Below are 144,179 nucleotides of genomic sequence, written 5' to 3'. Positions count from 1 at the left end.
CCGGCCAGAGAGAGTCTGATAAAAACAACGCTTGGAGTCTGAGGACATCAGGGACTAGAGAGAGTCTGATAAAATACAACACCTAGAGACTGAGGACATCAGGGACCAGAGCGAGTCTGATAGAATACAACATCTAGAGACTGAGGAAACCAGGGGCCAGAGAGAGTCTGATAAAAACAACGTTTAGAGAATGAGGAAACCAGGGGCTAGGGAGAGTCTGATAAAAACAACGTTTAGAGAATGAGGACATCAGGGACCAGAGAGAGTCTGATAAAAACAACGCTTGGATACTGAGGAAACCAGGGGCCAGGGAGAGTCTGATAATAACAACGCTTGGAGACTGAGGACACCAGGGACCAGGGAGAGTCTGATAAAAATTAGCATCAAGAGACTGAGGATACCTGGAGCCGGGGAGAGTCTGATAAAATCCACACTTTTGGGACCTAGGATTCCAGGGAACAGGGACCCAGGGAATATATGATAAAAGCAACACCTAGGGATTGAAGACACCAGGAACCAGAAAGATTCTGATAAGAATAACATCTAGAGACTAAGGAAACCAAGGCCAAAGTAGATTCCGATAAAAACAACACCTAGAGACTGAAGAAACCAGGGGCTAGGGAGAGTTTGATAAAGACAGCACAAAGAGACTGAGGATACTAGGAACCGAGGAGAATATAATAAAAAAAACACATCCAGAGAATGAGGTCACCAGGGGCAATGGAGAAACTGATAAAGTTAACGCCTAAAGACTGAGGACACTAGGGGTCAAGGAGAATTGATAAAATCAACAGGGTAAAAGGACAATGAAAGAAACAGGAAAGACAGGAACGTAGGCGACCATCGATTGAGCAACAGTAACTGTATCATTAGATATTATGAACATTACATTGTCAGAAGCTCTAACATGACACTAAGTTGTTCCTCACTCTTTCATACGGCGATGGATATGTCGATGGCAGCAGATAATATCCAACTCTCCCATCCAGAAATGCTGAACTGATGAGGATTTATCAAAGATCTTCGAAAGGAAAAAGAAAGCTTTGGTTCGGTGACCATTGACGCGAAAGTATATGCTGGAATCAAAATTCGAAGACAACCAGTCAGCAAGGTATATTCAAACAGCTTAATCACCAAGGAAAGCCGGAAGCCGTTTTGTTTTGTTATTTTTATCATATATCCGATTGGAGCAACCTCAGATCAGCGTTTGTCAGAGTTAAGCATGGGCGTTAAAGTAAGAGTATATGGTTTGAGAGCAAATACATTAGATAGTGCAGAGGGTTAGAGAGAGTAAATAAAATATAGAGGAGAGGGCTAGAGAGTATAGATACTATAAAATGTATGTTTAGAGGATTAGAGGAAAAGGGTTAGAGGAAATATATATAACATATAGGATGGGGTTAGAGAGTACATATAGTTTACAGGAGAGAGGTTTAGAGAGTATACATTGTAGGTACAATATAGAATGAGGGTTAGAGGGTATAAATACAATAAAAAGGAGAAGGTTAGTGAGTATATATACGTTTCAGGAGATAGGTTAAGACAGTATAGGTACCAGACGTATTTGAAAACAATAAATTAACATTACAGTCAATTTACATAACAATCAATTAGCAAATCCCAGTTATTTTCATCACACAGATATGATTGTATCTTACGATTGCTGATTGAAGACAATATGCCATCAGGCCAATGATTCCAGTTAATAGAATAGTTTCCATATCCTTTCATACCCCTTCCCCGCAAGTGTTTTTATATTTGAGGCAAACGGAAAACATATCATCTGTATTCCATTGCTCATCTTCTAAATCATATTGATGTGATCTAATATACGTCAGCTATTTAGTTAGATAGTTCCAGTACAGCAAGATTTCTATCATGTCTAGACATAACATTGAATCTGAAGAAGAAATCGGGGCGATCCCTGGCCATCCCGGCATCGCTACATAACATCTAACATGATATCGACCTTTGATGAATGAGCTGTAGGATTTGATCTATTACTCATAACCTGGGGAGGAAAATGACCACTGTACCACGTGGAAGTTCTGTAGAAAGATAAGTGAAGTTCGTGGTGATATGTAGTACTTGAGGATGCTTGTAGGCTGTGAATCACTTTGTTATTGGTATATCGAAAGAAATGAATGTTATAACAGCAGTGACGATGATATATACTTGATAAGATATATGCCATGTCCGGAAGGAGATGTTGTTGGAGATAAGGTTAAGACATGGTCAAGTGCCTGTTGCCCCCTCGGCTGCAAATCTCGCAGCATCCCGCGAGGGAGGTACTTATCTCGTACATGCGCAGAGCGATGTGAAAGGGGACTATTATTGGAGCGAGAGGGGATGTTTTATTACTTCACAAATATCGACAGCACATATACTTAGTTAGTTGGAATCAAATAAAGATACAGTAAACATATAATGAATATAACTCCATCATACAGCTTTTCGCATTATTAGCGGTGATACGGACACAGCATTTGGACATCTAGAAGGGAAGGTTTAGGTTAAAACGTTCTACCCACGGAGTGACAAATATCGTTATTAAGCATAGTTTAGTCACTAAAAATGACAACAGCGTAACAGTATTTTTTTTCTGGTAAAGACAATATGCCTTACCTTAGATTTTTAATTTTATCCAGCTCCATTCTGTTTAAGACAGTTGGCGTAGTATTTCTCAAACACCAATGCATACTAACAATGCATAGACACGAGACAAATCTATAAAATTGGGCAAAATAAGAACAAAATATAACTATGCAGGAAGCCTCTTAAAAATTACAAGGATGATACGATAAATGTATGTGTTTCAGAGGAGGAACCGTCTTCTGCTTCCACGACGACACCAGCCATACTCTAGGTCAAATGCAACATGACCTACGTTCTCAAAGTGAGAACTAGGGTGGTGACACCGACACCGTTAGACATATCAACAAGAACGGACACGTCTGACTTCACCTCGCACACGCAGGGGATCGAATTAATTCCATGGTCAACATTATCTTCCAATTTCCGGAAGTGTTCCTACGTTCTTTCTCAACCCGGTTTTAAAGTGGAGCAAAGCATTCGCAAAGAATTATGACACTGCATACTACCCAGTCCATCGTTTAGTTAAGACAATCAATCCAATATCTTATACCTATTGACAAATTAAGACTGTATTATGAGACTAAGATTAAATTGATATGTATAATTATGTATACGCGTTTAATGTCACTATAAGGATTTCTCAAGACATTATATTATCACAAAATATTGCATTCTATTGCTGATTTATTTTAATTTGTTCTATCTATCCAATGCTTGTGTTGAAGTATATTCTTGTATCTTGGATTTTGGGGTATAATTCATTTCAGTCATACATATTGATATGTTAGCATTTGTTTAGATAACTCACATAAAGACACTATCTTGTCCTTGTTTTTTCTTTGAACCAGAATCACATTATTCTGTATTTGACGTATGTTACATTCCCTTTAATCAAGCTAAACGAAATCATACAGACATACAATATACAATATCTATCACATCACGGTCTGTGGTACAATCTATATCAATTTACTGACGAATTTGCGGTTATATGAAGATGCTGACGACCATCCCAAAACCATGGAAACGTCCCTGAATCCGAACTATGCGATAAGGTCATCTAAGACATTGATACGTATGATATGTGTGATCAACATACCAAATGACGTATGTTGTGTGTTAATATAAGATTTTTTATTGTTTCAATATAGTGAGGCATATATTTTCCTCGTTACTGACGAAACAATTTACTACCATAGGTATAACAAGAAATCGACGGCCTCCTGGGCTGCTGAACTTTAGTTTTCATCAAATTTATCATTATAGAATGGTGGAGCTCTTCGGTCATGTTGTTTTTCTAAACGATCAAAAATAAAGTAAAACATATAGCTATAAGTGACTTGATAAAGAATGAAATATCTATGTCCAAATATACTATAGGTATGACATGTAACATGCTGCTGATGACGCGTTATCTACAGACATCGTCATTTTTCAATAATATTGTTATTAATATATATATGATAGATACAGACACAGTATCCGAATGGGTAGAGGCCCTGCAACATGTTGCTTCTATATCTAATTATTCTAAACGCCCTCCACCCAAGTAAGTTGTGGAACGACTGGCTCGCCTGTTGTCAGTATAATGTGACCGGGTGGGGTGTGCTGCTGGGTGTCTTCGGCAGTATGATTCAGTGAGGTGGATCACGAGCTTTAACATAACTCAACGAAACACACGCGCACACTTCTTGATAAGCTAAGTGCTAGGTAATAAATTTCAAAGCATACAAGTATTGAAACCATCGGCACAGAGCGACGATATCTATACATCTAAAAAACTGTCTATTTTTAGATTCTCTAAATACAACATTCTTTTTCCAAACACCAGCAAAATAACGGAACATTTTAACTTTTAACTTAACGATCTTAACAACATAATTGACATAGTTCCATTGATCAAATTACCGCCGCATCTTCATGATTCTATTATAGAGATGTTTACGGAAGCCTGTTAAAACCTCTTCCAAATCATTGTTTTTGGGGTAGCCATAGAGTGAAAATTCCTAATATACTTTCTTATCTCATAATGGTCCCTAATCATCGATACTTTTATTATAAGCCATATGCCAGGATAAAAAACTAAGGATGTGTTGGTGTCTTAAATTCATGTATAACAATTATGGAAATTGATTCACAAAATAGAAAAATGCTTCTGATCTGTAATCGCAGGTCTTTTTTTTCAATATTTGATCGCGTAGACACGCATCTTATCAGTAATGTCTAAATAGTCGTCTAGGGGAAGGAGAGAGTATATGATTCTGTGTAAGGATATACGTAACAAATCCGTGGTCTACTGGCTTGATTTTTTTTTTAATTTAATTGTCTTGAATCCTCATAAACGTTCTCACTTCTCATAGGAGGTTATATCGTAGAGTTAAAAAAACGGGTCAGCGACACTTTGTCCTTTATTTTGTCATGAAAATCAATGACATTCTACCTCTACCGACTTCATTACCTTTTCCAATTGCTTTTGAACGTTACACACCTACTCACCATCATGTTTTTCAATTTCACCTGAGACTTGTAAAACGAAACCAGAAACTTTTCAAAAATGAAAAAGTCAGCACGTCGTATATAATACTTTTAAAAGATACACTTTGAAATTGCTAATCTACTTTGCTAAGAGATGGTCAAGTTATCCGTTGCTTAGCAAATTAGAAAAAAGTCAATTCATTACACTGATTAAATTAGCCAGTACCTTATCATTAATTTGTTTACATGGGAAATGTGTTATCAAGTCGCGAACAAACTGCTGCAGGTTTTATACTGAATGTAATACTGCCTCGCTAAATTTAAATATCAAATCATTGAAACATATAACCAAAGAAACCGCTGTGGGTCTCATCATCAGCCGAAAGCGATATTTATTGATGGTATCTTATCTGCTGGTAGCCATCAATCCCGCCTATAGAGCTGCATTGTCATTATATCATATCGATAATGTCTACCAAAGAATTGAGTTATATAAATCACCAAAAGTGGAAAATCTCTAAATCTTAACATCGATTGTTATGTCTTTTATCTGGTAAGGGAATCATCACTGCCACTTTGATTACATTTACCCACAATAGAAGAACTTTAAATCTCGACATCAATTGTCATTGACGTCATTATTATTATCTGCTAAGGATTTCAGTCACGAGCTCAAAATCGCGGCCTTCCGATATCAGAAACATAACCTAGTACACAAAAAGAGCATTTCCAAAACTATCATTTATGATAATAACTACTTATTGTAAACATGCTCAAGTGAAAAATTACGAAAAATCAAGTAATATAATCAATTATTATGATACAAGACCAATTTACTCAACAATGCTTCTATAATTATGACAAATATTATATATGTAACCAATATTGATAATATCTAAAGGCAATCGGAAGAGTGGTGCGCACTAGCCAATCAACATGTCTTGGCATTAGCTTCATCATTATTCCTTGATTAGGATCTCCTTAAAGATGTTAAGTTAAGTAAGCATTTGATATAAAGAAAGTTCTTGAACCCGGACCCTGTATCACGCAAATCAGCAGCGATTCAAATAATAAACACAATTAAGTATCAAATAGATTATAACAACTTGATTGAAACTTACCATTAATTATGTCAGTTCATCTGAATTCATATCATTCAAAGGATTGTACAAAAGGCACAGGAGAATATTATATTTGAATATGGCTATATCAAGGTATATACTAATTTGATAGGTTTTGTTGATACCTGTAGAACAATAAGGTTGCAAGAGAAATGTCTAATGGAAATGTTCGGAGAAGAGTGCGCTGAAATTATACGGGATAAACAATAAACGAAATCGAAAGTTTAGTAATTTTAAATTAAAAGCTTTTCTTCAATTAGGGATATTTAAAGCACATTTTGAAGTACAAGTAAAGAAAAAAGAATTCAGTAGATATTTGGAAAAGAAAAGGCCTGTCTGAAATTCTATAAAATATTGAAGTCAGATAATCTAATTGGTTATTTCGTCGTATAAACATTTCGTCATGCAGATATTTCATCAATATGTGCAACTGTATAAAAAGTATGTAAAAATGATAAATAAACAATGTTCTATTATGTCTAATTTCATCATACTGTTTGGTGGTATATCATTATGTGAACTGAACAGTGAAATAGATACAAAAAATAACAATGAACCATCTTAAACAAATCTTGACTAGTCATAAAATCATAAATGAAATGAATATCAGATATAAATAGAATTTCAGTTATTGAAGATTTATAATCTATTGTTCAATACCGATCTGAAGACAATGCTTGTGGCAACAGATATATTGCATAACATCAACATAAAGGAGGATATTTTAGAAAAGAATCTCGAGATTTAATAGTTATCAAAATTACTTCATAACTCGCACGAACAAAAGTATAAATAATTATCTCGGGAAAATATTAAAAGGCGATGCAAACATTATCTATGAAAATCAGTATTAAGGAATAAATGAAATGAAAATAGGAAGAAAGCAGATCATAATATATAAGAAAGACAAATTGGATAGTATATAAACTGATAAGGCTTACCGATATAGTACTCCGCCGAGCAAGATAGTGAGAGGAGAAGAAGAACCGAGCATGAACACAAGACGTATATTTTAACCATAGTTCGTCAAAGGTCTGGAAGGAACCAAGGTGTCCTCTCGCGTGCACACAGCTGCTTATTTTCTCAAACAATTTCAAATTTATTAAGTTTGACTAAAATCCAGCAGAGTACGAAGAAGACGTTTTCACTGTTAGAAATTCTATATCTGGAGGCAGTTAGATTTTCTCTGTGTTGTGTTAATTTTGTCGAGTTTGATACTGCAGTATGATAGTTGTGTAGATAAGTACAGAGAATGGTATATCCTGTGAAGCAGTTAGCTGTTGGTGAGATCGTCGTGTACTGTAGCCTATGCTCACATCCATGTCATGTCGATAAGGCAGCTCTACCCCACATTCGCCCCGCATCGACTACATAGGTCTCCAAAACAGCTGCAAGATCCGAAACACTAGTATTAAAGAGATCACAATTCTTACCTCTGTACTGTCCACGAGTAAGTGACAACTACTTCCAACAATGAATCTAATTTATAGGCATCAGTAAATTGATTTTCTATATCTGTTCCTATGAGAGTGTCATGTTACACACTCCTTTTACCGTACTAATATGTACTCAAAGTTACCATAACGCACGATATCAACATGAAGCTGTGGGGTCGCCCTCTGTCATTGTCAATCTGATAAATCAGAATTGTTCTATTGGCTGATTATTCTGAAATAGGATAGGACTCTCAGAATCGATTGATTCGAGAAGGAATGGGTTAAAGGACAGAGATGAAAGTAATGGTTCGTTAGAGTGTAGGAGTAGCATACACTCCTCAATCATCGCGGACGATTGGTCATCTATTACTGGACGAACTTGGAACCACGGCCTATGGGGGTTCACATACACATCATAGACTCGGTGACTCTGATTTTGATTCTCGAAATAATTGCTACAGTTTCAAAGACACGGACACAAACATCAATTACTAAGTAGATATATGTAACCCTGGTAAATACTAGCCGCAATATACCGCTCGGCTAGAGAGATATTCTCTTTAGCTCGATCGGTTCAGCGCAAGACTAGTACGCCATAGGTCCCGGGTTCGATCCCTAGCGGAGGCAGTGATTTAAATTTATGTAATTCCTGCGCTCTGTTACATAGGCGCCCACGGAAAACAACTTGAACTGAGGACAGAAACAAACAAAGAAAACACTATATTGAACTGTTCAGAGATTTCACAATGAAAAGATTGTGAAGATATTCAGACAAAAGGAATGACAATAACCTTTCATTTAGGATACTATTAATAGCTAAAAAGCCATAAAAAAGAAATATCGAGTTAAAAGTCAGTAAAACATCTTTACTTAAGAGGAGACACATAAAAAGGGGAAAACAATAAAGAACAGGGGACACATTGAGACAAAAGTAAGTCAGGACAACACGAATTGCAGAGACACACAGTGTCAGTTGGGATCCAGATATGTTTCTTTTTTGGTACGCTTTGGGCTTCCCGGACCTCTAGTTAAATTTGCAATTAAGATTATTTTTATGAATAAATTATTCGCGATGATGTAAGTTTCGGATGCCGTTAAATACAACTGATCAATTAGTTAACACCAGGTGCTATCCTTTATAACCTTTCCTGGTTATAATACAATCTATAGACATAGCTGTTAAATAATCTGAAATAGAAATTGTCACCATGTCAAGTTATATCACACATTTGACTCAATGTAATCACAGACATATATGATATTGAATGGTTTCCCGTTGAATGTAACATATGTATTGTATTTCTCGAGTATGACAGAATAAATCGATATTTTCACTCGTACTTCCCACTCGTGAAATATCGATGTTCTGTCATACTCGTTAAATATATGTTATTTTTAACGGGAAACCATTCAATTTTTTTTATTGCATTTTTATGCTAAAAACTAAATTCAAAACATCGAAAAATTAACCGTGTCAAGAAGTGCGGGAATTAGTAACTTAATGCATTACGTCGTCTCTTTGTGACGTTACTCCACGTCAATTTGACGGCGCCATGTTGAAAGGACTGCATGATCAGCGCAATTTAAGCGTTTCTGCTGTTGTCGGAGAATCTGTGTATGAAAAGGTTAGATCAAGTGAGGTGAATACAAATGTTCGCTCTGATTGGTCAAAAACGAAAATCTTATATTTTAACTGCAAAATCTTATATTTTCACCTCTCATCTGAAGTTAAAATGTAAGTTTTATCAGTTTGATAAATTTCTATATTTCACTGGCAAAAATTCAATAAAGGTTACATATGTACGATAACACGCGAGAAAGGTACATATTAGTACTAATAGAGGACATTTGTATCCTTACCCTTTCAAACCATCATTCATCTCTCTGTACTCACACTCATATTCCCTTCTAATTGGATCTGTGGTGAACTAGTACTCTACAGATTCAATCATCTGATAACTTGATAAAGGAATTAATGTGCCCATCATTCCATAAAGAACGGGACATGTAAGTTGTAGACTGGAGGCTGATTGGAAATTATACTGAAACAAAAAATATATATACCTACCGGCATCATCTCATAACAAGAATTTCTAATAAGTAAAATAAGCACAACATCTATAGAAAATAAAAAAGGAAAAGTTCGTGCAATAACAACGTGCACTTTGCTTTGTACCCTTTTGGAGTAGCTCCTTAATGGAATCACTAAGATATTTGATGTTAGCCAGACCCTGTCAGAGCCCGCATATTGTTTTTTTCGTGTCATTAGATACATATGATTGCAACAAAAACAACAAACAAGTTAAAACTGATGCTAATACGGTCAATTATTAATAACAGCAGACTTCAAACTCAGATACTTAAACATATTAACTTGAGTTGACGTAACACGTATCAAAGTATTTTAAATGATATTCGTCTTAAATACGGGAAAGCAGCACAGGTGGGGTTAAATTGAATTAATGCTTAGGGACACATACGGACGTATTACAAACTTCGTCTCCTGTTACAACATTTGTTACTTACACGTTCACTTGAATTATATCCTTTGTTACATTTGACTTACTGGACTCCCTTTTGGTTGTAGTAATATTGACCTCCCTTTTGGCGGTAGAAATATTGAACTCCCTTTTGGTTGTAATATTGAACTCCCTTTTGGTTATAGTAATATTGAACTCCCTTTTGGTTGTAGTAATATTGAACTCCCGTTTGGTTGTAGTAAAATTGAACTCCCTTTTGGAGGTAGAAATATTGAACTCCCGTTTGGTTGTAGTAATATTGAACTCCCGTTTGGTTGTAGTAATATTGAACTCCCTTTTGGTTGTAGTAATATTGAACGTTCTCCCAAATAAGATTTGAGGCACACCAAGAGCAATACATTATTTGTTACTGTAAATGTTACGGATTATCTCCCCTGAACGACACACATCAAAGTCTACAGAATGTTATTTACTGTAACTGACATGTCCCCAGACAAAATACATTGCTGTAGATTATGATTACGTGGTATGATTTATCGAAACGATAACACTTAATTGCTATTAAGTACCTTCATATATATCTTATACATTAGTGTTTCCATTTTTATTGATATCTACACATGTCAACACGTGAGACGACAAAGTACTTGGATTCGTAATAGAAGTTTTAAACTAAACTGATTTCTATCATGCAAATAACAGTAAATTGATTTTGAAATGATCGTTAATCAATGTAAATTAACATTATATAAAATTTACGTATAATGGAAATTGGAATAATTCAGTAAATGACATGTTCTATTTAAGCTTCCTAGAACGTGTTTTAAGATGAAAAATATCAATCTTCCCTTGATTGGGTCAATAAAACTACTTAGTTTTAAATCATTTAAAATCACCTAAACGATTTACATCCAATGAAGAGAACATGTTATTGTGATTACGTTGAATGTAATTCTCGTTTGGATATTCATTACAATACCATTTAGATCGACAAACTACCACTCTGTAAATTCATACATGAACCTGACAACTTACTTTCATGTTAACATTTGCTACAAGGAGTAGTTGTTGAAGCCTTATAGATATTTCCAGCTTAAAGAATCTCAAGACACACAAGGGAAGAGCATACTAGCATATACGTACATTATATGCCGAATGGTAACATACTACAGCTTTTAGAATACTTCAGTGATGTTAAGAGCTATGAATCGTGATTATCTAGAAATAAAATGTACAAGATGGCGTTTAATACACTGAGGCATGCATTTGGTACAACGGTTTCGCCCTTTCAGAATTCATCAGTGATGCTAAGAGCTAAAATTGGGGATATCAATAGAAGGAAATGTATACGATGACATTTGTATATCAACACATACTATAGATATATTTTGAAACTTGACTACAGGGAATGGTCTAATCAGAATGAACTTCCTCTATTCACTAATATGCACTTATACATTAAATAATGATGTTATACTAGGTGGTATTGGTAGTAGGCGCCGTCCATATATATATTCATAACACTCTGTTTGTGATGGAATACCGAAATAGGATCTGACGCTATCTAGGATTAGTTCATTACCGGTGGCCAGTGGAGACTAGCTTGGATATCTGGCCGTTTATCACGTGCGAATGTGATATCTGATAGGCTTTGAAAGCGCTGATAGCGTTTCATCAACAAAATTAAATACTTCAAATACCAACAAATCAAGACCTTTAATTTCAAATAAAAACATGACGGGAATTCATATGCATATAATCAAATCATAGAGTTGGAAAGATAGGGAGTACAAGCAACTGATCGCTAATATGAAACAAACTAGCGGCAAATAGAAATGCTAATTTATTTCCGATAATTATTATTTTACATGATTATTTGATTATGTATATACATGGTGTGAGTTTCTCGATTATTTCATCATTACTGAATACATGTTGATGCTTTTTGTTTTCCTATCACAGACGGTGTTTTCGTGAATACCGTTACCCTACGCCGTTTCCTGATCCAAATCAGTAGCTATTGTGCCACCCCTGGCATCAGCCGCTGCTCTTACTCTCCTTCAACTTGACCCAATCAAGGTTGTATTGCCCTTTTAGGAATATTATTCCATTCCTGGGTCTGTGTGGGTTGAGCGACGTTATACCGGACGTTGACGCGCTTCCTAGCCCTCCTGTCTAGCTCCTCCACAAATACTCGATTGGGAACACATCTAGACTGTATGGTGGCCAATCAAGAACTAGAGTGTTATTTTGAGTCAGAGAGTCACGACAAACCTTTGCAACATGGGGCCTCGCGTTGTCCTGCTGCAACGGAGGTTACGTTGATGGATAAGAGGAAGAACGTTTGTTTTCAAAACCTGATCCTGATATCTAACTGCTGTAAGTTTACCATAGATAAACTTAAGAGATACCCTTACCATAACAGACCGAATCTGTCGTTTTCCGTTACGCAAGCTTCAGAATATCACTCACTACGACGTCAATAGACACGTTGTCGTCCATCTGACTTGTAAAGCGAGACTCGTCAATGGGCCAAACGAAACCGATTAGGTATATGTGCAAGTAGACATTGCATTCGAAGTTGGCGTCGCCGCTGCGTAAGCGGTGGACCGAAAAAGGAGCGTCGTGGCCTTAAATGAAACCCCGGTAACAGCTTCCTTACCGTCATTTGACACATTGGCCGGCCATAAGTGCCGACAACTTAACGTGCCGTTTCCGTCGCCGACTAAAATCGGTTACGTAGTTGCGAGAGACGTATGCCTCTATCTCAATATCGCGACGAAATGCATGGATGTCTGCTCCTGGACGGTCACACAATCTCCCAGTGGCTCTGAGACGCCCAACTAAACGGGATATTGTTATCTCATGTACACCATATTACTGGGCTACGTGAAGTTGTGAATGCCCTTGCATTATCTGAGCAATGACCCTACCCCTATCGACTTCACTCATTCGTGGCATTTGTCTGCACAATCGCTTCGAAGAGAAATGTTATGTAATTGATCTGTACTGTTCCAATGTTCGATTTGTAATGATTTAACAGCACATATGGTGCAAGAGTACTCAAGCTTTCTTGAAAAAATCCGCTGGAAGCATGGCGTCGAGCGGCATCACTGTGCACTGAATTTTAGCAAAGGGAACATTTTTATAGACGTTGCTCAGAGTGAAATTTAATTGAATTAAGACCACGTGTCTTAAAGCTACGAGTATATAAGAAAAACCTAACCTGCGTTTCATTTTTTACACTGATTATTAAACATGAAATAGATACATTACTAACATGTCACTGATTACCAATATGAAATATATACATTACTAACATATCATGGATCACTAATATAAAACAAAATGTTTATATTACTAACATATCATTGATTACTAATTCAAAAAATATATATTACTAGTATATCACCGATTACCAATATAAAAGAGATTTATTACATTTTTACAAGTGAAATATTATTCTATAAGTGTGATATTTTTCACTAGTGAATGTCCAGGGGACGTGATAAGGGGATTAACGATTCACTTCCACACCATCCGGACTAGTGTCAGGCTCAGACCGAATGTGTTAATTTTTATCCCGCTACATAGATATGTACTCTTAACCATTATATATCAACTGGCATGTCATACTTATTATCAGGTAAAACCCACGCCATTTTAGCATTGCTGTTACGAGAACGTTTGCTTCAATAACAAACTTGAGACAGAAACAATTCTTCATTTGTATAGATAATAAAGCATGTACAGAAAAGTTCAACTGTTTTTGTATCATACACAGGCGGTCATTCCTCTCGGATCTGTTCTTTAATCTGTTTAGAGTATAAGATCACAATTGAAATCACCACCGATAAGCAAATATTGAAGCATTGAACTGCCTTCTTTTGAAAGGTTTGGCATGGTTCAATACTTATATCTAACCTGTAACAATGCTATAACATCCAAAGTAAAATGTTTGCGCGTGAGAGGTCTTTGTACATGTGTTTTTTTTATCAATAGAGTCCATCATATGAAGGTATGAGGGATAGGGAAATTCTACTCTCTGGTAGAATTTCCCTATCCCACATACCTAACATATAATGGACTATTTTTCTCACACTTTTTCGTGAAATGCATGGGGAAATCGATTCAACATTACATATTTGGAAAGATGAGAAAAAAGTATGGTAAAATAAGCTGACTGTCAAAGAGTCAAGAAAACAACAAATATAAATAAATGTTTGTCAGAGGTCATTGGCTCTCGGGAAACTGCCGACTGATATTTGACACCACGTCATATTTCTCCGCCTATGCTTGCTTAAACAACGAAACATATCTAGTCTTCCGCTGTAAAAATGCATTCTCGATAAACAGTTACAATATGAATAAATTTATAGGTCAATGATCACAATTAATAATCGGTTCAAATGATACATAGAAGAAATAATACAGTGCCTTTGTTTTTATACATATAAACTGACAGAAGGTTTTTCCAAGTGACGTCACACAGTTACAAAGTAGTCCCGGACCTGAGGTCACTTGGTACACCAATGTGGGATAGAGATATCCCACAAGGGCGTTCCACATGGGAAAAATGTATCTTGCATAAGCAAAGGTGTGAGAAATATCAATAGCATTGTATGGACGGTTAATAAAACCATAAACAATAGCTTACACAGCATGCGATGACCATCCTGTCTGCTTCTTATTGTGTACACTCAAAATATCAAGAGAAAGCAATTATCGTGTGCTTTCCCTAGAGTGCCATTTCATTTCAAGTATGTATTTTTGTCTCTAAGTTTCTAAATGAGTTGGCAAATTAGGTTTTGTTATTTTGGTATCCGGGGTTTCGTTTTTAACAATTTGTAGTTAAAGTATGCCAGCTAGTTGTTAGAAGGTTAATTGCATATGGTACGAGACGCAGTGGAGACTCACTTTGGGAACGAAGTTATGCCCGTTTGGTGGAAAATCATGCTGCTGCAGGTGCTTGGTCAATATAATTCAAAGATTTATTGTGTAGTAATGGGTCCAACGGACACTATACCATATATATCGCCAATGACACTGCTCCACACGGAAATACAGAATATCATGCCGTTTTCAATTATTTCACTTCTTTGACTGTTGGAATTACTGGTAAAATGTGTCTGCGTTTTATGGAAATGACAACGACTAGTCTGATCGATGTGACATACCTTTGCGGGGGGTCTTCCATTATTATAAGGCTGCCACCGGATGCCGGAAGTAGTTACCGACACTCTACAATGGCTGTCACGATTTGTATGCTGACATTCCGTACACGCCATGCCATGAATTTGAATTTAGACAACATGATTTCACAGCAATGTTGCACTCCATCAACATTTCTTGATGATAACCATTTTGTAAAATTACAACCCACATGATTAGCAAAACAATATCGCGACGAGAATATTTACAACCACTTCAGATTGTAGTGTAACATTCTATAAAGTGAACTTTCTGGTGGACTCTTTGAGATGGTGTTGAGGTCACGTGGTTCAGTTGTTAAGTGACCTTGGCTGATAGTACGTATTTCTTTCAACTCAAGAAATGAATATCATTTTTAGATTAAAGTCTAGTGTATACCGTTGGTAGTTGTTGACGCAAATATACCTACAACAGAAAGTGAATTATCACCAGCACCTCGGATATTTACAAAGGTAGAGAAGCCATTATTTTCTCATATTAGAATTATGAAACATTAAATTTTGGCATACATAAATGATATAGCTCATATCCGATTAACATTTATCAATATTGTGTTTCTAAATCTTGAAAAAAAAGAGGAAATATGGCGGACAAGATGGTCTAAAAAAACTCCATAAAACTCAGTTACTTAGGACACCCAATGCTATGCATTTCTTCGATTTCTTGACGGTCCACTTCTACAACACTGACAACATGAACAAATCATTGCTTTCAAAGTCTACAAAAGGTTATTTGATAAGGTGGCTGAAGACTTCGCTGGAGGCTAGACAGCAGGTGTCACCGTATATTGATAGGATCAGTATCAATGCAAACCATGTGAATCACAGTGCTCCAGACAATGCACTGGAAACGGTGTTATATGACTGGCTTAGATGGACTTGTATAAGGTGATAGATTATTCCGCGCTACGGGACATTGGTCATGCACTTAACATATTTATTCAGATGGAGCAACATAACTGAACGTAGTGTTATGGTGGATCAAACCAAAATACCCCTGTATGATTTGTGTATGAAATATATAAGTACATGTATGCCTATAGCGTAAACCTCGAAAAAAAATGTGTTTTGTGTCTTGTTTACTTAGACAGTTGACAGTGGATATGTTTTATTATCATGCGATCTCAAATTCCAAGTGCAAACTTGTATACTATTCGAAACAATACATACATTAACTAATAAGTATCTTTTTCGACCCTATTTATCGCTGTTGGTGTTTTATGGCAGATAAATAAAATATTGTTTTATGACTTTCCATTTTCATTTTAGCGGGGAAACGTCTTGCAGAAGGGGAAGGAAGGCAAATCTTTGTTTCGTAAGCTTCTCCGTCTATCAAACAACCAAACACTACATCATTCTCTTCACAAGACGAGTCTAATTTCCTGTGGTTTATCAAGGGAAGCTACATAGATCAAACTCTCATCTTGGCTATGGTTCCATCAATGGGTGTCATTTTCGCTGCCAAGGGAGTATGATCCATCTAACCGTATGTGAATGACATTTCTGATTTCTTATCGACGACATAAAGCTTTAGTACGATTTGAGGCTGAGCGTAGGCCTCTAAAAGTGAACGTAATCGGGGAGTTTCTACTGTATTCTCTTCCGAGACTTTTTTTCAAAAGACCAAAATAAATAGGCTGTCCCAATGTAAGACTTGCGATACTTATATAATTTTTCTTTCTTTCTTTCTTTGCTTTGATGTAGTATTTGTGATATCTTTGTATATTCGCATCCCCCTGGCTGTTGTCAAGGCTTGCGTTCAGACCTACCATTGCATTCATCTTCTTCAGACGACGTCAATCTTAATCTAAGATGGCACATTAAATAGACATGGATATATTGAAATCATATTTGAAAGTGGCCACTTCAATTTAAAAAGTCAAAACAGACAGCCAAAAAAGTGTAAAAAAAATAATAAAAGAAAAAAAATACAACACATCCAGTCTATGCACTAAGGTACCCAATGGAGCATCTCAAACAAACTCGTATCCTTGTTTTGAGTAATATGTTTACATTCTGTGCTTCATTTGCCTATATGTCTTTTGTAAACCAAATTATAGTTATGAGACTGTATACTAAAATTGACAGTGATTCAGTAAGTGTAGGAATACAGCTCAAGGTGTTGTAGGTTGTAAAAGTGGCTGCCAGTTGCTTTCGGTCTAGAGAAATTTTAAGTGTAAGCATTAAGTCACATAGGCCAACATAAAAGATAAAGCGACTTCACAAGTTATGACACTAAATCTTTATTATTAAAAAACCAAATCAATGTAGTTATCACCAAATTATTATGAGCGCTATTCTTGATGCACAATTATCAAATTTTTCAATGTCGTCACATGGAGCTCGTTTCCGAATTTTGAGAAATTCAAGACACGACAACATTAAAAATCTAGCATTTATACTAAAAAAAAAAACCCCACAAAAAACAAAAAACAAAACAAAAAAACCCCCCAAAAACCCAACCTTAAAGCTTTCGTGAAATCGGGAGTATCGACATCGTTTCCGGGTGTGTATGTATACAAGGTAAAAGTATTGTGACTATTCACTGATGTCAAAGGTCTAATTAAGTACCTTCCTCCGATACCGAACCTCTGTGAAGTTGAACATGATATCGTTTACTAAGTTAGCGACACTGATCTGGCCAGTTACATATGTAATCTGTTTCGAACGAAATTACTTGGAATCGTTTTCACGACGCTTTCATTTAGAATTTAAGAGCTGACATTCTTCTTCAAAAAATATGCAAGTATGAACAATTTTACGATATCTACACACGTATTTGAAATATATAATAAAGCCAAATTTGTGCAAAAAAAGTATTTGTTAGTTATTAATGACGACATATTATTCCTTCTAGAAATTTCGTCTGTTCCGGTATTTTGAACTTGATGACGTCAGCGATATGAGAAGCGGCAGTAAATAATCAACTTTATGAATGCAGATATAAGACCCGATAATGGAAACCACTGCAATATATTTACATTCCCAGTGCTGGTTTTTTTAAAACATACCAGGTGAAAACAACAAATATTTCACCGTAAAAACTCTATGAATACAATATGAAAACATCGTTTTACGTGCTGTTTTTCCCACACCATACATCAGTTATAAATATTAATACGCCAGAAAAATAGGTCCCGTTTCATTTCTGTAATTGTGTTTTCTTTGCCATCTGTTCACATAGAATAAATCTGAATTAACACAGATTATTGTATTTCATGTTATTTGATGTCTTTTTGCTTTGAATAAAAGCCAATAAACAAAAATAAAAAACGACAAGAAACTGCGGAAGGACACGGTAAACGACGGCATAGTGCATTGGCGGGATCACTGGCTGTTCCATTAACTTTGCATCTTTTCGTATATAGCTATCAAAAATAATAACAAAATAAAATGACTATTCTTAATATTTTATTGCAAATGAACCCTTATGTAAATATATGAATTAAATGGATTTAAAAAAAAATCATTGCGGCTTTCTTCCGAGGTGCCATTATGTACACACGGGATACGTAGACGGCTACTGCTATTCATAGCAGCAATGGAAATGAAAAAGGAGATCCATTCAAACCTTTTGTACAACTTATAAATGTATATAAAGATTTTATTTTGATAGATATACTGATTTTAACGCTCTGAATTCATTAGCTTTCAAATATCACATGGTTCCCCAGTAAGATGATTTTATGGATTACACAATTAAATGACTCTTCTACTGAAAAGGTCACCGGAATGGTAAGCTCTTTTGTTTATCTACGATACCCGGCATATAAATCTAAGCCAAATTCGTGTTAAGTAACATCTTTTCAAAATGAACACATGGTTAGAGACAAGGGAACCATAGACATACCAAGAGGCATCGAACACGTTTGACTTCATATTGCACAGGCAAAATGTATAATTCCCAATTGGACAGGATGTCGACTGTAACCCACGATCATTATCAGTCTGCTATGTAAACACCGTAGTTGGGAGAAACAGGGGTGTTATAAAGATGGGAATTTACACATCTTGGATGTTTATTGTCACTGCTTGTTACTTTGTAAACTAAGATCGAGTCAAGAGCTGCAGTTGAAGAGCATCTAATGACCCAGATTTCAATTTTACAGGTATAGCTCCGATCGACATAGTCAGTATTTTTTGTTATCTTAAGACAACAAGGTGAATTTAAAGGACATTGCGAATATTCTGTTACATGTTCTGATAAGCCCTTCAATATAACTAGTCTCGTATGAAAACATTGGGAAGACAATGTGTGTTCCCATGGGTAATAGTCTGTGTCGACCGAATCAATCATTCTCACTATGTAATCTTTGGTGTATCGTTGTATAGTTTATAACCAGATATAAATGTACTCCACAAAGCTCTCCTTTGAAGAAAGGGCGTTCCTTAGTATGGAATAGGGAATGGTACAACGTGTTAAAGGAGTGTTATACCATTCCAACATAAACAATTAGCAGGATAATCGGGTGATAATAAGGGTGGGGGCGATGGTTGTCTCACATGTCGGACACAAGCGTTCTTTGATAACCATGCAGGAATCGAGGATGGATTACACTAAAACTGATTGTGTTAACAAATCACAAATACTTAGAAATTCATCATGAGGCATTGTACACTTAAGGAGATATATATGTACACGCCATGAGGTATTGTACACGTCATGAGATATATGTGTATACGTCAGAAGGTATTGTACACGTCACAGTAGATATGTGTGTACACGTCAGGGGGTATTGTACACGTCAGTAGATATGCGTGTACACGTCAGGGGGTATTGTACACGTCAGGAGATACGGGTACACGTCAGGAGATACATGTGTACATGTCAGGAGGTGTTGTACACGTCAGGAAATATGTGTAACGTCAGATGTGTGTAACGTCAGAAAGTATTGTACACGTCAGGAGATATGTGTACACGTCAGGAGGTGTTGTCACGTCATGATTAGAGTGATCGGTTGGCACAGTGGTAATATACAAGGCCGGGGTTCGACTCCCCGATCGAATGTGAAAAATGATGAGGTCACTTGCCCGACCATGTGGGTTTTCCCCAGGTACTCATGTTTCCTTCACAGTAAGACCCCTCGCGCGCTTCCATCCGGGCCAACAAGAGTGATTTATATAAGTTAATATAATTTATCTCGCAATTTGTTGTAAAATAAATAAAACTTATATTTACGTCAGAAGATGTGCGTGTGTGCATGTCAGGAGGTCTCTGGACAAATTAGAGGTATGTATCAACCCATCAGGTTCATATTCCCAACTTAGAAGAATTAGTCTAGATACATGTTTGGTGGTCGGCTTGTTCGAACAGAAAATTGGTGATATTAGTAATAAGGTACGTTGGAGATATGGTAGGCATAAGCTGGCGAAGAGATCAGTGTGTAAAAGTTGTTTTCAGGTCATGACGTCGGTGTATACCTTAAAGCCACATACTCCCAAATAACCTAAAATTCAAGTTGCACACATGCATTAATGACAATCCAAGATGTTAATTCACGCTCCCCTAACATTAAAATTACCACTAGCCTGGACGCTTGACCGGGGGAGTCCTTGATACATCAGTGCACAGGGGCTTGGCACGATTTTCCAAATGATAGTCTATATATATATATGTATATAGTATCAAGGGTAGTAACTACAAAGAGGGGGAAGACCAACGTATTTAAAAAAAAAAAAATTGTCGTATTCTGCGGGTCAAAAATCTTAGTGACACATACATTACCTTAAAGAGAAATGTTTTATCTTTCCAATGAGTGTTCGATGAACAAAATTGGCCAAGTATTATCCAAGTTATGACCTAACGAATTCGAAAATAGATGCTGAAATGGCTAGGTCGGAATCTCCCTGTCCGGTTGAATAGTCGCCTCGCCTCTAATGGGTACCTCAATAACCATTCAGAAATCGAAAAATCGACGCTTGCAGCGGTATACAGTAACCATAACTATGTCAATATAGGATGTCGGTTGGTTATGTTATCCGTCATGTGCCGTAGCCAATTCCATATTACATCACCGAGCTTACCGTCTTCAAAAAGAACGGCCATCTTTCCCTAACCTTTCGTGACTTTGTTTATGTCGTTACAGTGGTGGTACAGCCAAGAAGCGTTCCGAATGAAGGGAAAGATGGCCGTTCTTTTTGAAGACAGTAAGCTCGGTGATGTAATATGGAATTGGCTACGGCACATGACGGATAACATAACCAACCGACATCCTATATTGACATAGTTATGGTTACTGTATACCGCTGCAAGCGTCGATTTTTCGATTTCTGAATGGTTATTGAGGTACCCATTAGAGGCGAGGCGACTATTCAACCGGACAGGGAGATTCCGACCTAGCCATTTCAGCATCTATTTCCGAATTCGTCAGGTCATAACTTGGATAATACTTGGCCAATTTTGTTCATCGAACACTCATTGGAAAGATAAAACATTTCTCTTTAAGGTAATGTATGTGTCACTAAGATTTTTGAACCGCAGAATACGACAAATTATTTTTTTTTAAAATACGTTGGTCTTCCCCCTCTTTGTAGTTACTACCCTTGATACTATATACATATATATATAGACTATCATTTGGAAAATCGTGCCAAGCCCCTGTGCATCAGTGCATAAAAATAACTCGCCGCATTTGTATTTATCGCGAGATTTGTCCCGGAGCCGAGAACGAGGCTATAACAACGTGTACTGCACATAAACTACACACATGGTCGTTGTTTACATATCGAGCATACTCGAACTTTACCTAATAATGCTTTCATTTAGATATATTAACAGAATATTCGTGTAATAACTGAACAAAATAAACAAACATAGTTTGCATGTAAGTACTTAATTTTAAAATGTAGCAATATGCATACAACGAAACATCGATAATTTTTTCTTTGATCGGTGAAGTTGACAATGCTAACCAGAAATCCAATTGACGTTCGGCAAAATCGGAATTCGAGTCTATTCCCTTTTCTTCTCTCGCTAAGTTCCAACGAATCATTTCCTTTCCTAAGGAAATACTCGGGTTTTGCCGATTCCACTCACTTTTGCGTCTTTTTTTTTTTTTTGCATAATCTGTCTGCATTTTCGCAGGTCCACGCTGGAGTGTAAAACCCGCCGTTGCATTGTGGGACTAATTTTCAGAGAAACTTGGTCCGGCAGCCTCAGTTATTATTTTTGGGAATTCCCCGTATACTTTCATAAATACACATTTTCTTTCAGTTTCTGATTCACGATACTCTGTTAGGTATGTATCAAGTCCGAAAACTGTAAAAAAAAACACCTCAAAATGTAAACATTGATATATGTTTCTTCGGGAGTATGTGGCTTTAATATAACAGAATTGTCACCGTTGACTTACATTGTATGTGTCGGTTTATATAAGTTAGAAATTTGGTATCATTAAAGTTAAAAAGACCTATTAGTTCTAATGTTTTTGTTTGTTTTTTTTTTAATTCTTACTACTTTCACTAGTAGAGCAAAAAACATTTCTTCATTCCCTTGTCATTATGCCAGATATTACACAAATACGAAATATCTCCGATTAATCAATGCAGCATTCGTAGGCCCATAACAGCCGTCGGCATTTTACCGATCCTCGGAAATGTAAACACTATAAATGCGCCAATCTGCACCGCACCAAATATTTGTTGCTATCGTAAATTGAACGGTTTGATTGGTTTAATTAAAAATAATAAATGTAATATACCCGTTCAGTTTCATCGTAATTGTGAAATAAAAGTAGAGAGGGTATAAGTTAATGGGATTTTCAAAGAAGGTGCCGAGCCACATCACATTCGCAATACGGGCTTATTGACATCGCAGTATATACGGTTTATTGCTTTCTCCGGTTAGTAAAAACATGTTGTGGGCTGTCTTTATATATGTCCAGGATATTGGGTTTGAGGATTTGGGATATCTCAGTTGAATTGGTCTGGTCCTCATACAGAACTCGTTTTAGTTTCAAAGCCTAACGATGACATTAATTTCAACACGATCATGACAATGTCTAATATTTGCGCATGCGGGGATTTTTGTACACAATATAGGACCTATACACTATATTTTGTATCGGGCCAAGCTTATAAGGTTCAAATCATGTTTACTCAAATAGATATGACAGAAAGAGTAACTGTTTTCTCTTAGCTTTCAATCGTTCTAAACAAACTTTATACCTCTTTATGTTTCATTAGCCTTTACTAGTGAAAAGTGTGACGTTGTTGACATTTTGCTAAAAACAAGTTGGGAGATATACCTGTGGACAGATACAAAATCAACAAAGAATACCGACCTGATAGCAAATGATATTCTGACTCAATATCAATAAAACCAGGTTTCAAAGTATGAACATAAAAATATTGATTTGAATGGGAATCCTAAAAATAATTCCAGGTGTTTCGGAAGAGTAAATTGGAAGTCATGCTTACACATGTTCGTAATGTGTTGGTTTGGAAAGGGTTTACTTACCTTTCTCGAGAAAAAATATATAAATGAATCCTTATTTACACGAATAGCTTCTGTTGAAAATTGAAACCGTTGCATGAGTAGCTACAATGAGTGGATTACAGTAAATGGTACTACAGAACATGTCTTCAAAGTACACGTGTGTTTATGTATCGAAGTCGGCGTGTAAAGGATTATAATATATCTTTCTGGTTAAATAACCATTTTCAATAGGACTAGTACATCTTGTACCGTGATCTAAGACGCAAAAAGTTATAAATAAAACGGATGTCAAGTATATCTGTAGACCACTACTTCCCGCAATATCCCGTTGGCAGTTTATTGAAGAAACCCTTTTCACGCTAACAATGAGACACTGGTCGTGGATAATACGTCAGTATTTCCGGCCCAGCCTCCTACACTTCCGTCCAAAGTGGGAAAATGGCATCCTAATAAGCTCCAATTACATTAAAAGCGCGTATGTCCGTGAGCTAGTGATTATGGTGTTGGTGTGTAATACAGATGTCATCGCGAACATTTACAATAGTTACGACACCAGGTCGTCTTTCACACTAAACCAAGCCTTTGATTCCAGCTCGTGTAGCTCCCACATCATTATTAAGGCTAGTCACGTCCCTCCGGGATTGAATGCTCAACACTTGGTCCGATCCTTCCAAGACTTATCTTGGATATCTATACCTGATGAACTACCAAACAGAGATGTTATGTCTGGTATTATGCATTCTTCGATTTCTTTTCGTTCCTTTTTATCTTTTCAGATAAATTCCAGGCGTTTTATAAAATTACAACTTTTTCTGTTAGTTGTTGTATACATATGACTCAGAAAACGTTAATCTTAAATGGTCTATATGACTTCCATATGGTTCAATTTTCGTCTACACTATTGATGAATACTGCTCTGCCAATTGCGATATTCTTCGTCATGAAAATCATCGACCATTTTAAGAATACCGCTAACAATAGAAATAAGGGATCTACACTATACTTATTTCATCCGAAATGCTTAGTTTGATTGACAGAATTCCATAATACCACATGCAGGGACTTTGCACGAATTATTATGTATATGAAATGTATTATATGAAATGTAGTAGATACAATAATACTTAGTACATACATGTATATATTGTATGTATATGGACCGTGAGTTGGGAATTCGTACCAAGTGCCTATGCTTAATACCACCGTGAAGAATAGTTTTTGCATAATTTGAAACATCTGATACATGTAAGTATTATAATTGAAAACATGGATTTGATTCAGTCGTGTCAGTTATTTGTAGTTGTTTCTATTTTGACTCAATATACTCTAGTGTAAGCTATCAGAAAACATTTTTGTAAAACTAATATAATATATATATATATGTGGGGAGAGAAATCAGCCTGGAGATTACGTAATTTATTTTGACCAAGATCAAGTGAGTAGGAAAATTAATTTGTAATACACAATATCGATATTACAATATAATATGACAATGTATAATCATATTACTATATGGGTCTACATCACTGTAAGTTTTCCTTCCGAGACTGTCCCCAAATCAGTAAGGGATCGAGACTGTCCCCAAATCAGTAAGGGATTCATTAAAAATGAAAATCTGTAGTGTAAAAAACAGACCTCAAACACTCAATAAAGCGCCACTTAACTGACACAGAATACCATCAGTTTTTTTAATTTGATATATCAATTAATGCTCCTACTTTTTTCGCGTGGTCATTCCATTTGGATAATTATATAACCTATTCCAATAACTAACGAACTTCCAGAACGTGTACACAAGGTTGAATGAAGTAGTGAGACGTTTTCATTCATTCATTCATTCATTCATTCATTCATTCATTTCTTTATTTCCTCCAAAATATGAGAGTAAATATAAGAATAAATGACAATAAAGCGCAATCAAAGAAGAAGAAGTCAAAAACATGGCCACAAATAGGTGCAAGGAATCAATATAAGGTGATAATGACATTTACGTCATGGATTAAACATTACAGTATGTAACAAAACTGTTACCTGAATATTACATTATTGAAATGTCATTTTGTAAGCATTTGCTGCAAAAGTAAGGCAGTCTTTAATAAAGAATTCAAATAATGACGGGTCATTTTCAAATAAGTCACAAATTGATTTGCTCGGAGCACCCAACAAAGTGCATATCTGGACATCTCTGTCAGCCTGATCGAAAGACACATATACATGAACAGGATATTTATTAACCATATCAATCAGAAGATTTTCTCGTAAGTTTGATAAGACATACTCCCTACAGTCTAGTAGGCAATGGGCGACTGCATCTTCATACGTGCCATTGCACCGAGCACACAATAGCTCACATAAAGGGGGGATTATCCACATTTTACTCACGGTTTTGCAAATACTATTGAATTTTTGGTGAAGTACACAAGGTTGAATGAAGTAGTGAGACGTTTTGAAAAGTTGATATTTGATACTTCTGGAACCTGAGGTTAACACCTAGCTAACCAGTATAAGCAGAAATATTGAAAACAACGCTTATGTAGTCTTGTAAAAATCATTCATGCATGTAACTGATCAGGTACAGCTGTGCATGGCTATCCTTTTCACTTTACCTTTATGATGTAAAAATTCTCCTCGACCTCATGAGTTAGGCAATCATATTTACTGTCAGACAAAAGTTTGTTCCTTGCTGATCAAAAGTTCAAAAATTCTGAATAATTGTTTGGATCGTCCAGCAACCTTTAGCGCTACAGATCATCATTCACGCTGACGCGATTCTAAACTTAACTTTAGACCAATCTATTTCAAAATCTGTTTTGTGTTTTTTGTTTCCGAAAATCCAAAATTAAGGAGGAGTAAAACCTAGTGCAGGTGGAGTGGAGAGGGCCTTTGCTATATTGAAATAGCCTGAGCATAATTCGTTTGTTTCATTTAGTCAATACAATATCTAAATCAAATCAGCGACTCGTATTTCGCAATTGCGGTGGAGATTGATTCCTTGACTGGACGTGGAATGATGTGGGGTCTTCTACCAGTATATGCTAGTCTTTCTTTGATATGTCATGGATTATCGCCTTACCTTTGTGAACAAACTGAGCCCCTTGTTTTCATACAAAATCAAATTTTCGTTTCCAGATAGCAACATCCCAGCATCCCCTATCTACGGTTATTACATGACCGAGTTGATTCGATATTCAAGGACTTCCCATTATTCTATGTTTTATCATTTATAAATCATGTTATGAGCAATGATACATTTGACTGCAGATTGTGTTGAGATATCAAAATCACCCAAAACTAACAAACGTTTGTAGTCAGGAACATCCGGAGTCTGTTCTAAGGGAGTTAACTCTTATGAGTATTAGTCAATTTTGCCCAGTGTCGAGATACAGGTTAAACAATTTACGCTATATTGTTCATTATTGAAAGTCTGAGAAATAAAAATCATTAAAGATTTATCTTTTGGAAATAAGAGGTTCACTTAAACTGGATCATATATCAGCTAGATGTAGTACAGAGAAAGTTTTTGTATTTTAAATCTTAGACTATGATAGTCTATCTTACTTTCAAATGTGTATACCATTTAACTTACCTAGTCTGGAATGTAGACGTAAATACAAATGTGTACAAAGCCTGATTGATTGTAATTATTTAGCAGGAGAAATTAACTTTTTAGTTCCACATCGTTTTTTAATGTCAAGTAGCTCAACTCTGTTTTATCCCTGTAATTGCCGCATTACTATAAGAAAATATGGTGTTCTTAACAGAGTCCAAATTAATTTAACTATTTTGGTCATGTTCCTGACAGTTTTTTAACGTCTCGATTGAAAGATTTGAGTCGGACTTAGAGAAGATTTGTTTTTAGATTAGGATTGTTACTGTTCATAACATGATTTACCTGATTGTCTAGACGATATATATTCAGGACATCATTTTCTGTACATGTGTATGCACTTTATATACCTTACTTGATCCTATTCTGTCTTAATTTATTTTTATGTTATATCTGATTATTTTGTTATCAATTCTGTAATTAGAACCTCGGGTCTGTTGAAATTGAAATATATAAATGAACAGGGTTGATTATGGATACCCAAAAAGTTCATAATCACCGATACAACTGCAGCTTGAACAATAACATCTACATTGCAATATATATATATATAACAGAGCACGTGGGATAGGATTTATTTTGTATAGAAATGTATGAGGCACTGTCTGTAAAAACAGTAAAAATCAGATGTTTTATAATAACTGTCTAAAACCTGTCAAAAACTCGATCAGTCAGCATGTGTCTCAGTCACACGCAAAAGGGACTAATACATGTATGTATGTGATACATATACGGCCTGTACGAAGTCGGAAGAAAACGGTGTTATCGAGATGATGTTGATGCTAGTAATCAGGATATTGTATATATTTTATATAGAAGACGGTGTTCTCGAGATGGAGTTGGTGTCAGTAATCAGGATATTGTATGTATTTTATACAGAAGACGGTGTTCTCAAGATGGAGTTGATGTCAGTAATCAGGATATTGTATATATTTTATATAGAAGACGGTGTTCTCGAGATGGAGTTGGTGTCAGTAATCAGGATATTGTATGTATTTTATACAGAAGACGGTGTTCTCGAGATGGAGTTGGTGTCAGTAATCAGGATATTGTATGTATTTTATACAGAAGACGGTGTTCTCAAGATGGAGTTGGTGTCAGTAAACTGGACCTTGTATGTATTTTATACAGAAGCCGTTTTTTTTTCAATATAGAGTTGGTGTCAGTAATTAGGATCCTGTATGTTTTTTTTTAGACAGAAGCCGTTTTTTTCGATATTGAGTTGATGTCAGTAATCAGGATCGTGTATCAACCTATATCATTGAGATTTCCAAATTATTCAAATAAGAACATATGTGATGTCAATACACCATCAGGAAACCAAACATGGCATTCTGTCAGTAGTAACAATGTCAACCTTGAGATAATCAGTATGTAGTAGGGTATACGAAGAATGCTGTGATATATCTATCTGAATTGAACTAAGCTAGTGGAAAGTTTTCTTTTGTAAAGGCAAGGAGTGATATTTGAAGAAGGAATTGTCTGCAGATGAACATTGAGTATTCTGTGGGTTTTCAGCTAGAGAAAGGTCGAAAAAGTACAAAATGTAATATTTTATAGGCCGATTACAAAAATCTAGAGAGGTGTTTCGTTAAAAAGCAATACACGAGGAATTTATGAAGAATATTGTTTTATGTCCGTTGTTTTAAAGTCATCCAATGAGTATCAATAGTATGTAGTTATTATCGAGCAGGTACAGATCGCACTATCCTGTATAAGATGTTTTTGCTACATGGTTTTGAGTTCAAAACACTTTAGGAAAATGCCTTTCTATGTCAAATTATCGCCTTTTATGCCCTTAACAAGTACACTGCGGCTAGTTTACTTCTATAAGTATATGTTGTATAGCGAAATCACGTATGTATGAGCTAAAACTGCTCAAACAGCCATCGCTTTGAATAAATTAAATGCAAATGTCTGCAGAATTTATATTATGGTGGAAAATCAATATTTACACCACATCATATATTACTTCTGTACTGTGTAAATCAAACTGATACCATGTTCCGTTTTGGTTTTGTATTTTTTAATGGTCAGATGCCATGGAGAGGTTAATGGAATGCCTAACAGTTAATATGCATTTCAGATCATCGTCGTGGCTTATAACCTTAGCTTAAGACGAGTTTGATCTGGACAGGATGTACAGTATATGGGGGACCATAGAAGTGTTGTGGTATATTCCGATCGTAATAGCGAAGCAGACAAGAGATAATCGCATTGGATATACAGAATAGCTCTTGAGTGCCATTTAACAGTGAAACGATTGACATTTTTCTGTTTAATTAATGTTGTAGTTTGCTTTTGTTTTCAGATTTATTGCGAAATAAAAAGGCTGTGTCTAACCGCAAGTATTGACGCCAGAGCTAGAAAAGCCGTGACGAGGACCTCGGATAGAGGTATAGTAATTGAGAATGTGAAAATAACAAAAGATTTGACGGGTCACAGAAAAAAAAATCGTTAACGTATCCCATTATATCTCATTAGAGGTGTGTTTTGCTATAGCTCTTCCACATTAATATACGAAATATCTTTAAGTATTAGCAATTACAAAATGTAGATTTTTCTGTAAAAACGACACACCGATAGTTTATTGCTGAAGATATCGTATTCTAATACATACTAACATGCTTTGATACAATCCTGTCATTTACGCACGGTTTAACCGAGCTAAATAACTTGTCGTGTGACAGGATGAAGCTATACCTTTTTTATGCGAGGATAAAAAGCACATCTCTACAATGTATATCATGTATAAGTTTAATATGTTGAAAGGTTTTGAAAATCGCTGTCATGTTACAAAGATAAGAAGTACTTAACCATATTGCTGGATTTTATCTAATACATAGATGTTTTCGATCTTCTTGGGGTATCCAACAGCATTTCATGAGGTTGTCTTTTTCTGTTAAACTCTTCACAGTTTTTCACAAAACATTTAATTCTTTGATCCAATTCATTACCACCTTTAGCCCAATTAAATAGTTTTTTCTTTCTCTCTTCCTCTCTGTCTATTTTTAAACTAAGTTCTTTTTGCTCCATTTTGCTCATTTCCTGTAGTTCCCTTCGAGATCTGGTTTGCTTTCGTTTATGTAGACTAATCTCATTAACCATGATAGGCATAACATCAGCAGCCTCGAGCACCTCTCCATCTTTTATCCTGCGTTGCCGAAACGTGATAGGTCTCTGCGACTTTGGTCGTCTCTCAAGGCGCGGATATGCTCGTTGGCCTGGTGGACGTGCAAAAGCCGAGTGTGCTTGCCGTTTTTGTGGATGTGGCGGTCGAGTGGTTGATGGGTTCTCCTGTTTCGTTTTTGAATCATTAGCAGTCTGCGCTGGAATGCGATGTCGTATAGGCGATGCGAACTTTTGCATCGACAAAGCGAACATTGTAAGAGTATTCACGGTTCGGCGTGGTTTATCCGAATCGGTATCACTACCTTTAGTTTCACTCGTTGTGTCTGAATCCCCCTGATTCATGTTAGTATTAATCCGATTCACATCGTTACATAAACTGTCCATACTCGTCTTGGCACTTCTGTCACTCACTTTCTCATCTCCATTTTTACCGTCCTTTCCACCTGAGAAGATACTCACACTATCTGCAATCGCACCTTTTTTAATTGCGTCACTTAACTGTTGCATATCTTCTGCAACCTTACGCGCTTCTTTAAGAGTTTCGTCCCGCTCCACGCTGACGCGGTAACGCTCTCTGCCGATCTGGGCAAGTTTACTCTCCAGTTCACTATCAAGAATCTCATTTTCAAAATAGGTCTCACTGTAGTCTAGCTTGATTCCTATTCCAGACTCGTGCTCCTGAACAGGCCTCTTTGTTTTCAACATCATGTAAAGTTAATGCACAGGCTATTTAGTGCAATGATAAGGTTCACGCACACAGCATGTGTGTCAATATCGATACCTTGCTATCACGTGATGCTTCCAGGACAATACCTACATCTATATCCCAATGCACCAATTATATAGCGTGTTACATATATCGGTAATGCAATCTGTCACCAACAGCAGGTCGATTGATATACACCATGGAATATTATACCACAATGATATCAATCATAAATGAAGCTAACACTACACACATAAAGTTGATCTATGTAGTTGGATAACAGGCTTTTCAGTTAAATAGCGGAGAGTAGCACATTCAAAAAAGATCGTCATGAATATTGTGTTTGAGACATAGAGTAATTTTAGTCCCACTGTGGTCCGTTCTTCTTTCTTTTCCCTGGTGAAATACTCTAGTTTTGCTGTGAAAGTGAGCTCCAGTAGAATGCTTACATTGTTAGTGAGTTCCAGTGAATGCTAACGATGTAGGTGAGCTCTTGCTGGTTTTGGCAGATATCCTCAATAAACTCCACAATGGCTGTAAAACAACACTCGATAGTTCAATATAAAGACGTTCCCCCAAGGGTCTTCCGAACCTGTAAGTATATAATTTAAGACAAAAATGAATTAGTTTCCCATAATATGGAATTGTTCCTTACCATTATAATAAATGTTTACATGTAGGTATATGGCATAAATATACATATATATATATATATCTTAACCCCAAAAATAACATATGTACTATGCAAAAGGCGAATATACTGTATAGCTGGTAATATTAGCGATGGACCTAATTTCGCTATATAGCTCGAAAATAAATGCCAAACGAATGCTTAAAACATATACAATGTATTATGAATATGTACTTAAACGCACAAATGTAAGTCCCAAAGGATAAATGTAAGAAAAAAAAGAAAGAAAAAAAAAGATTTACCGCAAGCCAAATTTCATCCTTGTTAATCATTTCATCACTATTCTTGCTCCGATATCTTCACAAAAGAGGAGTATTAGGCTACTACTTAAATTAACCTACCGATTAAAGTAATGTAAATGTACAAAATGCACTGATAATATATTTCTGTTTAAATCTATACACCCAAGTGACAGGCATTATGCTAGCAATGCCATGCTTACCACTGTAAATTTGTCATTCTTTCAAATAGGTAATTTCAAATATCAAATTTGTATTATCGTCGTTTTATCTACTTCAATATGAGAAATTCAAACAGATAAAATTATGAATTTAGTAAATCCTTTTAGCACTTTGGACACTTATTCCTCTAGAATGTGCCATACTTATATCTTTGGTTTAGTTTGTTTAACGTCCTATCAACACCTAAGGTCATTTAAGGATGGATTCCCTTTTGTGCTAAATTCATATGTGTGGCGAATGTGTGTTTGTTGTGGGAGGCTACAGTATGTTGGTGTGTGTCTGTCTCCTTGTGACAGCGCGGAACTGATGCCGACTTTATAGTGCTAACTCATTGAAACATACCGCCGAATATACCCAGCAGGACCCCCAACTCGGTCACAATACTGACAACAGATGAAGCAGTCATCCGACTCCCAAAAATGCTGAGCTCTAAGCAGGAGTAGCAACTACCATTTTTATAGACTCTTGTTTGTCTCGAACGGGGGAAAGATCCCAAAGCCTCAACTAAAGGCCAAAAGTGAGGCAGTGTCAAGGGAGGCATTAGAAAGAAGAAAGCTGTTTAGAAACGGAGAAAAGATCGGACCCCAAAATTCACGATCATGCAGTAGTGGCATCAGGTACAATTCCTACGCCCTACCCGCAGGGCAGATACTAACCAAAAAGTTTAATGTCCAGTATGCAACATTAAGACCAACGCCATCTATATACTGATATACAATCCGAGCGGCCGCCTGTTACCACAAACCCACGTCATCATGCCTGTGACATATATAGCAACCAATGATATAAGGTAATTCTATCAGATACTAACATTAATGATCGTTGAAGAACAGGTTGATTCAAGTTTTATAATTTATTTGAAACCACCTTAGAGAAAGCATGAGAAGTGACGACAAACAGGTAACTCGATACATTTACCTGAATGTTTATTTTCAGAAATTGGCCTTCGGAAGGTATCAAATAGTCTAAGTAGATATTGTTATGACTATTAACGGTATTTGTATATGTGTTTTTCTTGACATAATTGCCTTAATGATGATTTAATCGTGCTATTACGTAAGAAATGTGCATTGCACTTGAAATGTGCGCAATCTTAATGTATATCTGTCGTGTCGGGACGACATCGCGTGTAGCAATTCGACTCATGCGTAAACATATTTTGACACTATATCAAAATAATGTAAGACCATTAAGAGTCTTTAATGAGCCAAAAAAAATTAATCAATGATTTAATATTTTGCATCAATTCTTAACTAATTTACATAATAACAATGAATATCAATTGCAAATATCGGATTAGATTTTAGTTAATACAGTATAGGTCGAATCTAGAGCATATTCATTATCACCGCTGTTTCGTCGTTTTTAGAGACGAAAGTAGCAAAGGACCAAAAATGCATGGGACGGGAAAAATTAGTAAAATCAAAATATATGTTAATAATTATAGAAAAAAAAGTACAGCAATAACTCCATAATTTTATCAATTTTCTGCATGGATAAAAATTAAACATTTACCATATAATCTAGTGAAATACAACTTTTAGAATGAGCGTTTTCTCTGTCTACTTAAGACGATGACATGGCCACATATGTTATATTATAGTATTGCAATACATTATCTCCATCTTGAGGGGGTATTGGGAGTGTCCCTTGATATTATAGTAAGAGGTCTTTCAAACTGAAAAATACCACACAGATACAATAATTTATCAGCAGTAGTAAAACTAAACCAAAAATGTTCGCAAATCATTTTACATACACATATTTACATATGTATCCTTTTTTGTTTCATTTTTGAAAATATTTCTATTCATTCTTTGTATATAAAGTATATGGTGGTATCTTTGTAGAATACATATATACCAATTGTACAACAACATATGCTAGTCTTTCTTTATAGAACACAAAACAGTGTCAAATGGTACAGTGTATCCATAAATTGCCCCTCAATTTCATTTTTTTAATTTACTTAATAAACATATTATCATAGCCCTAGAATCAGGGAAGCTAACCTTTGCCTGGCAGTATAACGTGCACTTTATGTTATATTGCCGTTATGTTTTTATCACAAAAAATGCCACCTATTACAAAGTATCTCCTTTTTCATTTTGTATAACTGATCAAAACGTATATATTTTAACTCTTTATAAATGATTAAGAGTTATCTCAAACATTTATTTTATCAGTCTGATCTGATCTAAAAGGCGTGGTATCAAATTTGCCTAAACGCAGACATCGATCAAATATTCCTATATATCACCAGGATACCGTGTGTGGTGTTATAAATCATAAAGTATATCAAAATTAATTCAAATTACGATCACCATATATTGAATATATTTATGATTTGTTGATTTTTGTAATGTAATAATGAAGCATACGTTACTGATGTAAACCACTTTATTACCTTTTGCAGTAATGTATATATTGACATTAAATTTTGTTCTCTTTGATCTTTTATTTTTATTGCAAGTCTTTTATGTAAATATATTTGAGTGGTGTCAAATACCTCAGTTTAAAAATCACCATGACCCAAGGGTCTCAATGCTAAAGAGTTTACAATTTCTGAAGTTATTGAGTGAGTGAAAGTGATGTATTTTCCCGTACGCCCGCTGAACACATTTTGTAATTAAACCTATTTCTTGAATAGAAAGTCCACATACGATAACATATAACGTATTGACAGGCTCACAAAGGCATCGGCAAAAACTTTATATTTATTACGCTATGCCTAGCGTTGGTAGGCATTTAATATGATTTGGTAATAGAAGACTCTGCTCGACTCTCTCATGACAAGTAGTTATTAGAGACTAAAAGCACATATCGTACGTCATTGTGTACCCAATACAAACATCTGCGGGATATTGACAACGAACCTGGTGAGGTAGTGATATCTCGGAATGCTAAAACTACTTAATGAAAATCCCAATAATAAATTATATATCAGGAATATCTACAAATGATCTGTGATATAGAGATAATTAAAACCTGTTAGAATGCAGCAAATTTCTTTCAACAAGTAATTATAATGTCCAAATCGCTTTGTCACACCTCTCCTGATATAATATCTATAATTCCATCAATATTTGTGGATGCTTTGACAAAAGTGATGTCTGTAACCAAACCAATATTGAAGTAAATTCATTGCTAAATTTAGAGGAAAAGATAGAAATAGAACTCTGTACTCATAGTCCCTATAAAACCCGACATAGGATGACAAGGACACGAATCAACAACATGTCTAATATTAGTAATATATCAAGAACCAGCATGTGTAAATAAAAGTATAGCTCTTTTCATGGACTGGATCACTGATGGGGACGTCAGGTAATATATATACAGGTATGTACTATACTTCTTATTTTAGCTCCCAATGTTCAAGAGGCTCAAATTAAGTTCGATATCGTTTGAATCTCCACATGAAGGTGTCAGTTGCCTGGTAAGTAGATATATCTATATATCTTTCAAAAGGGGAACGAAACATCCGATCAAATAAAGATGGACGTACAAGAATAAAAAAGGATAAAAATATGGTCTAAGGAATTTGAAATATTTTAAAAAGGGAAATGAAATCAATATTGCACACGTTAATACCAACATTCGTACGTCGTGAACTTATCGTAAATTTACCATATAAGCCTCTTTGTGCTCTAGTCGATTGATAAGTAAGAAGCACTCCCGATAAAATTGTTGATATTAGGAGGGATTTTCTTCAGTGGAGGTAATACTTCGTGCTAATAAAATTGTCAAATAAAAAATACTGGCATTTTACCATTCCTTTCAGTGACAATATCCTTACATTCAAATCATCTCCATAAATAAATCCAACATCAGAGTTTTCCAATCCGCTTGTCAAGATTAAGAAGTTTATTTTTCTGAAAACGCCAGACAGTGACATTTCACACAATATGTATATCCTCCAGGTAATAATGATTAAGATCTGTGGTAAGAGCATTGACACTCCAACAGCTGTTTCTATCAAAACAATGTTGTGATTGGTTCGCTTTGTTACTGAAACAATTACTTATTGGAAACATGTGAAGCATTATTTGAAAACAGATATCAAAGAGGTCCAAAACATTAATTGATATTCTTTACAACAAATTATATTGATAAAGATGTTGAAAGTCAACAGGATCAAATAACAGGAAAAGCCTATATAAATTCTCTCCTATGGTGGCTAAAGTAATAGATTGGTATTTTGTATATTACAGATATTGAAATGAACCTTATAAAATACAACAGTCAAGGGGAGATTACTCATTCGTATACCTTAATTACATTTACATTCACACATCATACACAAATCATACACGCATTATATAATTACAGCAACTATTTGATTATTATGAACATTTTAAACATATTAAATAAACTATATGCCACTCAGAAATTGGCAGACATTGACCAAAAGTCCATATGCATATATTGCACTGCTCATAGCTGTCGATAGTGTTAAGTTATTTAGAATAAAAATTGAACATAGATAGTCAGTTTATATATATTTATTTATACTTCGATTGATAAAATATATGATGTAAATAAAAAATGATCGGATAAAGTACCAAACAAACATGCTCAACGGAAGACTCAAAATATCGTTATAAAAATAATATTTACAGAAAATATTATCAGAGAAGAAAAGGATCTTTTCCTGATATATTGTGAATTGTACATTTTATGATGCAAAATAAAATCAAAAGCATAAGGTCATGGCTGATTAGATCATATAGAGATTAAAACGTCTAGTTTTTTGCCAATAAATAGTTGCACATCACGAAGTAGCTGTATGTTTGCTGTTCCGTCACAGCCTCGAAGAAACATGCTGTTGTCAATATGGTTATGATCTCCATAACTACTAACAGAATTAAATAGAAAAAAGTCTAATGACGTCATACATTGGGAAACCCAAGAAAATGATGTGAGACGGTTTCATGTTCAAAAGATAAAAAAGCAGGCACAAGATGGATTGATTGTTAGATGATCATTAAATAAATCAAAATTTTAAATACTACAAGAGTTTCTAACTTGACAAAGAATAACATTAGCTCTTCTATCCCCTTCTGTTTTAATTTTTTTATTGATTCAATTTCAATAATGACATCTTTATTTAGTTGGTGTTTAAAAGCAGAAATAGTATGGGAGTTAAGAGGTCATTATTTGAAGTGTTAAAAGTGCGACACATTAGAGGGAAGAAACTATCAAAATAATTATTGCTTCTGCATATTGGTGGATTGAATATTCTTGTAATATCACTTGATTGAAAAGCCCAAGATAATCCATTAAAACTATGTCCGAAAATATGTTTTCCAAAATCTATAGGATCGTCATATATACAGACAATTATTTGGCGTGGAGATAGTTCAGATGAAGGAAAACTGATCATTAGGTATGACCAACACTTTGTTATTTGTTTGTCAATGAACATCATAACGGGTGACAGATTGTACACACGGCTTTTACCAGCAGGGACTCATGTAGCGGTCGGGTTTCTTTTGATGTCTTCACAGAAGAGTTCTAGGGTAGATGTTGTTTGTTGACGCTGTGGTATATTTACTCATAAGTTAACGCACTACATGATTTACGTTATAAAATTCAAAAGTTCTAATGAGGTCCTTTTAGATTACCTCAAGTGTGAAATGTGGCTTTTGATCACGATTCTTTTTTTTCTTTTTTTAAAGACATCAGTTCTGATTGATTCCATATCCGTTTTAAAAATCTTCGTGGGAATCTAAGGCAACTTATATTTAAATTCGAATGTTGTAGCGGGTTAGATCAGGCAGACTATCGGCACATGGTGTTAATGTACCCGCAGACAAACTATATACATTGTGTCAATACCAGGGGGTGGGTACGCAAGCAGATAATGTTTACAATTTCAAATGTTATGAATAAGGATATATGTTTAAATCCAAAGTATATAGGTGTATTAGGGAGGTAAATAAAAGTACAAGTAATTTGGGTCATTAAATATGATTTTTGGCTCTTCATCTGAGTTAAGCGAGTGAGAAAACTCCGTAAATCTAGTGCTTCTTACGATTATCCCCAGTGTACAGAGAATAAATAGTCAGGTTGAGTGATTGTTGGGTATTTTCCAGCGTAGCTAACTGAAGTTTGGACAACAGACAAAGAATAACATGAGAAAAAAAAAATGAAATATCATCCTTTACTAGGTCAGTAATGTAGTAATATCAGTCCCAATATGGGCATTTCACATTACACATTGAATTTATCATAACAGTCCATGAGAAATTAACAAGAGTATCGATAAGATACACAATCTGTTATTGTAAAGTTTGAAGCGAAATGGGCAGCTTTTCTAATTAACTTTGAATCGGACGGTTAAGTATATCATACCATTATTAAATAGAGGAAGTATAACTCCCCAAATCTTCAGGTATATACAGAACATAGAGATGTCTTCCAAGTCACCTATACTGTATAACTGCCATAACAGAACCAATTACCTTAAACGATCGACTTTTTATTCCTAATTTCAATTCCGATGAGGTCATTCGAAGCAACCGGTGAAACATCATTCTTTTTCACGACCTATGTTTTATCTAGGTAAACAATAGAAATCTCTTCATTTTATCTTTAAATATTCTTGATATGTAAATCGAATCCTAAAACAGATATTGATATTTGTATGGATTAAAATAATTGATATACATTCCCGACGACCATATGTCTATACAAATCACCTGTTTCGGTTCTAATCTAACACAATTCATTTGGTATGAACTTGTGTATAAATATCTACTTTCATTTCAAATCTTGCGACCTTTTAAGAGAGGTTTGATTGTGTATAACAACAGTACCAACACTTCCGAAATTCGAATTCTAATGTTATCTCTGGCTGTAGTCTGTATATACATATATAATTCGCCCCCTGATTCTTCAATGTATTGTGCAACAGTTTTTCTAACATTTCGAAATTCTGTTTTTCTTTTGAAAGGATACAGCTTTTAAACGACAGAAAGGGTAGCATATTTACCGATTCTGTTAATTTTCAGTTACCTGGATTCAAGCAACCCGTCTCCAAGTTTGTTATTTAGGAAAGAATTAACGTTAAATGAATAAACATATAATTAGTCATTAGACATTAGCAGTATAGAATAAAGTTTGATCGTTTTATCGGATTTAAATACCTGTTAGCATTGTCCACGATATCTCGGTAAACAGTGACTTCCTTGTACAAATACCTGTAAATCACGTGTCTTGATAGATACGTAAACATAACAGCATTTAAAATGTTAATTACATTGTAAGTGTATTTCTTTAAAATGTCATGTGTCATTGGTTGTCAGGACACAGAGAGATTTAATTGTCATTTTTAGAAAAACCAAGGTCGGTCAAATATATCAATATCCGCGTTACGGAGTTCACTTCTTGAGCCGATGGTATGAACATGATGTTTTCTGGGAGCCATTGGTTTATTTCTATATTATCGACAGATAATATGTATCTATCAATAAACCAACCTGATTTCTGTTACACAGTCTTTGCCGTTGAATGGTTTAGCACTCAAAGTTGTCCTTATTCCTACATGATATGTTTTAATTCTTTGGAGTGATGGCACTGGCTCAACATTCCATATTATATCACACTTTATCCAATACTGAGATAAACTGATTCGGAATGGATTTGCTTAAATGTTGTGTACTCCCATTCTATTTGTCAACATTTGTTTAGGTATTCCACCTCTTCATCTTCAAACTTTTGCCTCCCTCTGAAATATCTAGAATGTTATTGATATGTAATGTATCTTCCACTCATTTAATGCTAAACGGTGCCAATCATATGTTTTGTTTCTCCATCCATTAATTATATATACAAGTATCAGACAAGGCGGCAAGAACACGCCGAAAAATTGCCGTTAGTATATGCTCTAGACTAATTAGAATATGAAAATGCTTTTAGTAATCAAAATGACATTTGTTCACTTTAATAAATGTTGACAACTTTCGATATCAAATTGATATTTGATGAGAATGAAATATCAGTATATAAAATCTGTGTCGAAAGTTGTGTAATGAGATTTTATCATGGTATACTCAAGCTGTGTTATACGATTTGGTCATGGTATACAGACGCTATGAGATGATATTTTATCATAGTATGCTGTCTCTATGAGATGAGATTTTATCAGGGTATGCTGAGGCTATTTGATGAGATGTTGGCATGATATACTGAAGATATATGATAAGATATTATCATGACATGCTGAAGCTATATGAGGAGATTTTGTCATAGTATACTGAAGCTATGTGATGAGAATTTATCATGGAATGCTGAAGCTATATGATGATATTCTATCATAATATATTGAAGTTGTTTGATGATATGTCATGTTTGTTCAATCTGAAGAAGTGTGGTGTAAATTTAACTCATAAAAAAGAAAATGTCGGGAACCTCTATAAGTCAGTAAACCTAGTAGCGACATACTGCAAAGGAAACAGTACATATCTAAAGTTCCCATAAAAGTTTTCTGGTGGCATGCCACTGCATTACTTAATCTTAAGTATTTAAACGGACGAGGTCTCCTTTGTTTGTCATAACGACCAAAATGACACTAGCCTTGGTCTGTTTCTAAAGGTAATTTACATATATGGTCACTGAGACTAATTTCATTATAACACATTTAAAAGTATTCTACTGTTGAAATGTTATGGTTGTTAATTTGTAAATATATAAATAGTGTATCAACTTACCTCGCTCAATGTTCAGTTACAGCAGGTGAGATATTATCCAAAAACATTATTACACATTTTCTATATATGCTCTTCTGATATGATACTCTTCGTATGTGCTATAGATACAGGTGTAAATAGTTCAGGCGAGTTAATAGCATGTAAGACTCACCTGTATAAAACATCATCGAATGAAAAGCGTTTTCCTCAGAATCCAATTCCAGTTAGGCCTACTATAGCTGTAGAGTACATTTAAATACTTTCATACCAAGAGTCAATATCAGTCAGCGACCATCACATACTATGGCTCGGTAAGCAAATCAGGAACATGAAAGTAAGGTGGAAATAGGTTTTCTTTTTCTGTAATCACTTGGTTGATCGCCCGGTCTAATACACTCACAGGTAACGTTATATATTGGTGATAGGTTTGAACGGCGTGCACAATGGATCGCGAAGTCGTATCCACAGCACTTTTAAAACAGTCGTGATTTTCTATACGTTGAGGATCGTGTCATATTCATAATCCATCTCACTCAGGTTTCAAACGAGTCTAGTGTGTATAGCGTGAAGCAGTATCTACACTCGTACCTATATCCATGTTATTTAAATATCGATATGTTGATTTTCTCATCTGAATTTGATTATGTGTTTTGTATTCATATACATATTTGTGTGTACAATCAGTCTTTTATATGTTTTCGTCTACAAAGAGATTATATATTGTATTTTAATAGCTCTTGATAGAAAAAGTATGTACCTGTGATTTACCTGTGGTTTAAATAAGGGAAGTATTATGTTACTAGATTCGCGACTGATTGTGTGCACGGGACGAGTCTATTGACTTGTATTTTTGTCACGTCGAACCATGACACACCAATTAACGAAATAAAAATGTCTTTAATACACTCCAGCCCATTCAATACATTATAATTACATTATAATTACAACTATGAAATGTCTATTGGAATTCTGTCGTTTCGCTTTCTATGCAATAATGATCTTTTCTTCCAAAACGGGATCTGATTAGAAAATATAGGAAATTTGGACAACAAAGAACTAAGATAAATATGTGGTAACATCCCTCAATATCGTGTATTTACTTGGAACAACTGCTGATACTCCGTGATAAGAGCCATTGTATGGATTTAGCGACAGTGGCAATCAAGCGGAAGGTACTGACATGTAAGCAAAAACTGCAATTGGAACTGAAATAACAACAGTGCAACATATGAATAGCATATTGATTTACATGGAGACCGATGTAAAAGTTAGATGGATAATTTTAAATCATTATTTAGATATTAAATTATTGTACTGTAATACTAGTAACAGAATGTGTTCGAGATGAAACCTGTGTAACGTTATTCCACAACAGATAGGTTTCATCATAACCTGTCTCCCTAATTATATATACTAGTATATAACATTTTGTTTTCATCAATTTGTTCTTCCTAGTCTTTCGATGCAGATTTAACAACTTATTACCAATATGCCTGTTTGTCTAGCCAAGATGTCGTCATATAATGGAAATATACATGTATGAAAATGTTTATTTCAAAAAGATTATCAGAACAACTGTCAAACAAATGTCAATAACTTAATGTTTTATCAATGTCATGACATATTCAGTGTGTAAACATATCTAAACTTTTTAAGCGTTAGTTTAAATACAAAGGAAATCAATGACAGCTTTGATTTTAAAACCTTCCTTGTTATTTAAAATTTCACGCTTATATACACAAAACGATTTATATATATATACTATTCAAAAGGTTCAAGGTTTCGTTGGTTTTAATTCTGTCTTGTCCTTCAGATGATTTCTTTAATGTTAACTAATAGCCGAAATAATAACAAAAGATTAAAACCAAGACTCTTTTGAATCTAGTTCTGCAATACAAAAGAGCATAAGAAAAGAATATTCAAATATCACAGCTCAGGATATTATTTGAAAACTTAAATGTCTTTTGACTTGTCAGTTTATAATTCGTTACAATCATTACAGTTTAACATTTCAAGGGACATCTATATTATACAAATATATCAAGGGTGTAAGGTGCAATAGTCCAGAATATTTGATACGAGTTTGGGGCGTTTTTCAAAAATTGTATATTTCACCCCAAACTCAACAGTTGAATTTTTTTTTCTAAAAGCAGTAATCTTGTCATGTCTAGAAGTCTTTATAGTGTCAAATAAGAGCATTTTTGATATTTGAAATACCTCCTTATATACCATATTTGTGTGCAATCCTTACCGCCATTTGCATTTCTAGGTCAAAATACAAACGCTGTGTATACATATCATGATGTCTGATTAAACCAATGCTCCTATTTTGTGCTTTAGACACTTCTGCACAAAAAGACATGGTTATTTTTTTCAGTATATGCGATACTAATGAGTTAATTATACCCCCCTAAAACATGCCTTTTATGCATGTTTTGCTGAAATAAGACATTACATCATAAGAATTGTCGACGGTTTGGCATGAGTTTGGCATGATACATACTAAGAGTCCATCAAGTTATTTCTGTTAAATTGCACATAAGCAGGAATTTAAAGGCTTGTAAAATATCCCTTTTGGACTGGATTTGTTGTTTAGATGCCCCTTAAGAGACATCATGAAGTTATATTAGTATATCAGAATAAACTTATAAATGATAACATGCTTACCATTTAGAAAAATTGTGATCGTTCGCCAAATTCTAATATTTATTTTGTAATGCATCATATCCATTTGTATCTTGATACGTACATAATCATACTTGTGGATCTGACAACAATTATCCGTCCGTCATGAATTGGCAATATACAACATCAGCTAGACATTACTGATATTAACCGGACTTGTAAAGGCGTTAAATCACTATTGCGACAGATCATTTTACAATGTCATACAATGCACACGCAGACAGGATAATGATTAGTCGAATTTAGTTTCAATAGACGGTTTTGATATCAAATATACAGTCCAAAGCTGGCGATATATAAATACATGTACATTAAAACCACACTATCTCACATTCTATGTCGAATAAAATATAAATCTAAGGAAAAAAACAACAATTGTTTGTTCAATTTTTAAGAAAAATCGAAAGTTAATAGAATATTTATGAAGGATGCATAAATGTACTCGTAGCTTAACCAACAAAGATATAAAATGTTATGTGGTCCAACTTTTGACAAGGTGGACACTTCAACCCTTTGATAAGTTATATTAAGATAACAGGTAAGTATATATAATTACGGAGACAGGTTACCCTTCAATACATAAGGTTGTATGTTCTTCATTCTCGAGATGACGGACATTATTTCGTCTGTCAACTTCATATACTTTTACCTACGGGGTGATACTGATAGCCATCTGGCTACCAACTCGTAGAAAACGTGGCTAATTCTATATAGTTTACGTTGACTAACAGTGTACATTAGCGTATTTGTGACAGACCTGCCAGCGGTACATTGGAGACATCAATACGGCTCCACTAAAGGTACAATAGCCATTTACTCTTCGGGACACTTCAACATTATTAAAGTATGTGTGATGTATATTAAATCGGTGTCTACGCGGTTGCTATTGACATCATTTCGTGTCGACTACTATTAATTATTGTGTATTGACGCTGCTGTACTTATTCCAAGTCTTTTATTTCGGAATCCAAGGAATTAAAAAAAACCCAAAAAAAACAAACAACCAAAATGAGTAAAAATGACTAAGGGCTTGCCCCCATACCTGTTTGTTTATATATATATATATGGTGGCTGTCGTTGATGAACCGGACGATGTTTATCCTGAACGATATCCTTGTTTTATTCTCCTGACATAGTGATACATGTATAAGCATATCCTTGTAAACCCATATTTTGTTGTTTTTATGTAGTCCTTATTTTATCGATCTTAATCAAGATTGTTGGTTTTCGTATTACTTACTAAGTATTATTTACTATTTTAGCGTTAACCATGTATAAAACATTTCCCACACAACAAACGACCCCAGCCGCATGTCTAATCAAAGAAAAGTTTAACCCTACTTCTTAGTTACCAAGTCAAGTGTCATACATCTTGCTCGTAAGATGATAGAATCACTCGCTCATTGTCTTCGAAATTAGTTATGCAAATCAAGGATCTTCTAATTACAATAGGTATTGTGTTTTGACGTAAGAAAGCCAATATACATCCAACTTAGAAGAGCGTTTCTGGATTAATGGTGGCTTGTTAATATCCTTTCATAGAAATCTGAATCCATATTTCCTAATTGAACATATAAATGAAAAGCCCAGGACAGAATAAAATAATCACCAAGGAAAATCCAGAACAGATCGATGACAAGTATTCTCTAGGCTCGTTATATGGATTGTATTCTGAGACTGAGGTAAAAACTGGCTGTAGGTGTCTATTGTGTACATCTACCTTAACCGAACATTTACTGAAAAACACGTTTGAAATTACATTTGATGAATAATTCATTATATCATAATTTCCATATTGATTCTATTTAATTAAGGTATCTGCGGTTCATGGTGTTCTGTTTTAATACATGAAACGTAAATGGAAAACACCTAGAAAGGAGAAAAGGGATGAAATGACCAGTAAACACAAATACATCAAAACGGGTCAAACCTTTTAGAAAAAACGCATTATACTTTTTACAACTTATTTGTGTTTCATACACGCTGTCGACGCTAAACCAAGTAAAATGTTTCCTTCATCCTTTATCTATATACCGTTTGGATGGAGGCTAAACAATGCATTTTACTTACACAAAAGCATTGAATTAATCACGAGTAATGACAAAATATATAAATTTCAAACGTGTTTACACTATACGTCCAGTGGTATAAATACATGTTATCCACTTTCGTGTACTTGTCTGTTGTACAGTATGTGTTAACACCGACAGACGCTTAAGACAGACTAACGCTGCATACACGCTCTCTCAATATCAACGTGAAACAAATTATTAACTTTAACAAACATATATCAAGTAGCTAGTAATTGTATTGAGCGTTCCCCAACACTTCCCCACAATTATTTGCGTTAGATGTTCTGGAATAGGCGTTTCTATTCAGCCAAATATAGTTATAACGTGCGCGTGTGATATATACCTGTAACATATATACAAAGTAGCCAGTACATGTATCTACCTCGCATCTCAGCACATATATTGTATTTTTTATGCTTTGGATTTAAAATGCAGAACAGATATCTAGGGTTATGACAGGGTTTTATCGATATATCTAAACTTATCAAGACATGTAACAAAAAAAAACAACCTTTAGATATACTGTCATGTTTTGTTTCTAAATAAAAGAATGACTATCAGAATACCTCAATATTTACTTATATCATTTGATGAATGATAAGTGTGACCATTTAATTTTCCACCACATTAACCCCCTCCACGCCACGCACGCACGCACGCACGCTGCATGCCACTGTCTTGACTTTGAAGTAAATATGTACTATAATGGAAATACGCGTCTTGTATATAGTCACCAGTGTTAGTCCTGATGTAAAAAATCAGAGATTTGGTCCTCAAACAGACTGTAACAGGAGATGAAAAATGCAACGGGCAGACAGGGACACTTGATTTGGTTTGGTTTATTTTATTTAACGTCCTATTAACAGCTAAGGTCATTTAAGGACGGCCTCCCGTGTGTGCGACATGTATGCGTGTGTTGAGTGCGTATGTGTGTTTTGGGAGGCTGTGGTATGTTCGTGTTAAGTCTCCTTGAACTTTTGCCGATTTATAGTGCTAACTCACAGAAGCATACTGCCGAAGACACCCAGCAGCACACCCCACCCGGTCACATTATACTGACAACGGGCGAACCAGTCGTCCCACTCCAATTATGCTGAGCGCTATGCAGGAGTAGCAACTACCATTTTTAAAGACCGCTCAACTAAAGGCCAAAAGTGAGAAATTGTAAGGGGGACATTAGGAAGAAGAAAATTGTTAAGAAAGAAGAGAAAAGATACTGTAAGATCCCAAATTTTGTCGCCTCTTACGATCATGCATTGGGGACAGCAGGTACAATTCTTACGCCCTACCTGCAGGGCAGAGACAGGGACACGAGCCACCGCTTAGTAAACTAAAGAAACATTCTTCGATATATACGATCACTGTATTGTGTAGGTGATTATAAAACAACTAACATGAACAATGAAATATTGTACACGTATATGTTAATTATGATCACTGGGTATTATATTTGTTTCTTATATAAATTGCGATATCATATGCACAACGTGCGTATAAAGCATGGACAACGAGTTGTGTTGTTGTGTGTCTAAATCACTGGCTTTTATGAATACTTCTAGATCAGTAAGCTATTGCAGTATTTACTGAACACAATGAACCAAATCTAATTTGAAGATTCGATTACTGAATTTCACGTGATGAGTGCATGTGAACCATACATGTAATTCACCAGTAGCCGGTAAAGATGAGTTGTTAATGCCCTATCGGCTATCAATGTATAATATCACACATGTACACAATGAATATAATGTGTTGACAGTACAGGCGACCTATATGCGTGTAAACAGTGATAATACCATTAATAAATTTGGCGATGACGTCCTAGTACAGGTCAAGTTGCATACAGATAAGTCGAGATATGAAATTAAAAAAAAAAACATATAAAAGAATCTGACACATTGAATAGGTGTTTATTTCATTTGAAATGAATTTTGTTGACAGGATATGAAGTCTTTCATTGGGGTTAAACTGTGCTATCAAAGTTATTCAACTATAGAATTTCTATTACACCACCATCAATACCTTAACGCCATCACTTCAATAGGCGTGCCCATGGAGGCACACTGGGCGTGTGCTTCATTCACGCAACGCATGATAAACATGTTGACGAGGGAAGGCTGAACCCGTTGCCAACTGCGTGCAGCTAACACATAATTCAAACTATTTTATTTCATAATTTCTTATATTGATATTTAGAAAATGCCATTATCATTTAATGAATACAAAACGGCGAATAAAAAACATAACACTAATCATTTCACAAACCAAATGACTATTATTAAACAAACATATGCGTACCTCTAATGAACGATAGAATTAAGCTTTAATCAACATCGAGTGATATACCTATACTGTCAACTGCTGACGGTTTTGGATGTATAAGTATACAATAATAAGTAATACGATTTACTAGCTTTACCGTTGACAGTTCAGTTTATATAGCCCAAAGATGAACTTACCCACGACAGTAATGTTTAAAAAAAATGTCACACAAGATTTCGGGAAAATCCAGAGTTAATTCCTTGTTCAGTTTGTCTAATCATGGAACTACTGCTACAGACAAAACGACATTGTTCCCACAAAACAAAATGTTCTATCATCGGGTAAAACAACTTGCTAATTTCAAACATTACCGGTAGGAACCGAACTGATAAAATGGAATACCGGGATTTTCTGTGGCTGTGATGTTATATCTTAATGTACATTTAAGGATCTATTTGATAAGGTGAGTATACAGCAGACACGCATACAGCATGTATACACTGTAGTAGTTAGGTCTCATCTTAAATGAAGAGGATGTATTTTGATATGTTTTCGGTGAATTTGTTGTAGATTTGGTTTGGTTTGGTTTATTTTGTTGAACGTGCTATTAACAGCTAAGGTCATTTAAGGACGGCCTTCCGCGCGTGCGACATACATGCAAGTGTTGAGTGCGTATGTGTGTTTTGGGAGGCTGCGGTATGTTCGTGTTAAGTCTCCTTGTGATAGGCCGGAACTTTTGTCGATTTATAGTGCTACCACACTGAAGCATACTGCCGAAGACATCCAGCAGGACACTCTACCCGGTCCCATTATACTGACAACGGGCGAACCAGTCGTCTCACTCCGTGTATGCTGAGCGCTAAGCAGGAGCAGCAACTACCATTTTTAAAGATACTGGTATGTCTCGGCCAGGGGACAGAACCCAAAGCCTTCCTCACAGGGGCGAACGCTCAACTAAAGGCCAAAATTTAAGTGAGGCAGTGACTGTCAAGGGAGACGTTAGGAAGAAGAAAGTTGTTAAGAAAGAAGAGAAACGATAAGATCCCAAATTTAGTCGCCTCTTACGATCATGCAATGGGGGCAGCAGGTACAATTCTTACGCCCTACCTGTAGACATAACCCTCGAAGAAAATTATACAGTATTGTAAATAGGTAAAGCTATAATGTAACTTATCATATTCTACTACTTAAGACATGGTACGGTTCTGTAGGTTATTGAAATGCTGTACAAATACTGTAAGGAAAATTGGTTTTCTGTTGGAGTTATCTCCCTTTTACATACAATTGTTAAGCGCTGTTTTATCTCATTGATTATCGGATGATTACTAATTAATGGTTGGATTGTATAGATTGAAAATGATTCCTAAATATACCTTGATTGATAAGAAGGATAATATACCATGTAAATGTGTTTGTATATAAAGATGATACAAGGTTTTAGAGCGAAATGTGCAATATGCAAATGTATGGTACCACTGGCTCGCCGAATAGCCTGGCACATAAATAGCCAGCTACAAACTGGGGAGAATATGCCGCTGAAAAGTGGGCGTGATTCTAATTGAAACTGACAGGTTTCAAACCCCGGTAGCTACGAAGGCTGAGTAAGTCTTTGTGGAGAGACTGAGAAGTCTCTCATCTAGCGATTGGTGGTCGCTGAATAAGTGCCCATTAGTCGTGAGGTAGTGTGTTGTTGCGCTGTACGAGGCAGATGTACAAGGTTACAGTGCCGAGAGCACTTGTATTGCTGTAGGAGGCTGGTGCGCAAGTTTAACCACTACCAGGTTCCAGTGTCGGGAGCAATTGTATGGTTGGTGCGCTGAAGGAAGCTGGTGCGTAAGGAAGCCACTGCGAGGTTCCAGTGCCGGGAGCAATTGCATTGCTGTTGCGCAGGGCTGGATAAGCCAGTGCGCAAGGTAGACACTGGGAGCACTTGCATTACTACTGCGCTTCATAAGCTGGTGCGCAGGTAGCCGGTGCGCTGTGCAAGTGCCGGGAGCACTTGTAATAGGCGTGCTTGATCTGGCATTGCCGGTTCCCGAGGTAGCCGGCGTGCTTGATTGGTCATTGCCGGCGCGCACGAAAGCCACGGCTGGTACCAGTGCATGGCGAGAGCACATGCGTTAGGCATTTGTGGGCGTCAGTGCCTACTATAGTTATATTTGTATGGTAGTTTTAGAGGTCCGTGGCAAGCAGCACGACCGTTTCATTTGTATGTCATTTATAGATTAATCATTTGTAAATATTACTGATTCCATACCGATTGAGATTGGACTAGTCAAGTTCGCTTAAGGTACAGCATATCCCAGAAGACACTTGGGACGGACCAGGTGCACGTTACAATACTTATTTCAGCGCACTCAAATTTATCGCAAAACTAAATTAAAACAGATTTGCGCCTGATGAATTGGCGATACTGCAACGCTTGTCATAGAAAACACAGTAAGCGTAGTCATAATATAGTGAAAAGCTTCCAGCATCAAAATCGCTAAAATATTATCACTGCTGAAATATTAACGTTTACAGTACTACCATAGTATTGGACAGGTTCATAAGGGTATACACATCGTGTATGATTCAGTTCAATTACACTAACGGGTATATATATGGGTTGACATGGTTGATTTTCTAATTCAATAAAATATGTACATGTACACTTCCAACCACTTCTTCGTACAGGTCTCCTTAGATAAACCAACAAAAGGGCTGTTAAAATGCTATCTGTTAATCAAAGTTAGTGAAAGAGGATGTACGGACGTGGCGGCACGTACCTATCCCGAAAGCCTACTCAGCCTTAACCTCAGAACCCGTGATGGCAACTATTTAATTAAACCCAATCAAAAACGGGATTTATTTGGTCGATTATTTCTTAATATATCTAGCGATGTATAGAATCATGATAAATATCTTCCTAGGAGATCGACAAATCATTACTTAGGCCACCAGTGAATAGAGTCGATCAGAACTACTAAATGGTTATCGTCCGATTACATCTAATCTATATTGTTTATCTTTGGCGAGGAGTCATTCAATACCCCGCAATTACTTCCAATAGCTCCTGATAATTCTTTAAGGAAAGTAGCTTTTGTAAGTAACAAAAATATAACATTAATTAATTTCCACGGGAATGGAATAAAATTTCAATCTGAAATGATTGACTATTTATAAAAGGATTGCTTCTATTGAATAGCATGAAAGCGCTTGACGTATATAATATATATATTTACTGACTGTTTGCGTTACCTATTTATTAATTTAAATCAAATAACCTAAGAATTATAAAATGAATACGATGTCGTGGCGAATAGCAGTAAGTTAAGGTGTTACACAATGGTGTTTAGTGGATACTAAACATGCATATTTCACGAGTGTAAAACAGCACCGAAATATGAGTATAGATGGCAATATACTTTTCTCCAAAAGAGTAAAGCTCTTTATTTAGTTTTTTTCCATTTAAAAGAAATGTGCACGAATGCTGAATTCCCGAGACGTCATTCGGAACACATTACATATGACATACGTACTCAACCTTTTTGTATACCAACAAGGACCATTTACTTGGGCAACGTTTATTTAACAAATGACTTGGTTACGTTAAAAAAATGTATCAGTTTATTCTTCTGTCGCATCTGCATTTGAACAGAAGATCTGTCATTTTGAATGCTTTGGCGGGTCTTCTTGGGAAGCATCGACATGTGGAATAATTCAGTACAGATCTTAATTAAAGATGATGTTATTAGAAACTCACCTAAAGAAGATGATAAAGTGGCTGGACTTTTGTCCGAACCAGCTGGAATATGACTGTGGAGTAGTTCCCACCATTTTGTGGATTCCTCCGGCTACATACATTATATATGTTTTTTTTTTTATAATTCTTTTATTTTTTGAAGATTTTCACATATTAAAACAATAGACATGGATAACAAAAATAAAAACCAGACAAAGAAAAAACATACATACACACACTCTTACACATACATGTTGCGATGATGATCATGATCATCATATCATTATCATCATCTTGCATCATGCATTTTCATCATATATTATCACCATCATTATCATGCATCATTATCAGCATATATCATCATCGTCATCATCATGCATCATATACATCATCATCATCACGAATCATCACACATAATCACACATCATCGTATATCATCATCATCATCATCATCATCACGCATCATCATATATATCATCATCATCATCGCGCATCACCATATATCATCATCATCATCACCATGCATCATATACATCATCATCATATATCATCATCATCATCACGCATCTTCATATATCACCATCATCACGCCTCATCATTATCAGTATATATCATCATCATCATATATCATCATCATCACGCCTCATCATTATCAGTATATATCATCATCATCACGCCTCATCATTATCAGTATATATCATCATCATGCGTCATATATCATCATCATCATGCATCATATATCATCATCATGCCACATTATATATGTTATCTTTCAAATGGAAAGCGTCTTTTTATCATCGTAGCCATACATGTACAGTGTATATACTTCCTGTCATCAAATGACCCAGGTAAATGATTCGTATTATAGACTTGTGTATAAATTAACTAAAACACGCCCTGTTATTATATCTGTAGGACTACCCTCATGACCTCCAAATACTTCTTAATTAAAAACAGTGTCATGAACCAACACGTCATTGGGAGAAGGGAGACAACACCGATCATGCAAGTTATCAAGTATTGTGTTGCTAACATCAGTACGAAAGTACAAAAAGAGCCTCCATCACAAAGCCCAATGCTATAAAGCTGTAAGCGTCATGATTTTCCATTATTGAACCATATCTACCTTCAATTTATGAACCTCTAAATAACTCTGGTCCAACCGCTCAGGTCAAAAGAGAATCAATGTGTATGCTTTTATGAAGTCAAATCTGGTCAAATAAATATCCCTACTACCGTCTAAAGACATAAGTATTACAACATGGTTTTATTTTGTGCAATTTACGTGATACACATGAGTTTATTATGTTCTGCTGAAACGTGCATATTTACGCATGTTTGCCAAAATTAACAAGCACCTTTACAAATGCCAATGACATGACTCGTGGCTAGCCATTACTGCTGTACCATTGCACAACAGTAGTGATTTATAGACTTGTAAAACATCATCGGATTTGATATTTAGATAACCCTTAATTCAGTTCATATTTCTGCTTTCTTTCTGAACATTTTGTTCCTTATCGTCACCAATCGACCATCCGCATATCGTGCATGTTACTTCCGGCAGAAGTTAATAAAAATCGCTACTTAAAAACTCCGTTTCTAAAAATGTTACATCCCGTGCCTTGGTAAGCATCTTCTAGGTCATTCCATTTGTCCTTGAATATCCGTTTCTCTTTTGCCGTCGGCATAAGAACTGTTTTTGATAGAATGGGGAGGGTGCGAAGCTTAAATATGATAGAATCATAAATATATTGATGAGTACGCAAGGAAAGGAATTTAGCTTTCCTTTTCAGAAATATCAGAATCTCCAAAAAGCACGTATGTTCATGGAGAAGGGAATATGAATGAAGTTCGCGGATGTGCTTAATTTCCTTGTTCAGCATAAGTGTTACAGCTAAAGACGTAGGAAGTACCATTGCAGAAAATGGCGTTGAAGCAAATATTCTCCACAAGTTTTTCTCAAGTGTCTTCCTGAGTTAAGGCCGTGCACGAAACGTGAACTATGTTGTGTTTGGGGTTTGCTTGGCTGTGTGTACAATATAGAAAATCTCTAACACGTGGTGCCTCCAACTTATATCTTATTCTTCTTCAACTAAACATCAAAACAACTTCCGGTGATGGACGGACACAAATTACGGAACAATAAAAATACTAACATAAAAAGATGATATTAATTAATTCCGGATACACACTTGATGGTTGATAATATATATATATATATATATACCATATATATAACATTCCCCCACAAAACAAAAATTGGTCCCCAATTTTGAAATAGTTACCATCAAGTGAGTATTCTAACTTTACAAGAGTATTCAATTTAAAAAAAAATATGAACATGTGCATGATTTGTTTCATAAAAAGAGAACAGGACATATCACAGTAGACAGAGGACCTTCCAAAACATAATCATTACATAGTTGTGTCAGAGTTAATGAATGTGAATACTCAAAATATAATTTGGTAAAAATGAGAAATTACTGCAGACCAAATTTACACACTAACCTCTTAGAATCACTTGAGCTGGCCAAACTACAAGTACACAATCACACTCTGATACATTGTCTGAACAATTTGTCAATTCTATCACTTTATATCTTATTATCACATGTTCTGGTAAAAATGAAAATAAAAGTTTGATATAGTCAAAGAACTTTTAACCATGCTTATACAAGTCTCAGCTATTAGTACCAATGTAGTTTCAAGGATGGAGTAATTGAATTGGATATAAATATAAAGTTTTATAAGTAGCATTTATTTAGTTAACATTTTATCAAGCTCAAGATTCAACAATACAAATTAAAATACATACATAAATGTCAGTCATCAATTTATAGTTCGTTCTGGCAATACTCAACTAACTGTTTACTATTACAGTATCATCATGTTGCGTCATAAGACCATGTGATTTAAAGTTATAGAGAAATTGACCATAATAAAACTTGCAATAATTACACAAAATATACATTAACCTGCTAGCTTTATATCTATCCCTATCAGCCTTACTGTAGCTATACATGTATATGCGCTGAAAAATATCTCGGCATGGCCTTGTGGTTCATAAATAATCACAATATCAGAACATATATCAAGTACCACCAAATACTACCAGCATGAAATCACCAAAGTTCCAAAAACATTACAATGTACAATATAATACTACCCGAAATCCATGTAACAACATAATACAGTTGACATACTTATTGATTATATGCTCATCCTTTAAAAATGTTAACCAAATATGACATGTGATCCACAGTAATATCAGCAGAGATTTCGCTCTTGAAAATTATAGTATATTTCCGATATAATTTATCTGAGAAAAACATTCATTAACATTTGGAAAACAATGATGTTGTGCAATATAATACTGTAGGGACATGAATATTGGGCAATAATAATGTTTAAACACTGACAAATCAAGAGCTAGATAAAAAGGTAAAATATACCATTGTGGAATACTAATGTATTAAAAAGAAAATTTACAAGATGTATAATATCAAGTGTTTCAATTGCAATGTTAATGATAATAAACCATTTATCTTAAAAATAATCAGTATGTTTCAGTTAACTAAGATATCACAATTTTAAATGATTAATGCACTAATTTTTTTTCAAATAAATCTTGACTGTGTGTCCATAGACATTGTTCAATACACTGAAACCTGATGTGAAGTGATCATATCTAAAAACTTTTTTCAAAGTCAACATGTTGAACTGGATTTTGATGTTATTATTAATTCAGATATCAGGAAAGTCACTATAAAACTCTAAAACTTCCTTGACAATAGGCCTAGGACTCGACATCATCTTCAAAGGAAGGGATCACAGAGGGTACGAGAATAGCGGTCACGTGCACACTCCTAGTATGTCACTGGAAAGTTACTTGACGAAACACATAAACAATGTTGGTTCACCACATCAGAGATGTTGATCTTCATATATAGATACATATTAATGGATGTTGATAAATACATGAAACTAAATGATACGTTTCATGTGTTCATCGTCACTGTTAGTGTAAGGTCAGGGTACCCAAATTGTGACAATTTTCACATGTTTTCGTTGAATGCATTCTGAAAGTTTAACTTTCAGTTTTTCTTTTAACCTTTCTAACAAGGAGGCATCGTAAGTTCAATATTATAATCGATTTTACAATTGATCGCTCACGTGCTCTTATTCGAACACGCTGTGACGTCATCACCTCATGGTTCCGGATTGCAGCAGGTGCGAGGACCCAAATTGTGACACTTTCGGTCGTGGTAAAATAAGGCGTCTTGTCCACACAAAATGCGGAAATTGGAAGCGGGTATGTAAAATGTAGAAAGCACTTTTCATTTCCTGCTAAAATCAACGATATTTAAACAAAATAACAAACATTTAAAGCGATTATAAATGATGTAGAGCGACTTCTCGAAAATCAATATGGCGGATATCAATGCAAATCGTTATATTGAAATTGTGACGATATAATTATATATAACTCTTGATTATTCTGATTTCATTTTAAACAAAAAGTGCTTATCTACACATTATAAATGTTTATACAAATAACAAACTGCATATGAATCATGTACTGTTTTTTTTCAATTTTTGTGGAATCGGAGAAATACTCAAATACATGAAATAAATACTGACACTTCATAACATTTTGATAAAGTATACATAGCTTCAGAACAAACAAAAATGCATCGCGGAGATGGTTTTTTACATGAATGGATTGGTGATGGTTATGAAATATGGAAAATTATGATTATTGTAAATTAATAAATGAATTACAATTATAAGGAATTATTTTTTAGATCTGTCAATTCATTGAATAAGTCATGAATTTAAAGACATTTAATGAAGTGAAATTCATTTGTTAATTAATAAGTAATAAGAAATTGATTCAGGTAAATTATACAAAAAATAGAATGTCAATGACATGGTTCTTTTGATACTCATTGATAATTTTTTTTTAAACTAGATTATGATCAGGACAATGTCCACAGCGCCAGGCTTCCTTTGCCAGATCCCACTCTCTGTAAACATAGGAAGGCAGACAGGACTTGTGATATGACTTCCCACACTTGCAGTTAATCCAGAACAAATCAATGCCATCACGAATTTCGATCGCAGTGCATGACAGCATGCAGACTTGGCAAAGTACTTCATGGGTGGTACATGACATATCTTCTGAATGTAGAATGCCATCATTTTGGCACAGATGACAATGCCATGTACCACCAGTGAGTAGACTCAAGTCAACATCTGCATGCTGGTCATGAGTCAGACACTCTCGGTGATACCACCTGCTACACCTTGCATTATCACAGCCAACCCAGAAAATCCCACTCTCTTCATCACTGGTATGACCTTGGATATTGCATATAGGACAGGTGAATTCTGGGTCAGCAAGTTCTTCACTTATGTTGTTGCTTGTCAGTTCTACTGTTTTTGGCTAAAACACATTAAAGCATTTCTATGATATTTCAAGTGTTAGTAGAGCCAAGTGATACTAATAATTTCCTAAGAAATATATAAGATTAATGTTCATCATAACAGTACATTAAATATGTATGACTTTAAAAAAAAAGAACAATTGATCTTTTGCATGATATTGTTACTATCATATCTTTGATTTCGTTGCATTAATACTAATAATATTTTGTTTATACATGTACCTTTCTGACTCTTTTTTTAGGGACATGCAACTTTGGTAATTCTGTTTCAACATGATGCTTGCCCTGAAAGTCAAGGAAAGGTTAGAAGTTAGTAAGTATAACGGTTATAGCATAAACTTAAATTTTTACAATTTGCAAAATGCTATTTCTATGCATACATGAATATTTCAATCTTTATACATTCAATTAATACCTTTTTAACTCTTTTCTTGGGTGCCTGATCCACATCTTTCCCAGTATTTGTCATTGTAGATTCATTACTTTCTCTCTGGATAAATAACAGAATTTGGTTAGCGAAAAAAGATCCCACAGGTATTTTTTAAACCGTGGGTAAAGGAAATCTTCATTTGCGTATACTAGAGTCAGTACAAACCAGCAACTACTTAGGGGTCAGACACATGAGGATTTTTAGTTTCATTAGTTTGATAAATGAGTAACAAATATTGCATGGGACAGAGGACAATATGCATTTTTAGTTTCATTAGTTTGATAAATAAGTAACAAATATTGCATGGGACAGTGGACAATATGGGAGTTTATTGACCGATCTCACCCAAAATAAATATGGATATGGATCAATATTTTGTTATGTTTATTGTTTAGAATTTACCCGTGGTTTTTGTTTATTCGGTTTAGGTTTCCTCTTCTCCTCTTTCTCCTTCAGCTGCTCATAGATTTGTTCTCCTGGGATTAAAGACAGATCAATTAAGAAAGAACACAGAAATGGAAAGAACAAGGAAATATAAGAAGATAAAGAACAAGGAAATATAAGAAGATAAAGAACAAGGAAATATAAGAAGATAAAGAACAAGGAAATATAAGAAGATAAAGAACAAGGAAATATAAGAGGACATACAATAAGTTTCTTGACTGAGACTAGTGTTATTGGAGGTACCAATCGGCCCATGAATTTCAATAAAACAAATCTGGTTAATGGTTTATTAATTCAAAAGCTGATAAAAAATAATTATGGAATTTATTAAAATATTCAGTGGTTGAATTTGAGAATTATTTGATAATATGAATATTTCCCTCCTGAAACAATGTTTTATGGATACTATTTTGGTCTACTTAATTATCATTAAGAGTTTCTAGTAAGTAATATATTGTTTTTCACTAAGAAAGTTTTGTAACTTGTTTATGGTATGTTATTAGCTCACCTGCCCTTTGGGCAGGCGAGCTTATGATGTGCGTGCAGCGTCCTTCGGCTGTCCGTCCTTCTGTCTGTCTGGTGTCAACTTTACCATTTAAACATCTTCTCAACAACCAAGAGGCCCAGAGACTTGATATTTGGCATGTGGCAGGCTGTGATGAAGTTTGTTTAGATGAATGACCTTGACCTACATTCAAGGTCAAATGGATCAAATAGGCTGAAAACTTTTAACGACTTCTGAATAACCAAAAATTATGTTCAAATGAACTTTACCATGATATAACTAGGAAAATATATTTTCAAGGACTCCTCAAATTACTGATAGGTCTGTTGATAAAAAGTATAATTGGATTGAAGTTGAGCTATTCAGGTCTATTGGGCCCTTGTTATTTATGTTGTATTTCACCTGTTATAACTCTTGCTTCAGTGATAATTCTTGTTGCTCTATTTTGTTTAGGTGGACCAATGATCGGGACCAGCACAGCTGCCAATTCCTGTGGTATGATGCCTTGGGTCACCAGAGGATGGCCCATGACAAACTGACCACAAGAATGGCAGAGAGGGTCTTGCCGTAATGAAATGTTGTCTCCCCCTGGTCCCATGTTGTTGATGGGATCGAACTCTGGATCTTTGGGCGCTAGCTGTGACTTATCGATGGCATCTTTATCGAACGGGAAAATGCCACATTTCCTGAATCCAGCCTTGATATTGTGAGGACTGAAGACCTTGTCCACAGCAGCTTGAAGTACCTGAGCTAGTCTTGATGAATTAAAAAAGAAGGTGATTGATTGATTATGATATTCAAAATTATGACAAGTATTATAAGCTAAGTTAAATATGTTGCTCTCCCTCTTTGCTTTTGAGAAAAATTTGCATGAAAACCTAGGAGCTACCTTTATGTGGCCTTAACTAATTACATGATATATACATAATATCTGTCTAAATTTCGTTCAAAATTCAATTGGATTAGAATAAAAACAAGGATTATATTTTTAATGTGCAATTATAGTATAGTTCCAGATTCATCTTATCATTATTGATCCATACCTATGTTTGCCAATTATAAGTTCTTTGTTTACATAGCTTAGACTGACTGCTAAATCAGACACAGCTTTTTTTAGTGGCCTGAAAAGCGCAACATCTAGCGGTTGAAGGAGATGGGTCGTATGGGGTGGCAAGCAGAAGAACTCTATCTGGTTGGCTCTAGCCATATCAATAAGTGGAATCGAAAGGTGACTCTCGTGGTTGTCAAGCACCAGTAAAATAGGTCTGGACCTAGGCACATGCTTCAGAAAAATTTCCTGGAACCATTTTCGGAACAAGTCCGAGTCCATGTAGCCATTTTCTGACGTGCCGAAAAGCCAACTTTGTGGAATTCCTTCAGGAAAGAAAACAAAAGGTTTGTTTCAGCAACGCTCACCCTATAAGGGACCTTTAGACATGTCTATAATCTTTATATTTAGGGGAGCATTCCTGCATTCAGGCAACTTTTAGGTCATCAAAATGTACAAAGTGTTGATGGTTATATTTAAAGCTTTAGATTAATACATCAGTTTTATTCTCAAGGTAATTTAAACCAAAGTTTTTCAAGAACTTAGTGCCGAAATGTCTTATTTAATTGATGTCTTTATTTAAATTATCATTTTATTTTATTCATATTTTAACAGCAACGATGATATCTGAGACACATACCATCTCTATACATTCCACTTGGGAAGGACTTTTCATAAATTACCATGGTGGGTAAGACACGTCCATCTGCAGAGACACATACATTTGCTGTTGTGTGGTTTGAGGTGACAACTACTCGAGATTGTGCCTGTCTCCTGTCAGCTACACAGACCTTGTCTAGGGACATACCCTTCCCAAAGCCTGTCTCGTCCACATTGAATATGCACTCTGGCTTATTTCCGAGACCTTGAAATGGATTGATTGACAAAAATTAATGTAATATGTGTTGTATTTTCAAATGAAACAGGTTTCATTGCATTACAAATGCTCAAATTTGTTCCTTACTTAATTTATTTTTTGACTCCTTATTTTAATGAATGAATGACATTGTTGAAGATATTTTAAATTGAATTTATAATTGTTATGAACACAAAAAAATATCAATTTTCATAAGTGTCAACTTTGTATTTTATTAACAGTCACCATTCTGGTTTGTTTTCTATCTAGTAAATTATTGGGAGTTTTGTAAAATATAAACATACCCAATTTCTCTATTGTTTCAGATAACAGCTTAAAGTGCTGTGCCATGACTGTCTCATTTGACATTCTTGTCCTTCCACCATCGACTAGTTGGGGACTCTTCATCGATAGTCTTGGATGCCGTGATAGAAAAGACCTAAACCATTTATTGGACGGACCGTTTCCTGATCCTGACAGTTGTCTGCCGCTTTTGGATACAATACCTCTGACAAATGATTTTATTACTTTCCGTGTTAAAGGCATAGCTCTGGCCTGACAGTATACTATATATGCCTCTAATTGCTCCTCCTCTACTTTGCTTAACACCCGGACTGGATGGCCTTTCAATAATCCTTTTTGATGACGGGATATGGTCATGCGATTTATTTTATGTAGCTTCTCGAGACTTCTAATTGACTTCCCAGGCTTTGCATCTTTAATAGCTTGTTTCAGTTGATCCGGTGTGTATTTCTTATATTTTCCTGTTGAACAACATGTGTTTGCTAATAATTATTCAAATAAAATTTTAACTGTATTATTGTTGTAATTTTGTTTCTATTTCAGTAGGGGGGTTTGACGGCTTAAAGAATGTTGTCATTTTGTTTATACTTGATGATCGAAAACAGTTTATAAGCTATTGCCTCTTGTTTGTTTCCATTAAAGATATGATATTTCCTTGAATACATCTTTATTTATGTCACTAAAATCAATATCAATTTCCCAAATTTCTTTGTAACTTTATCGTAACAGAATACCAGTTTAACTTGAAACAAAATAACTGGACATTCTTTAATTAAATATGACGAAATAACTGGACATTCTTTAATTAAATATGATATTGGATAAAAAAAATCAATCCTAAGTGTGTTATGGTTTTGCTTCCTGTGACATTCCTATAACAAGGAGTTGATTTTTTTTTTTAAGAATGTAGGGTGGGTTTTTATCATAGGATTTCAAAACATCTTGTTCTTGTAGGCAAGTCCTTTTTAACAGTATTCAAAGATCCATTGCTGTGAAATTATTGCTGATATAATTGATACCAAGACAATGTTAAAAGAATGGTTAAGAAGGCGACTTATTTACCAACTATAGAGCAGTTTCAATAATGGGTAAAATAATGTTTGAATTTATACATATAGTTTCCATGACTAATGCATCGATCGTTTACATTTTGTCGCATTGGAGTCGTCTCCCTTGGATGGCCCTTGACCATGGCCAGATCAAAGTCCGCTACAGATTGGTTGATATATATTGGAAGCTTACACGTATGCACCAAATTGGGATAAAGTTGATATATATATATATGACGCTTACACTGATATTATTATTTAATGTCATTAAAATTTGATATTCATTATACATACCAGAAAAACGTATTAAAAATTGAATCAGAATTGTGGGTTTCTCCAGGGACGTACAATAAGATATGTCTATATATGTCCCTGGTTTCTCTAAAAGAATACACAATTTAATATTAAAATATGTATAATTATAAATCAGAAGATTCGGAGTATTGTTTTGGTAATGGTCTGCAGCGACGTTTTTATTTAAAATTTTATTTCTTTTGATACAGAACGGACTTGTTTCCGGAATTAGTTAGGAGGGCACCTGCTTTTGTAAACGAATGCACCCATTTCTGTCATGCGCATTAGATCACTATGCAGTCAACTTATGAAAGATGGCGGAAGAATGTTTGGTTGGTCTAGCTGCGGTAATAAGACTCGTAACAGCTGTTGTTAGTCTTCTCTCAATTTAAACCTGAGTGAAATTTGATTTTATGGATTCGATTTTCTTTCCTTATCAATTTTCAATGGTATCGGTAATGATTTTTATGTTGAAAACGTACTGTCGCAGGGACGGTTATGTATAGGAAGCCAAAACGTCACCTTACTTACCCATTTTGAAAGCAGCTAACCAGGATACCAGGTGAGTCAGCAGCTGGATGCCATTGGAAAAATAACGTCAACAACACCGTAAATGACGTCACAGACGTTTATTTTTGCGGAATTCTTTCTCGCGACAATTAGAACCATTTTATTGAAAAGTGTCACATTCTGGGTACTGTCACAATTTGGGTACCCTGACCTTAGATTGCCCGTCCAGATCATGGCGGAACTTCAGGTAGCCTGTGCAGTTGTACTAGTACCAGCACTTCTCCATTCGACGGATTTGTCCAATCATGTTGACGTTCTTACAGACACATGACGATGATTTCTTACAAAACTAGATATGGGTCTGTCCCTAGGTCCTGGGATTTTGTGGATTTCACGAAGACAAAAAAAATCAAAAATTCAAACAATTACATGACGATTGACGACACTTTCAAGTTTCAACAGACGAACCACGTGCTCCATCACCGACACATATTATTTACATTATCTACAATACGAACTCGTCAGCAACAGCTGACGGTTTCTGATGTCACTCACATCGTCATCCGGGATTTGGATTATCCACCATGTTGTGTTTGGGGTTTGCTTGGCTGTGTGTACAATATAGAAAATCTCGAACACGTGGTGCCTCCAACTTATATTTTATTCTTCTTCAACTAAACATCAAAACAACTTCCGGTGATGGACGGACACAAATTACGGAACAATAAACATACTAACATAAAAAGATGATATTGATTAATTCCGGATACACACTTGATGGTTGATAATATACATATATATATATACCATATATATAACAACTAGTCCAGATTAACGTCGAGAAAGACAGGGTGTACACGATTATGGAAAAAATGAAACCACAAAAATACCTAACCAGTCGTATTGAAGCCTTTTTCAGAGTTTATCGCGGAACCACTCACAAAAAAAAATCTTTGAATGAAGGAATTATCCTAGAAAAGTGGAAAATAGCAGATGTGACAGTTTAAATGTTTGATGATGACGGCAAAATTTCAGTGGCAGCAAACTTTAACAGCGAGCAAACACTCTCCAAAAAGATATTGCCTGACTTCACAAACAAATGATTAACAACTGCAATCAAGAGAGACTTCAAATTAATGTCAAACAACTTGTAAATATATCGTCTAGTCTCATCTCGAATATGCAACACCGCATTACTATTAACAACAACTAAAAAGGACAGTGTAACTATTGAGAATTGGAAATACGAAGGAGAGCAACCAAGTTAATCAAATCCGTCAAGAAGAATGTGGTTTCCTTCACTAGAGTATCAACTTCGCTTGCGATCAGACTTGTTGGAAGTTTATCGCAATGGGAATGACATACTGTAGATAAATATGACAAGGGCAAATTGGTTCTGCCAAATAACAGCACCACAGGAGGAAATAGTAGAAAACTTAAATCAGAAACAGCAATGATAAACAGGAAATGACAGCTTTTCATAGAGTTACAATAATTGGAATGCTTTACTGGATGAAATCGTGTGTGTATTAAACTCCTTCATATAAAAAACAGAAGTTCTTGTCAAATTGTTTCTCAGCTGAATAAGATAGAGAAATCAACTAAATGGCTCAGAGAGGCGGCTCCCCGCAGACTAACCAAGAGCTTGATGACAAGTAACAAAGTAATTATATAAGAAGCCCCGCTTACCATTCAAATAAACATACATATTCAATATTTAAATCAATAAAATCTATTTCGAGCAGTTGATCAAGTTCAGAATTAGAGAAATGCCATTGATTGAACTTAACCAATCTGCCCGAGATATCTGAAAGGTCAATTTCAATGTTCTGTTCAATCAGTTCCGGAAAATTATCGGCGAAAACAGCGATGCATCATCCGCCAAAAGTTTTATAAGCTAGCTTCATATTCCGTCATGTTATATCATAAATGTGTGATGAACAAGGGAGGGTCAATGACACCCTCCCCATGACATCCCAAATACAAAATATATCACATTAGATTACCTGTTGTTATCTACATGTATCAGATACGTAATACACAGCACCAACCACACAACTGGCCTGATATATATCAAAACTTGTTTGTTTCATTTCAAATCCCATGTGCCACCAACTCTCTGTCGAATGCCTTGGAAATTTCAACAAAAATGAAAAAAAAAAGAAAAAAAAAAATCGAAAAAAATGACCAAGCTGGTTGGAAACCTGGCTAATGTTAAAAGAGAAAATTGTGCAAATGTGTAGCTACTATAGATTTTAACAGTCATTATAAAGTTATGTAAAATGATATTGTTTCTATTGGGTTGGGAAAGTTAAGTACTCTGTTTATCGGTCATGTCATTTATTTAACTGTAACGTTATCATATTTTAGGCATAAATCTTGGTGAACCTGCAGGTATTAATACAGACCTGGAAATCCTTTGTCAATTTTAATGCTCGCCAAAAAGCGACAAAAACCCACTCGGTCCAACATCATTTCGTAATCGATATCGATATCGTCATTGCTAGCAGAAAGATAATAGTCATTCATTTCTTTGTATATGAACACCTGGCAATTTGTTTATTATTTGAAATAAAACAGACAAGTTTTTAATATTGTTCCTGTTTGGCGTACGCAGAACAATAATCCGGATATAACAGACGAGTTAGCTGAGTTGAAAAGTAGTGTACTACTTCCTGTCACAAGGGGCGTTTCCGGTAAATTTATCAGTAGCTCAGCTGTTATTTACTTTGATAACTGACAGACGTATGAACTTTGTCATCGAATGGAAAGGCTAGAAACTGACCCACCATTAACCCCGAGTAGTTTGCTTTACGTAAGAATGGATGAAGGAGACGACGGAAGTGAAAAAGAAGAGGAATATAGAAATGTCAACCACGACTCATCCACTGAATCAACACATCTTGAAAAAGGTGAACAAAAAAGGATGACAAGTGAATCCTCAGGCGACTGGCTTCCACAAGACGAAGCTAATGTAAAACTTGGAAAATGTTTAAACGGTTCACATAATGTAAATGACGTTACTGTAATCGCATGTCAAAACACGAAGGACGGCACATTCAAAAATGGAAATACATTTAATTTGTCTAACAATTTAACTAATCCTATGACTTCAGAGCATATTGAACCACTTACTAATCCAAGTGTCAGTTTGGCTGTAAATAGGTCTGAATCCCAGCTATCAGACGAGGATATATTTGAAGGTATACACACTTTGAAACCTGGCATCGCACTAAGTACAATGCAATGTATTACACATGTATCACTATATATGTAAACAATAAGCAAGCACACTCTTTGTACACGCACATCGAGTTTCCTATGGCATCACCTGTTGAAGTTTTTGTATAATGCTTCGGTGAATAATAGCAGTTTTTCACTTTCATCAGACAATTGATAAGAGAAGAGAGTTGTAATTTACATGTAGCTTTTTTGATGTAAATTTAAATTAATTTAATGGGTTGTTTCAACTACAGTATAATTAAAGCTAGTTCATGTACACTGTAGTTAACACTATGTACAAACCACACTGACCTGTTCCTTTTACATTTGTAATGACTGATCTTTCAAGTTGTGAAGATGACAAATAGTAAAGTTATTTAAATGTCACTTATTAGTTTGTATCTGGTTTTGCTATAAAATTTACTCTACATGTGAGCACAAACCGTGTAGCTGTAGAATATCAAATTGAAATAGTATCTTTAATCGACAACATTGTCTTTTAATGGAAAATTCATTTCATAATGTTGTTCCTTAAATGCTTCTTAAAATGTTGTAAAATTGTCGGTGTTCACTATCACATGTCTGCTTGCTTTAAGTTCAGCTATTTGGAAATTATGTCACAGACAAAAAAACACTATTGTTGATGCTTGCCAGTACTGCCTGATTCACAAGAAATATGTAGGTCTGATGAGAAATGTAGATCAAATGATCACTTAAATCCAATGAGAAATGATTGTTAAAAAGAGGCTCTAGATCTTTAAACAACTTCATCTATAAATCCCAATAGTTTAAATCATATTTAATTTAAAGAAATCTACACAGTAGTGTAATGTAACTGTTAAATTCGTTTTTATCAAAAATGTCTACAAACAAGTAATATTGATGATATCTGAAGTGTGATTTGGTAACTGTCTGAACTTTTTGTTACTTTATTTTCAGAAGATTTAAGTATACTGCAAGCTGTGGTTTTTATTGAAGATGCTGCTAAGGTAAATTATAGATATAATGAACTTGAATTATATATCTATATATAAGAATGAAAAGGATATTCTTTCATACATTGAAAGAATCAAAACACCTTAGTCTAAAAGGAAAATTGAAAGTGATTTGATGAATTTGCTGGCTGGGATCAGTTTAAAAATAGTAAGAAGAGCTCTACTGAGTTAAGTTACATTATTTTTTTCTTGAAAACACAACTCTTTATAAAGATACTTGTATCTTGCAGTTCAAAGTAATTATATAATATAATTATCAGCATTCTGATGTCCAAATCTAACAGACAGTATATTTTCTATTGGTATAGAATCTTATATATGTCAATATATGTGTGCTATGTACATGTATAAGATATATTGTGTGTTATGTCAGTTACATTTTAAAGTTTGTCTTAATTTGTTTTTATAGTACAGAGATATACGTCACAAGATTGACAGGAAGGCCTTACAGATATACAGGATATATCACTGTAAACCTATCGAAGTGTATGTATTGATTTTATAGACGTACTAATTAAAATTTCCTGTTTCACTTACAACGTAACATAAGTGAATCTCGTATACCTATTTAGTACATTTATTACATTTTAGCTGTGAAATGTAGATAATTATTCATTCTATAGAAGTGATATTTTTCACTGATTTGACCAATCAAAACACTTCTTACAAATGACAATGGGGAAAATTAAAAGCTTACTCGGTATAGTTTACTATAAAAATGTAATAAACAGAATATCTAACAGTATCTTCAGTAATACATCATATATTTTACTCTTGCTGTGCTCTTGTGAACAATATCAAACTATTAGCCACATGAGTGAAATATATTTGATACTACTGAAGAAAATGTTAAATATCCTTTATGTATTTCTTGTTGTCGCCCTGATACTGTTATCTGGTATATAAAAACGACACTGTGAAATCATTAGATAAGATAGATAAGATGAATAAAGCATTCAGGCCTGTGATCTTTATGTCCATATCAAAATTAAAACAGTTCTTCACCATAATTCAGCTCAGCTGTTTCTCTTTCATTTATTAAACTATGTACAGTATACATGTATGTAATGTATACCCTTTTACCAACACAAATCCTCCATCAATTTCATTAGTATTGCAGACTTATTGCATTAGTTTCTACATACCAGTTTTTCCAAGATATAATAGGATTTCTATTAACAACTTGTTTTTGTCAAGTTCTGCCATCCTTTTAAACCAGTGAAAGATTAGCTTACAGACGTGAAGTTTGACACCTCTACATGAAAGATCTAATAAATGCAAAGCTTTTAGTAATATCTTGTTTGTTTGGGCTGCAAGTTTTCAATTTTGAACTAACGCCTACAGAAGGTATGTAGTGTACAGGATTTTAAAAATCACTTTGACCTTCACCTGACCTCTATATCAATGGTAAAGTAAGTGCAAAATTGTCGGTAAAACTTTCAGCAATTTTTTATTTGTTAGATGTGACTTAAAGTTGAAACTTTACGAATATCAACACATCACCCACCACCCATTGAAGTGTATTACACAGTTTCATTGTCATGCATTTATATATGTATCAAGTGATTATGGCAGGTCCAAATCAGCAGTTTGACACTGACCTGTATATAAAGATCCTTTTTGGTGTCTCTTGAGTGGTCTTTATAGCCATGTTTGACTGTAAATGGAAGACAAATTAGACAATAAGACACATTTGTCCAATTCAAACAGGACTCTTTGCTGATATTAAGCTTGGAAAAACAACTACATATTATGTATAAACATGTATTGCAGTGTGTAAAACGGAAAAAAAATGTTTGACTAATAGTGGATGGTTTAAAGATCAACAATAAGTCACTTCAATGAAAAACTGTAAAAGACAAGTCTAGAGATATTATTATTGATTCCAGATTCCGGACAGTGGTCATTTGTGTACTACACCTGCTAGCCTTTATTGAATTTCCATCTTCTCTCACCTGGACCTCAGACATCCGCTTCCGTGGAGACAGAATCACACTTCCGTGTGGTATAACAGAGGGAATTGAACTTGTCTGTTTATTGCTTCTGTTAGCAGATGTTTGTACAAAGGTAACTTCTTTGATTATTAATCACTTCTGGTTAATACTATAAAAAAAAAAATTCTGTTTGTTGAATCAAGAAATTGCTTTCAAATGTCCCCTTTTGTGCCCACAGATCTATCTGATTGGTAAGGTGGAGATGATGAGGAAGAAGTGGCTGGTCGCAGCTCTGGTGATCCTCGCATTTTCTTTGGTTGATTGGATGGTCACCATTGGCTTGAGTTGTACTGAGGTAAAAGAGTATGGTTATTCAGAACACAGCTGGTGTAAGGATAAAGTTCAGTGTATTCCCAATTTACTGAAAAATTTCAGTCTTAGACTAGAAATTTAAATTTGGATGTAACCTGTGGCAATTCAATATAATGATTAATGCATTGGTTGAACATGATAGTGCACATTATAATGGACACTCACTGTAAACAAGTGTATCTTTAAAATTGAAAATTACAAAAAAGATAGTCATAGCCTTTTAACAGACAGAACCTAATACTGCCATTACCTTTAAATTGAAATCAGTATCAAACTTATCAATTGTGTAGAAATTAAAATTTTCTTTTATTTCAATAATGTAGAATGTAAAATAATTTCGAAATATATCTATACAGTAGATTCATCACCATTCGTAATGTTTAAAAAGTAACTGTGACAAATTTTATTTTTTTCATATAAACACAAAGACAAAAAGATTCAGGAGAATTGTCCGTCCTTTTTTCCTAATTTCCAATTCAAACCTGATGAAGAAGACAGTTAAATGTGTACAGAGGACTCTGCCTGAAGTGGCCAGGTAGGTTTAACAATCTGTAAACATTACTTATCCAGTATGAATGTAAAGAATACATAACACTACATGTCTGAACACATTAAGTAAGGTTCTGGATTTATAGATTTTCACTCTTTAAAGAAGAACATTTAGTCTAACATTTAGTATATTATATAATGATAGTTCAGTAACTGTTAAATGTATTTATTGATTTTTTAAGAATATAATTTATGCAAACAATATTCCTTCTAAACCACACAATTATAGTGTATTGTAAGTTTGTTGTATTGACAGCATATTGTAAGTTTGTTGTATTGACAGTGTATTGTAATCTTGTTGTATTGACAGTGTTGAAGTCCTGTTGTATTGAGTGTGTTGTAATTTTGTTGTATTGACAGTGTTGTAATCTTGTTGTATTGACAGTGTATTGTAAGTTTGTTGTATTGACCATGTATTGTAAGTTTGTTGTATTGATAGTGTGTTGTAATCTTGTTGTATTGACAGTGTGTTGTAATCTTGTTGTATTGAAAGTGTTGTAAGTTTGTTGTATTGACAGCATATTGTAAGTTTGTTGTATTTACAGTATTGTAATTTTGTTGTATTAACAGTATTGTAATTTTGTTGTATTGACAGTGTTGTAAGTTTGTTGTATTGACAGTGTTGTAAGTTTGTTGTATTGACAGTGTTGTAAGTTTGTTGTATTGACAGCGTATTGTAAGTTTGTTGTATTGACAGTGTATTGTAAGTTTGTTGTATTGACAGTATTGTAATCTTGTTGTATTGACAGTGTTGTAAGTTTGTTGTATTGACAGCATATTGTAAGTTTGTTGTATTGACAGCATATTGTAAGTTTGTTGTATTGACAGCATATTGTAATTTTGTTGTATTAACAGTGTTGTAATCTTGTTATACTCCCCGCAACGAAGTTAGGGGGGGTATACTGGAATCAGGTTGTCCGTCTGTCCATCCGGCCGTCTGTAGACACAACGATGTACCGGCTACTCCTCCTAAACTACTGATCCGATTTCAACGAAACTTCATGACAATAATCCTTATACATTGTAGATGTGCGTAATCTATATCACGTCGTAATTTTTTGGTTACCATGGTAACCAGGGCACAAAACTTAGTTTTTTGGGCGAGTTTGACGCAACGATGTACCGGCTACTCCTCCTTAACTACTTATCCGATTTCAACGAAACTTCATGACAATAACCCTTATACATTTTAGATGTGCGTTATCTATATAACATTGTAATTTTTTGGTTACCATGGTAACCAGGGCACAAAACTTAGTTTTTTGGTCTACTCCTCTTATGGTTACCATGGTAACCAGGGCACAGAACTTAGTGTTTTCATGACAATAATCCTTATACATTGTAGATGTGCGTAATCTATATCACGTCGTAATTTTTTGGTTACCATGGTAACCAGGGCACAAAACTTAGTTTTTTAGGCGAGTTTGATGCAACGATGTACCGGCTACTTCTCCTAAACTACTTATCTGATTTCAACTAAACTTCATGACAATAATCCTTATACATTGTAGATTTGCGTAATCTATATCACGTCGTAATTTTTTTGATAAATCCCATTCACACTTTACCTTTCTCATAACCTTTTTAATTTTTTCTATGTTATAAATTGATCAATCGAAAAGATTTTCTCATGTGAAATCATTTCATAATGTTATGTACAACAATTTATTCATAATATAGATAAAAAAAGAATTGGAGTAACCAAGAAAACTGAATACGACTAAGTGAGATTTAACTGTATATCTCGTTTATTGTATAAATGAACACATAGTAACAATGGGGCTTGCAGGAGCGGGGGGTATGAGTTGGCCCTCTGGACGACAGTTCTAGTTGTATTGACAGTGTGTTGTAATATTGTTGTATTGACCGTGTGTTGTAAGTTTGTTGTATTGATCGTTTGTTGTATTGACAGTATGTTGTATTGACAGTTTGTTGTATTGACAGTATGTTGTAATTTTGTTGTTTTGACAGACCGTGTTGTAATTTTGTTGTTTTGACAGTGTTGTAATCTTGTTGTATTGACAGTGTGCCGTAAGTTTGTTATTTTGACAGTGTGTTGTGAGTTTGTTATTTTGACAGTGTGTTGTGAGTTTGTTATTTTGACAGTGTGTTGTGAGTTTGTTGTATTGACAATGTTGTAATCTTGTTGTATTGACAGTGTTGTAAGTTGGTTGTTTTGACAGTGTGCTGTTACTGCTGGCTCTACACTTGTATGTGTTCACACTCCTTGGAATGCTGTTGTTTCCTACTCCCAGAGTAAGTGACATATTTAAAAGAATTTAGTTTGATGTCAGATGATAAGAATAACTTTCTATAAATTTAATTTAATTATTATTTAGGTAAATTTTGTTAAAAGCTTCACTGATTGGGTGGAATTAAATGTGATATGCATAAAGATTTGGTAAGTGGTACAATCATTTCATGATTGAGTTGCAAGAATTTTTCATTCTTGAGAATTATTCTGTTCTTTTACAAGTAGAACAAGTAAATAAATCACGACCTATCTTAGCAAGTACATAAAACCCTTAACAACTGGTACCTATAAAATTCTTTCTGTTTCAGGACACAAGCAGACCAAGCAATAATTCCATGGAATATTTCCTGATACAGAACAACTCTAATAGTACCACTATGTCTCCGATATCAAACATAACACAACAACCAGTGGTACGTGTATACAGAGCTAGATACTTCATTTTATCAATGGAAAATTGGCATTCTGATTTTATAAGAGTTACTTCCCTTTGCACTATGTCGGTGTTTTAGCCTAAAAGCCGAGAATATTAATCTGTGACAGTATTCTTCAGTCCATGTTGCTGATCAAGGTTCTACTTATTATGCAAATACTGTCTGTTCCTCTACACTAACCCCAGGCTAGTTTCCCTTAATTAACTCATCTCAGCTTTGATGCTATCGTTCAGGGTGTTGGACTGATACTATAACCTGATGCTATCGTTCAGGGTGTTGGACTGATACTATTACCTGATGCTATCGTTCAGGGTGTTGGACTGATACTATAACCTGATGCTATCGTTCAGGGTGTTGGACTGATACTATAACCTGATGCTATCGTTCAGGGTGTTGGACTGATACTATAACCTGATGCTATCGTTCAGGGTGTTGGACTGATACTATAACCTGATGCTATCGTTCAGGGTGTTGGACTGATACTATAACCTGATGCTATCGTTCAGGGTGTTGGACTGATACTATAACCTGATGCTATCGTTCAGGGTGTTGGACTGATACTATTGCCTGATGCTATCGTTCAGGGTGTTGGACTGATACTATAACCTGATGCTATCGTTCAGGGTGTTGGACTGATACTATTACCTGATGCTATCGTTCAGGGTGTTGGACTGATACTATTACCTGATGCTATCGTTCAGGGTGTTGGACTGATACTATAACCTGATGCTATCGTTCAGGGTGTTGGACTGATACTATAAGCTGATGCTATCGTTCAGGGTGTTGGACTGATACTATTGCCTGATGGTATCGTTCAGGGTGTTGGACTGATACTATAACCTGATGCTATCGTTCAGGGTGTTGGACTGGTGCTATTGCCTGATGCTATCGTTCAGGGTGTTGGACTGGTGCTATTGCCTGATGCTATCGTTCAGGGTGTTGGACTGATACTATTACCTGATGCTATCGTTCAGGGTGTTGGACTGATACTATTGCCTGATGCTATCGTTCAGGGTGTTGGACTGATACTGTTGCCTGATGGTATCGTTCAGGGTGTTGGACTGATACTATTGCCTGATGCTATCGTTCAGGGTGTTGGACTGATACTATTGCCTGATGCTATCGTTCAGGGTGTTGGACTGATACTATTGCTTGATGCTATCGTTCAGGGTGTTGGACTGATACTATTGCCTGATGCTATCGTTCAGGGTGTTGGACTGATACTATTGCTTGATGCTATCGTTCAGGGTGTTGGACTGATACTATTGCCTGATGGTATCGTTCAGGGTGTTGGACTGATACTATTGCCTGATGCTATCGTTCAGGGTGTTGGACTGATACTATTGCCTGATGGTATCGTTCAGGGTGTTGGACTGATACTATTGCCTGATGCTATCGTTCAGGGTGTTGGACTGGTGCTATTGCCTGATGCTATCGTTCAGGGTGTTGGACTGGTGCTATTGCCTGATGCTATCGTTCAGGGTGTTGGACTGATACTATTGCCTGATGCTATCGTTCAGGGTGTTGGACTGATACTAATAATTGCCTGATCCTATCGTTCAGGGTGTTGGACTGATACTATTACCTGATGCTATCGTTCAGGGTGTTGGACTGATACTATTACCTGATGCTATCGTTCAGGGTGTTGGACTGATACTATTGCCTAATGCTATCGTTCAGGGTGTTGGACTGATACTATTTCCTGATGCTATCGTTCAGGGTGTTGGACTGATACTATTGCCTGATGCTATCGTTCAGGGTGTTGGACTGATACTATTGCCTGATGCTATCGTTCAGGGTGTTGGACTGATACTATTACCTGCAGATGCTATCGTTCAGGGTGTTGGACTGATACTATTGCCTGATGCTATCGTTCAGGGTGTTGGACTGATACTATAACCTGATGCTATCGTTCAGGGTGTTGGACTGATACTATTACCTGATGCTATCGTTCAGGGTGTTGGACTGATACTATTACCTGATGCTATCGTTCAGGGTGTTGGACTGATACTATTACCTGATGCTATCGTTCAGGGTGTTGGACTGATACTATAACCTGATGCTATCGTTCAGGGTGTTGGACTGATACTATAACCTGATGCTATCGTTCAGGGTGTTGGACTGATACTATTGCCTGATGCTATCGTTCAGGGTGTTGGACTGATACTATTGCCTGATGCTATCGTTCAGGGTGTTGGACTGATACTATAACCTGATGCTATCGTTCAGGGTGTTGGACTGATACTATAACCTGATGCTATCGTTCAGGGTTTTGGACTGATACTATTACCTGATGCTATCGTTCAGGGTGTTGGACTGATACTATTACCTGATGCTATCGTTCAGGGTTTTGGACTGATACTATTCCCAGAAATTGAACAGAATACGTAATCTGTAGTTGGATCAGGATAAATTTCCTGTATCTTTATTTGATTTTAATAATTTCCCTTTCTGTGATATTTGAAATGCACCACCCTAAGGCTTGTATCTTACAATTATGATAATGATAACCTACAGGTACAAGAGGGGAACACCTATTTTAGAGTCAATAATCATAATCTACCTTGTACAGGTACAAGAGAGGAACACCTATTTTAGAGTCAGTGATTATAATCTACCTTGTACAGGTACAAGAGGGAAACACCTATTTTATAGTTAATGATTATAATCTACCTTGTACAGGTACAAGAGAGGAACACCTGTTTCAGAGTTGATAATTATAATCTATCTTGTACAGGTACAAGAGGGAAACACCTATTTTATAGTCAACAATTATAATCTACCTTGTACAGGTACAAGAGGGGATCACCTGTTTCAGAGTCAATAATCATAATCTACCTTGTACAGGTATAAGAGGGGGCCGCGGTGGCCGAGTTGTTAAAGTGTCCCGACACTTTATCACTAGCCCTCCACCTCTGGGTTGCGAGTTCGAATCCTACGTGGGGCAGTTGCCAGGTACTGACTGTAGGCCGGTGGTTTTTCTCCGGGTACTCCGGCTTTCCACCACCTCCAAAACCTGGCACGTCCTTAAATGACCCTGGCTGTTAATAGGATGTTAAGCAAAAACAAACCAAACAAACCAAACAGGTACAAAAGGGAAACACCTATTTTATAGTTAATGATTATAATCTACCTTGTACAGGTACAAGAGGGGATCACCTATTTTATAGTTAATGATTATAATCTACCTTGTACAGGTACAAGAGGGAAACACCTATTTTATAGTTAATGATTATAATCTACCTTGTACAGGTACAAAGGGGGAACACCTATTTTATAGTTAATGATTATAATCTACCTTGTACAGGTACAAAGGGGGAACACCTTTTTTATAGTTAATGATTATAATCTACCTTGTACAGGTACAAGAGGGAAACACCTGTTTTAGAGTCAATGATTATAATCTACCATGTACAGGTACAAGACGGGAACACCTATTTTATAGTCAACAATTATAATCTACCTTGTACAGGTACAAGAGGGAAACACCTATTTTAGAGTCAATGATTATAATCTACCTTGTACAGGTACAAGAGGGGATCACCTGTTTCAGAGTCAATAATCATAATCTACCTTGTACAGGTACAAGAGGGGGCCGCGGTGGCCGAGTTGTTAAAGTGTCCCGACACTTTATCACTAGCCCTCCACCTCTGGGTTGCGAGTTCGAATCCTACGTGGGGCAGTTGCCAGGTACTGACTGTAGGCCGGTGGTTTTTCTCCGGGTACTCCGGCTTTCCACCACCTCCTAAACCTGGCACGTCCTTAAATGACCCTGGCTGTTAATAGGATGTTAAACAAAAACAAACCAAACCAAACCAAACCAAACAGGTACAAGAGGGAAACACCTATTTTATAGTTAATGATTATAATCTACCTTGTACAGGTACAAGAGGGGAACACCTATTTTAGGACTATATCCAATGCCTTCATGAATTTACTGGTTCTACTGACAACAGCTAATAACCCTGATGGTAAGTAACAGTGATCAATATTGGTTTAAAGCTGACATGGCATATGCAAGTACCAAATGGGAAGAATTTTTACAAAATGTGTTTTAATTATTCTATTTTATAGTCAATGTATAATTATAGTTTAGATATATTCCTCTGGGTATGAGGAGCTATACATTCTATAATAATTATATGTGCTCTGTAGTATTATAAGATTACATTCATTCATTCAGATGTATTTTAGAATCACAACAAAATTTCGTACAACATTCCTTGTTTTAATGTTCTATAAGAAAACATTCTCCATTTTAATTGTGTATATTTCCAGTGATGATGCCTGCCTACCAACACAACAGATTCTATGCCCTCTACTTCATTATATTTTTGTTGATTGGTAAGTACATGTCAATCATTCCGGTAATGAAATTGCCATAATTTCATAGCAATTTATGTTCACCAGGACAATTTCTCTGACAAACTGATTTTGAGGTATTGGGAGATTCAGCATCTTTGATAAAATTCAGCTTGATTGTTTTGTAAATATAAAATTAAAGTATCATATCACAAAAAGGATATACAGTCAAGTTCTTGCAACTGTTTAACAAATGATTATATACAAGACATAATGGCGTGCTTTAAAGTTCACAAATCTAAAAGGAGGCAAGAAAAGTGAAATACAATCTCTCCAGAATTTATATAAAGACAAGGAAATAGTATAAAAGATGATTGGTTACAGTGGGCTTAAAGTTGAGTTAAAAATTAAAATTCAAATGATATCAATTCTAAGGTGTATGAATTATTTGGTTTTTAATGAAAAAAATCTGAACTGCCAATTGCTGTCTTTTCATTTGAATTTTGTTTGATTCCCAGGTAATTACTGTTTTATGAACATGTTTTTGGCTGTGATCTATAACCAGTTCAGAGGTTACTTTCAGGTAAGTAGAAATTTAAACATACAGGACTGGTGTACTTCAATAATGATAATGTTGTTATGGACGTCACATTAAAAGACGTTGTTATGATATGTATTACTCGTAGACAGGTATATTGATAATGTTGTAATGGATGTAACATTAAAAGAAGTTACTAAATTTAAAAAAATGATATGTATAACTCGTAGACAGGTATAATGATAATGTTGTTATTGACGTCACATTATAAAAGAAGTTACTAATGATATGTATAACCCTGAACCTGTTGCGGCACCTACTTAGTAATACATTACTTACTATGTATAAAGTAATTGAACAATAATACATGTATCTTCAAACATGTTAGGCTTGTATATTAAATTTACACAATAAGTTTGTAAATTAAAATTTTCATCCATTTCTGTAGACCTCCATGCAAGCCAGTTTGTTGAGGCGAAGGGTCGGAGTACGGGCTGCTTACGAGGTGCTGAAGGACAGAGACCTCTATACTCATGTGGCCAGTTCTCCAGCGTGAGTATACAGATCTAACTTGTGGAAGGATACATTTTTGATTGAAACATAATTGTAAAAAGTTTTTTTTTTTTATTAATGGATAAATGTTATCTGATGATTTTGATTTTAGAGTTATGGTATGAAGTTAAATTATATCATACAATTGTTATGTGCTTGATTTGTTGTATTCATTAAATAGTTCAGGATCTAGTGTTAGGATAATGCTATGACTGTATCCATTTGCAATTGATATTAGTATAGGATTGTCCAGTTGTACTCTCCAGTAACATTTATTTAATGAAATAACTATCTAAAAATTAAGAGAATGAATAATTTTACCTTATCACAAACATTTGTTTAGAAAATAAACTTATTTTGTTTACAATTGATATATGGCTTGTTGACGAGATGATGGGTCAGTCAGTGGCTTGTTATCTATATAGTGTGATTGTGTGGTCAGACATATCAGAGGACTGACAAGTTTAACACAAAAACAACACAACACCGACCCTGTACAGGCACTAGGGGGACAGACATTTACTGATAACTTATACTGTCGTTAAACACAACACCGACGCTGATAACTTATACTGTCGTTAAACACAACACTGACCCAGTACAGGTACTAGGGGACAGACATTTACTGATAACTTATACTGTCGTTAAACACAACACCGACCCTGATAACTTATACTGTCGTTAAACACAACACCGACCCTGATAACTTATACTGTCGTTAAACACAACACCGACCCTGATAACTTATACTGTCGTTAAACACAACACCGACCCTGATAACATATACTGTCATTAAACACAACACCGACCCTGTACAGGCACTAGGGGGCTAGACATTTACTGATAACTTATACTGTCGTTAAACACAACACCGACCCTGTACAGGCACTAGTGGGTCAGACATTTACTGATAACTTATACTGTCGTTAAACACAACACCGACCCTGTACAGGCACTAGGGGGTTAGACATTTACTGATAACTTATACTGTCGTTAAACACAACACCGACCCTGTACAGGCACTAGTGGGTCAGACATTTACTGATAACTTATACTGTCGTTAAACACAACACCGACCCTGTACAGGCACTAGTGGGTCAGACATTTTCCTGATACCTGCCGTTAAACACAACACCGACCCTGATAACTTATACTGTCGTTAAACACAACACCGACCCTGATAACTTATACTGTCGTTAAACACAACACCGACCCTGATAACTTATAATGCCGTTAAACACAACACCGACCCTGCACAGGCACTAGGGGGTTAGACATTTACTGATAACTTATACTGTCGTTAAACACAACACCGACTCTGATAACATATACTGCCGTTAAACACAACACCGACCCTGATAACTTATACTGTCGTTAAACACAACACCGACCCTGATAACTTATACTGTCGTTAAACACAACACCGACCCTGATAACTTATACTGTCGTTAAACACAACACCGATCCTGATAACATATACTGTCGTTAAACACAACACCGACCCTGATAACATATACTGTCATTAAACACAACACCAACCCTGTACAGGCACTAGGGGGTTAGACATTTACTGATAACTTATACTGTCGTTAAACACAACACCGACCCTGATAACTTATACTGTCGTTAAACACAACACCGACCCTGTACAGGCACTAGTGGGTCAGACATTTCCTGATACCTGCCGTTAAACACAACATCGACCCTGATAACTTATACTGTCGTTAAACACAACACCGACCCTGATAACTTATACTGTCGTTAAACACAACACCGACCCTGATAACTTATACTGTCGTTAAACACAACACCGACCCTGATAACTTATACTGCCGTTTAACGCAACACTAGCATATATCAAGGATCATGCCAGACACAAATTATAAAATTCATTATAAAGAAATCATCAAAAAATAGAAAACAAAATTTATCTCAATTGTTAATCCACTCCAGTTTAAGTACCTGATTATGGAATATCTGTTTACTGAAGATTAATGATATAGAAGCTGTCGACAGTTACATTTTAGTTGTGTTCCTGTTTAGATAAATAGTGTGTAATGTTTACATATTTTCAGGTCTGGGGTTGCCATAGAAACAGTAAAACTGGTATTAGAGGATGTTACATTACCAAAGAAAGTCAAAATGGCCATTTCCCAGGTAATGTACAATGTACAATATACTAGCTGTTACAGACCATTCACACTGTTACAGGCACCAACCAACCAATTGTTTTCCCATAGACTTCAGTGTTATCATTAAAATTCTTGAATTCAATATGGCAATTAGTGTTTATAACAAAAGTTAGGGTCTCATATAACACGTAATCAAAAAAAAAGTTGTGTCCTTCAGTTCAAATTTTTTCCAGGGCAGGGTAGCCATTTTGAAAATGGATGAATTTCGCAGTAAAAATTCTCAAAAATCTGAAATGTTTTTTGATAAATTACCTGTTGATTATTATGACCTGAACTTTTGGAAAAAAATTCAATCAGACTAACGTAATTTATAACATTTCTTGTGGACATTGCCCTTACCTGGTTTGTACCTTTACCTGGTTTGTACCCTTACCTGGTTTGTACCCTTACCTGGTTTGTACCCTTGCCTGGTTTGTACCTCTGTCAGTCCAATTTTAAATATGATAAAAAGTTGAGCTATAACATCATGTGTTTTACCTTTAAATGTGTTCTGATGATGAAACAGTACAGTGATTCACTCATAGCATGGATAATAACAGTACAGTGATTCACTCATAGAATGGATAATAACAGTAAAGTGATTCACTCATAGAATGGATAATAACAGTAAAGTGATTCACTCATAGAATGGATAATAACAGTACAGTGATTCACTCATAGAATGGATAATAACAGTACAGTGATTCACTCATAGAATGGATAATAACATTAAAGTGATTCACTCATAGAATGGATAATAACAGTACAGTGATTCACTCATAGAGTGGATAATAACAGTACAGTGATTCACTCATAGCATGGATAATAACAGTACAGTGATCCACTCATAGCATGGATAATAACAGTACAGTGATTCACTCATAGCATGGATAATAACAGTACAGTGATTCACTCATAGAGTGGATAATAACAGTACAGTGATTCACTCATAGCATGGATAATAACAGTACAGTGATTCACTCATAGAATGGATAATAACAGTACAGTGATTCACTCATAGCATGGATAATAACAGTACAGTGATTCACTCATAGAGTGGATAATAACAGTACAGTGATTCACTCATAGCATGGATAATAACAGTACAGTGATTCACTCATAGCATGGATAATAACAGTACAGTGATTCACTCATAGAATGGATAATAACAGTACAGTTATTCACTCATAGCATGGATAATAACAGTACAGTGATTCACTCATAGAGTGGATAATAACAGTACAGTGATTCACTCATAGCATGGATAATAACAGTACAGTGATTCACTCATAGCATGGATAATAACAGTACAGTGATTCACTCATAGCATGGATAATAACAGTACAGTGATTCACTCATAGCATGGATAATAACAGTACAGTGATTCACTCATAGCATGGATAATACTAGTACAGTGATTCACTCATAGCATGGATAATAACAGTACAGTGATTCACTCATAGCATGGATAATAACAGTAAAGTGATTCACTCATAGAATGGATAATAACAGTACAGTGATTCACTCATAGCATGGATAATAACAGTAAAGTGATTCACTCATAGAATAATAACAGTACAGTGATTCACTCATAGAATGGATAATAACAGTACAGTGATTCACTCATAGAGTGGATAATAACAGTACAGTGATTCGCTCATAGAGTGGATAATAACAGTACAGTGATTCACTCATAGCATGGATAATAACTGTACAGTGATTCACTCATAGAATGGATAATGAAAGATAGGCACAACAATTGTTGTCAAAAATGAAAATAGAAATATTTGGGTTTTAAACAAAATAGAGCTAGCGCAGATGATATAAGTTTAAGTGGGATTTTATTTGCTATATTCTTTGAAGTTATTTGCTGCTTTTATTTCAGGACTTGAACACCAGACAGATGAATCAGACGGATAGTTTACAGAATTTGCAGTTTCAGGAATGCTTTGATCTTATTGTCAAAGAATCTTTCACTCGACATGTAGGTATTGATAGAAATAATTTTGATTTTGTTGAATTCCTGAACTGTTTATCTAAGATACAATTGTATAATAATTACTTACAATGTATCTTATAAATAAAATAAAATGTACTCCTTATTATATATAAATCTAAATGTGTCTGAGTGATTGATATAGAAAAAAGACTTTAAGATAAAATGGGTGTTGATATGTTATGAACATGCTGTGCAGTTTTAATGTGTACGGCTATGTTCGAAGGATGATGTGGTAATCTATGCATCAATTTTCTAATTAATTCAGCTTGATTTTCAAAAATAAAAAAAACATTCTATGACTTGTACATTCCTTTAGTTGATTTTAAGTTTGAGAAAAACTATTAATTTCATTATTAAACAATCTTACAAGGGGAATCATTTTAACTTATTTGTACTCTTCAGCATCAAAATGATATAATCTGTACTGTTTCCATAGAAACCAGAAGTGCGGTGGCTGTCCAACCCTATTCTCCGTCGGATACAACGAGTGATTGCCCACAGAGGCTATAACTACTTTGGCAATGTTGTGGCCCTTCTTAACGTCATTATGATTTCAGTAAGTGATCCCCATCTCTGTAATCGTATTACTATTACTGGTGGAGGGGCGGGGCTTATTTGTACCCATATTCTGGTGGAGGGGCGGGGCTTATTTCCTCGGGTGAATTATGTTTTACCTGGATATTTAATGATCTTTGATGCATAACTGTAAAACAGAGGGATTGGTAAAAAAATTTTATTGCAAGGAAATCAGCGTGTCTGCAGGCAGTCATTGAAATAATATTTGTAATATTTTTGAAGTCCCCCTGAATTTTGATATATTTTCCAGCCTTAATCTAGATTATAAGATTATGTTTTAGTCTAGATGTAACTTTTAATTTAGTTACTTTTCTAATAGATGCAGCTCTTGCAGAATTGTTGTGTCTATTCTATGTCACTGTTGATATCGATGCCTTATCTATGCAGTAATTTGTACTGAAATTATTATTAATATTATGTATATATCACAATTTAGGGGAGGTAATGGTAGTATTCAAAATAAGAAGTAATGAATATAACTTGGACTTTTAAAATAAGGACTTTTTAAATAAGAATTGATACAATATGGCTTATGTTTCGATACAGAATTGTTGATATTTTTTTCCCAAATATGGTACATGTTTTTGTATCAATTTGGGTGTTTATCACCTGTAAGTGTTTTCTGTTATTGTCAATATATATATATTTGACAGGTGGAGCTTGCAACTCAGTATGATAAATCACTGAACTCCAGTAAATCGGCTCTTAATGTAAGTAGGATAATCCCTTTATCTGCCTACAACTACATGTATATATATGTAAGTAGGATAATCCCTTTATCTCCTACAGCTATATACATGTAAGTAGATCCCTTTATCTGGCTACAGCTATATACATGTAAATAGATCATCCCTTTATCTGCGTACAGCTATATACATGTAAGTAGGATAATCCCTTAATCTGCCTACAGCTATATATATGTAAGTAGGATTATCCCTTAATCTGCCTACAGCTATATATATGTAAGTAGGATTATCCCTTTACCTGCGTATATACATGTATGAAGTGAAATGTTACTAGTATTAGTATTTTAATTGAAACGCCAACTCAAAGTCACTCAGTTATTTTAATAAACAATCAATACTTGTGAACCTGTATGTCATAAGGTCACCTGTTACATGTGATTTGATATTGCGGAATTGTGTTTGACATCACAGCTTTTGTTGACCTTAGCATATTTTGACATAACAGAGGTTTTGTTTGACATTGCGGATTGTGTTTGACATCACAGCTTTTGTTAACCTTAGCATATTTTGACATAACAGAGGTTTTGTTTGACATTGCGGATTGTGTTTGACATCACAGTTTTTGTTAACCTTAACATATTTTGACATAACAGGGGTTTTGTTTGACATTGCAGATTGTGAATTTTGCCTTCATTTTGTACTACCTGTTTGAGCAAACTTTTAAACTCACTGCGCTGGGTTGGAAACGCTACGTGTATGAACGATGGAACATATTTGATGGCATCACTACCATTTTCCTTGTGGTAATTAAAACTTATATCAATAGACATGAACATATTCTATATACATATAGAGTAACAATTTAAAAATTTACAAATTAAAATTAGCTTAACGAATTAAAGAATTTTTTTGTGGGTTTGATCAATAGTTTTAAAAATTTACGATATCATAACTTTTTGATGATGGCTTTGAACTAAATGCTCCTTCTTTATATCACAGAAAATTGAGAATAGCTGAGTCATATTTTATGATAGTACAAGAGAGCATTTTCTTTACATACTATTCTAATGAATGCTGTTTTATTTTTTGCAGATATTAGAAATATTTTCAGTTGCCAAATATGGTCTTCCATTATCAAAGTAAGCAGCTTTCAGTTGACAAAATTCAATCGTTAACTGGCCTCTCGTAGAGAGAGGGAAGTCATCTTGTCACCCTAGTGTAGGGGTTATCGTTGTTTTCTATATGTTATGTTTTTGGTGCAAGAACATGTTGAAAGGCATCAGTAAAATCCTTTATAGTTGTACTAGTAAGGAAACTAATATCTGGTTTAATTGTTGATCTAGGGGTTAACTATTATATCTCGGTGTTTAAATGATTATGATGTTAATTTTAGTATTAACTATTTATATATATTAATCATGATGGAAAACTTAATTTGAATATGCCTATTTAACCTGCAAATATTACAATACATTTTGGTTGATATATCAATATATTGCAGTATACTTTCCGGCTGGTAAACTTGCCCCCTAACACTAGTGTGAGGTGATATACAATTGACTTCTATTTATGACAGAGCAGGAGAGGTCCATGACCAACTCACCCTTTGGAATGCTGTCCGCATCATCAACATCCTCATCATGGTGCGACTGTTTAGGATTATACCTCATATAAAGGTCTGTACTGTTTAGGATTATGACAATACATAAAGGTTTGTACTGTTTAGGATTATACTACATATAAAGGTCTGTACTGTTTAGGATTATACCTAACATAAAGGTCTGTACTGTTTAGGATTATACCTAACATAAAGGTCTGTACTGTTTAGGATTATACCTCATATAAAGGTCTGTAATGTTTAGGATTATACCTCATATAAAGGTCTGTACTGTTTAGGATTATACCTAACATAAAGTTCTGTACTGTTTAGGATTATACCTAACATAAAGGTCTGTACTGTTTAGGATTATACCTAACATAAAGGTCTGTAATGTTTAGGATTATACCTCATATAAAGGTCTGTACTGTTTAGGATTATACCTCACATAAAGGTCTGTAATGTTTAGGATTATACCTCATATAAAGGTCTGTACTGTTTAGGATTATACCTAACATAAAGGTCTGTACTGTTTAGGATTATACCTCATATAAAGGTCTGTACTGTTTAGGATTATACCTCATATAAAGGTCTGTACTGTTTAGGATTATACCTCATATAAAGGTCTGTACTGTTTAGGATTATACCACATATAAAGGTCTGTACTGTTTAGGATTATACCTCATATAAAGGTCTGTACTGTTTAGGATTATACCACATATAAAGGTCTGTACTGTTTAGGATTATACCTCATATAAAGGTCTGTACTGTTTAGGATTATACCTCACATAAAGGTCTGTACTGTTTAGGATTATACCACATATAAAGGTCTGTAATGTTTAGGATTATACTACATATAAAGGTCTGTACTGTTTAGGATTATACCTCATATAAAGGTCTGTACTGTTTAGGATTATACCACATATAAATATCTGTACATTTTAATGTTTACATTGAATTTAATATTTTACAGGCCATGTCTATTGTTGCCAATACCCTCGTGGATCTTATAAAGAATCTGAAAGCTTTTGGTGGTATATTAGTGGTAAGTACTACCATTCTAATGTAAACACTGTACTCAAATTACATGTTATCAAAATATCGCACTTAGTATAAAACCTACCTTATCATACTGGCACAAATTTGGTGAGGTTGTACACATGTATTATGATGTCAGTATGTGCAGGCTTTTAAATATGACAATTAGTTAAAATTGGTTTGTGGGTTATTAATGATGTCTGAATATATAAATACATAATATAGAGGTATAATGTTTTTCTGGGATATGATAATTATAGCTTTTTAATATAGACAGGTCGTCAGAATACACTATATATAAGTACAAAATGTGATTTTGATTGATATGCAACAGATTATATATAATTACAGCTGTGTTGCCTGTATATGTACATAGTGTTGGTTAATCTGTATCGCAGAATACTCTGATGTCAGATTAACCAAAATACTCAGATTTCAGTTTAGACAGAAAACACAGGTGTCAGATTAAACAGAATAATCAGGTGTCAGATTAGACAGAATACTCAGGTGTCAGATTAGACAGAATACTCTGGTGTCAGATTAGACAGATTACTCAGGTGTCGGATTAGACAGAATACTCAGGTGTCAGATTAGACAGAATACTCAGGTGTCAGATTAGACTGAATACTCTGGTGTCAGATTAGACAGAATACTCTGGTGTCAGATTAGACAGAATGCTCTGGTGTCAGATTAGACAGAATAGTCTGGTGTCAGATTAGACAGTCAAACTCTGGTGTCAGATTAGACAGAATAGTCTGGTGTCAGATTAGACAGAATACTCTGGTGTCAGATTAGACAGAATACTCTGGTGTCAGTTTAAACAGATTTCACTGTATATAATTGATGTCTTTGTTCTCTTTTCGAGGTGATATATTACTCATTTGCTATACTGGGTATAGAGATCTTCCATGACGTTATAAAATACCAGGAAACAAATAGCACAGGAGCAGACAGGTAAGGTCCTTGCTAATATCCAGATTTTCAAATTATATTTGATGACATTTTCATTCCTCAGTCAATCACATTTGATATATAGGCCTACTGTAATAATTTATTTCTGTTCATATGACAGTTAACATCATTGTGATATTCATTATACCCTTTTTAGGTCATCTGACCCGAAGGGTCAGGATGACCTATAGTCATCATGCTTCGTCCGTCGTCGTGCGCCGTCCGCCGTGCGCCGTGCGTAAACTTTTCACATTTCAATCCTCTTCTCAAGTTCCACCAGTGGGATTAAGCTGAAATTTGCCTGAAATGATCCTGAGATGGTCCTGACCAAGTGTTGTTATTTTTCGGGTCAATCCAAAATCCAAGATGGCCGCCATAGCCGCCATTTTGAAAACACATTTTAAACTTCTTCTCAAGTTCCACCAGCGCTGTTGGGCTGAAACTTGCCAGAAATGATCCTGAGATGATCCCGACCAAGTGTTGTTATTTATTAGATTGGTCTGAAATCCAAGATGGCCGCCATAGCCGCCATCTTGAAAAACACATTTTAAACTTCTTCTAAAGTTCCACCAGTGCTATTGAGCTGAAACTTGCCTGAAATGATCCTGATACGATCGCGACCAAGTGTTGTTATTTTTCGGGTCGGTCAGAAATCCAAGATGGCCGCCATAGCCGCCATCTTGAAAAACACATTTTGAACTTTTTCTCAAGTTCCACCAGTGCTGTTGGGCTGAAACTTGCCAGAAATGATCATGAGATGATCCCGACCAAGTGTTGTTATTTTTCGGGTCGGTCCGAAATCCAAGATGGCCGCCATAGCCGCCATCTTGAAAAACACATTTTAAACTTCTTCTAAAGTTCCACCAGTGCTATAGAGCTGAAACTTGCCTGAAATGATCCTGATATGATCCCGACCAAGTGTTGTTATTTTTCGGGTCAGTCCGAAATCCAAGATGGCCGCCATAGCCGCCATCTTGAAAAACACATTTAAAACTTCTTCTCAAGTTTCACCAGTGCTATTGAGCTGAAACTTGCCTGAAATGATCCTGATATGATCCCGACCAAGTGTAGTTATTTTGTGGGTCGGTCCGTAATCCAAGATGGCGGCCATAGCCGCCATCTTGAAAAACACATTTTAAACTTCTTCTAAAGTTCCACCAGTGCTATAGAGCTGAAACTTGCCTGAAATGATCCTGATATGATCCCGACCAAGTGTTGTTATTTTTCGGGTCAGTCCGAAATCCAAGATGGCCGCCATAGCCGCCATCTTGAAAAACACATTTAAAACTTCTTCTCAAGTTTCACCAGTGCTATTGAGCTGAAACTTGCCTGAAATGATCCTGATATGATCCCGACCAAGTGTAGTTATTTTGTGGGTCGGTCCGTAATCCAAGATGGCGGCCATAGCCGCCATCTTGAAAAACACATTTTAAACTTCTTCTCAAGTTCCACCAGTGCTATTGAGTTGAAACTTGCCTGAAACGATCCTGATATGATCCCGACCAAGTGTTGTTATTTTCCGGGTCGGTCCGAAAGCCAAGATGGCCGCCATAGCCGCCATCTTAAAAAACACATTTTAAACTTCTTCTCCAGTTCCACTGGTGCCATTGAGCTGGAAATTGGTGAGGATGTTAAGAAAGGAGGGCCAACAAGGTGTTCTTATTTTTTCAGCCTCGTAAAAACTTTGACATAGCAGCAATGGCGGCCATTTTGTAACATGATTGCGCAATCATGGTTTTCCTGAACAACACCTATTTCAAACTTCTTCTCAAATTCCACCAGTGGGATTCAGCTCTAACTTACCAGAAATTATCCTTAGATGGTCCAGACCAAGTGTTGTTATTTATTGGGTTGGTCAGAAATCCAAGATGGCCACCATGGCTAACAGTGCCACTATATACTTGCTACAGAGAATGCATACTACAATAATATAAGGGTTTTAATTTAGAGTCAGATGACCGTTTAGGCCCCTGGGCCTCTTGTTATGAATTAGAGGAGTATATTATACTGGATATCAAATATCCGGACACAACAGGCCCCCTTCTACAGCAATTATACATTTTTAGGCAGCAGTACAGTGTACTACTAAAAGTACATACAGTGGAACTTCGTTAACTCGAACTCGGATAACTCGAATACCCCGCTTAACTCGAAGTACCTCGCCGGTCCTGGCCGAATTCTCTCTTTATCTTAGTAAAAAAAACTCGGAAAATTCGAATTCGGATAACTCGAAAAACTCGGATAATACGAAGTAAAAATTTGGTCCCAACAATAAAAATCCTACTTGAAATGTTCGAATAACTCGAAGTATAATTTTCGTCGATCGGTGGCAAACGCCGACATTTTTTAAGAGCTAATTTCCGTTTGTAATACTGAACATATCGGCACTACTAACCTACATGCTATTATAAGTGTTTCATAAATTCATAAAAGAAATTGTCGGTTGAATCTTATAACAACAAGTCTTGGTGATAAAAAGTACTGCTTTACTTACATCAGGTAATTTCCCAAGGCGGTCGCCGATATCAGTACACACGATAGTCAACAACTCATCTACCCGTTTGCTCAAGCGGAACTAATCTCTGACACACCGGTAGATCTACCCGGCTGATGTTTTTACAGGTGTAGAAATGACACAGTCACCGGCGCCTATTAAATCTTTAAACTGCTGAAACAATAGCGTAATTACTGCCGAGGTGTTCAGAGTACAACTGTGCTGTCTATTAAATCGGATAAAACGCCAACTCAGTTACAGTAACATTTTATGAGGTTCACTTTTTGTCAGTTGCGAGTTGCGAGTTGGAAAATGCGAGTTGCGAGTTACAAAATGCGAGTTGCGAGTTGGAAAAAGCGAGTTGCGAGTTGCAAAATGCGAGTTGCGAGTTGGAAAATGCGAGTTGCGAGTTGCAAAATGCGAGTTGCGAGTTGGAAAATGCGAGTTGCGAGTTGGAAAATGCGAGTTGCGAGTTACAAAATGCGAGTTGCGAGTTGGAAAATGCGAGTTGCGAGTTGCAAAATGCGAGTTGCGAGTTGGAAAATGCGAGTTGCGAGTTGCAAAATGCGAGTTACGAGTTGAAAAATGCGAGTTGCGAGTTGGAAAATGCGAGTTGCGAGTTGCAAAATGCGAGTTGCGAGTTGGAAAATGCGAGTTGCGAGTTGGAAAATGCGAGTTGCGAGTTACAAAATTTGAGTTGCGAGTTGGAAAATGCGAGTTGCAAAATGCGAGTTGCGAGTTGCTAAATGCGAGTTGCGAGTTACAAAATGCGAGTTGCGAGTTGCAAAATGCGAGTTGCGAGTTGCAAAATGCGAGTTGCGAGTTGCAAAATGCGAGTTGCGAGTTGCAAAATGCGAGTTGCAAGTTGCAAAATGCGAGTTGCGAGTTACAAAATTTGAGTTGCGAGTTGCAAAATTTGAGTTGCGAGTTACAAAATGCGAGTTGCGAGTTGGAAAAAGCGAGTTGCGAGTTGCAAAATGCGAGTTGCGAGTTGGAAAATGCGAGTTGCGAGTTGGAAAATGCGAGTTGCGAGTTGGAAAATGCGAGTTGCGAGTTACAAAATGCGAGTTGCGAGTTGGAAAATGCGAGTTGCGAGTTGCAAAATGCGAGTTGCGAGTTGGAAAATGCGAGTTGCGAGTTGCAAAATGCGAGTTACGAGTTGAAAAATGCGAGTTGCGAGTTACAAAATGCGAGTTGCGAGTTGGAAAATGCGAGTTGCGAGTTGCAAAATGCGAGTTGCGAGTTGGAAAATGCGAGTTGCGAGTTGGAAAATGCGAGTTGCGAGTTACAAAATTTGAGTTGCGAGTTGGAAAATGCGAGTTGCGAGTTGCAAAATGCGAGTTGCGAGTTGCTAAATGCGAGTTGCGAGTTGCAAAATGCGAGTTGCGAGTTGCAAAATGCGAGTTGCGAGTTGCAAAATGCGAGTTGCGAGTTGCAAAATGCGAGTTGCGAGTTGCAAAATGCGAGTTGCGAGTTACAAAATTTGAGTTGCGAGTTGCAAAATGCGAGTTGCGAGTTGCAAAATGCGAGTTGCGAGTTGCAAAATGCGAGTTGCAAAATGCGAGTTGCGAGTTACAAAATGCGAGTTGCGAGTTACAAAATGCCATTATTAATGTTTCTTTAGAAAAAGTGTCTTTAAAACATACATCCCCAGAAAGCATGTGATTGTCATTGTTGGCTTCATTTTATCGCTAAAACGTATAAACTGGTAATAAACAAATGGGCGGAGCTATGTGCCAAAACAAACTAAAATCCTATTTTTAAAGAGTGGTCATCCGATGCCCTGGTATCTAAAATTGAAAAAAAAAGTAGGTGATAAAATATTTTAATTTTCGCATTAACCAGACTGACTATAATTGATTACATGAGCCTCTCCGTATAGCTCATATGGTAGAACCATCGCTTTAGTGACCCGAAGGTTCTGGGTTCGAATCAACAAAATTAATTTTATTCACATGTTGTTATGTTTTAAAGAATAATACAATTTAATTTTTTTTTCAACATTTAATGTATATTTAATATTGATTTATTTTAAAATTAAGTATTTAGTTCTGTGTCTGATTATATTCGGCAGTTATTACGAGAAAAGTTTGCTAATATAATGAAATATATGCTAAGGCAAGTTCACGTATACACGGAATGTAAACAACGGCCATGTGTGTAGTTTATGTGTAGTGTAGTATAGTATACGTTTTTGTAGTTTGGTTGTTTCCGGCTTCGTGAAAATTCTCCCGATAAGAATATGTGCGACGAGTGATTTTTATACACTGATGTCTCAAGGATTCCCCCGGTCAAGCGTCGAGGACAGCGGTCATTTTAATGTAAGGAGAGGCTGAATAAGCACCTTGGATTGCCATGAACACATGTGTTCCTCTTCCTTAAAGGATGCTTGTGACCTAATTGGGTCAACACCCGCTCACGTAATCTTTCAAATGAATTGATTTACAAAGAAAGTGAACGAGACAATAAGTACAACTACTGTACGCCCCACCCAATGGTAAGGTGTGACAATCTTTTGTTAACTGATACATTAGAAACTTCTACTTTCACTTAACAATAATTAATTCCGGCTTGTGGAAGTCATTTCGACTCATCACATGTCAAATCAAAATTTCTGACATGATACAACAGATAAAACCATGATACTAACTCTGTGATAGACTTTTTTACTGTAACGTTATGTTGAATTCAGTAACCGAAGTAATACAGATATAAGTAGACTTTATGACTACTGATTATTAAAAAAACATTTCTATGTTTTTCTACGTATATATGTGAAAGTGCACAAGAAAACAATGTCGGTTGCACAAAGTTTTAGCGATAAAATGAAGCCTACGATGACAATCACATGCTTTCTGGGGATGTATGTTTTAAAGACCAACACTTTTTTAAAAGAAACATTAATAATGGCATTTTGTAACTCGCAACTCGCATTTTGCAACTCGCAACTCGCATTTTGTAACTCGCAACTCGCATTTTGCAACTCGCAACTCTCATTTTGCAACTCGCAACTCGCATTTTGTAACTCGCAACTCGCATTTTGTAACTCGCAACTCGCATTTTGCAACTCGCAACTCGCATTTTGTAACTCGCAACTCGCATTTTGCAACTCGCAACTCGCATTTTGCAACTCGCAACTCGCATTTTGCAACTCGCAACTCGCATTTTGAAAAAAAAACAAAAACAAACAAAATTATTCGGGGGAGGGAGGGAGGGGGAGAGGCGTCATTGCCCCCTGCACCTTCAAGCACGCATGTCTCTCCACACTAGACGTGCCACTGTATAATACCTGATCCCTATGGTATAATGGTGATGAAAATTCTTTTAATGCGAAGCCTGATATACTCATTTCTTTTCCTCAGAATGTACAAACGGCTCCGCGTGGTTAATATTTTTAAGGAAATGGGATGTTAATTATATAGATATTTATAAATATCGTCCTGATCAGAGGCGTAGGAAGTCGTCAAAAAGAATGTGTGTGTGTGTGTGTGTGTGTGTGTGGTGTTTGTGTGTGGAGGGGGGGGGAGGGGAGTTGGTAACCCTAAATTGTATGCACTAAACAAATGATAATCGTATGCCATCTCCGCAAAGTTAACCAATAATTATCATTTCAACATCCCGATGATAATTCATGAAATACAAAATAAGTTATTTACGCCAATCAGGATATATTATTTATAGTGAAACATGAATCACAGTAATCCTAACGAAAAGACAAAGCAAATGGTGATATACAATTTATAGAGAATATTGAATGCTTTCCCGTTTGATATAACATATTTCATGAGCATGACAGAATATCGAAATATTCTGTCATACGAGTGAAATGTACGCTATATTTAAAACATCGAAAAATTTACAGTGTCAAAAAGTGCGGGAGTCAGTAATGACGTCATTTCTTAATTAAAATAATCTGTTGCGTGACGAATTGTGTATATATTTCCTTGTTACGGAAAGGATGTACAATCATATGTAAGTAAGTTGTACAACTTCTGTCCAATCCATTTGCTTTTATCTGCAATAAAATTGATTTAAACTAAACACATTTTTCAAGTTTTTCCTTTTTTTTCTTTTTTTTTTCAGGATATTATTTCCATAATTAATCGTCCTAGGGTCAAGAAAATAAGGCGGGGATCTGGGGGAAATACTTATTTTTTTCTGAATTATGTTTTCAGGATGTACTCTTCAATGTTTACTAAAAAGAAAACAGTGCAGGAATCCGGGGGACGTCCCAGAAGCTCTTGATAAAATGGTGTATTATTTCATCATATTGCTGAAGTTTCATGATCACATTTTTCCTACTTTAATTTTCGCGATGTTCTTACTAAAATTTCAGAGTTAACTGTTTAGCGGGCGTGAGACATTAAAGAAAATGAAGCGGGGATCTCGGAGTAGCCCACGACCATTTAGTTTTAAAATGCAGTTAATAAAACGATAATATCTCTTGTGATTGTCTTTAAAAGTGTATATGTCCATACAAACTTCCAGAAATGCGGAGTTTTCAGATTACATAGAACACATAAGATCGTTTTCTCTTTTAATTTGTTGTTGTGCATTCCTTGTTTTAGATTTGCAAATGCTAAGGCAACAGGATATTGTTTCGATCGTGAGAAATGGAAACAATTTAATGTTATTGTAATTTACATAAACATCACCTTTAGATGTCATTGCTAGGAGATAATCTTTTACTCACTTCCTGTTGAAATCGACAAACTATAGCCATTGTGTTGAAAATGAGACCTATTCCATACTCCCTCTATTGTTATATATACATGTACATATATATATATGTGTGTTATGGTAAAGTATCAAAACTGTATAAGTCTGATTTGGGGCGTAGCTCCGAATTTTCATCTTTTTTCATTTTTATAATTATGTTTACCCAATATATGATTTGCAGTGCTATCTGATGATGGAATTCTTTGTTATATTTTTTGCGAAAAAAATGGTCACTTGGCAAATTTTAGGGGAGGGGGGCACCCCTGCCTGGATCCGCCCATTTGTTTTGATATCTATTTCCTAGGTTTTAACGATAAAATGAAGCATACGATAAAAATCACAGGCTTTCGGAAGTTGTATGCTTTAAAGACTAACATTTTGTAATGAAAACATAAAGAATGGCATTTTGTAACTCGCAACTCGCATTTTGTAACTCGCAACTCGCATTTTGCGACTCGCAACTCGCATTTTGCAACTCGCAACTCGCATTTTGTAACTCGCAACTCACATTTTGCAACTCGCAACTCGCATTCTGCAACTCGCATTTTGCAACTCGCAACTCGCATTCTGCAACTCGCAACTCGCATTTTGCAACTCGCAACTCGCATTCTGCAACTCGCAACTCGCATTTTGCAACTCGCAACTCGCATTTTGTAACTCGCAACTCGCATTTTCCAACTCGCAACTCGCAACTCGAAGAAAAGAAACCCTCACATTTTATACGCACATGCGCAGCCCAACTTCCGGTGCTAATACACATGGAAATGGCGTGGTTATCAATAAAAAGTAAGTAGGCCGATCAAACAGTATTTTAGATATGTCCAATAAAAGGTAATGGTTCTGTTACGTTTTGTATGCATTCTGTGTTAAACTTAAACGGTTATTTGTTTTGACATTAATAACTTGTTATTTTGTCGAATTCCGTTTTATCGTTTACCTTTTGCAAACATGACTTGCACATCAGATCGTTATTGAAGTGACTAAGTGAAAGAAACTTTATCGTGACTGTATATCGGCAATTAAACTACACCAAATTACAAGTGACATAACGAAACATTACATATATATTTACATGTATTGACCAGTCTTCACACTAAACTGATGAGCGACAGAGCGAAGTTATAATGATTATATAATGTTGACAAATATTGACCAAACTTTTCACCAAAAACGATAACTCGCTTAATTCGAACACTCGGATAACTCGAAGTTTTTTCGTGGTCCCGTCGACTTCGAGTTAACGAAGTTCCACTGTAATTATGAAGCCATCACTGAAGTCTTTTTTATTGTAGTTATTGCTGCCATCCAAGGATGGTATCATTTATAGAGGTACCACTAGGGAAATTAATTCCAACAAAATGTGATTTATAAGATCAGAGAGATCCGAAAGGTTAATACAGAATCATTGGACATTGTTCTACTATTCCACGCATGGGGATGCTGTTGTTTGGTTATAGTCAGAAATAGATAAATTCAGAGAGACATTTGTAGGAGATAAACTCTGCATGACCACCTGACCAACAGGTTAATAGTTATCCGCTTACAATCTGATTTCCATATTTTATCTATCATAAATAAATTCTCAGCATAACTAAGCGAGTTTTTACATATATCCATCTATCTCAAGCTTTACTTTAATTGGTTACTAATACAGATATTGATGTTGGGAGCACTCTAAGGTTTTTGGGAAACCAATATACTTGTGTCCATATTGCTATGGTTGTAGACTGAGTTATGTCCCTTTTACTATGATTAAGACCGAGTAATGTCCCTTTTACTATGATTATAGACCGAGTAATGTCCCTTTTACTATGATTATAGACAGAGTAATGTCCCTTTTACTATGATTTTAGACCGAGTTATGTTCCTTTTGTAAATATGAGGCATATATATATGGTATAATGGTAATATTATACACATTTCACTAAACAAAATCTGTTAATTACCTAAAAAAAAAACTAATAAGAAGTTTGTCTACACACTGTACCTGATGATGTGGAACTAAACAACTAGAAATGATGAAAAGTTTGATATTCTATTTCTCCTTAGCCTTGTCTATGACTGTGGGTCTTATCAACAACTGGAGTACTGGGCCAACAATTTTGATGACTTTGCAGTAAGTTTTCAGTAACATTATTATAGTATATTGTGTTACAGATTTTGTATGTTCTCATCATTTTGAAATGTGAGGGTATCTTTGATAAGATTATTCAGACGACAGTCCATTGATTTTTGAAAAATTCATTAAGTTTTGAATTAATACTTGGTATCAAATATGTCTATTGTTTGTAGTGGGCCAGTCCCTACTGGACCCCCTGCTACTTTAAATGATAAAGAGTAAAAATTGATATGTGAGCACATTGTATGGGGCTACAAGGAGTGATATATGATGCTGTTGATGGTCAAACTAAATTCAACATAGATCACAAGCTTATTCCATTCCAGAGAGGTAACTTCATGTTGTTTATTTCATCCTTCTGGGCGAGGATATTGAAACGAAGAATATCCAGAACTACCTGTACCTGTCATTATCAAAAGAATGATATTCTAACTACAAATTGACTCCAATTGTTTTTAGAAACGTGGACAGAAAATTTCACAGTCAGTCCTAAAAACAAGCAATAGGGAAGATACCATTGAGGAATAGACCTTATTTATAGTTCTTATCATATGGTTTTGCTTCAAAAGCAATAATATTTCATTGTAGGCCGCCATTGTTGTGTTATGGGATGTGATGGTTGTCAATAACTGGAGTATTTTCCTGGCAGCCTACGCCAAAGCTCTCTCTCAGTAAGTAAACTTATTTATATCTGCCTTAAATCAAATCCTTTATGTAATTGATGTAATTGATGTAATTACCTCATTTAAATACTGGTGCAGTGTATTGTCAATATATCTTAACCATGACCATGAAGTTACATGCATGCTGTAAGGATTATGTGAAGTTACGATAGCAGTAAAATCTTAATGTATATTGTACAGTAACTCTGAACTTCATATCATAGCTGATTTAGTTGTTTGAAGAGAATTGATAATTTATATTAAAGAAAGAGTTTTAATTTCACAGATACCAGTGGTGATAGAATTTGATCAAGTCTTTGTAGTCATAGCTATACCTACTTTATGATACAGTGGCTGGTGTCTGTGATTATAGAATTATTGTTGGTTAATTTTGTAGGTGGAGCTATACCTATTTTATAGTATGGTGGCTGGTGTCTGTGATAATAGTGTTACAACTCTTCACAGCCCTCATCATAGAGGTAAGTAATCCAGTATGAAGCTGTTAGTCGTGTACCAAATGTTTCCAATATATAGGTCTCTGATTACAGTTACTGTCACCATTTTGCTCAATAAATTGCTGTTTTGATCTTAAGATCTGTTGATATGCAGTTGTGGCACATGCACTTTTTGAAAATTATTGATATGTGTTGTTAATATGATTTGATTTATAAAAACGATGAAAATGTCATATAATAGTAAGACTATTAGTGTAAAAGTGGTATCTGTTGCAATTAATTGTTATAGTTACTTTATACAGATCGAGTCACGTAGTATAAACTCTGTAACTGAAAGGGTACACAGACTCAGAATTCTGAACAGAATTTCTGTACTAGTTACTTGTACATTACATGGATTGGACAATTATTAAAGTATCAACATATATCCTGTTTCATGTAAAATCATAGTGATAAAGACATTTGATTTAAATTACCTTTCTTCCTGTAGAACTTCATCATGAAGTGGGACCGTAGTAGTCGAAACCAGGAGCATGAGGACCTGGCTAACAACAGTTTTACAGAATCTCTTCACTACATGTCACTCCACGAAATGTTTAGGTAAAACAATGAAGCCAAGACAAAATTATGTATTATAGTGGACTTGTGCCATTCCATAATGGCATGATATATACCATATATATAGATAACACATAATCTTAATTAAGATGTAACACAGCATTTCATTGGTGATTAGGATATCTTGCAACCGTATAACTAGCCGAGGGTATATGGATGGAATACAACACTTATATGGGATTTAATGGGTATTTTGGGGTAAATAAATATCTCATCTATCAATATATGTAAGGTAGGTGTTATGTCACGCCCAATTTTATTGTGTTTGCACCAAAATCTTAGCGAGACCAAACGGTGTCGGATAATTTCATGTTTTCATATAGTAGTGCACTCCGGCCCTATGCCAGACATGGTGTCAGGGCCAGAGGAAACTTGGGCTACTGTATAACCAAATCTTGCTGTCCATAAATTCTCATTTCAATATTGACACTGTAAAACTGATAATGATATCATTGACTGTGACACAGATAAATGACATTTCAGAAATACATTGTAGCATGATACTGACAGATTTATTAAATTAACGGTCAATTAAATTCCACCTTGCTTTGAAATTGACTAAATAAAACAAAGACTAAAATTTGAATGTGATATTCTGATAAGTATGGTGATATGGTTAAATAATTAAATTGGTCTTTGCAAGAATAGAAATGAGTACGGTATTTCAAAATCTATTTTCTTATGGAATTGTATTGATCATTATTTCAGAGAAAACTTAGAAGAGCCTTCAGAATCTGTGATTCTACAGGAGATAAAGGAGCACAAGTTTCTGAGTTTAAGTATATCACAATCTTGATAGACTGATCAGGACCGTCCTTACCACATCATTTCCTTCATTTATACAGCTACACTCCAGGGAAACTGAAGTAACTTTATATAATGACTACAGCAAAACTACTATCAACACACTATATATATATGTATATGGGACCATTCCAATGTTTAGGAGTTATGTCCCTTGCCATAGTTAAATTGATACACTTCACCCTGTACACTCCAGGCTTTGGTACGTTATTTTACAGTACCTATTAAATTAGATATTGTGTGTTATAAAAAATATCACAAACGTTTTTGAGAAGTTATTTTTGATACCAGACAATGAAATGAATCTTCAACAAATGCAGTTAGATATTGTTTTTTTTTTTAGATTTGAGTATGGTGATCAAATTTCTTATGATTTGTCTATGCTTTTTGTATGTATTGATAAAAATATATCGTTTTATATGATGTGGAAAACTAGACTATCAATACAAATGTAATGAACATTGCTTATCTGTGATAAATTTTATTTTGCATAAAAAGTTAAAATTCTAAATATACACTCTAATGTGAAATAATTTAGCATTACATTTATGTAAGTCAAAGGTATATTTTAACTTTATCATAAGGGTGTGTTTGGTATGAAATGAGATATAAACTGTACCATGGCTGTCACAGTTTGATATCCTGAAGGTGCTTCTGAAATATTATTTTATTACACATTGCAATTAGATTTTATGTTCACTGTATGTTTGATTTTAGAATTTCTGTTCAGAGTGGAAACATATTTGAAAATATGAACATGTCATATTCTACCGAGTAATGATACTTCTGTCAATTAAAAGGTGACTGTATATTTAGTGATTAATTCTTGTTTATGTCATCTGCACTGTTCAAGCCAAGAGTGTTCAATACAGCACACAAGTAATGGCCTCAGTGTTCTTTCAAATTGTTTCCCAATGATTGCAATAACTGCCTGTAATGAGTATTGTGAACTGTGATATGTATTTAGTATTGTTCAATATCTGTACAATTTTGCTGTTTTAGTTGGGATTCTTCCTCATTTCCATTAACAAAATAAGATTTTAGATTCTGCATAATTGCTCCAGCCTCCATTCACATCGAAATAAAACTTGTCCAGTAAATTGCAATTATAAGGAAGGAGTATTCATACCACTGTGTGGACATATTGGACATTTAATATACAGTTTGATGGTATTGGCACTGTACACAAATTCTCCTTCAATTCAAATTGGAAAATTTGGCATGTGTTTATGTCATATTTGCTAATTTCTTGGAATTTGCATCGTTGAGAGTGTGCATGTTCATATTGTCAGGCAAAAGAGAAGTACATTTATTGATTTTTTTAAACAAAATGATATCAACTTAATAAAATATGTCTTTTTTCAGTGAATTAATTTGAACATATTATCAGCTGCTTGTTCTTGTGGGATAGTCATACTTTGAAAATTATGAACAATAGATAAGTTGACTGATACTTTGTGTCTAAAATTAAGGTCCAAAAGTCGGAAGACTCCCTCATGATATGTTTATATTTATGAGTACATGCATAGGGAGGGTTGGTCTTTGGTATGTGTTCTACTTTGATCTTGGTGCTTTCGTTTACTAGTATGTTATGCAGTGATATTTATGATTATTATCATAATAATTATTTTGCTGTGAAGAATGATAACTAAATTGTATGTCTATGGTTAGTTGCTAAGTTTGTCACATTTTGTTATTTATTCTACGATCTACATTGTACCTTAAGTCCAGAGGACCAACATATAACCTTGTTTTCAGAGTAAGGGGATGATAACAGGAAAATGAAGTGTATTGGTAGTTCTACTGAAGGGCAGTATGGATATATATTGTTATTACTAGGTATGACACATAGTTCTACTGAAGGGCGGTATAGATATATATTGTTATTACTAGGTATGACACATAGTTCTACTGAAGGGCGGTATAGATATATATTGTTATTACTAGGTATGACACATAGTTCTACTGAAGGGCGGTATAGATATATATTGTTATTACTAGGTATGACACATAGTTCTACTGAAGGGCGGTATAGATATATATTGTTAGGATTAGGTATGACACATAGTTCTACTGAAGGGCAGTATAGATATATATTGTTATTACTAGGTATGACACATAGTTCTACTGAAGGGCAGTATAGATATATATTGTTAGGATTAGGTATGACACATAGTTCTACTGAAGCGCAGTATAGATATATATTGTTATTACTAGGTATGACACATAGTTCTACTGAAGGGCGGTATAGGTATATATTGTTATTACTAGGTATGACACATAGTTCTACTGAAGGGCGGTTATAGTTATATATTGTTATTACTAGGTATGACACATAGTTCTACTGAAGGGCGGTATAGATATATATTGTTATTACTAGGTATGACACATAGTCCTACTGAAGGGCGGTATAGATATATATTGTTATTACTAGGTATGACACGTAGTTCTACTGAAGGGCAGTATAGATATATATTGTTATTACTAGGTATGACACATAGTTCTACTGAAGGGCATTATAGATATATATTGTTAGGATTAGGTATGACACATAGTTCTACTGAAGGGCATTATAGATATATATTGTTAGGATTAGGTATGACACATAGTTCTACTGAAGGGCAGTATAGATATATATTGTTATTACTAGGTATGACACATAGTTCTACTGAAGGGCGGTATAGATATATATTGTTATTACTAGGTATGACACATAGTTCTACTGAAGGGCGGTATAGATATATATTGTTATTACTAGGTATGACACATAGTTCTACTGAAGGGCGGTATAGTTACATATGTATATATTGTTATTACTAGGTATGACACATATAGTTCTACTGAAGGGCGGTATAGATATATATTGTTATTACTAGGTATGACACATAGTTCTACTGAAGGGCGGTATAGATATATATTGTTATTACTAGGTATGACACATAGTTCTACTGAAGGGCATTATAGATATATATTGTTAGGATTAGGTATGACACATAGTTCTACTGAAGGGCGGTATAGTTATATATTGTTATTACCAGGTATGACACATAGTTCTACTGAAGGGCGGTATAGTTATATATTGTTAGGATTAGGTATGACACATAGTTCTACTGAAGGGCGGTATAGTTATATATTGTTAGGATTAGGTATGACACATAGTTCTACTGAAGGGCAGTATAGATATATATTGTTAGGATTATTAGTTAAATTTCATTACTTGTCTATTTTGTTAGAGGAGTTTGTACAAAAGAATTATTGATGTTAAATATCATGATTGACAGTGAAGATATTTTTCGACATGAATGACAGTCAATCTATGTTTACCCATCAGAATATTTAAAGATAAATTGTTAAAGGTTGAATGAATTGTATGTTAGATAATACCCATTTGATTACTAGTATTCACATAATCTGATCCTTATGTTATAAAATCTGAAACACATATCACATTCAAGACCATATGTACATGTAGATGTAACACATTACGTTATATATATAATACCGATTGTTATAATTCACACAATGCAATATAAATGTATATTTCATTGAAGTTATCCCATACATCTTACATGTGTGATATTTTTAGTGATCCCCTCGTGACGGTCGGTGATGGGATGTAGGGACAGGCTTGTACGTATGTACGAAACCAATCGGTGTCATTGCTCGAACAACTTGACTAATGATTCAGTTGTTCTGAAACTTCAGTCTTAGTACTCATAACCATCATCGCTTGTACATGTTCGCATTTTAACAACCTAGGGTCAAAATTTATGTCAATGTCATTATAACTGGTTTCATTATTAATCCAATTTGTCTGAAACTTCATACTCTTACACCCATCATTTCAGACTTGTACACATTCTCATTTCAACCACATGTTACTATAGAGTTTTGAAGTCAATGCTCAACAGACTTCATTAATTACCTGATTGTCCAGAAACATAATACACTAACTCACAACCATCATTATTTGTGTAAGTTTCGGTTTCACTCACCTGGGGTCAAAATTGAGGTCACTGTTACGGTACTATAAATATATTTTTAATGTCCTCGCTCAATTGACATAATTAATGTTCTATATATATGTTCTACTATTCCTGGAACTCCACAACTTCCTAACAACCATCATCTTTTGGGAAAATTTCGGATTCATCCTCCTGGGGTCAAACTAAGGTCACTTACTATAAATAGATTTTTGACATACTTACTCTACCGACATTATGCATAATAACTGATCTAAGACTCCATATGCTTACTGATCCATTGAGAATTATTATAAGGGAAATGCGACTTTCAGACCAAGATGAATTTGATATAGTTAAATCTGTAGTAGTTGGGTGGTAAATCTGGGGTAGCTAGAATGTCTCTATTATTTGGCGTGACTTAAGAAATAATTAACGATGATTCGTGTATTGTTGCAGGATATACAACGAGGACGAGGATATTTTGCAATTTTAATTAATACCTCTGCAGGCCTGCGGCCTTCGTTATTAATTTAATTGCAAAATATCCTCGTCCTCGTTGTATATCCTACAACAATACACGAGTCAAAGTTGATTATTTCTATTCTACCATGTACTGTTTATTTCTGAGATCTACCTCTTTCTAATAGAAAAACAGCAAAGAAACCCCGGGGAAACCTTGTAATTTATTTCTTGAGTATTGCATTATTTGTTTATAAAATATACATTTCTTTACAGGCAATACAGTATTACGATCAGGAACATCTATCATATGGCATTAATTTCGAAAATTCAAAAAAAAATTGATGGAAAAAGAAAAAGGGCCTTCGTAGGATTCGAACTCGCGTCGTGATAAAAGGTTTATGAAAGACTATAACCCTTTAGCCCACTCGGCTAATGTAACCGTATTACTAACAGTCTGTAACAGTCGTGACTCACAAGCGTGTATTATTGGCACGAGCGTGTATTATTGGAAAATAATACATGGTTTTAAACCAATCAAAACTGGCGTTGCATAGCAAACATGGTAGAATATACGGTAAATCAGGAATGGCTCATTATCTGGGGTGACTATACGGTAAATCTAGAATGGCTCATTATTTGGCGTGACTATACGGTAAATATGGAATGGCTCATTATTTGGCGTGACTGTACTGTAAATCTGGAATGGCTCATTATTTGGCATGACTATACGGTAAATCTAGAATGGCTCATTATTTGGGGTGACTATACGGTAAATCTGGAATGGCTCATTATTTGGCGTGACTATACGTATACGGTAAATCTGGAATGGCTCATTATTTGGCGTGACTATACAGTAAATCTGGAATGGCTCTGTTTTATGGCTATTTGGCAAACGTAAATGGCTCTATAATCCGGAGTGGCTATATGGTAAATATGGAATGTCTCGTATCTTGAGTGGCTATATGGTAAATATGGAATGTCTCGTATCTTGAGTGTCTATATGGTAAATCTTGAATGGCTGTATGATGAAGCTGGAATGACTATATGGTAAAGCTGGAGCGTCTTCATAATAAATAATAAAAGTGGTGGGCTATATATGGTCTATCTGGGATGGCTGTCGGGAGAGGATGGGGGAGGGGTCCTCTATGTTAAATTTGAAGTTGTTCTATGGTAAACCTAGAAGGGCTATATTGTAATCAGCTGTATGGTAAACCTACAAGGGCTATATTGTAATCAGCTGTATGGTAAACCTACAAGGGCTATATTGTAATCAGCTGTATGGTAAACCTAGAAGGGCTATATTGTATTCAGCTGTATGGTAAACCTAGAAGGGCTATATTGTAATCAGCTGTATGGTAAACCTAGAAGGGCTATATTGTAATCAGCTGTATGGTAAACCTAGAAGGGCTATATTAATGTAATCAGCTGTATGGTAAATCTGGAAGGCTTGAAGGGAACTTTGGTTGTATTCATTTCCAGTAATTACATAAGTAGCTTAAATGGTGTGATAGTTAATATAAATATCGAGACAATATATAGAAACAAACATTGGCGTTATAGAACAAAAACAATACAAAAACAATGTAGGTGCATTGTGATTGTTCTACAGTCATAATACTCATTTTCTCTGTTCTGTAGATATTGTTGTATTTTATATACTTTCATGTTTCATGACGAGCTGTCAGTAATAAAAGAACTGTATCGAGTATGTCGTTTATATATCACCCTATATAAGGTATCCTCCTGTGTGTCTGGCCATGATGTGTCATATATTTTATATCAATATTATTACCATCATGGTACTAACGTAACAACACTAGTGTTACCCTTCACTACAAAATAATACAATCGTATTATATTTTGTCATAATGATAAAAAGGCACTACACAGACTCGTGTAGTAGGAACCGTCCCACTGAGATGCCTGGCTGTAATAGATATAAGTGATAACATTCTAACGTTATATATCATTAAATGCCAAAAGGGAGTAGCCGTGGTCATACAGGAAGGGATGAATCAGGACGAAAATATCATGCGGGCTGTTTGTACTGATCATCATTTTACTAGGGCAAAGGGGACACAAGCCATTTGTCGTTGAAAAAAACCCAAAGCATTATGAAAATATTGCCATTGAAAAAAATGTGCAAGGTTTCAAGTAACGACATGATATGGTATGGTCGACAAGGCTGTACGTGCGCGTGATTAAGGACGGTTAAATGTTAGGCCGATATTTCACGTGCCATTTACGGCGTATATTACTTTGCTTTTAATATCATCTGATCGCTTAGAGTACACTTAGGTTGAATTGTTTATAATATATGTAGCTATGTGGTGTCGGATACTGGTACGTGACAATATCACTATAGAAAATATTCAGCGAAGGGCGGCTCAACCAGAATGTTTACCAGAAGCAATTCAGACTTATACTTAATTCAGACCAGTCTACTTGCAAGCATAAGTATATAGACGGGGATCCGGAGTACTATGAATGGTAACCTAAAGATATAATACAAGGATACCATCCACGGAAACTACACTCATTAAACACAAAACAAACGATCAAGATAAGGATTAGCTTTATCCTCTCAGCTAGTGGATATGAAAAAAGAATTCTTGTTATTCATACTTCAAATAAATACACTGTTATTGTTTAGCGTGGAGAAATGTCAAGTGCTGATTAACAGGAGGAAACTCGTTTTCACGACGGAAGTCAAGAGCCGTCCGCCGATTATATATATATTTTTGTGTGAATGCAAGCATTGTGTGTATCTCAGCTGATGTCGTTGTCCCGGGATAATGGTTCTTAAGAAGATGATGAAGAATTCCAATTTCTGTCTACTCCAGCCGATTGACAGGCAATGGATATTTTTAGCCTGATGTTCAATCCATTTGATTTCCAATAAAATATGTTGAAATGAAATGAATGGATGTTTTCCTGTACTAGTAAAGGGTTAATAGGATGCCAGAACTTTGTGTGTTCTATGTTTCTTACATGTGACGTCACCCTTGTTATTACATTTGTTTAAATATCAAAAATGATCCCACAGCACCCCAGTCTTGAACATCCGTAAGCAATTGTTTGTCTTTCGTGTCGCCAAAAAAAATAATCTCCCGAAAAATGTGATCACAGCACCAACCGTGAATTCATTTGAAAATAGACTTTATAAACACATTGGAAAAAAATCAATATATGATGTTTGATTATAAATCATGTACCTGACCTCATTCAACGTCATAATTGTAATTGTTTAAAATGTCATTGCTGTTAACCGAGTCCTTTGTAGAGATGTCTTCAGATCCTGTATCGGAATAAACTTAACCTAAAAATATGGTCGCGTTGCACTAAGTGGATAATGATACGGTCATCAATGCTCTTTCCGTAGTAATAACGAGATTAACATTCGACGAGACTAGCCTGTATAAAACCAGAAAGAACCGATAAATAAATAAACATGTAATTCTAACAAACAATCGCCAAACGACTAGGTATGAATAAAGGAAAGATTTACACGTGCAGCATAACAACGCTCAACAAAAACACGTTCTGGAGGATAAAAACTAGTGTAGAAATTAATGTAATTTTCATTGCCTCATAATCAATATAGGCAGATTTTCGTCTTGTAGTTTTTCTATATCCGTCATATTTACATTCTGGACACATGTTCAGTTACATTGGCATTATAGGGACCATTTAGCGTTCAATCATATATACTTTATCTTTACATACACCTACGCTGTATGATAAGTGTGGTGGATTTCAATTCCCTATCGGTCAATTTTCCATTCCTCGATGCAAACCTCCCTGTAACTCCACCTAAGATGTTTACGTGCCCAAGTTGATTCGGTATTCAAATACTTGTTCCCATTATCACGATTTCCGTGACAAATGTCGACTGCTTTACGTCGTCGGCACATCCTTTTGTTATCTCTTCACGTCGTCTTCGGCACATCCTTTTGTTATCTCTAAACGTCGTCGGCACATCCTTTTGTTACCTCTACACGTCGTCGTCGGCACATCCTTTTGTTATCTCTTCACGTCGTCGTAGGCACATCCTTTTGTTATATCTTCACGTCGTCGTCGGCACACCCTTTTGTTATCTCTTCACGTCGTCGACGGCACATCCTTTTGTTATCTCTTCACGTCGTCGGCACATCCTTTTGTTTTCTCTTCACGTCGTCGACACATCCTTTTGTTATCTCTACACGTCGTCGGCACATCCTTTTGTTATCTCTTCACGTCGTCGGCACATCCTTTTGTTATCTTTACACGTCGTCGGCACATCCTTTTGTTATCTCTACACGTCGTCGGCACATCCTTTTGTTATCATAAGCGTCGTCGTCGGCACATCCTTTTGTTATCTCTTCACGTCGTCGTCGGCACATCCTTTTGTTATCTTTACACGTCGTCGGCACATCCTTTTGTTATCTCTACACGTCGTCGGCACATCCTTTTGTTATCATAAGCGTCGTCGTCGACACATCCTTTTGTTATCTCTTCACGTCGTCGTCGGTACATCCTTTTGTTATCTCTACACGTCGTCGGCACATCCTTTTGTTATCTCTACACGTCGTCGTCGGCACATCCTTTTGTTATCTCTACACGTCGTCGGCACATCCTTTTGTTATCATAAGCGTCGTCGTCGGCACATCCTTTTGTTATCTCTTCACGTCGTCGTCGGCATATTCTTTTGTTATCTTTACACGTCGTCGGCATATTCTTTTGTTATCTCTACACGTCGTCGGCACATCCTTTTGTTATCTCTTCACGTCGTCGTCGGCACATCCTTTTGTTATCTCTTCACGTCGTCGACGGCACATCCTTTTGTTATCTCTACACGTCGTCGTCGGCACATCCTTTTATCTCTTCACGTCGTCGTCGGCACATCCTTTTGTCATCTCTTCACGTCGTCGTCGGCACATCCTTTTGTTATCTCTTCACGTCGTCGTCGGCACATCCTTTTATCTCTTCACGTCGTCGTCGGCACATCCTTTTATCTCTTCACGTCGTCGTCGGCACATCCTTTTGTTATCTTTACACGTCGTCGGCACATCCTTTTGTTATCTCTACACGTCGTCGGCACATCCTTTTGTTATCTCTTCACGTCGTCGTCGGCACATCCTTTTGTTATCTCTACACGTCGTCGGCACATCCTTTTGTTATCTTTACACGTCGATTGCCGATTGTGTTATTGCGTTCTAATTTTTCCACCTCGACAAGTAAATACCTATATGCATGTCATTACAACATAAGCTAGAGCTTAATGAAAATAAGCAAAATGATTGTAACTAAATATCATATATTTCTCCATTTTGACCCGCAGTCAATGGACACATATTATATCTCAATTATGCAAATAAGTATTCAACAGTAACATTTTATACAATTATCACAGTTATGAAAGAGGCAAGCAAATAATGGCCATAGTTAAGTTAGGTGATATTTCTAGCACCCGTTCACTATCACAGTAAGCAAATATAAGCAATATCAGGAATACTAAAACATAGTCCGAGGAATTCTTGAGTATTCTTGTGTCATACCAATACAATTCTATAAAATACATGCCATGTTGTAGTCCCATTTAAACTGAAGACATTTATACAAATTACAAACATTAGACAAGATGTTGACTGTTGATACTACAGTAACATTACCACCGAGTCGATTATATTGGGTCACAGTGCCCAATAGTCGCTGTGTAGAGACGTAATACTAATAATGAGTTGGTAATAATTTGCACTGTAGCACAAACTAATTGTACTATGTTACGCTGGATTTATCAAACCAATATCTCAATTATCTATACATTAATTATGAAAACCCTGTTCAACATTGTATATTTCGCATATATACCACCTAATTTTATGAGTACACAGGTTCAAGTTTTGGTGAAACGAATTCAGTCTTTGATGGCAAATTGTCGATAGGTACACCATCTGAGTCCTTTTGTTTTACCTCTAGATTACACACATCGTAGGCGTTGGTATCTCGCGTGACGTCATTTCCTTTATTTGTGTCACTTGTGAACACTGGACCAACGGATGTGTAGTTTTTTGTTCGTTTTCTCTTCATTTTCTTGATACCAGCTTTAATTTTGATAGCGTCATATGGTGTAGCGTAATCTCGCGATGTTGTGGCCGTAGGATCCTTGAGTGGGAGAGGTTCAGAATAGTTATTAATTCTTATGACATCAATATTCACATCAACTATTTCATTGTAAATGTGTTCCTCCCCGGGATCGTTCCCGCTGTCATCGGTCTCTTCGTAGCCTCCGATACTGTTGCTGGTGTCTATCCATTCGGACGTTGACACAACGCTCGTTTTGGTAACTTCAGAGTTGTTGCCTTTTGGCTTTGTTCTCAAGCATCTGGAACAAAATGTTTATCGATTCCGTAATTATTTAATAAAACACCTTAATGATGGAAAATGATACAATCACATTAATAGAGTAAGTACACATATTTACGCATGAACTAGCATGAAATAACTAATCTGATGAGAATAACAATAGACGATTTAAGGATTTATAAGATGTTTCCTTCCCCACTAAATGCTAGCATCTGTTTAAATTGAGAAGAGATCATCAGCAAGTCTAAAATATACCCGTTTATAATTGTCTCTAAAACTCTTTTTGGGTTCCATGAAAGATAATACACATGATTTGTCGAAATTTATAAATGATAGTTAGAATCACAAATTTACTATAAAACACATATGTCTACTAATAGTATTACATAACAAAACAGTATAATGTATAATACCACACACGATAAAAATTGGGATAAAACTGTATTACATTACACAGATCAATAACTATCCCTTACAAAACTTACTTTCTTATCATGATTCCACAGCCAAACAAAAAGCTGACAAAAACTGCTGATCCGACTCCAATTACGATATAAATATACAGCTGCACATCTGAAAAAAACAATATCACAACGTCTTACAAACAAAGGAAGAAGCAAATTTATTTTTTTCCTTCATAAATTTTCTTCGGCTGACATGTCAATCTCGGGTCAATAATATACAGTGCTGTAATGTACTGATCGACATTGAAAATACAATGTATAAGTTGTTTATAGAAATAGATTAACAGTGCCATATAATATAAACTATACTGGCGTTTGTGGATCTTCATTATTTCTGATTTAATTCTCATTAAGGAATATTTAACAACACTGTTCTTCATTATGTATGTAGATGTAAGGAACTTACTCATTCCTAGTATTTCCTGGGGTCTTTGTACCTCTGTATTTATGACCTTTGTTACGTTGGTATTGACGATGGTGATACGAATATCGTCACTGTGAGCTGGGTGCGGGCTGGTAGAGGAGGGAATACCCATATGTCCTCTGGTAGTCGTCTCTTCTGATATTTCACATATGTATCTGTGAGTTTCGTCACACGGTCTCTTTTCGAGGCTCCACAGTTTCAATGTTCTACTTTTCATTGCCAGACATTGACCAGTAAAGTCCCCATCTGATGAATATAATGTACAATGTTAGATAGGCTCCAGATTTATACAATATTTATTGGCTGAAACATGGTCACGTAGAAGTCAATTTGTTTTTAAATATTTTTAGAAACACTGTCAATATTGCGATGATGTCTTAATCATTATGACGCCACAAAGCCCCAATGTAGATTTCCTGTTATCAAGATAAAATTTAATGCGAATCTACCCTTGTGCAAACAAGTTTCATATATTATATAAAACTTAAGGACCTTTGATGCTGTTACCATAGAGTTATACCGACCTGGTTGAATCTAAAATATTAACTCTCAGTTATTATTTGATTCTATCTGTCGGTATAAACCATATTGACCTCTTCAAAGGTCCATAATTGATGAATATCAAGAAGTCGTTTATCAGAATGATATATCATACCTGCAATGGTGTAATATAAACCTCAGTCGGGGAGCATTCCAATCAAAGTTATCTTAGAAATTTTGAGATATTTGACAATTATTCATATTGTTTATTGTACGCATTGTTTCGTAGTCACCATCTCGGTACTGGTATGGTAAGGGTCATCGATGAAGTTGGAAGATCGTTTGGGAATACTTGAATCAATTGCTTAATTTACACATTTTTTCATTGTTTTTCTGTACATATACTTCAAAGATGTCAACATACATATTTGTTATAATCTTTTGTCAAATTTGTTTGTTTATTGAATAGAAAACTGTTAAACTAAATTTTATCTAATTTAAATGATAGCGATAATGTATCTCACGGAACAAGTCTAGACATTAGACATGATTATAACACGCGAGTAAAAAGAGAACGGCTTATCCTTCTGTTTCATATCAAAGACAATATCAAAGTCGTATTGTGTTCTAAGCTTATCATTTTTTAAAGTTAATAACCAGTTTTTTTTTTATTGTTGATGGCATTGCACAAATCAGGAAATGCTTTCTACTTACAAACCAATGTTGGGTTATTGTTCCATATAATGCTCTTTCTTCTGAATACACAAATCCAATAGGTTTCATTCGTGGGGATTTTCAATTTTCCTTTATTCAGTTCGTCTACATCAGTAAAGAACCAATATGGCGAGTTGTCTATAAAGTGTCTCATTTCGAACCACGTAGAACTTGTATGGTTAATCTGTGTTGATTTCAAATAGCTCCCTGTTCAAAAACAATATACATAAGGGTACAGTTTGTTAATGCAGTGTCTTATTGACTCCTCCATTTGTGTTTCTGTACCCAATATCGACGTGAGGAGAAATTGAAATCATAGTCGAGGTCACATTAAATCTTAGTCGAAGACACATTAAATCATAGTCGATGATATATCAAATCATAGTCGAGGACACATTAAATTAGGAAACGTACAGTAATAATCTCTACAATGACCTTTGATATGCTATTATTGTAACTTTGTCATTTTCTTTATCTTTCAGATGCATTTCTGTTGTTTTTTTCTTTCCTTTTCATGGTAATCAGCTGAGTAATAACTGGGGATACCATGATGTAATCCTGTTAAACTGTGTTGTTTGAAGGAGTTCGGTAACAAAGAAGAAATTCTTAATTTGCTTCTATTAAACTGTCTGTAAAATACAACACAAATGCATTATGCGCATGCTAATTGTAGTACTTACTTTCTTTGTAAATAAATGGGAAACGTAGATTGCAATCCGATGCTTTTTCTGTCCACACTCCTTCTACGTACACTATAGATGCACAGGTATGCGATACAGTTTCCGGATCTAAAATTAGAATGGACGTGTATGGGCATAATGAAAAGATAAGTAAATTTGTCTTTGATAAATGATATTAATAAACAATATCAATACATGTTTATTAATACAATACTTTTTTATCATTATTACCAATAAAATGTTTTGACGGGATTTGATTTTGTTTCCTTTGTTGATGAACGTGAATATCATCATGCTTGCCATTGATTAGGAAAGTAGCGGATTTTAGTTAATGTCAAAATAAGTAACTTTTAATAACGCCATCTAAACAGAGGACAAAGGTAATGACACATAATTTTGTAATAACGCTACATATCAATGGTATACTATAGATAATAGGAGTCGTACCTTGTTGCAGATTCCTTGTTGTATATATAGTGTAGGCCTGAGGACCTCCACATTTCTCGTCTTTGTTACCTGGACAAGTCTTGTTACACTGATTAGATGATATGAACTGGACACCGAACCCAATAAAACACTCGCACTTTTCACCCTGTAAAACAATTAACGGTAGGTAAATGTATTTATATACTATCACGCTTTCAACAGTCATGGACAAAATCTCTCTCATCCAGGGTTGTGAATAGTTATATTAGGTGTGCTCTTCTCGCCGGTATTCACGGGTTGGCAGCCAAAGTTTGCGAAGTTTCTCGGGGTAAGATAAGTGTTTAGACTGGGTATCAAATGGTTGCTCTATGTTGTACGTTTTCAATTATTGTTTTGCCTTTTTAAAGTGTTCTGGCCAAATGACTATAACGTATTGATTTTACGAAACAGCTAAGAGGAGTCTTTTAACTTTCAAATAAGCACGCAATGTAAACACTAACTATAAAATTGTATGTATGTTTTGACATTATTCACAACAAAAACAGTTCAAACAGTTACTATTTGAAAACAGCTTGTCCTGAAAAGTGTACCACTTAATGGACAATTTCTTTGACATCAGTATCTCGGTTTTTCGTTTTTTGTTTTTGATTGTTTGTTTGTTTTTGCTGCCAGTTCATTTTGCGAAGGTTCTAATGAACTAGGTCTTTCTAAAATATTATTCATAAATGATACCATTTCGCTAATTTTTTGTGTAATTTCGCCAACGGCATGGATAAACTAGAAAGTTTATTTACACGCATGCTATCCATTAATATAAGAATGTGTTACTGAAGGAAATCAGTTTTGTATGGAGGATCTATTTTTACAATCGGGATGTCGACATTTACACTGAAATAGATATTTTGTTCTGTAATATGCATCATGCCAAGTCCTTTGTCATAACTTTTCCCTAACCAAGTATTAGTTATATTTGTCTTTATGCTTTTTTTTCTTCTGTAACCAACTCACGTATAGTCGCAGAAACAGTCCTTTGGAACACGCCATCGCACACACCGACACTTGATTGTTTCGGAAGGTATGTGTTTCCGGCTGAATGTTGCTGCTGTTAATATTGACGTCTGCCTTTTGACAACCTGCAATTACAACCATAATAAAACAAGACATTATTATAGAATTTTTCGGAGACATATTGACTTCAAAACAACAGCTATAATAAAACACTTGTCAGTTGCTGAAGATATATGTCAAAATAACAACGAACCATCGCCAATGACCAGACTGCAATAACACTATAGAAACCAGACCCATTTAACCATACAATTTACAGTGGATTCATCGCATAACTTTGGTTAGTTGTTGAGACTTAATCATAACACGTGATTGTGGGAGTCAAAGTTTTAAACTTTTACAATTATCATAATTTCTATGTTTTAAATTTTGAAACATTTGCAATATTGAAGGTTTTCGTACCCTCGGCTCTTATCCAATGTGTATAAACCTCATGTCCTCCTGTCCATAGCATATGAGGCATCCTCAGAAATACTGGAGAGTGGTGTTCGCCGTTGAGGTTCTCAACTACTGTGCGAACAGATTCCTCCTTCCCTACAAACTCCACTAACTTCCTGTTCTTACATTGTCGGCGGGCGTTGTACCAGTCTTTACGTTCCGTTGAAGCGATGTTTGCTATCAAAAGGTCAAATGAAGCGTAATTAATGGTAAGGGTATACTAAGTTTATGCATTTTATACTTCAGACCTTTTTGGGTTTTTGACAATTGGGCTGTAACGTGAGTTAGAATGCTGATGTACGGCGGAATATTGCATTTATAGCTTTCTGTTTACGGGTTAACTTTAACAAAAACACTTCTAAATACGTTTTTCGCCTGAACTGGTTAATTACACGTACAAAAGCATCGTGTAAATTAAAGGGAGACATATAAATCATGTCACGAATGTGACCAGAAACAGATGATGTTCACATTGTCTTACACGGACATACAATTACTACATCATCAAAATCTATAGCCCGGATACAGATAATCTCTATATCCCGGATACAGATAATCTCTATATCCCGGATACAGATAATCTTTATAACCCGGATACAGATAATCTTTATAACCCGGATACAGTTAATCTTTATAACCCGGATACAGATAATCTCTATAACCCGGATATAGATAATCTCTATATCCCGGATACAGATAATCTCTATATCCCGGATACAGATAATCTTTATAACCCGGATACAGATAATCTTTATAACCCGGATACAGATAATCTTTATAACCCGGATACAGTTAATCTTTATAACCCGGATACAGATAATCTCTATAACCCGGATATAGATAATCTCTATAACCCGGATACAGTTAATCTCTAAAACCCGGATACAGTTAATCTTTATAACCCGGATACAGATAATCTCTATAACCCGGATACAGATAATCTTTATAACCCGGATACAGATAATCTCTATAACCCGGATACAGTTAATCTTTATAACCCGGATACAGATAATCTCTATAACCCGGATACAGATAATCTCTCTATCATGCAACGAATCAAAACACATGGCAAGCTCATTTCAGATGACGTGACTGTTCATAAGAAGAAAATATATAAAATTCAGCATAGTGATAATCAGCGTAATGTACATGTATGACAAAAAAGTACGTACGTGTACCTAGCATCAATTTGATGCGAATTGCATTCTGAGGATCGTAAGTACTCATTTTCATTAAATAACATAAATGAACAATGGTTGGGATGAAGATTATAATTAAGCGCCGTAAATTTGGAAAGTTTGGTTTGGTTTGTTTTTGTTTAACGTCCTATTAACAGCCATGGTTATTTAAGGACGTGCCAGGTTTTGGAGGTTGAGGAAAGCCGGAGTACCCGGAAAATAAAGCCACCGGCCTACGGTCAGTACCTGGCAACTGCTCCACCGGCCTACGGTCTGTACCTGGCAACTGCTCCACGTAGGTTTCGAACTCGCAACCCAGAGGTGGAGGGCTAGTGATAAAGTGTCGGGACACCTCACATACAATCTAATACACGTATTGATACTATACACAACCCTCCCGGTGTACAATGGTTTGTCGGAATAGTTTATGTTATCTTTAGGTCAATAATGATGATTTTTATCAGGTTATGTGAAAATCTTCCCTTATCGGTGTTACAACAGACAGATCTGTCAAACAGCCCACCCACTAGATACACCTGTCTCATTGCTTAGCTATGCAATGACAGGCTAGCTTTATTATCCTACAAAACACATCTTTGTGGATATTTTTACAGATGTTAATTGTGACTTACAGGGTGTATCTATTTACTGTTTCAGGTGTAGAGTTGATACCACTTCAGAGCTCTATAACTATATTACTTATGGTATACTACATTACCGAAACATTAGGAACCGTTACTTTTATTTTCCATTTTATTGACATTCTACAGCACTACAGATTGACTACATTACCCCGCGGCTTCATAAATAATGCAACGTTCAGTGCCACTTAATTAAAATGATATCCAGGAAAATGGAAACTATCTATGTGAATAGATAATTGTGATGTTGTTTTCGTGAGTTGGGGATAGGGGGTGTTTATTGTATAAATACCAGGGTTTGACCTATAATAACAAAGCGAGTGTGACGGATGAATCAGCGGGCGTTTTCCCTCCTGGAACATCTGGTCATATTGTAATTGCCGTATTTCTTTTGTTAATATGAATACTCGTGTATACCTTTTGCGTGTAGTTTACGGAATAAGTGACATAATTATGAAAGAGGTTCGCTGTAACCACCGTAAATGTGTGACCGTTATGTGTGTGACCGTTAATGTGTGTGACCGTTAATGTATGTGACCGTTAATGTATGTGACTGTTAATGCGTGTGACCGTTAATGCGTGGACCGTTAATGCGTGTGACCGTTAATGTATATGACCGTTAATGTGCGTGACCGTTAATGTATGTGACTGTTAATGTGTGTGACCGTTAATGTATATGACCGTTGATGTGTGTGACCGTTAATGTATGTGACCGTTAATGTGTGTGACCGTTAATGTATATGACCGTTAATGTGTGACTGTTAATGTGTGACCGTTAATGTGTGTGACCGTTAATGTGTGACCGTTAATGTGTGTGACCGTTAATGTGTGTGACCGTTAATGTGTGACCGTTAATATGTGTGACCGTTAATGTGTGTGACTGTTAATGTATGTGACCGTTAATGTGTGTGACCGTTAATGTATGTGACCGTTAATGTATGTGACCGTTAATGTGTGTGACTGTTAATGTGTGCGACTGTTAATGTGTGTGACCGTTAATGCGTTTGACCGTTAATGTATGTGACCGTTAATGTGTGTGACTGTCAATATGTGTGACCGTTAATGTGTGTGATCGTTAATGTGTGACCGTTTATGTGTGTGACCGTTAATGCGTGTGACCGTTAATGTATGTGACCGTTAATGTGTGTGACCGTTAATGTATGGGACCGTTATTGTGTGTGACCGTTAATGTTTATGACCGTTAATGTGTGTGACTGTCAATATATGTGACCGTTAATATGTGTGACCGTTTATGTTTATGACCGTTAATGTGTGTGACTGTCAATATATGTGACCGTTAATGTGTGTGACCGTTAATGTTTATGACCGTTAATGTGTGTGACCGTTAATGTATGTGACCGTTAATGTGTGTGACCGTTAATGTATGTGACCGTTAATGTGTGTGACCGTTAATGTGTGTGACCGTTAATGTATGTGACCGTTAATGTGTGTGACCGTTAATGTGTGTGACCGTTAATGTATGTGACCGTTAATGTGTGTGACCGTTAATGTGTGTGACCGTTAATGTATGTGACCGTTAATGTTTATGACCGTTAATGTGTGTGACCGTTAATGTGTGTGACCGTTAATGTGTGTGACCGTTAATGTGTGTGACTGTTAATGTGTGTGACCGTTAATGTATGTGACCGTTAATGTGTGTGACTGTCAATATATGTGACCGTTAATATGTGTGACCGTTAATGTATGGGACCGTTATTGAGTGTGACCGTTAATGTGTGTGACCGTTGATATGTATGACTCTACGCATATGCGATATGTATCATTATGTCCCTATAACTATGCTTTCTTATAACTCGTGGGAACGACAATACCGAGTAAGAAGCTCAGACTACAATCTATAAATACATAAAAATATCATAATGTCGTATCTATAACATTTATTTATAATGTGTTACTTCCAATTACTTAAATTACTTGTACATGTATTCAATTGATGAACGTACAGCAATGAATTCTGTATGACTGATAAGTCTCATCAATAAGCTAAACTAAGCTTTTAACGACACCATGACTGTGAGTCTGTGATGAGTACAACAGTAATACATATAATATACTTGGTGAAGCTAAGTATGTCATGATACAATTTATATGTCCATTTTTGTAATATATAAATATTGTATTGTTATAATAATAAATAAAGACATTTTCATAGTAACAGTAACTTTCATGCACTTTATGTACAACGGTTGTCTTCTCTTCACTTTGTCACAGACAAAATAAAAACACAAATCCACATTTTGCCGTACTAGCCGTGTGACTTTAGACAGCTGTTTTATCAATAATCGTACTTTACAAATAGCTAACGTTATGCTGGTACGTGTATACATTTATATCAATGCTACACATATACAATGTGTACCGTAAGTTTCGCTTATTATTGCTATTTGTTTCTCAACATTTGCGAATTCCTGAATGGGGATGTATGAGCTTATCGTACGGGATGGTCTATATCACAGCTGACGTATATTTATATAGCCCGGCGCTTATTTATGTTGATCACGTGTTTATACAGACTTTAGTATGCTATCGAAATTTCCAAACAGGCCGCACATGGTTTGTCAATCTTTACTGAGGAAGGATTCAAAATATATAAATATTAGATTATGAACTTCTTGCTTTAATTGCATTGCATATATATACAGTAAATGACCAGATTGGAATTTGTGTACATATTTACCAATATCATTGAAGTTTTCTTAATTCCAATTGTAGTCTGTTTAACTTGACTAAGGTTGTACTGCGTGACCCCGACGTTTCCTGTTCCTTTTCGTTTAGTTACGTGTATGTAACACATGCATTGCGTGTAAATCACGTTTATAATTTGTCACAATTAATACTTGTTTTCACTCTCCATCAGCCCAGGAGAGAAAATGGATACGACTTATGTTTTAGATAAGGATGTGGAAGTATATCGGATCCATTAGTTACACTTATAGGAGTTACACAGTTTAATCAGACTCGTAACGTACACACGCAGTAGAAAAGATAATTAGATAACATTTAGAGTTTACATTTACATCAAGTGCGATCGGTAGGCAACCTTAATAGCTTACATATGCAAGGAGCACAATATGTAAAGAAAAGTTACATATAATCCGTCTGGATGATACAAGAAATTAATGTACAAGTGCATGATGATAAGTCGATGGAACTGCAGTAAGATTTTGAAATGAGGTCATAAATAATAACTACACAGTATTTACGTTGTAGAGAACAAAGTCGGTGAGACCCATAAGATATGTTTTTATTGACTACATATAATACTGAGATTAGAACCAAAACTCCGTATGTGTTGGTGAAGTTTTATTATCGTACCACTGTAATAGTACGTATATTATAGTAAGTATAGACAGGTGTGGTATTTATATAGAACTTTAAAGCCGATATTAGACCAGTACAATTCTGTTGTAATTATTATAATCAATAGAAATGTATCCTACACATCAGCGTTTGACCAGGCTGGTCCATATCAGCACTGTTTTATATATAGCACTGTGCTTATTTATATAACTGCTGATCTAGCAGTAACTAATAGGAAAAAAGAAACCTTCTAAATAGCAGTGTTTCTAATTTTCAAACGGACACCAGGATAATTAATATTTTTTTCTTGCGTTTGGCGAGAATGATTATAAGGTCTATTGATAAGAAATATTCAAAATCATTTTTTATCTATGTGATTTAAGATATAGTTTATGTAGCATATACCATGTAACTGTAGCGTAGACTACAGTATATAGCGTAGTAGGAATGTAATTAAATTATCCAGAATTGTAATTACACTCCGCTAATGGTGCACCGCCTGACCTGGTACTTCCTGTGTAACCACGTGCGGTGTAAATTACAATCTAACTTTGTCACATCCAATGTACAGATTACAGTAAGTAGGTGATGATATATGTCCTTATAGTTACATTCAGACGTAGGTTGGGATCAGTAAGTAGGCAATGTCGCCATTACACGTGTATTAAACATAAAGGTATGGTTGGGTGACACAGTGGTAACACACTAAATTGTCTTTCACCTAGGCGGCCGGGGTTCGATTCCCCGATCGGACTTAGAAAGCTATGGGGTCATGGACCCGATCATTATCCCCGGGTACTCCGGTTCCCTTCCTACATCAGGACCCTCGCGCGCTTCCATCCAGGACACGCGTGATTATTATAAGTTGATATAACTTGTTTCGCAGCTGTTGTAAAATAAACATAGTTTACAGTTCATTAAATGAACGCCTTTTACTACCTTTATACGTATGTGACGTATAAATCCAAGCATACTCTTCAGTTGTTTGCAATAAAAAATTAATTAACTTTTCTAGTCTCTGAATAACAAAGTCGAAATATCCGATTTGTTATAGTTATTATTTTGAAACAAAGACGGTATTTTTTTTTTAAATGTATGACAAATATTGTTAATCAACAGGTATTTAACATTTGAAATCACACGGATCATCTTTGCTGAGAGAAATTACAAATTGCGCATTACACTAGTAAGGTAAACTACAGTATGTATTCGTGAAAGCACTTTTTTGGAACTGTTTATTTTGAGTTACACCAATAATATCACCGATATATTATATAGTCATCAAAGTCGAAACAAATTTTTAAGTTTCATACAGAGGTCTGTTTGAAAGAAAATTAACGCCACAGTAAAGGAGTAGACTTCTTTAATTTCTGTATTCAATATACCTAACAAAATATTATCGCTGACTTATTTTTCTAATATGTGAAATTGAGTTTATAGTTTACAACCAATTAATAAGAGTTTCCTCTGAAATCTTCATATGTTAGCTTGTAAGGTGTCATTTTTGCTTCAATATTATACAAAGCTGTTTATATCAATATTACAAACTTTTGTTTATATCAATTTTACAAACTCCTGTTTATATCAATATTATACAAAGCTGTTTATATCAATATTACAAACTTTTGTTTGTATCAATATTACAAACTCCTGTTTATATCAATATTATACAAAGCTGTTTATATCAATATTACAAACTTTTGTTTGTATCAATATTACAAACTTTTGTTTGTATCAATATTACAAACTCCTGTTTATATCAATATTATACAAAGCTGTTTATATCAATATTACAAACTTTTGTTTGTATCAATATTACAAACTCCTGTTTATATCAATATTACACAAAGCTGTTTATATCAATATTACAAACTATTGTTTGTATCAATATTACAAAAACGTGCTCATATCAATATTTCAAACATTTATTTATTTTAATGTTACAAACTTCTGGTTATATCAATATAACAAACTATTGTTTATATCAATATTACAAATTCCTGTTGGTATAGATATAACAAACTCTTGTTTATACCAGTATTTCAAACTACAAACTCCTGCTTGTATCAATAGTACAAAACTCCTGCTTGTATTATATCAATATTACAAACTCCTGATTATATAAATATTACAAACTCCTGGTTATATCAATATTACAAACTCCTGGTTATATCAATATTACAAACTCCTGGTTATATCAATATTACAAACTCCTGGTTATATCAATATTACAAACTCCTGGTTATATCAATATTTAAAACACCTGTTTATATCAATATTTTAACATTTATTAATATTAATGTTACAAACTCCTGTTTATATCAATATTACAAACCCCTGTTTATATCAATATTACAAACACCTGTTTATATCAACATAAAACAAACCTTTGATTATCAATATTACACGAAGAAATCTTGTTCAGTTCCACACGCCTTCACAAATGCCATTCATATACCTGCTTCATTCTAAGTTTATTTTTAGAATATCCCATTACACTTGTTGTTTTAACCAAGTTCAAGCTCGGTTTTATCTAGGTATAAAATCGGCTGTTCTCATCCAAACTATTATGTAGTTTGTTAGCAGCTAAATAACAGTTTCAAATTTAGTCCATGTTTCCATATTGAACTGAAACATTATGTATAGACCTATAGTCGATCCTCGCCCTGCGTACTATTTAATACTTTGCTACCAGTGAGAATAATTCTAAAAATAAAGTTCTGTATTGCAACTGTTCGGCATCTTTGAGTGTACGCGGAGTCTGTTCACGCTATTTCATACATTTCACATATACACTCACATGTTTCAGCTTTGCATGTTTTGAAGACCTGTTTATGAAAAACCAAGCATCGCTGTCTTATCCACTTGTTAACTTTATCATACGCACAGAAGATACATTCCTATAGGCAGTATACGTCTAAGTATTTCATACCATATTATCAGCAATTGCCATAATGTTTAATAAATAACCTTTGACCTTTGAACAGGTTGTCTATTATTAGGCGTTATGTAGGTGTGAGTTGATGAACTACAGCTGTGTAAAGATGACAAGGCCGTATAACTGTACGTTACATATTACCTATCCTGTAAGTTTGCTCGTGGTCATGTTAGTATTTTTAATGTTAAATACATTTTGTGGTTATACCAAAACTTGACAACATAATTGAGAAAACTAACTTACCGGCCTTGGCGCTCGTATAGCATATTAAAATCCAAATGGCGAGAGCTACACTAGACGGGGATGAATCCTCCATGTTTTTGTGAGTAGATCCCTCAATAGATGCTGCCGCTGTTTTGCCTCAATCAATACAACTCGTACACGGTATGCGCCTGCCCGTAGGTTGCCCTGCACACACGTTGAAAGTATATTACGTACAAGTGTTTCCCACTAGTGCTAACACCACCACCATGAATTGTTTATTATACGAGAATTTCAAGTGCAAAAGGAAGAAGTGAAATACTTAATGCAGAGTTGTGAAGAGCGGTATAGATGGAATAGTTTATGTGTGACGCATTATATAGATACACAGCTGTACGCTACCATGCAGGCACGTGTGTTTCGGTGACAATCACACTGGTGTCCTTTAATTCATCAAAAGTTTACTTCCTATTGATATGACTATGTTTGTTGTAACAGCATTGATACAAAACACCTCAATTCTCTCTTATTTCGACAGTTCTGCATTCAGTTCATGTGCTGTGTCTACGTTTTAACATTATAACCGTTTTAATTCTGATACGAAATTATACGAACTGTATTTTGACATAATCATTCATTCATATGCTTATAGGCTGATATTAAACTGCATAATGAATTACGTCACTTAAGAAGCTATTGATCTGATCATCAGTAGTAGTATTTTGTGTCTGATTCGTTAACCTCTTTGGTACAGCTTTTTATTTAACATCTGTTTTATTTACTTCGATTAATTAGTATATATTTCAATGGGAGTTTGTCATTCGATTGTGAATCAATCCACTTTCATATATTGATGTTAACATAACTAATAATTGTTCTTTTTTTTATTCAGCAAAAAGAGCATTTGCGTAGTTATTCAAGATAAATTCTGCATTCGTTTTTGGTGTTACAATCTTTATATCAATGTTAACATTTCAAAGCAAGTAGAAACTTCCAATTCTTGATGTTGGCGGATGAAACAGCGAGAAAGGAGTCCACCTGTTCATGAGGGAGTGGGGTAGACTGGTGAGCTCCACGACTTGGCATAGGCACATTGATAGCTTCAGCTTGCACTACTAGTTATACAATCAAAATTGATATCGATAATTTATCAAACACAGAAACCTTGACGATCACTCATATTTTGCGCTCTTGTATCTTCAATCAATCAGATTATTTTAAAATTCTTAGTCTTTCGCGTTCTGTCATAATTACGAGATACTCAGCGTTGTACTTGATTAACCCAAAACATTTTAATAATTTATTTACGAATACACGTAAAATTGTCGTCAGTCGTGTTTAAATTTTCAGGCTAATTTGCAGAAAAAGAATTCCTAAATGATATGCCTTCATCCTAATGTATTCCCTGATGTGGGAGTTGACGACAACCCTCCACTCCATTCATAGTGATGCTTATGTATTCATTAATGTGGGAGTTAACGACAAGCCCCCACTCCATTGATAGTGATCCTTATGTACTCCCTAATGTGGGAGTTAACGACAAGCCCCCACTCCATTGATAGTGATCCTTATGTATTCATTGATGTGGGAGTTAACGACAAGCCCCCACTCCATTGATAGTGATCCTTATGTACTCCCTAATGTGGGAGTCAACGACAAGCCCCCACTCCATTGATAGTGATCCTTATGTATTCATTGATGTGGGAGAGAACGACAAGCCCCCACTCTATTGATAGTGATTCTTATGTATTCATTAATGTGGGAGTGAACGACAAGCCCCCACTCCATTGATAGTGATCCTTATGTACTCCCTAATGTGGGAGTTAACGACAAGCCCCCACTCCATTGATAGTGATCCTTATGTATTCATTGATGTGGGAGTTAACGACAAGCCCCCACTCCATTGATAGTGATCCTTATGTATTCATTGATGTGGGAGAGAACGACAAGCCCCCACTCCATTGATAGTGATCCTTATGTATTCATTGATGTGGGAGAGAACGACAAGCCCCCACTCCATTGATAGTGATCCTTATGTATTCATTGATGTGGGAGAGAACGACAAGCCCCCACTCTATTGATAGTGATCCTTATGTACTCCCTAATGTGGGAGTTAACGACAAGCCCCCACTCCATTGATAGTGATCCTTATGTATTCCCTAATGTGGGAGTTAACGACAAGCCCCCACTCCATTGATAGTGATCCTTATGTATTCCCTAATGTGGGAGTGAACGACAAGCCCCCATTCCATTGATAGTGATCCTTATGTATTCATTAATGTGGGAGTTAACGACAAGCCCCCATTCCATTGATAGTGATCCTTATGTATTCATTAATGTGGGAGTTAACGACAAGCCCCCACTCCATTGGAAGTGATCCTTATGTACTCCCTAATGTGGGAGTTAACGACAAGCCCCCACTCCATTGATAGTGATCCTTATGTATTCATTAATGTGGGAGTGAACGACAAGTCCCCACTCCATTGATAGTGATCCTTATGTATTCATTAATGTGGGAGTGAACAACAAGCCCTCATTCCATTGATAGTGATCATTATGTATTCATTAATGTGGGAGTGAACGACAAGCCCCCATTCCATTGATAGTGATCATTATGTATTCATTAATGTGGGAGTGAACGACAAGCCCCCATTCCATTGATAGTGATCCTTATGTATTCATTAATGTGGGAGTGAACAACAAGCCCCCACTCCATTGATAGTGATCCTTATGTATTCATTAATGTGGGAGTGAACAACAAGCCCCCACTCCATTGATAGTGATCATTATGTATTCATTAATGTGGGAGTGAACAACAAGCCCTCATTCCATTGATAGTGATCAATATGTATTCATTAATGTGGGAGTGAACAACAAGCCCCCACTCCATTGATAGTGATCATTATGTATTCATTAATGTGGGAGTGAACGACAAGCCCCCATTCCATTGATAGTGATCCTTATGTATTCATTAATGTGGGAGTGAACGACAAGCCCCCACTCCATTGATAGTGATCCTTATGTACTCCCTAATGTGGGAGTTAACGACAAGCCCCCACTCCATTGATAGTGATTCTTATGTATTCCCTAATGTGGGGGTGAACGACAAGCCCCCATTCCATTGATAGTGATCCTTATGTATTCATTAATGTGGGAGTGAACGACAAGCCCCCACTCCATTGATAGTGATCCTTATGTACTCCCTAATGTGGGAGTTAACGACAAGCCCCCACTCCATTGATAGTGATCCTTATGTATTCATTGATGTGGGAGAGAACGACAAGCCCCCTCTCCATTGATAGTGATCCTTATGTATTCATTGATGTGGGAGAGAACGACAAGCCCCCTCTCCATTGATAGTGATCCTTATGTATTCATTAATGTGGGAGTGAACAACAAGCCCTCATTCCATTGATAGTGATCATTATGTATTCCCTAATGTGGGAGTGAACGACAAGCCCTCACTCCATTGGAAGTGATCCTTATGTACTCCCTAATGTGGGAGTTAACGACAAGCCCTCACTCCATTGAAAGTGATCCTTATGTATTCCCTGATGTGGGAGTGAACGACAAGCCCTCACTCCATTGAAAGTGATCCTTATGTATTCCCTGATGTGGGAGTGAACGACAAGCCCCCACTCCATTGATAGTGATCCTTATACACTCCCTAATGTGGGAGTTAACGACAAGTCCCCACTCCATTGAAAGTGATCCTTATGTATTCCCTGATGTGGGAGTTAACGACAAGCCCCCACTCTATTGATAGTGATCCTTATGTACTCCCTAATGTGGGAGTTAACGACAAGTCCCCACTCCATTGAAAGTGATCCTTATGTACTCCCTGATGTGGGAGTTAACGACAAGCCCCCACTCCATTGATAGTGATCCTTATGTATTCATTGATGTGGGAGTGAACGACAAGCCCCCACTCTATTGATAGTGATCCTTATGTACTCCCTAATGTGGGAGTTAACGACAAGCCCCCACTCCATTGATAGTGATCCTTATGTATTCATTGATGTGGGAGTGAACGACAAGCCCCCACTCTATTGATAGTGATCCTTATGTACTCCCTAATGTGGGAGTTAACGACAAGCCCCCACTCCATTGATAGTGATCCTTATGTATTCATTGATGTGGGAGTGAACGACAAGCCCCCACTCTATTGATAGTGATCCTTATGTACTCCCTAATGTGGGAGTTAACGACAAGCCCCCACTCCATTGGAAGTGATCCTTATGTACTCCCTAATGTGGGAGTTAACGACAAGCCCTCACTCCATTGGAAGTGATCCTTATGTACTCCCTAATGTGGGAGTTAACGACAAGCCCCCACTCCATTGGAAGTGATCCTTATGTACTCCCTAATGTGGGAGTTAACGACAAGCCCCCACTCCATTGATAGTGATCCTTATGTACTCCCTAATGTGGGAGTTAACGAAAAGCCCTCATTCCATTGATAGTGATCCTTATGTACTCCCTGATGTGGGAGTGAACGACAAGCCCCCACTCCATTGATAGTGATCCTTATGTATTCCCTAATGTGGGAGTGAAGACAAGCCCCCACTCCATTGATAGTGATCCTTATGTATTCATTGATGTGGGAGAGAACGACAAGCCCCCACTCCATTGATAGTGATCCTTATGTACTCCCTAATGTGGGAGTTAACGACAAGCCCCCACGCCATTGATAGTGATCCTTATGTATTCCCTAATATGGGAGTTAACGACAAGCCCCCACTCTATTGAAAGTGATCCGTATGTATTCTCTGATGTGGGAGTGAACGACAAGCCCCCACTCCATTGAAAGTGATCCGTATGTATTCTCTGATGTGGGAGTGAACGACAAGCCCTCACTCCATTGATAGTGATCCTTATGTACTCCCTAATATGGGAGTTAACGACAAGCCCCCACTCCATTGATAGTGATCCTTATGTACTCCCTAATGTGGGAGTTAACGACAAGCCCCCACTCCATTGATAGTGATCCTTATACACTCCCTAATGTGGGAGTTAACGACAAGCCCTCACTCTATTGAAAGTTATCCTTATGTATTCCCTAATGTGGGAGTTAACGACAAGCCCTCACTCTATTGATAGTGATCCTTATACACTCCCTAATGTGAGAGTTAACGACAAGCCCCCACTCCATTGAAAGTTATCCTTATGTATTCCCTAATGTGAGAGTTAACGACAAGCCCCCATTCCATTGATAGTGATCCTTATGTACTCCCTAATGTGGGAGTTAACAACAAGCCCCCACTCCATTGATAGTGATCCTTATGTATTCCCTAATGTGGGAGTTAACGACAAGCCCCCACTCCATTGATAGTGATCCTTATGTATTCCCTGATCTCCATTGATAGTGATCCTTATGTATTCCCTGATGTGGGAGTTAACGACAAGCCCCCACTCCATTGATAGTGATCCTTATGTATTCATTAATGTGGGAGTTAACGACAAGCCCCCCACTCCATGATAGTGATCCTTATGTATTCCCTAATGTGGGAGTGAACGACAAGCCCCCACTCCATTGATAGTGATCCTTATGTATTCATTAATGTGGGAGTTAACGACAAGCCCCCACTCCATTGATAGTGATCCTTATGTATTCCCTAATGTGGGAGTTAACGACAAGCCCCCACTCCATTGATAGTGATCCTTATGTATTCCCTAATGTGGGAGTGAACGACAAGCCCCCACTCCATTGATAGTGAACGACAAGCCCCCACTCCATTGATAGTGATCCTTATGTATTCATTAATGTGGGAGTTAACGACAAGCCCCCACTCCATTGATAGTGATCCTTATGTACTCCCTAATGTTGGAGTTAACGACAAGCCCTCACTCTATTGAAAGTGATCCTTATGTATTCATTAATGTGGGAGTTAACGACAAGCCCCCACTCCATTGATAGTGATCCTTATGTATTCATTAATGTGGGAGTGAACGACAAGTCCCCACTCCATTGATAGTGATCCTTATGTACTCCCTAATGTGGGAGTTAACGACAAGCCCCCACTCTATTGATAGTGATCCTTATGTACTCCCTAATGTGGGAGTTAACGACAAGCCCCCATTCCATTGACAGTGATCCTGATATTTTATTTACAATGAAGAGGAAAAGTAAGGACACGTAATACAGACTTCATACTCAACAAGTCTACTTCACCGCCATGATATGATGACGTCCCGGGTTAGAGGAATGCCCACATAGACACTGAGTGACTTGTATATCTATTTGTGCAATGTTCATGCCAGTGACATAAACACTTGTCAGGTTAAACTTATATGTCACCACATCCGGTGGAGTAGAAGGAGGTTTCCGCCGTCGCGACATTTCAGTGTTGTTTAAATACCAGGGGTCAGTAATGCCGGTCAATACTGAATTCTTTATTGTTTAGCGTACAGGGACTAAATGGTATATTGTACTCAGCGCGGGACGTCATCGTACAAACTGTCACAATATCCATATAAATAACTTGTGGGAAAATAGTATATCGTGTCACGTTTTTATTTATATCAGAATATTTGATAATTTATCAATACACAAAACTACAAATGGCAATCAACAAAGTAAGTTCTGAAGGGATTGGGAAAAAATCCAGAGAAATGCTACACAATAACGAAACCTCATTCTAATTCAAAATCTATAAAACGAGTTCAAAAAGATATATGCTTTATGTACAACACAAGATTGAGCGATGTGTGAAAATTGAAATGTTAATTACCAACAGGGTGACAAAAATCTTTGTGGAATTGAAGAACTTGAGGAGTGCTAGATGTTTCTACAGCGTCTCTAATTATTTAGTATATTATTTTGATGTTTTGACGGTTTACAAAAGCAAATAGAAAGCAAAGGATTATTACTAAGAATTCTCATTTAGACGTTTAGTAGTTACACTGTTGGGGACTCAACATAATTGCAAGAGTTGTCTCGCTTTGAAAGCGATAAGGAATATTTTCTTGATCATTACACAATTTAAGAACAGTTTTGGTTGATGATTATATACACTATGTACCTGGTTGTACATAAACATGTTTCATTTTGTTAAAAAATGTCAAACAGGCATGGACATTACAGCCGCTATATTATTGTAACAGGGTGCTCAGGCCTGCCACAGGTTATAAAAACTCCAAAATCATGGTTGGGTTACTAGTTTATTCTCCAAGAAAAAAAACCCTGTAAAAACATACAAATACAGTGTACACAATTTTAAAACTACAATTCACAATACCTAATGCGCTTTACATAACGATACATTTACAACCTCTTTTGACAATTTATACATATTTTCAGAGGATATACAAATGTACAATTTTAGACAATTAAACTACATAAAGTCCATAACAGCTATATTATACAGTTTACATATTACATTACAATTACCCTACACTAGAAATAACATACATACCCTATCCCTTGGACAGGGTTCCTCTCCCGATAGTGTATCGGGACTTGTAGACAATGTTTCTGATATATTATGAGCACACATGCATTCTGTTAATGAAAAGAAAGCCAAAAATGAATAACCTGCTTTAAGCTAACACTCAGTCACGTGACAACACATACATGACATACACGGACAACACGAGGTACATGTACAAGACGCGGGAATCTGAACATTACGTAAATGTAAGCACAAGACGCGGGAATACAAAACTTTTACAAACCAGACCTGATGCACAATAGGTAAGTACCTAATATGACAAACACATTTAAAAAACGATCTTCATTAACTTATTTTACAGCCAGGCAGTTAACCTATCTAAACAAGGACGTCCCCCTTTATTGGCTAAACGTACACTGTATGAGCAATCTATTCAAAATGAAGCAAGACGTTTATGCAGAAATCTTGACTCCGTGTGAGTTTCCCTTACATATGAAAATGAAGTTCATTTTCACACGCTTATAATTATTTACTCTACTTGGAATTTGTTACAGACTTAAAGGAATTAAACAATTTTTAACATCCTTAGAAATTCTATCTATAGCGGAGTCAAAAAGTGAATTGGCTTCGGAAAGTATAACGCTCAAATTACTGTTTTTGATTTAATTAGAACTTCATTAGCCATTGAATCCACTTACCGGTGACTCTCTGCTACACCCTTACCTTAAATCTCTAAAGGCGTTGGTGTCAGGGATATTGCTGTTTTTCAAGAGCGCTACACTCCTTTTAATACACGGGTACTTCATTTCCTTTACAATTTCTTCTTACCATCTCTGATAGAGTATTGTTAGCTTTTAATTTGAATTTAACCAATGTATAAATCATAACCATCCGTTTTATGTGTGCAACATAACCTTGACATTTATATTTTTATGATATAATTGTAATATAGATCAGTGTTTATTTCTCAATTTAGATGTTTTAGAATTTGTGTTAATAAAATGATACAAACATTGATATGCTTTTTAAAGCTTTCAATGCTTTAAATACCAAATCTGTTATATGACCCCTTTTAATTGATGTCAAAAAGCCTACAGGGTGTATGTACTGAATAAAATGGCGGAGCAAATATAGCTTTGGAAAGTCCATTTTGAAGAATCTTTTTGTAATTCTTCTTCGTTCTCATGAGGTGTCCGATAACCTCCTGTGTGGCCCGAGAAGTTTTGTTTATTTGAGACAAGTCACTACAAAGTTAAAACATTTCTGCCATTCCTATGTCGGGTTCCCTATCAATGATGGTGAACATTAAATGATAGATTGATTTCATTCATTAAACTATAATTAACTAACTTCCTGTAGGAAAAGCATACCCACTTACCTACTTGTCTTTCAGGCATTGATATATTCGGCGTGTCATATTTACGTCTGATATTGACTTTAGAATTAATATTGTATTTTGATCTGTTTCATTATGCAGTAGAACTCTACCTTTGTTGACAAGTGAGACAACCTTGCGTCTACGATGTGAGTTCTGTTTCTATAATATTTACCCTTTGTTATAACCAGTCCTTCTGTATGTGTAAATGTAGGTTTTTTTTTCAAATGATCGTCGGAAGTAAATTAGCTGAAAGGACACATAGCACATTGATATTGTTACATTTATCTTTCTATCCTAGATTTTGTTCGATATTATGCTAAATACATAGATATTCTATGTAAGCTATCACTTTTAATCTAAGTCGTCTATATATATTCTGTGATTTGCATTGTTTGGTTGTTTAACATGTTGTTTTCGGTTTTTATAAGGTTGGTACAGTATACCATCTGTTAATGTACAAATGACGGTGTTTACTCTTTAATGGAAATTGAAAGAATCATACAGAATAAATTCACATTCTTTTCTAAAATGTTTTTTAATATGTATTTGTCTGTTACATGTATAGGTAGTAAATATCTAAATAGTATTATGTGGGAAGTAGGATCAATCACACACGAATTACAGTATGCAATTGTTGTTAAACTATTGAGTAACTTGTTACTATTAATATTTATGTTGTATAGACAGATACTTATCTAATCAAGTTATTCATGTGTACCGGTTTCACCTTTTTTGTTTTAACTTAAGACGATTTTATTTTTGTACGTGGAGCATTGACGATTTTATATTTTAAGATGAACTTTGTCGATTTTATATTTTGTGATGAACTTTGTCGATTTTTTTTATTTTAAGGTGAACTTTGACGATTTCATATTTTGTGATGAGCTTTGTCGTTTTTACATTTTGTGATAAGCTTTGACAATATTATATTTTGTGATGAGCTTTGACGATTTCATACTTCGTGATGAGCTTTGTCGATTGTACATTTTGTGATGAGCTTTGACCATTTCATACTAAGTGACGAGCTTTGACCATTTTTTTTTGTATATTGGGCTCTAAGTATTTTATTATCATCATTGTAACAACATAGCGTTTCGAGGTTGATGAATATTAGGCATTAGGACTTAATTGACAAAACAATCTATTCCCTTGTGCTATATGAAACCAGATGCTAGTTCTGTTGACCACCTTAGTTCTCATTTTGAGGTGTGATTTAACCCGAATTTGACCTAGATATACATGGTGGGGTGTCCTCGATGTAGCGAATGACGCTCACCCTTTCGAAACACATGGTCTTAATTTCCTTGTACGTTTTAAATGGTCTTCATACAAATCTTTATTCCCCCCCCCCCCCCCCCCCCCCCCCCCCCTATTTTGCCATCGATTTTGAGTTAGAATAACGGTTACGTTTGCATATCGTAATCGTATTCTATGTGGAGGTAGGACGAATTCATTATCATGTTTCGTGTATCAGGATTCTGTCCGGTACCGGTATACACTTATTGTTTATTTGACCTGATATAAAAATAGATACTAACATCTCGTATGGGTTTTATATCTTGATCTGTCTACATAATACATTTTGAAGATACAGGATGCATCTGAAATGCAAGATGTAAAAGGTAGAGATATCGGTTGTAACGTAGTCAAATAAATTTCAATTGATAATATTTTTATCTTTTTCCTGGAACTGTTTCTTTTTATTTTATCCAGGAAAAGTGCTAAAATGAGTATACCAAAATCTAAGAAGAAAATACGGTTTGGTTACAGTGTCAATAATATAAATTTGAAAAAAACTTAAACAATTACAAACAACAGATGTTCTATTATATTTTTATAACATTTTTATTATTTCATAAACATGTACATCAATTAACAGGTTGAGCATGGTAATCGTGATCAAATTTACAAGGGGTGTCATTTATTGCACATATATTTGCGAACTTATTACCATTAAAGGAACATATAACAATTTGTGTAGCGCAGTACTAGCTAAAAATGCATACTTTGCTACACATATTCAATATATTAAAATCTTTGACATCTGACCATTGAAAATAGGAACGAAACATGTTTATGTGGTATGTAGTACTAGTGTGCGAAATAATACCGTGAGATATAATATGATAAACATAAAATTACTTCTCGTTAATTTGATACTTTCAACATTGATATGATATATTGGGTATCTACCATGCACATTTAAAACGTTACATGATGTATACTTCAAACCACTAGGCAAACCTAGTATTCGAGTTAACTTGTATCATATTTGTATATAACCTATCGCTGTGACGCATGATGAATGGGTTGGCTTTGTTCACCTTTGCCGCATTGCTTGTGGACTGAGTCAGATCATCCTTAGCTTTGGTTTTGAAGTGTGTACCTTGGTATGTGATATGTGATAGTGTTTTGACTTGTTAACATCGAATTTTAATTTGTCATTTGATCAGGAGAAAGCTCGGGGCTAACTTCAGTAGATTCAATTCACTACATAACCTTTTTCACAGAACGCAAAGTCGAACATGACAAAGACCGATCGTGCTCAGAAATGTCTGTGATAGATTGTAATGGTAGTCTACTATTAAAGACGCAAGCAAACAAGACCAAATGTAGCATGTTGACACAAACTTTAAAGACAGAATTCCTCGACTACACCATAAGCCTGGCATATATTGGCCAACAGTTTACTTTCTTATGCTATTTTGTTGCATTCGAAAAATGATATTTTATTCCAATTCAATGATTGTAAGAGATATCATTGCAAAACTCCTAATTAATGCTTAATAACCTGATTTTTCTCGTCATTTCCGAAAGCGTTAGAATATTTGCCGAGCGTGTGGCTGTAGCCGTTGAAAAAAAACCCACATAATTACATTTCCTAACTGCTTCATCTTAAACACACTGTCTGAGCTCATATTATCAACTTGTTAGAAATGTTGGTTGCGTACTATATATTATAGATGTCAGAATAAGAATTCGTATTTCGTTTTCTCGTGCGATTTCCACAAAATAATTCTAAAAAAAGGACAAGAATTTAATAGATATGTCGTTTTGATATGAATGGAATCATGCATTATTTGACTAGGGATTGTATGAACAATTTGCAGTGTAAATCATGATAATTTGGTTGGGAATATACCAAATATAATTAATTATGTGTAAACGATACATCAACAATATTACCTGAAATGAACAATGAGCACTAATGAGAATTACGAACAATGATAATGACATTGTCTTTAAAAGTCAGAGGATTTGAACATATCTATCAGTAGACGTTCAATAGGGATGGATCCGATTGTCTTTCTGAAGAAGAGGTCGGCGATAGTGCTTCCGGTTATGGCTTTCAGGGTTGGGAGAAGTAGCAACAGCTTCCCGAATCTGAATGGCTGCGTGGGGTATGTAACCTGTATGTATTTACTCAGAGTCAATTGTGCTTGGTCCTGTAGTGCCGCCACGGTGTGGAAGTCTCTCAGTGTTTTCACATCTGCTGATGTTGATGAGGGAAATGCTGAAATGGACGAAATGAAAATACGTTTTTTTATATTTTAGAGAAATTCTATAGCAATAGATAATATCAGGAATGAATATGAAAGTAACTGATTTAGATTGATTTTAATGTGATATTATACTTTATTTACATGCGACTAAGGCTTTCACATACTTATAGACATGTACAGGCTCAATATTCATCAATATTCCTTAACGTATATAAATTCCTTGATTGATAAAAATCAGTTGGAATGCATTTTATGATTTAAATGAAAATGTTAATTAAATTATATTCCTTAAATTCTGCAAGTTTTCCTTTGAAATTTAAACTTAATTTTCTCAACTTAAAGAACACTGGTGGAGCCGGGCCCGGATCAATACACCTGTACTGTTTTGCTTTAAACGTTTGCCTTTCTTTTCTTTAAATAAATAACTGTTTTAACTCTCCCTCTACTTCCGTATACAGTAGTGATTGTTCAGAAAGCCCACTAAATGTCCATAAAAAATTGTTACCTGTTTTGAACAGAACTATTCCCTTCAGGCAGGCAAACTCCGTAGGATCAACTTGCAAGGATTTGAATTTTGAAAGGATTTCCTGAAATGCTCTTAACTCTGTCATTATATTGACAACTTGCTCAGCTGGAGATTCATCTGTGTTAATACCTAAACGAAAAAATCAACAAAGTCTTATAATCTGTTATTGGCAGGATACCTATCCTGTGATACATCAAACAACTTAAAAAGGAAAGTCTGTTAGAAAAAGACATTAGGTACAACTGTAGCATGTTTCAGTGAGCTGTTCTAGACTGATGATTTACGCAATGTTGTATATTTTATATTCAACTTATGTTCTATCAGTAATAACAAAATATCAAATTGTTTACCTGCAGCAGTTAATAACGGCCCAGCTTCAAATGGCATCTGGAACTGTGCTGCTCCGAGGACAAACAACTCCCGCCATCCCTCCTCTAGAAGTAGTAACTGGTCTCTATAGGGTAAGCCCAAAAATGCGGGAACATTCTTTGTCCATTTTACGCTCATAAATAAAAGTCTAGCTGCAACCTCGCAAACAGCCTCTGGATTACTGGAATAGGCCTGCATAATTTCTTGTGGGTACTAAAATAAAAACAAATCACATGTCAGTAATTATCATATCCACAACAGAAATATTGTCCTCAGATTTTATACTGTAGAAGCGTCGTTTATTATAATGTGAAGTACCATCAGACATCGGGTGTCGTTATTGCACCCATGTAATGAAAAGTTGAATTTCTTATTTAATGACTATATTAGATGCTTCACGTTAGTTTAAAATTGCAATTCACGGCCTTATCTAGCTTTATCAGCTTTTTCGATAAAGTTATATATCTGTATGTAAGAAGACTTATATCCTGTTCCTCTAAATAAATAAAGTGTATATTTCTAGATAAGAATATATGAAGCTTATATAATATACCTTAGCGGTGGGGTGACATAGAAGACCGGATGAGGTTGGAGAAACAGGAGAAGGTGGCCCTGTAGCACTAATCGTGGTGATGCCGTCTGCTACCGGCTCTACATTTAGACAACCTGTCAGATAGGGGGGCCGGAATGGAGAATGGGTGATATAACCACCATACTCGCTTGTCTCCTTTAGGTACATGGCCACCTGGCGACGTATTGTTGAATTGCGAGGTCCTCTCTCATGCTGAACAGCTGTAAAATATATTGTTTATGTAAATATAAACAATGCGTATAGTTGTTAAAAAACATAAAAATAATATTTAATGGGAATATGACTCAAGACATATAATGGTATTAAGAAATGCCATTATGAAGTCTGCTCATCGTTTTTTGATGAAAAACGGTTCTAGTATATAAGTTATATATATATGTAATAATTTATATATAGTAATATCGGTAATACAAAAACAAACTGACCATCTTTATTCATTCCCGCGTCCATACATTTCCCAAGCCTGCATGCTCGACACTGGTTCCTGTGAGTCTTGTCCACGGGACATCGACCTTGACCTCTTGATTTGCATATGTACTGTCTATTGCGTCTGATAGATCTCTGTGGCACACAAAAATGATAAAACTTAAAATGATAATAGAACAACCGATAAAACACTACAGGACAATGACAATTGTCTTAGAATAATATTAATGTATATTCAGTGACTTCTAGGGTATACAGAGAAGTAACTTTGGAAAAGTAAAGTTAATTGTCAAACTACACGAAATTCAAACACAACATCTCTAATCGTCGTCAATGTGTACTTAGTATTATATCGTAGAAATGATTTTATATGTCTGACTAAATCCATCCCTTTTATACGTCACTCTTTGTTGTTGTCCTGTGCGAACATTTCACGACTGGTGGTCATACTCAAAGGTCAACGATATCAATGACTGTATTTATATTTGCCAATGTGCACATGAATAGTGTCAAACAGAGAGGAGGATTATTATACAGATCCGTTGTCAAACAAGAATATAACATTTTAACAAACCGTGATTTTATAAAAAGGAACAAAAGAAGAAATATTGATTCAAGTGATTGACCTATGTTTACCGGGCATCAGTAGAACGTTTGAAATATATTGTCAAATAGTGCCAAACTTGTAAGAAGTGAACATCCAATTATACAAACAGCTAGCAGTTTGTTTAAGCATATTGTTATCCTTTCCGCTGGTCAAAAATGAACATTTGTGTGGTCTTTTTTCTTAGTTAAGTGCGGGCCGTGTTTGATGTGACTAGTTTAAACTGTATTAGAGGCTATAGAAAATCGTCAGGTAAACTTAACGAAGATATGCGGATTTATGTTCAAAACACACGGCTTAGACTCTGACACGTGTCGTCTTAATCGATCGGATGATTTTGAGATGTGTTAAGCGACCTCGAAAATATGTGGTAGACGAGTCTTTGTAGTCAGAATGTCGTAAGTCGGTGATTAAGTCTGATCAGGATGTAAGTGACAACACTTTCCAGGTATCGGTATCTCTCACTCATGCTTAGATAGCATAATTCATTTACATAATCTATTAAAAACTTTGATTTTTGTAATACAATTAGTAAATAAAATGATTCATTGTGTATGTCATAAGCTTACGGTTCATATCAAATATATATTAAGTAAATGTTGTGTGTAGATATAACCATAATTCATAATGTCTGCTACAACATCAAGTTGACAAAGGAACGAGTATAGACGATTGTGTATTATGATGGGCTATATATCCTTTATATTTTTGACTCATATCAAGGTAGTCAAGTGGATCTGCTGTTGTAGAAGGACACATATGATCTGTGATTGGCATTATAGGGGATTAGATGTCGTGGATGTTACCTCTGTGTTAAAACTCGGGTATAATCATAATAGTGTAAAGTTAATCGCCATTCCTGTAAGTCTAGACATAAAACTATTGTACCTTTGGAATACATATATGTATATCTATCTTTCACAAGTACGGAAACTGGCATTTTATTTCTCCTATTATATCAGAATATTACCAAACTAAACAAAAATTATCACGTTCCTATCAATTATCTTCTTTTTTTAATAATTGGAATACACGTTTTATAACAAACTTTTAATTCTACACATTCGGTATTACATATAGTTTTTTGATACATTAGTTTTAGCAAATGTAACTCAAACGGAACCACCAATCTAAGATTTTGATGCCGCATTTAAACAAAACGACGGCTGCATGTGTTAATGAGAGCGAGGTGTCGTTTTATGCACGCTACGTGAATTTGTCTAGAGAAGAAATACATAAAATAAAAAGGCGTCGTCGCCTCCTGCAGTGACTGCGGGACTCACCAGGTGGTCACTTCCGGTATAACTAAGGTATTACGGGAAAATATCGTGACAATATCGTTTGGACAATACATGCAAACGCTAACCTCAATCCGATTTAACATTAATGGAAACTGGGAAACACGAAAAGGACATCGGAAAGTGAAATTGGATTGCCTATCCGCGGAGTCGTATAATATTTCAAAGTCAATTATAAAAGATAAATATTTAAGACTTCTCGACAGCTGTAAAGTATTTGGACGGAAGATATAAAGACAACGCTAGTCAGTAAATCCCGCGTTAATTATAGAACACAGCACACGATCAATTATAGTATTGTTTCTCCTGTAATTAACACTTAATCATTAGAGGAAAATCAACACGCAAATCTTAAGATGGGTTAGATTGAAATTATCACACCTTGAGTTGTTGCTAAGGTAATTTTATATTGTCTAGTTGATAAGAAAATATATTATACCTATGAAGCAAATCGTGATAATTATAACTGAGAATATAACCTACCTTGAAGAATCCAGCACACCTGGAAAGACAAACGGATGATATATAGTAAATGAAATTAACGTACATACAACAATGTTAAATATAAATTGTTCTAAAAAGAATGAAATAATTTTGACTCGTAAAATGATGTACCTTGCATATCACTCATTATTTGTGAATTTTATTTTTCAGTTTAAAAAATATTAGCACTCTAAGACTAAACCAAAAGATTTGAAGTACCTACCCATCGCAGGCGTATATTCCGTAGTGTTTGCCGGAGGAATGGTCCTGACATACGACACATGGGATATCTGTCAGGATCCTACCTGGAATTACAATAGACATTGTTTTTATGCCAGAACATAATTTATTATTAACGAAAATATTGTACAATGATATTTACTAGCTTATAATTATTTTGAAAAAATGTATAACAAAAATTTAACGAATTATTTTAGATTCAGCGAGGAATTATTAGAAATGCAATTTATTACATAAACGTAAGTAATTTGATGATTGATTTGTATGTTAGCAAACCCTCCAGCCCATCTGTTTTACTCTGTTTGCTTCCTAAGAGTCTTTGATCTAACTCCAGGAGTGACACACAAACGTAAGGGTAAGTACCTGTACGACAGGTAACCTGGCTTCGCTGGCTCGCTAATCCAGCTCATATCCAATCAATAACATTAGATTAACTCCTTCACCTCTTTATTGTTTTATGGCGACACAAGTGGCCTTTCATTTGTTTTCCGAAATTTATTGACATTAAATCTTTTCTATCTTACAATACATATATACATATATATTATAAAGACATCTTCGAATGTTTTTTTTATAAAAGAAAGAGAACTATATCCCTTATTTGTGGTTTAGATATTGACAAACCGTTCCATAATTTTACATTTTCACACCATAAAGTAGAAAGTATTACAAGTATGGTTCATAAAATGTCAGTTTCTTATTTAAACTTTTTTGATAACTTCTTTCATCTTTTCTTTTTTCTCGCCTGTTCCTCTTCATACCTTTGACAACCTGTCATCTACCTGTTCCTATGTAATTAAGGATCACTTGTTTTCTCAATTAACAGTCTTATTTCCTCCCCTTTCCGGCTAGGTTCTTTATAGCAGACCTGACTTGCCGGAATGAGGCGACCGCCTAAGAAGTATAGCCGGTTAAATGTCCCCCAGACCCAATTAAGTTAAGCTAGGGCTTTGTAGTGTCCGATCCTGTTTGCATGCAAATCGTGCATTTGCCTATCATGACAAAAGTTACACGAAGCCTACGCAAATAAATCAGCACAACAACAGGAAGAACGTTACGAAACACACTGTCCCTCAGGTATTGGTAAGCTGGTCATGGCATTTTAAACGTTTCAGATTCTTAACCTTTTGATATAAAATATAACTTCTTGGATGTGTCATCGCTGTCAGTAATTGGTCATGCCCTGTTGTTTACATTATGTCAATCCATGTTGTTTTACAGTTGTAAATACTGTTGCACTAAAATATATTGTCGATTAGTCAATATAAGATTTTGTACGTCTGAGTACGACATTTGGCTGAGGCTATCTTGTCTTACTTTATATATGTATATTTATATTTGAAAATATCGCATGTTATGAATTTTATTGAATATCTGTTGGAAATTATTAACATTTTGAAAAAAATTCTCTAATATGTGATATCACATTACTGTCATATCATTATAATCGAGATTTGTTTAATCAATCAAGTATATATATATACAATCATGGCAGCTTAATATTTCATCAAATCATCCCTCAAACAAAAGATCAAAATGATAACAAGGCAATATACCAAAAACGAATGTCATCGAAGGAAAATTAATAAAGATATAATCAACAGATAATTAGATGCTTACATACATGTATATACATACACGGAATGCAGCTAGTTGCATAACATTCTTAAGATATACAAATGTTTTCATCACATTACAAACATGATAGTTAGAGGCAGTACATGCTTTTAATGAAATTAAAGTAATAATAAAATAGTGAATATTTTAATACATATATATATTGAAACTTATCTCATTAACGAATACTGCATATTTTAATGTAAATGGTCTATTATGAATGTAAATTGTTAAAGCTGTAGGCAAGAGGCATTCAACATTTAAATCTGTTAGAATGTATATCCTCTAAAGTCATTAAGCTTATTTTCACTCAATGGATTTCATATTAAAGTTCCGATTGTAATATTTTAATTCCTTAACGGTGAAAAGAAATATTCCATGGCATTTATATTGTTTTTATTAATCATGCTTGAATATGTTAGATAAGAAAATAGACGCTATCTTGATATCAAAATGTTATTTTTAACAATCTGAAAGAAGCACAATTATATAAATAAGGTAAAGTATGTATGATATAAAAATGATAAAAAACCATTTAACTGTTTAACATCAAAAATGTTTGATATCTAAAATAAATCTAAATCAAATGAACAAAGAAAGGAATTATAAAATAATACTGTATTTACCGTTTCCAAATTAAACTTAGTTTATGAAGTTGTACAAAGTTATAAAATGTTCATACTTACTTGATATTCCAGAGACTTTGCTGCTCATCTTAAGTAATCTTAGACGTAGTTTTCTAGATACTAGTATTCAGTTTAACGTCACAGAATATGTTGTCAGTGAAGTCACACTATTAATGATACAGCTTTGTATCATACATTTAAGTCCATTTCCACAAAAGTTTTAAGACAACATTGTTGATTATTCACCACAGTGTAGCTATTTCTATTTCAATAACCTTATTTAAAACTTCACGGCCTGTTGACAATTATTATCTATAAATAACAATGTACAAAGTTTTCTTTATAGCGATAGAGACCTGTCAAGTGATGTGTCTATGTGACGTTCACTGTGTTTACACTTTTCACACTGGGTACTCGTATACGACTCCGCCTGTTATACAACGTAATGGAACAGCTAGGGAACCACCCGATTGGTTAATACAGAACAATGACTTAAGCTACAACGTCGATCCAAGGACATGGTTTCACCTGAGCGGGTGTCATGCAGGTAATGTTCGTTTGATGGACTGGCCGATCAATGGGACGGTCAATAATTCTACTTTGCCTGGACAGAGATCTCTCCACCCCTTTTTGCTTCTGTAATCATCCTTATATATGCATTGTCAGCTTATTGTTGAATTCAAATGGGCATAACCTGGTAAAGTATCAGTATTTTCTACGAAATTTTTCAACGATATCTTAAAATCTTTCATTATTGATATAGCACTAGTAATTTGCTGCTAATAAATCATATGAACAAATGGATATTGTTTGAACAAAATCGGACTATCGTACGATAGACTAACTATGCAATATATTGCGGGATTAAAACTAACTAAAAGTCACAGCAGGATGTCTCTCTCTTCGGCCTCTATTTCTAATTTATGCTACATGTGTTCTTCTAGAATTGACTATTGGTCAGATGGATGACCATTGGCTAATTCTGCCATACCCGTCACTCCTGGTTACCCACTCAATTGGACAGACATATAGTATGCGGTCAGTGATAATATGAAACGGTAAATGGATGGCCCGATCCCGACGTTAGGAATTAAGAATGATGTCATGTATGAGCAAAAATGATACTGGGAGTGTAGAGATAAACAATTTTTATATCAAGAAAATATCGTGTCAAGATGCTACTAATTTTCTTTGTTAGTGAATTGTCTCCTTTCCCATAAGTACTGACCACGAATGCTATGTCGACACCTTAAACTGTCGTATCACCAGTGCAAAAATCAAGAGAAACATGATCTTTTAACGTTCTTCTTAATTTCTTTTTAAAAAAAAAAAAGAAGATTGATGCAATTTTTTTATTCAGAGTCAAATTCGCACAACAAAGCATATCCCGATAATGAAATACTTTTAACCGAAGAGGCCTATATTCTAGACTTATTTGACATGATATTTGCTAGAAATAAAAAAAAAAACCTCTTTGTATATTGTTTTATTGTTGGTATGATAAACAGGAGAATTGCGAGCAACATCGGGTATTGTATGTTAGTTTTGCGAGCAAAATCAATTTCACGTTCATTATGTACATACTTCTTTAATAATGTAAATGTAACTTGTATAAATATTAACTAAAAAATCCACGATGACATTGTAAACACGAATATTGATGTACAGCAGAATATTATGATTTTACCATTATGTGAGTTGTCTATTTGGATATTGGATAACTTATTACATGTGTATAGCTTATGCTATAATTACAACTATGCTACTGCCCTCTAGATGAATTATCTTAATGGGAAATTTAAACTTACACTTGTGTCACCAAATAGTGTTTACTAATTTCGATTCTATTTTCCATTTCATTAATAATTATGAAACAAGTCTAAGGACTTTTATTGTAGGGTGTTTCATAATAGATAGACAGCTAGCTGTTTGAATGAATGGATGTCTAGATGAATTGGAAGTTGATTTTCTTATTCTACCTCAAAATATTCACAATAAACTATTGCAGAATTTATGATTAATTAATTGGTGGAAGCATCACCATATATACATTAACTTATGATAATAACAAAATCAAGAAGGAAATCATGACAAAACAATACTTCAGATTAGAATGTATATCAGAATACAATAATTTAGAATACAAAATATACCAAATGTCATTCGCATACATGATATTAGTTTTATTGCGTATGTTAATCTAATTGTAGTTGATGAAATCATGATAGGAATAGCTTTTTTCGTCATTCCCCGACTCGTGTATGTTAGGAATCGGCTTCTGGTCGGTCAAAAAAATGAATTAAGAAACATCCAACCATCACCTGCTAGCCAGAAAAGATCGTCCACACGATAAAACACTCCCTGTGCCTACTTTTTACGAAATAAACAGCTTTGACCTACTAAACTTTGAATTTTTAGGTAAAGTTATTCACAGTCTGCTACTATTAATTGGGGGAAGTTGGACAGTAATCCCCCTTGTAGCTAGATCTCACCTGATAATACATTACAAGTGGATAGCATTGTCCCTGTCCAGTGAGGCTTGATAATTTGACCATCAACTTCGCCCAAATTTTTATCGGTAACTAGTCCAAACTCCCCTCAAACAATACCTTGTTATACTACATTCGTTGATGTCGCAGGATTTTCAGCGATATGAATGCTTGAC

At 35.4% G+C, this 144,179-nt stretch overlaps 6 protein-coding genes and 1 long non-coding RNA gene across 20 annotated transcripts in view; 2 read left to right on the top strand and 5 right to left on the bottom strand.

The window, feature by feature from the left end:
- LOC117327607 (U8-agatoxin-Ao1a-like) overlaps positions 1 to 7,821 on the bottom strand; it is a 23,991-nt gene extending 16,170 nt beyond the window's left edge. Inside the window, exon 1 of the mRNA XM_033884662.1 lies at positions 7,133 to 7,821. Within this exon, the coding sequence (XP_033740553.1) occupies positions 7,133 to 7,211 (79 nt within the window). The 5' untranslated portion in view covers positions 7,212 to 7,821. The remainder of the gene's footprint in view (positions 1 to 7,132) is intronic.
- A 22,113-nt stretch (positions 7,822 to 29,934) lies between these two features.
- On the bottom strand, positions 29,935 to 41,468 carry LOC117327606. The gene is made up of 2 exons (XM_033884660.1): positions 41,217 to 41,468; positions 29,935 to 31,791 (listed from the first exon to the last, which is right to left on the bottom strand). Exon 2 carries the CDS (start codon positions 31,199 to 31,201, stop codon positions 30,197 to 30,199), a length of 1,005 nt encoding a protein of 334 aa, XP_033740551.1. The 5' UTR covers positions 31,202 to 31,791; positions 41,217 to 41,468; the 3' UTR covers positions 29,935 to 30,196.
- A 14,360-nt stretch (positions 41,469 to 55,828) lies between these two features.
- Positions 55,829 to 61,337, top strand: LOC117327605. 12 transcript variants are annotated; one of them, XR_004532693.1, is made up of 8 exons: positions 55,829 to 56,102; positions 56,763 to 57,174; positions 57,480 to 57,550; positions 58,096 to 58,350; positions 59,070 to 59,392; positions 59,701 to 60,011; positions 60,280 to 60,559; positions 60,847 to 61,337. It is a non-coding gene; the product is annotated as an uncharacterized LOC117327605 (long non-coding RNA). The 12 variants fall into 12 exon arrangements; XR_004532691.1 differs by having other exon boundaries at positions 55,830 to 56,102; positions 59,696 to 60,011; XR_004532697.1 differs by having other exon boundaries at positions 55,831 to 56,102; positions 56,763 to 57,144; positions 59,734 to 60,011.
- LOC117327604 lies at positions 56,373 to 58,369 on the bottom strand. Of its 2 annotated transcripts, XM_033884658.1 has the most exons (4): positions 58,070 to 58,369; positions 57,653 to 57,727; positions 57,460 to 57,522; positions 56,373 to 57,236 (listed from the first exon to the last, which is right to left on the bottom strand). In XM_033884658.1, exons 1-4 carry the CDS (start codon positions 58,364 to 58,366, stop codon positions 56,754 to 56,756), a joined length of 918 nt encoding a protein of 305 aa, XP_033740549.1. In that variant the 5' UTR covers positions 58,367 to 58,369; the 3' UTR covers positions 56,373 to 56,753. The 2 variants fall into 2 exon arrangements, with proteins under 2 accessions (XP_033740549.1, XP_033740550.1); XM_033884659.1 differs by having other exon boundaries at positions 57,653 to 58,098.
- A 4,036-nt stretch (positions 61,338 to 65,373) lies between the features above and the next one.
- Positions 65,374 to 103,191, top strand: LOC117327602 (two pore calcium channel protein 2-like). The gene is made up of 26 exons (XM_033884656.1): positions 65,374 to 65,588; positions 66,838 to 66,887; positions 67,303 to 67,379; positions 68,783 to 68,960; positions 69,066 to 69,182; positions 69,628 to 69,734; positions 71,932 to 72,004; positions 72,311 to 72,415; positions 76,320 to 76,407; positions 76,715 to 76,780; positions 77,257 to 77,321; positions 77,725 to 77,828; positions 79,904 to 79,985; positions 81,885 to 81,983; positions 82,435 to 82,554; positions 83,228 to 83,284; positions 83,935 to 84,063; positions 84,353 to 84,399; positions 84,837 to 84,936; positions 85,831 to 85,902; positions 86,761 to 86,849; positions 96,109 to 96,175; positions 96,767 to 96,849; positions 97,238 to 97,319; positions 97,786 to 97,895; positions 98,622 to 103,191. The coding sequence occupies exons 1-26, from the start codon at positions 65,441 to 65,443 to the stop codon at positions 98,707 to 98,709; spliced, it is 2,403 nt and encodes an 800-aa protein (XP_033740547.1). The 5' UTR covers positions 65,374 to 65,440; the 3' UTR covers positions 98,710 to 103,191.
- A 2,834-nt stretch (positions 103,192 to 106,025) lies between these two features.
- Positions 106,026 to 122,697, bottom strand: LOC117327601. The gene is made up of 9 exons (XM_033884655.1): positions 122,505 to 122,697; positions 114,148 to 114,360; positions 113,686 to 113,810; positions 112,699 to 112,843; positions 112,252 to 112,359; positions 111,572 to 111,778; positions 110,360 to 110,623; positions 109,975 to 110,062; positions 106,026 to 109,508 (listed from the first exon to the last, which is right to left on the bottom strand). The coding sequence occupies exons 1-9, from the start codon at positions 122,575 to 122,577 to the stop codon at positions 109,004 to 109,006; spliced, it is 1,728 nt and encodes a 575-aa protein (XP_033740546.1). The 5' UTR covers positions 122,578 to 122,697; the 3' UTR covers positions 106,026 to 109,003.
- Positions 122,698 to 133,854: 11,157 nt separating this feature from the next.
- On the bottom strand, positions 133,855 to 142,045 carry LOC117327600 (nuclear receptor subfamily 2 group E member 1-like). 2 transcript variants are annotated; one of them, XM_033884653.1, is made up of 8 exons: positions 141,575 to 142,006; positions 139,255 to 139,336; positions 139,032 to 139,050; positions 136,646 to 136,781; positions 136,182 to 136,420; positions 135,610 to 135,841; positions 135,239 to 135,388; positions 133,855 to 134,744 (listed from the first exon to the last, which is right to left on the bottom strand). In XM_033884653.1, the coding sequence occupies exons 1-8, from the start codon at positions 141,600 to 141,602 to the stop codon at positions 134,473 to 134,475; spliced, it is 1,158 nt and encodes a 385-aa protein (XP_033740544.1). In that variant the 5' UTR covers positions 141,603 to 142,006; the 3' UTR covers positions 133,855 to 134,472. The 2 variants fall into 2 exon arrangements, with proteins under 2 accessions (XP_033740544.1, XP_033740545.1); XM_033884654.1 differs by lacking the exon at positions 133,855 to 134,744 and adding an exon at positions 134,766 to 135,120 and having other exon boundaries at positions 135,166 to 135,388; positions 141,575 to 142,045.
- Between the last annotated feature and the right edge of the window lie 2,134 nt (positions 142,046 to 144,179).

The sequence above is a fragment of the Pecten maximus genome, chromosome 5 (assembly GCF_902652985.1).
Source record: "Pecten maximus chromosome 5, xPecMax1.1, whole genome shotgun sequence".
In the NCBI taxonomy this organism is placed as follows: Eukaryota; Metazoa; Mollusca; class Bivalvia; order Pectinida; family Pectinidae; genus Pecten; species Pecten maximus.
Note: the sequence above shows the minus strand (reverse complement) of the source record. Positions and strands in the feature narration are given on the sequence as shown.

What these genes read in the sequence shown, in the direction of transcription:
- LOC117327600 (XM_033884653.1), bottom strand. Translation starts at nt 141,602, where the DNA reads ATGAGCAGCAAAGTCTCTGGAATATCAA. An exon ending in GCCGTTATTAACTGCTGCAG is followed by an intron (nt 135,389 to 135,609) that starts GTAAACAATTTG and finishes TTTTTCGTTTAG; the next exon opens with GTATTAACACAGATGAATCT. An exon ending in AATAGTTCTGTTCAAAACAG is followed by an intron (nt 134,745 to 135,238) that starts GTAACAATTTTT and finishes CGTCCATTTCAG; the next exon opens with CATTTCCCTCATCAACATCA.
- LOC117327601 (XM_033884655.1), bottom strand. Translation starts at nt 122,577, where the DNA reads ATGGAGGATTCATCCCCGTCTAGTGTAGCTCTCGCCATTTGGATTTTA. An exon ending in ACATTGGATAAGAGCCGAGG is followed by an intron (nt 113,811 to 114,147) that starts GTACGAAAACCT and finishes TTGTAATTGCAG; the next exon opens with GTTGTCAAAAGGCAGACGTC. An exon ending in CCCATTTATTTACAAAGAAA is followed by an intron (nt 111,779 to 112,251) that starts GTAAGTACTACA and finishes GTTTTTGAACAG; the next exon opens with GGAGCTATTTGAAATCAACA.
- LOC117327602 (XM_033884656.1), top strand. Translation starts at nt 65,441, where the DNA reads ATGGAAAGGCTAGAAACTGACCCACCATTAACCCCGAGTAGTTTGCTT. An exon ending in AGTTCAGAGGTTACTTTCAG is followed by an intron (nt 77,322 to 77,724) that starts GTAAGTAGAAAT and finishes CCATTTCTGTAG; the next exon opens with ACCTCCATGCAAGCCAGTTT. An exon ending in TCACTACCATTTTCCTTGTG is followed by an intron (nt 84,064 to 84,352) that starts GTAATTAAAACT and finishes TATTTTTTGCAG; the next exon opens with ATATTAGAAATATTTTCAGT.
- LOC117327604 (XM_033884658.1), bottom strand. Translation starts at nt 58,366, where the DNA reads ATGGGCCGATTGGTACCTCCAATAACACTAGTCTCAGTCAAGAAACTT. An exon ending in CGAATAAACAAAAACCACGG is followed by an intron (nt 57,728 to 58,069) that starts GTAAATTCTAAA and finishes TTATTTATCCAG; the next exon opens with AGAGAAAGTAATGAATCTAC. An exon ending in CCAAGAAAAGAGTTAAAAAG is followed by an intron (nt 57,523 to 57,652) that starts GTATTAATTGAA and finishes CTTGACTTTCAG; the next exon opens with GGCAAGCATCATGTTGAAAC.
- LOC117327606 (XM_033884660.1), bottom strand. Translation starts at nt 31,201, where the DNA reads ATGATGTTGAAAACAAAGAGGCCTGTTCAGGAGCACGAGTCTGGAATA.